The following is a 144,179-nucleotide window of genomic DNA, read 5'->3' on the forward strand; positions in this document are numbered from 1 at the left end:
AAACGATATAACAGTGGCCGTACGCACTAGTTACGTGTTAAATTAGCAGCGGGGAACAATCCAGGCCAAGCGGGGAAAATATTATTGTAGAAGCCATTATAGTAAAGCGACTTTAGTTCATTTTATGGAAGGTAAAAGTGAGGGTCGTGCTAATCGTTATATTGATAGTTACACATAATGATAAATCATATTTGGTAAAAAATTAAAGCCATCATAGGACAATATTTTGAAGAAGGTATGAAACCAACAATATGAATGCTGACTTTAAGAGTTATAATTTTAGGATATTTCAGATTAGAGCTGTGAAGTTTATTCCTATACACGGTCAAATTAGAAATGTGGTCTGATGGTCCAATGTTCGCATAACTAATTTGATTAAAAGCAATCATCATTTACTTAATATTCAATAAGTACAGCCTATCAATGTCTATGATGCCTTAGGCGCATGACAATATTTTATTGCCTGCGTACGTGAGGGAAGAAGGAAAAGAGAAACAGGAGGCGTGCTCCGAGCATCCCGGATGGTGACGATAAAAGGAAACGGGCGCGACGCGGCGTCGCACCGTGGCCCGCCGATGACGCGACGAGCATCGTTCGTTGCTACTTCCTTCCAAATGTACGCCTCAACTCAACTTAAATTGAAGAAATTCCGTTCCCATGATGAAACTTTTCAGCAATTTGTACCACAACCAAACAACTTCCTTGTGATTAACGTAACATTATTTAGGAAATAAAATTATATTAAATCAAATACAAAGTGTCAATTTTATTTTCTTGCACCTTTGCCTGTGAACAGTTTTGTTATAAAAAATCTATAGACAATAATACTTGTGACATTGATTATTGCTTGTCAGATTTGACAGTTACTCTGCTGTTTTGAAGTTTTGTTTAGTTTGACATTGTTTAAAATATTTTTCAGTGAATTTAATTGTTCTTTTTGGCTTTTTATATTGAATTTTGAAGTTATTTTGTAAAAGTTTGCATTAGAAGTGTGATGATGTGAAACAAAAAAGGAGCTGCAGTTATATGTCAAGTTTTACTGTGTGCTTTCTTTATTTGGTCCCTTGAAGGTAGGTTCTCTTTATTTTAGTTGAATTCCTACTTAGAATGTATAAATTAATTTCCCTACTTAGTTGTTATGTATCTAAAGTAACGAAAGTAAAGTAACGAAGTCCGTAAAGGAGGTTTTATACTTCCACTGATTTAATTCCTACAGTTTAAGTTGAAGTCATTGGATTTGGTCTTTTTCGACTTTTTATTCCACAGCACATTTTCATACTATAGAATAGACAATGTAGTAGCAATGAACAGGAACTTCGAACAATATTTAAGCGATTGTAGGTACCACTATGGTTTGATGTGTACAACTGTCCATTTTACAACTAAAGGAGTTCTCTTCTATCAATTTCTCAAGAAAAATAATTACTTTCTAATGCTTCAGAGAGAGACTATTCATATTTTGACAAGTTTTGTAGCAGCTTACTTAAAACATCATACAGTGACTTGTAAACCCGTTGCAAATACTTTTTGAGAAAACTTCCTGAAGTAGCATAGCTAAATTAAGAAATTACAAAGATTTAGGTGATGTCTGCCCTCTTTCAGTTATTAAACGCAAAAATAAAGGAAGTTTGAAACTCTGTGATAATGGTCTCCGAATGTGGACTACTATAATGGTTGTGCTTAAATTAAGACAGTGCTGCGAATAAATTCTTGTCTCTTGTATCGTATAGTTAATTGTGATTTCATTAAATAATACAGTGGCTATGTAACTGTTATAAAGGAATAGAAAAAAACAAACAAAATGTAGTAAACATTCGTATTTATAATATAATGTTGTCGTTTTATTTACAAATAAATACAAATTCAGTTAATAAATAAATGGTAAATTATCTACATCTTAATAAGTATGTTTTATATCTCATTTCTTAATCTTCTCTGGATTTTTGTGGAATCCAAAATACTAACGTTAACGTTTTCTTATGACACGTTACGGTCTCAAGAAAATTTGAGACTTTCGACGTTCGGGCGACACGTTCACGTACATTCACACTATACGACTATATTTACAAGGTACTCGTAGACGATTCACTCAGTGAGCGGGGCGCTCGTCCGACGCCGGCCCCGCGTCACCACACACCACTCGCACCAGGCACAGCGATCACTGAGTCCACCCCCGCGCGGTCCGAAGCTCTCCGCTCGCAAATAAATATTTGTACAACGCGGTCGCGCCGCTCGACTCGGCGCTTCGGAGGGCGCGGGCGGCGCGCGGCGGGACTAGATAATACTGGAGAGCCGCGGAGGGGGCTCGGGGCAGCGGCAGCCGGAGCGGCGGCAGCGCGCGTACAGCGCCGCGCCCGCCGCCGCGCACCCGCGCAGCGGCCAGTACAGCCACAGGCACGGCAGTGGCACCGCCAGCGCGGCCACGCACGCCAGCCGCGGCCCGCACGCGCACGGCTCGCCTGCCTCCTCCTCGCCGCTCCCGCAGTGGTAGAACAGCGCCTTCACGCAGCACATGCACGACGCGTAGTCGACGCACGCCTCGGCGCTGCACAGGCACGAGCCGCACAGCCAGCGAGACGGCAGTGGGCGAGGGCGCGCGCACTGCTCGCAGCGGCAGCGGCCGCACGTTTCGCACAGTATCGAGTCGGCCGAGAGGGCGCCGGCGCGCCGCTTGTCGGCCGCGGCGGCCGGCTGCGTCGTCACCGGCTTGAGCGGCTGATGCGCGGCCGTGTGGGGAGGCACGGGCACGGCGTGTGCTCGCCGTGGAGCCTCCACGTAGGCGTTCCGCTCGCGCTCGGCCTCTGGTCGCGGCCGCAGCAGCGACACGGTGGGCTGGCGCGCGCCCGTCGGCCTGTGGACGCGCGCCGCCGGCTTGGGCGGCCGGGGCGGCGCCGCCGGCCCGCCATACTCATCCATCGAGTACGGCTAACGGCTCTCCGGGCCGTCGCCTTCCTGTTCCCTCATCGTCCCCACCTGCAGATACAATAAACATTCACATTTAATAAAAAATCACAACTCTAGACATAAAACTAGACAACTAAATCATCTTAACAGTTCTCACTTTCATCCACATCCATAACTTAGTAAGCTATGAAGTCCAATGACTTAAAACTTATATGCAACTCCTGCCTGCTTCGTGACTGAATCTTTAGTAACGATATAGGAAAAAGATGTCAAATCCTGAATCTTTTTACCATTGCTTGCCGAAGAAGAATTAATTCTTAGACCGGTGTTGAGATTATAGAAAAAAAAAGCCAGAATCGTATATACTGGATACATCATACATCATTAGATATGCAATAATAGATACGTTTAAAATGTACGATCTGTGTTTGACTATTTGATTTACGCGTATGTTTTTTTGCTTAGGTCTGAAAGAAGATACATCGTACATTATTCTAATATGTATCAAAAAACGGCAAAAATGCATCGTATGTCTTGAGCAACATTCGAAATCTGGTTAGTCAAAAGTGCGTAGGTGGCTATGTTGCAAAACCGCTTTTAGTTGGTTCTTCATTTCTAATTCACTATTGGTCTTCTAAATTCCCGCACGCGGTTCCAATTTAAAAGTTATTATTTTTTATTAAACGGTTAAATATGGATATAAGGACTGCTCAATATTGTATCTAAGGACCTCCATTTCGACTTCGAAGTCTCTAAGTTTTTGAATGATAACGAATTGAAAGCAATGTCCTGAAACTTTTATTTCAAATGCATTGGATCATTCCTGTGAAAAGTAATATGCATCTTTTGGACACCTACCACGAGCGAGTATAATAATTATCGCGTGAGCTGCTTGTGTCTAACAAACTTCATCTCATAAGAGGTTAAATTTCTCCATTCAATAGGATCTCTCGCATTGAGACTATTCATTTTGGAAAGTTAGTGCTACTTCGTTGGTATAATGGTTCCTTTAATAGTTTTATCATCTGTGAGAGGGATTTCTACAGTTAGAACTAGCAATTTCAGTTATGCTGTGGTCAGCATGGATTAAACTTTACTGTTATCTTCTTTTCCTTAATGCATATTTGGGCAAAAATACTGGTTATACTAGCTTGAGTCCGAAATGTATTCAGTACTATACCTATTAGGCGAATTTTATACTTTCTTAGGTTCTCCAGACAGTTGGCGCCTTTTTAGAAAACTTTTTAAATTGGCATGTGAATTAATCCATTAATTTCATCTTATTTATTTGTGTATCGCCATCACAGGCTTCGTCGGCTAAATTATTCTCTCAAAATGCAATGTTCCTTATGTTATATCCCAGCTCATAAACTTTTTTCTTCAATACTAAAGATTGAACATGTTTTAAGTTTCTTCTTGAACTACGTATGAGCACGTGTTCGGGTCCCCACCCGCCATTACTACATTAAATTGCTTCGTTAATTACGACGATGTAATGCATATCATTATCAATATTTTCTGACCTATTACATAGGCTCAATCAAAGACCATTCTTGAAATCTTGTCTATGTTTGACATTGCTTTTTTCAAGGAATGTGATATTCTGGAAGTTGAATAAAATCATAGCTTCCATTGGAATACCACTGAACTTCTTAGGAAATAGTTGTTTTAGATTACTTGTTTGTTTGAATAAGTACGTTACTTTATTAGATGATATCACGTACCCATATATCAGTTTATTAAAGTCTGAAGAATAGATAACATTATTTCAAGTAAAAAAATAGAAAGGTGTTGTGCCAGTTTTAAGTTTGTTAGTACAATAATTGCGGTGGAGAACTGTGTGTACACAAGTATGTCTTACGTTAAGAAAAACATACGTGTATACATTGTTGTAATCTTGATGAATGTGATGCTACTCATATTCAGATACAAATCATGTGTAAACTGTTATGACCTTTCTGTTGAATTCATTAGTCGATTCTATCCCATTCTCTCGAGCTTCGTAAGAAGTTAACTCAAACGTCTAACTAGATTTACGTATAACTATCCGTTACATTACAAATAATATTCTTATTTTGTTTTGTCTAAATATACTTCTTATCTGCAGAGTTCGTTACAAGATATTAACAGTTTATGTGACCATTGTTTACAATTTATTCTTTATCTGCGTCCACAGTTATCTACTCCCTGTCGAAATTCGTCTCTCTGTTGCTATAATAATGCGGTTATATATTCATTCTTGCTATTGGTGCGTGTTTAATCAAATTATTTGTCTTTAATACCTACTTATGTAATTACTTTTTGGCTTAGAGGACTCTATAACGTTTGTTACACTCATGAAGTTGTGGAGTACTATTTGATAGGGTTTTTTGTTCAGTATAAATTACAAACGCCGTATAAATAGATTTGAATCATACAATAAATGAAAGCATTATTATTAACTCGTTTGTTGAGAACGTTCTCGCTATGAGCGCTGATCGCTGCACGTGTGCCGGTCGCCAGGCGGCGGAGCGAGGCGTCGCCTCTCGTCATTCATGTTAGCTTGATTTCTTCACAATCCAAGTAATTACTACCTACGCATGACTACGTGATCTACATGCAAAAAGCAGCTAGTCGAATCCAGCGCGAGTGTTGTGTCCGAACAGACAGTTTGGACGGTGGGCGAGAAGTCCCACGTCCGGACACCGTTTGTACTTACGAAGCAGACATTCCACGGTCACACGTCTCCTACACACATCGCTCCACACACAAGGGCACTCGGGCCTAGCGGCCCAACACACAACACTGAGGCTACTTGTCGCCTAGCGATCAAGTGGTCGTGCCGCACCGAAACCGCGCCGGTAGATTCACTGACACACAAAAATACGGCAGAACCACCAAATTTCGGCCGCGCAAATCCACGGGAAGGTTCATGAGACCGGCGCGGTCCGGAGCGGCACCTGGCGCGGGCGGGGGGCGGCCCACGCACCGGCCTCGATTCTCGTCCGCCAGCCGCGCGGTTATCACTGCAATATGGCCGCTACTCACTTCCTCGCTGAAGTTCTTCGTTGATTTCTACTCCTAATCTCGACGACGGCGTTTTTTGTAACCGTTCCGAACTCGTGCGGATTCACTGCACTTATTCTTATACACATTTTAATGGAAAACCGGGAGCGCTAGGGCTACGCTCCGACGAAACGACCGTTCCGTTCGATGGTACATTCCGCACTGGCGTCGGCCGCGGGTGCGGGTCGGCGGGAGAGGCCGCCCTCCCTTCGCCGCGCAACATACCGCCCGCGCCTCGCCTTTTTATGAATGGAAGGCGGCCATACTGAATGAACCGCGTACACGGAGCGGTTGGCCGCTATTTTCGCGGGCGAGAGCGACGTTAGGGGTCCGGGGGGCGGAGGCCGGAAGCGGGCTGCGAGCGCTCGCGGTGCCAAATTTTGCGGCGCGGGCGGCGGCAGCGGATGTGCTCGTTTACCAAGCTTCCGGCGAGATCCCCCCGCGCAGCCGCATCCGGGAATTGGGTTTCCGGTCGGCGAGAGTCGCAGCACCGGGATACCACCCACATTTGTCTTGCAACTGCACCGTACATTCAGTTGTAGAAATCTGCGACCCTAATTTCCAATATTGAAGCCAAAACAACATGCAAATTACATTAAATGCTGTATAACGTTACGTAAAAGCCTAATGAATACGCGCAACAATATTTTTATTTATACAGAAGCAAACATCATTAGCATTCTATTTCAGATTAACGATGTTTTGAAATTCATGGGCACGTAACGTCTCCATTCACTACTATATTTTGGTAAGCGCGTGGTCGAGAGACGCGCCGCCGACGACGACGACGGCATCTGTTATCGCGAGCGGTAATTTTCGCAAGGTTGCAGCGACAATAAGGCGCGTTGTGCACGCCGCGTCTCTGTGTCAAGGACATGCGATAACGCAGCGCCACACCGCCACGGATGTCACATTACAACCTCACTGCCACCGGTGTCACTACTAACAACCACTTATATTTTACTAATCTTACAACATCTACGACGTCAAAATACTACCCATTGATAAAATTATGTTTGTCTCGTATTAATTCTCAAAACTTCGTTAACCGATTTCAATATCACCACCAATAACTGTTCAAAACTCGTGCTTAACTTTTCCAACGTAATAAGCCTAAATGAATTATGCTTTTACTTCGATTCAATATAACACATTTTCATTGATATCTATGTAAAGGAAGAGATCTGTAATAAAATACTGTTCTCTATAACTTCTGGCACCTCAAGGTTTACTGAGCTAAAGATCCATTAAGGTTATTTAAGCTCACGAGTGTACCGAGCAGGGGTCAAACGCTCCTCTTTAACATCTATGGGGTACCTATTCAATGGAGGTTATGAATAAACAAAAAAGTTTTGACTCTGATCGTCAACTTGCATTACTTAATAACTAAATTAGAACAAAAGAAGGCAAAGTTACTGCGGCGTTGAATGGATGGGACGAAAGAATGGCTATAGGTACCTTTACAAAAAAGATTTCTTTACCTGAGACTACATTTGGTTCAGATTCTATTGTTGCATCTGTTGCTTGGGCCTAACGCTTAGGGTCTACACTCGATTCAAAGAATTTTACTGACCAGCTGAACTAACGTCAAACAAAATTAAACAATTTTTTTTTGAAACCATTGTATGCAAAAAAGATAAATCGCACTGGCTTACATTTAGTTCTCGCGGACGTTCATGTTTCGTATGTATTAGTATCTCAAATACTTCAATTTTATTTGAACTTTAATTTCATCATAATCATAAAGTCTTCAGGATAGTTATTCTAAGTGTGTGCTTTTTCATCATGATTACTTACATAAATTATTGAAAGTTTGGAACGCTACCATATGTAAAAATATACTCTGAGTGTGATGTTTTAACTCTAACATTGAAACCTAGCATCACTTACTCCTAAAAAAATGGTGTCTTCTTAAAAACGTGTCAAACGTCTGTTTAACTTTTTCACAATTACAACATTGTGTGCGTGGTTCGACGTATTATTTTGTACATTCGACTTTAATTAATTGCAAGCAGCATTCTTTTTTGAATACATAAGTTACGAAAAGCGATGCCAATCATGGAACAATGACAATGGGTGGCCTAAATAGGTATACATCGTTAGTGAAAACGATACCATTCCCTTCCAAGCTGTATGCTGTATGGCCATACTTCATGGAATGTAATAGTCCACCCACTATTCTGGGGCCTCGTCCAGACAATGGGGTTAATAAGAAATCAGTTTTCGCCGTACATAGCTCTTGTTACCCTTTGTTATATTTCTATAGGTCGTAAGTACATTAACTGAACACCTCTTCAAGATATCATACCAGGATGTTATGTTATCGTATTGATATTGATTTTCTGTGTTGCACGTCCATTTTCTTTCCAAAATTCCGTGCTAATAATAGTTGTTACTTGAATCATTATATGGATAAAAGTGTTCTCATGGTAGAGTAGGCGGTGTAATCGTTGGCCCAGTCGATAGAAATCAGGTTTCGTTTGTTATTCTGAAGGCGGTGCGAGTCGAGTCGAAGCGGAAGCCGCGTTCGCCTCCGCCCGCACTTTCCATCCGCCATTGCTTGCACCTATGCAGCTAAATTGGTCCCATCTGTTTTATAACTATGAAACTACGTTTTTGTTTTAAGAATAAAAATACTCTGTTGAAAATTTTGAAGCATTTTTTGGATTTCATCGATGTTTATTACAATGATCCCGTATAATAGGTAAACATTCATAAGTGTTAGGTAAACAGTAGGATTTATTTTCCATCCGGTGACGTCATTCGTTATCTACATTGTCAATTGTTTCTCAAATACAATTAATCTACTTTGAACTTCCTGCTACAATCGAATGACGTTATCTCATTTTCTTTATATTCAAAAAGTCCAGTTATTTCACATTCTGATGTATTACAGATAAGAAGTATATACGAAATTATATAAAATTAGGCCCTTTTGACAATAATCAGAACCATACAGCATTGACAGTAAAGGTAGTGAAACATTGGCAACTGGGCTCTGGAGGTCACGTCATGTCAAATACTGGTACTCAGCTGCATAAGATTTGACTGAAAGCTGACCCCAATAAATGCATCATTCTGAAGAAGAGATGAATCTCTTACTCAAAATACCTACAAACATTATGAAATAACGAGTCTAGTTACGTAATGAAGATAAATTGTATTGTTTTCAACATAAAAATTATCTTTTGCGAGTTTAAGAGCTGATAAATGGTTTATTTAAATATGTTATTTGTCTATATGTATTATCGTTGTGTATGGTTGAATCGTTTGATAATATTGGAGTACTAACGCCGTGGACGCGTTGAAAATAATACCGGATGTTTGTCACAGATAAAAGAAACGTGAATGAGAGCGTTGCGACTAATGTCGGTGCGATCCGCGCATATTTTGCGTCCGTTCGACTCGGGTCGTCGCGCTTAAAACATATTTTCTTAACCCTCGTCGATTTTTTTCGGCTGACTAAAGTCTTTTGCAAAGACGGGCATGTTCCTTCCCTACGAAGTTCATACATCCAAATAGGGATGTGAAAAAATAATCGATTATGGAAATAATCGATTTAAAATCGATTTTTTTTTAAGTAAAAATCGATTTTGATGCGTATTTTTATTTATATGAATAATCGATTAATAATCGATTTTTTTTAAATAATTCAGTCTATTATTACCGATTTTTCATCTGCAACATTCAGTTTGGTCTTCTGGCCCGGGACGCAAACTACCAAAGAATACTATCTCTATGATGATCATATTAACGCCATCTATGTATCTATGACGGCATTCCTTCTGTACCTTTAAGACAGTTTAGTTGATTTATTTAATCAAACATTCACTAGATGAAGTCAATGAACTATACTATTTTACCGACATTTGGTTGATAAGTATGTCATTCATTATTCGTTAGTGAAACTCCGTAAAACGAAAGCTTTTCGCGACTAACAGTTTTGAGTGTTATAAAGTGTTATTAAAAGTCTGGTCAACAATTTCTACGCCTAAAAACAAAAACAAAATTAAATTTAACAAATATTTTAAAAAACCGTACCCAACGAATTCAAATTTAAATGTTTTTCACATAAATCAACAAAATTTAATTTTTCAAATATTAAAAAAAAAAAACTAAAAATCCATAGCCATATATCCATAGTTCAAATTAAAATGCTTTTCACAAAAATTCACAAAATTAAATTATTTTTAATTTATAAATCAATTGATATACTATTTTTGGGACTCATTGTGAAAATAATTGATAAATTAGGAAAAAAATCGATTAATATAAAAAAATCGATTATTTTCTTATGAAAAATCGATTGTTAATTAATCGATTTTTCATAGTGATAAATTAATCGATTAATAAAAAATCGATTTTTTATGTTAAATGTCACATCCCTACATCCAAACCTAAGCTTACCTAAATCCTTGATAGTTAATAAGTTCTTTTATTTTCTCTTCATTTAAATAAATGATTTAATATCTGGATTCGTTGTAAAAGTAGTTAAAACGAAAAGTTGTAAAGCAACGCTTTGATTTTTCTTCTCCTGCAATGCATGAAGATAACAACATACGTTTACATAGTTGTTTGAATTTTACTAGCATACAATTCTGTGATGAAGCTTGGAAGCAATATGTCATTCGAGTAGGTATACTGCGTGCGTATTATTGCATCCCACCTACACAATAAATGTGTACGAATAGTAGAATCGTAATTATTTTCTGTCTTGTCTTAACTATATTTTGATATGTACTTGGCTTACATGATAATGGTCAGATAAACTTGTGCCTGGGCACATGTTTTAACCGCAATATTTTAAATGAGTTGACCAATATGATCTGACTATTACGTAATAACAAAAGCTAGAATGAAGGATCTCGTATCGTTGAATGGTCGAGTATCGCGCACGACCCAGTCCATTCATGGCATACACTCATCGTCGGTGACCTTAGCCGTTCCTATCCCATGCGGTTATTTAATACATACGGCAAACGATAATTTACATAGTGCATAAACTTCTGTACAATTTATGCAGGTATTACATTTGCGTAAGGCAACATACTGACGTGCAACATTGAAATAGTGAATTACTAAAAGTAGGTAGAAGTGAAGTAGTCAATAATATTCGTTGCCGTGTAATTAAGACGATGAAACATTATTCTTGCGATTCGTTCAGTGTTTCACTAAACGGTGTATGAGTAATTAAAAATGGCTACATCTATGTTTGTGTATCAAAGATGGTATTCGGTGTATTCTTGTTTTAATTGAAGGCAATTATATAAATTCCACGTAGCGGTCGGGTGAGGGCGTGCAAGTGAGGTGTGGGGCGGAGGGGGGGCAGCCGGAGCGGACGAGGCGGTCGACCTTCCGTGAGGCCGTCCGTCCGCGTCGTCGTCCGCCGGCCCTCCGTGCCACTCCGCTGCTTGCCATCGCGACGACTATTACAGCTCCCGGCGAACGAGCGCAGGAAGCCACACCACTTCACTCGGCCCGCATGCCAAACTAACAGTGACGTACCGAATTGAAGACACGCTTGTGACCATTTAAATCACATTTCCTTTTTACATCATCTTTCCTTATGGGTGTACCCACACCATTTGAAAGATGGTCACTGAAACTTGGTACATTCAGTGGCATGTCATTCCCGTTTCTTCTTCATTTTGTGTAATAATAGGATTGTCTTCATATTCTTTGTGAAGGACTATAAACTTATTACTACAATTTGAACAACCGTAAATATGGAAGAAAAGTGTCAGAGTCTATTTGTATTCGGAAGGGTTTATTAAAACATTCTTGCTATTTTAGATTGGCGTTTAACAAAGACGCACGGCCACGGCATAAGCAACCTTCCTTTACACCTCACGTTGAAAAATCGGTGTCAACGGATTATAAATCGTATTTACAGCTATGAATTCTTTGTTCACAGTAAAATGGGCAGGATATCACTTTTTGTTATGGCCCTCTACAATTTTAAGTTAGTTTTCTACATTCTAAAACTCGTGATTAGAAAATACCAAAGTAATGACGTGCGCGGCCAGAATGGACAATGTTCACTCGAAAAGCAAAAGTAGCTGTGACAGAGAGCGAGTGGAGCGTCCACAGCACGCAGTAGGGCCAATGACATCACTTTCCACCTTGAATATGCCTTAACTATCATCGCTGCGTCATTTCATAATACTCTTTATGACTCACGAAATAGATCACAAAGTCGTTTCCAACCTAAATATTTTTGCTCCATTACTCCCATCGGCGGATACATGTACCATTATTTCTACAGTCCTATCTGTCCAAGTTGAAAAATTAAAATACTAGTATGTAGCTTGTAATGGCTTTACATTGCTCATTGGTTACTTTGAAATGTTAAGAAAATTGTCGCCATTGTTCGTTCTATTTATGTAAGTTGTATATCCGCTTTAGATTTTTGACTACCTTTGTCAAAAAACTTTCACGGTAGTACCGTCGGTTACAAGTTTGACTTTTCTTCGTCATTTATTGACCTTCTGTTCGGTTGTTGTTTCTGAGGTCTTTTAGATCATTCCTAAATTCCCATGAATCTACCTATAATTTGGAGCATTTTATTTTTAATGGGGCGTTTAGGTTCCCGTTTCATAATTTCTCTGATAATAGTGGAACCACTTCAGAATCCATGGTAGCGATTTTGCGAAATCTGCTTTTTGTTCTGTTCCCACAGTCGAGATAATGTTCCGATAAACAATAATACGTAATTGATTCACAATATTTTAATATTGTACCTACTAATTGTTGTGGTCGTCGAAGATAATGCGCCTTATCGTTCCGAATTTTGCGTATTTGTTATTTAGTTGTTTTGCAAATTTTCATCAAGACAGTATTATTCGTTAGAATGTTAAGTATGAGAAAATGAACTAGTATATCTTTCCTCAGTGATTTCGCTTTAGTTTTATCAAGTATTTGAGCTTATTTATTTCTTAATAAGTCTACTTTTAGAGTCTCTTTAATCATCTCTTCAGGAATCTCCTTCTATCTTACCTAGATCCTTGTCAACTGTTAAGGTTCCCCATTGTCACTGAGTTCCTAACTCTACTGCATAGACTTAGCTTCATATCCCAATGATATTGAAGATTTTGGTGGTTCAAATCGATCGTTGGCATTAATAAAAAAAACCCTAATCCTGCTCTTAGCTGGTGGTAGACAGTGGTAAGTGGTGGTAACTAGCGATGCTGTACGGAGGTGTCATGATTTACACCTTGGCGGCGTTGCGGCTAGGTGCGGCGCCGTGGGCGAACGGGCCAGCCTCTGCCCACGCGCCTCCCGCGCTCGAGCGTCGAGCAACGTCGCCGCAAATTCCGAGCCCACCACTTCTCTGCGTCCCACACCTGTGCTGTTAAGGTCTAAATCCAATGAAGATATTATCGTCAGTAGTTCATATGCTGAATGTTTTATTATCTCTCAGAAGAATCTCTTAGAATTATCCTTAGCACTTTCATTTGTTTATGATTTCAAATATAATTTAACTATGTAAATTGAATTTTTCAGGTCTAGAGTTCACATGGCAGATATCAGGTAATTGACAATTTCACATAGCACAAGTTCGTTGCTTAGTTGCATTTTTGATGGCTTTTAAGTTCACCTATCCGCTACTTATGTTATTCAGGCTACATATTTTAGAATTTAGCCTTAAAAATTGCTTTCTTTTCTGCCTTATTGCTTGCTTTATCTCTGCTTATTTGTATGCTTGATGCTTGATTTGCTGTGCTTTCCTGGTATTATTGACATATGTTGACGCTAAAACCAGGCACCCTAAACAGGTATGAATCTAGCGGCTATAGAAGACGAATTCTTATCCTAGAATTCCCAAAGTGCTTATAGTACAAAAAATAAAGATGGCAAACTTTTCCTGTTTTGTTTGATGTTCCTGTATTTTCTTTCAACGATTTTTTAATATTTTTTTCCTTGTCCATTAGGAATTATAAGATGCAAAAATGATGCGCATATAAATCTGCACCGGTCAAATAATAAACTGTTCTAAACCGTGATAGCGGTTTTCCTTGTCAGTGGACTTGGTCCTTAACAAACAACAGAACATACTCCCATATGACATATTCGTTGCCACCCGACTTTGTTTTCTGTCATCCTTTAGCAATAACCGTTTCTGATTGTAGCAAAACCGGTTTTTGGCAGTAGATAGCTTTTCTATTAGATTTGGCTAAATTCATAGTAATGTTCTATCGCAATTCACCTGTTACATTTATTTATAGGTAAGTTGCCACTTTCATCTTACATGAAAATGAAATACTTTGTGCTTATAGGACATTGGATGGATTGCCATTTAAAGAAAGTTGATTAAAATCATGTTTCAAACCAAAATACCGTTCCTACTTAAACAACTAGAATAGTTTAGTATTCAATTTCATCCAGGGTAGGGTGCATATAAGCCTAAATATGTGTTTCTATAATTTCGTGCTGTAAAGTAAAATTACTATAAGGTACCTACTCACCTACATTCTTGTGGGCATGGATTCAGCATCTGTGAAAAAGTAAATGTGTGTTAACGAGTAACAAGTTATAATTTTTTACCTACATGAATAAAAATTAGTAAAAATGGCGCCCAAACCGATTGCCAGGCACGAAAACTGTTCTATAAGGAAATCAGCCGGAATCAGCAGACCATATAGAAGTACATAAGTATTTGTGCAGTCATAGGAGCACTCTATATTCCCTCGTTCTCATATTCCGATGGGATGGCATTCGGCTCAACCGGAGAGAGATCAGGCGCAGGACTTATATATACGTGCTTTCCAAGGCACGAGTGTATCACCAGAAACTTTCAAACTCCAAGTTGCTTGGTTCACTCTATTTAAGCTTTTAAGTCAATGGAACAGCGTCTAAAGTCGTAGTCACTGTTCACATGAGAACAGCGCAAGAGTGAAGCCACTATGTATTTTGAGGAAAAAATTAAAGACTTAGAATACGGACAAGAAAAACGTCCATTTGATATAAAATATTCATCATGAATGAATAAACAATTCCACGTTCATAGCGTTAATCAATGAGTTGCATGCAGGCAAGAGTCCGAGTCGATGTCGAGCTCATTGATCGATCGACTCGATACAGCTCACTACAGACGCGCGTCGTCTGTATACATTGCTCACAAGCAAACAAAACCGGATGGTGCACACACGCGTGGATGTCGCTGTGTGCGTGCGTGCGCGAAGGATTTCCTACCGCCCCGCGCCCGCGCCCGCGTCCCGCCACAGACCTGTTGCGCTGCTACCGGAGTTACGCCGCATAGTTACCAGACTTGATATGCCTGCTCCGCGCCGTATCGAGTCAGCGCCGAGCCCACGCACACCACGACACACCGTTCGAACACTTAATTATCATGGCGCAGCACTCGTGAAATTGCTGTGCATCTCGCCTGGTCTCATCGACATCTTTTATTAATCTGATATCTTCCATTACCGGTTGCACTGAAGTAAAACATCTAACCCGTTCGATTTATAGCCCCTCTTATGGATGCAGCCGGATACATGACATCATGTGATGCTAATTCACTCAGACGGCGCTATCATTTAGTATTATAAATCTTCTAAGGAATCGATAGTTTTATTACAGTTCCTTAACGAACGTTAATAATGAAAATATTTAGCTAACTTATTTAGTGAACGGTACCTATGGGTTCGGTTTCTTTCAGTGTTGAAGTGTTTTGAAAATAATCGTAGGGTTAAGTTTACTTAGCTTTCTGTTTGAATTAACCATTGGTAAAGCATGTATATAGTTACATTAGTACCAGGAATAACGCTTCCAATATTGTAATGTAAAGCTTCTTATGCATACCATCGTTTAAAATCACGTTGCACGTATTAATTAAACATAAACGCTAATGACTATCTTCAAATAAAAAAGTTTTATCGATAAACAATGAAATTAACATAGAGAAAGCAAAGATATTCGCGGAGCCATTAGCATAATTCTCATTTTAGGATGCGATATACCAAACTTCAAGCCTATTAGACACACTTTTGTCTTGAGAATCAAACAATTTTTGTTAATGCCAACGCTTATTTCCCAAACAGATTTTACAACAAGGACCGTCAGTGTGGTTGGTTGACGGTTGTGGACTGTACATTTAAGAGAAAAACGATGGCCGCAAGCTAAGCACAGTGAAAAAACAGGTAGCGCCGTTCCACCGTATCGATCTTTAAGTTATTTTTCTTATTTATCTTTTTTATCTGGAGCTCCGCTCCGCGTCTTGGACCCGAACGGAAGTTGTAACGATTTTTAATCGTAGCAAGTATCTCGGCTGGCCGGTTCGTATAGCCGCTTTGGACAAGAGTTTATATTATATATTTTTTGTAAACAACCACCGGAAACGGGCTAGAGAACGCACTGCTCTGGAACACATATCTTCCATTATGTCTGTCTCTCGGTTCTCAGTAATAATGATAAGGGTTACAGATAAGACCCAATGTTAAAGCAAGATCTACGACATTTGGTTTCATTTAAGAATAGAGGGGAAAAAACTTACAGCATATTGTACTTAATTAAAAGATTCAGTGTGCGTTTACCTAACTTCGTTACGAGACATCCCTCCGGACAGTTAAAACGGTCAAAGATGCAATGTCAGTAGCTGACCCCGTATAAGACCGACTGTAAATTGCGACGATGTATTTTTATAACATTTTTCTGCCAATAGCGAAGCGTGGGCGCGTGATAATGGTCCGAAATATCCACGTTCTCAACGCCCACCCGGACAATCGAGAATATTACTCTACAGATACATAATTCTTAACCAAACTGGTGTCCGCTAGACGTAGGTTCAACCAAGTTAGAACTCTATATGTTCAAATTTAGATTCGTTCCATTAGAAAACTGGAAATTATTTTAGAAAGTACAAGTTTGTTACTCTGGAAATGACCAATTAATACTCACAAGAGAGCTGTTGGTAATTGCTTACTTTGGATTCAAGCCGACTTCCATCGGAAATGTGGACAATTACGTATTACGTACGTAAATGTTCTACAGTTCCATGCTACAATATATAAGAAAAATAGTAAATGTCAGTATTAATAATAAACAAAAGTTTTTAGTATATAAAGTTAAACAGGAGTTGCTCTTGCGCAGTTCCCTATCAAAGCTTACCTGAAGGTCGCAATGGGCAGCACAACGTACAGATTGTTTGGATTACTGTCAATAAAAACTTCAAGGATGTTGGTATGATAATGTAAGCAATCAAAGTTGACTTTTGTAATGAGTTATACATCTGTACATAACTACTTATATGATTATCTACCTTGTAAGTTGGACTCGCGATCGAAAATATAAAGCTTTTCACTAACATAGGCAGTTGCTATTACAGTTCAGCCGCTCCTAAAGTTATAAGGAACTGCGTATGCATACATCGTCTAACTTACTGAAAGATTGGCTGTCAAGATGAAGATTTCCGTACGTTGTCGCTGAGCGGCGCGGGCGCCGCCGTTGAGTATTTATATCCCTTTGAAGCAGCCGCTTCTTCTGTTTTATCTGTTAAAGTTTACTTAATCTAAAGTAACTACTTTCTGTTTCAAATATTTATTGCCGTCAAACCTTTTTAAATTAACGTTAACGAATCGGTTTAAATTCCTATATCAGTGTGTTATTTCAATAATGAAGTGAAGAAGTTTTAAACTTCGTTCAATTTGCTGTTACGTCTAATTGTACATAGTCTACTAACTAAATACTCTTCAAATGATTGCTGTATGTAAATGAATTAAATCTTTAAGCCTCTGTGATTAGGGTCTCCACGCGTAAAGTAACTTTCAAAAATTGATTACTTACATTAATTGCTTAAAGAAACACAAAACTGGGGTTATCTACTTATCACCAAGTTATGCTAGGTAGTACTCATAACATATATTTGAACATCCTCTTATCATTTATCATGTTGACTGAGCGAAATTATAATATTGAACCATTAAGGTTGTGGCAACGGATGTCGAAAGTTGTTCAGGATCTGAGTGCTATTCACCCGGTTTCGATTTTATAACTAATCTGTGGTTATTAAATCTCATTTTATAGTATACCTATTTACCAAAATGAATAATTATCGTTATTTTGATTATAGCTAGTGAAACGTTTATAGACGCCATATTGCTAGTTATTCTAGATTGCAGCTCTTTTATCTATCTACTTAGTGAGTTTATATTCCAAGGCATCTGATCAGCTGATGCATTAATTTCATCATTGCATGGACTGTTAGGGAATAATCGATAATAATCGCCTATTTTACATTTTAACAGTCGCTTGTTGATGTGATCCACCTAAGTGTGGTTGTATTTTCTGTGATATTTCCAACAATCCTGCTGTTATAAATACGGTTAACGAACTAATATAAGTCTTATGAGTTGAGCGTTAGGAACGCGACGCGAGCCATTCGATATTCAGTGGAGGTAAGTGTAGAATGTCTTCTACACATCGACATCCCGGCAACGGAGCGGTCGCCGAAGAACCAGTTTCATTTAATCATCATAATTGCGTCCTCCGTTAAGCCTATCCCGTGCTCGAGTGTGGTACAGACGAGAGCACACATGTAGCGCTCAGCATTACGCTATTCAGCTCCATTTGAAACTTTATGAAACATCTTTGTGAGATCCAGATTGTTATCATTATTCGGTTGTTTTTATAACCCAAGACATGAATGAAGCATTCTGAACTCAAAAAGATAAAACGGATTATGAATCGAAATTAAACATCGCAGTTGAATAATATGCCAATATTTGTATTTATCTACACGGCTAGCTGTTAAGAATTACGTTATTTTTATATTAATAATTTTGCTAAATTCTCAAGCATAAAGTCAGTCGTTATTGGTCGATTTGATAAGGTGACACAATGTGTTATCTGTGTACGCTACACGAGAACGAGAAAAAATATTTAGTCAAATTCTATCAAGGCCATGCCTTACACGGAACTCTCGATTCTACTGTAAGTTTTTGATATATTCGATACGCGCCAAGTTGGACAATGTCAGATAAGTTAGTGAGGACATTTAAAGGGTATTTGCTACTTTTGAGTCTAGTAGATACCTAAAGTTATAATTGGAGCAGTATAAAATGTATCTATTTACGAACATGTCCAACCTACGTACTGGAACTCATTATTTTAGCTTTAATAAGCTCCAGGACGTTGCGAGTTTTAAAGTGAATTTATTTTCTAGTATAGTCAGGTCTCCGAAGCTTAGAGCACATTGGCTATAGTCCGTGAAAAAGGGGTTTGAGTGAGTTTTGTTCCCAGAGGAAGTCACGACATAATATGCTTCGTGTTGTTTCCCGCTGCGAGCTTGGTTTCTTATAAACTCTGATGAAATACCTACATCTTCTATTTATTCCATATTTACCTTCGTGTTATATCAACCTGGGACACAGCTAGATCTAAGCAGCCCATTTTATTTAGAACTATAAAGTTACATTCTCATACCGTGTTTTCATTACAGTGACCATAACATTATTTGAAGTGGTCTCGTTCGTTCGTTCGTTACACTCATTGCATGTTCGTGTTTCCTAGTTATGACGTAAAATAGCTTTTGGTAATTCCGCTAGCCCTCGTAGAGGCGTAGTGTCGAACAGGCGGCGCAGTAAACAGGAAGCGGTGTCGGCTAAGCGAGTGTTGGCAACTCTTCAACGACCACGTGGTACGCTGACGACGCATTGCTCACTCGCACTTTGACAAACATTACGATGATTATACACATTTTACTCAAATGTTTTCCATATTTATACGTAAATATTACCCTACACAAATAAACAGCCATCAATAATACAAGCACGAGAGCAAAGTAGTAAAAAACGTAGAATATAACATTTATAGCGATGTTACAGTCACTAGATTGTGAACTTCTGTAAATTCAGTATGTAAGTTTAAATGCAATTTTACTATTAATAGACGCCGGTCTTGACCGGTACTAGTGACGGTATATTTCAATAATAGCTACATGTGTAATCTGGTATTCTCTTAAGAACGTTTTCGTGCACCGAAAAAATGCGACAAAAACTAGCGCGTTCCGTCCGCGGGCCACATGGTCAGGGTTGGAACAAAAGGCGCGTCAGAATATGCGCTACAGATGTGCTATGTGGTCCACATGTCACGAACAATGCCTGCCTTCATCGGGCGCGAGACATTACACTCGTTAGCAAGCCACTAATAATTCGATATGCTTCTACAATAAATCTTGATAATAATAGCTTAGGTTTTAATCTATAAAAGTTCGAAATGATCTAATAAAAGTAAAAAGTAGTCCCTAGCTACTTTTTCATAATTTTCCCTGTGATAGTGAAGACTCAGACCGCAAATAAGTTGCTTTGTTGCATTAAATTAATAAATTAACCAAAGCTTATTGAAATAATGCCTCTATTATTGAACTTTAATAAAATGTATAATTAATTATAGCGGATGAACTCTTAATTAAGTGCGTATTTTGTATTAAATAATGTTTAAAGCTATTCAAAGATGGATTATTACCCAAAGTAGATATTTATAAATATTCTATGGAACATCAAATTAATTCGAACTACTAAATATTAATTAACACTTCGCAATTTACATTTCTAACTCATCGCTGACTGTTAAAACAGACTTAACATTGATGACTGAGCGCCGCGGACCCGCGGTATGTTCTATACACGTAGCACGTCAGAGTTTTAGATGTTGTTGCTTGTGGGCTAGTAAAAAAATATAAAATGTAACTAGGTAGGTAGGTACATTGTTTATTGAGGCACAGATAATGAGTGCGACTCAGTTTGTCAAATACAATGATCACTATGAATGAATTAGTGAATGACAGTTCGGCCATGTTTGTTTACGCGTGCGCAGCACATCGCGCGGTCGGCTGAAGTCGGGTGCGCTCGCCATCGCTCGCCGACTCGAAATAGCATGGCACCAACACCGAAGAGTGCGGTCGACGACCCTGCGCCCTGCCACACCGAAATTATTGGAACTATACTGCGATTCAATCCTTTCTCTGATTATGATACAGGTCACTAATGCTTTCGGATACCAGGCTTGCTTCCTGTTGCATCTCTATAATTTATTGAACTATAAACACACAAGTTTGATGTTCATGTTTTTAAACAATAATAGTAACGTTTGGTGCGCATAACTTAGTTATAAGCATTATTATTTAATCGTCTTGATAACACATTAATTATAAATCCTATCTAGTGAAATAAACTTAAAGAAATAAACTGCCAATTGTAGCGCCATCTGGAGGCGTTCTATCGAATGTGGGTGTAGTAACTGTTAAAGTAGCATTAATTTGTTTATTATTATTGCTTTTAAACGATTTCCTAATTAATGTATTATGAATTGCAATACTGATGTTTTCCTGGAATATCTTACTTCGATTTCTATAGATAATAATACTTCTTGTATTATTAAAATTATTATCGTTACATACCACTCGTTTAATTCCTATTCTGAAATTGATATCGTCTGACGATGATTGACATTTGGACTATTGTTTATTGTATGAATGTTACATACATTACCTCTGTCACGTACACTCACTATTTTGAGTTCTAAAAATATCCAGCAGAGATCTATTTAGCGTTTTGTTAATAGATATCGGAAATGCAACAATCGCATGGAGTTTATTGTCTGTTTCTGTTGGGAGTTAATAAAATCTGTATTATGATTAGATTAGACTTCTATTGTAACTGAAAGGTTTCACGAATGTGTCAGCGCGCTTATTAACTTAAACGTTGTCAAATAATTAGTACCTCATGTCTCCTTTCAAGTATGCATCTGCCATTACAAATTAATCTTTGCAATAAATGATGCGTTCGGCGATGTATGACTACATAATAGTTTCGTTAAGAATAATAGTGGTCTGGTAAGTAGGTGGCGCCAGGTATTTCAATTTTCAAATCAAAATTATTATCCATATTTAATGTTCTAAAAATCTTCATTTCTATTTAATTTATTTCTCTATTACTAGTTGTATCAGTCGTTAAAATCCAATTTAAAAATTCGAAATTAATACAAATATTAAAACGAGTCTTCTCGTCTGATGTGCAAATACCAAAGCACACGCGTTTGTTAGACACAACTATTACGCGTGAATATTAATCCGTAAGTCAAACACTGACTGTAGAAACTATTTTACACAGCGGTCATGGCATCTAATAAGTCTGGTAACTAAAATCAAAAGCTGATCCAAACTTCCAAGAATTCATAATAACGTGATGATGTACATTTCTCGGAAAATATGAGCGGTACACGTTGTAAGCACAATTTGGTTTTTAATAACGACTTTACGCTGTATTTGTTTGCACGTTTTTGCTAAGATAGTGTCTCGATCGTTTGTTAAAGATAACATAAGTATCTAGCTATGCCATCTGCTATGATTTTACACTGCTAAACTAGTAAGAAAATGTAAAAATATAGATATAACTTGCTTCTAATTAATCTCAGTGGTCAGTGGTCTAAGATGCTCTACTGTTCAGAATGTTGTTGATGCTTTCCTAAAGTATTTTGGGCAACGGTAGTCATTTACATAAATGACATGTTAAAAAGTATAATTAAGGAAGATATAGCACTCTAGTCCAGTTTAAGAAATTCCCAATATTCTCAGAAATTGAGATTCTTCTCATATCGCTCAATTCTCCCGAACGTCTACATATTTACGTTGAATTAATCTTACGGGAATCACATACAGACCAACATTCCTACGTCTGTGGCTTTTCCCTGTATGACTCCATCTCAGATGCATATTCAAGCAGTTATATCATAAGACATTCCTGTTTCCGGCGCCTAGTGATTACCACATGGCGCATTTCTTCGAGTTTTCATATGATACTTATAACGTTTCCGGCACGAGCTAACATTTTATTCTTAGTAGACACCAATAGCTTCACACGCGACTCTCAGCTTTAGGACCACAAAAATAAAGGACATTTTAATTCCTTAAAAGTGTATCGGAAATAGTTCGGGCATGGTATGCTTTGGGAGTGACTGTATTAATTTATCGATAAACAGATAAAAGTGATGTAATCTAGTTAAAAACGGATTGGGTTTATTTTTCAGAATTTGGTGTGACTGTTGGTCCTTGCCACCTGCATTTATGGGCTAATACAATATCTTTACATTCAATAATTCCTACATTTGGAATCTAAAATCTCTAATTCCTTCAATAAATCGTGATTTATCATACAAAAAATTTTTTATGAAAGATAAATAAGTATATAAGTTGCGATTTTAAAATAAAACGCGCAATAAGTCTAGATCTTAAACAGTTATACAAGCGTGTGTAGTCTATTAATGTCTAGAATAAAGCTAGGTGCCCGCTGATCTGGACTAGATCGATGACTTGGCGCATATTTCCGTATCGACCTTTCAAGCGTCTCGCGCCTGTCTATCCGTCTCAAAGTATTTTTGTACTGAAGTTTATGTATTGCCGTTTATTTATTTAACATTTTATTTGTATTTTTTCAATTTATTCAATCTCTGCTCTTTTTTTAAATAATTTAATAATAATTACCTTGGAAGGTAAAGCTGGAGAGAAGACTTGGATAGCTTCACCGTCACAAAAAGCGACTGACAGTGAGCAAGGCTATGGTGGAGGCCTTTGCCCAACATTGGATAGCAAAATAAAATCGTAATGATATAAATTAAACGCTTGGATGACAAGGGTTACTTAAATTCTGTTACAGAAACTTAATTCATATACATATAATATGTTCCATGAACAGACGAATTATATTATCTAACAGAAATGAAGAATTTAATTATTTAAGTGCCATTGCACATTCGTGTGTAGATGATAAACGGAATAATCTCCGTGGGTCGCAGGCGCACCCACTGATACCCACACCACAGCGCTTGGACCAGCGTATCCCTATTCAGAGAATGTGGCTCCACCTACAGCGGTTGCACAACCATTGATATTCAATCCACAGGTAATCTCACGATAACTGTCGCACAATGGACTGACGGCACTATTGATTATATATGTTATGGACCAAGTGATAAATTGAGCAGTATACATAATGCCCGGTCATTATGAAAAATGCCCAATATGAGAGCGCAATTTGATAATAATTATTCAAATAATCAAATTGACCGGGCACTATACATATTGCCCGTGACCTTTTGGGCAAAGTAATACAAGCAAAGTAATAACATATTTATATTCATTTTTTTATTGTTATTGCCATTTAATTTAAAATAAACTAAATATTAAACCACTTAAATAATCAGCCTCATGATTTGGATTAATTATGAAGGACTTCTGCCTTAAAAATCCACTAGTTTTTGCATTTGAAAGTTAAGGAAAGTCATATTTAAAGGGTGCTTATTAAACAGGCTCCTTTTTAATATAATTATTCGCCCCGAATAATGTATGTTGCCTTCTAAATTACTAAGTCAGCCACAATTAACGAGCATCTAAATAATACTATCTCAGCCACTCGTTATCTTCTAAGTAAACCGCTCTAAATACAACTCCGCATGATGGTTATTTTTTAGCATCTAAATTTGTAGCATGCATTCTAACAGTAAACTTCTAAAATACTATTAAATGACATCATAAAATTTATTTATTTAGCTTCTAATTTTTTAACTCAGTACGTTTAAAATGTAAGCAAGCAACATGCAGCAAGCATGGCTTCTGTCACGGCTCCGGTGCTGCGGGGCTCCGGCGGTCCCATGCGAGCTTATCGTCGCAGATGGTTTTCACGCTCACCGTCGCAGCTTCGGCTTGCTGGCCGGCTCTGCCGGCCAGCCTCAGCCGCGTCGGCGAGCGTTAAAACTACCTGCGCCTCAGCTCGCAGGCCGCCTCGCCCCTCCACACTTACGCGGTTTTGAATTGCACTCTAGGGGTAGGACAGACAAGACTACGTGGAGTCGGTTTTGCAGCGATACGTTTTCGTCACATCATCCTCCGAGCCTTTTTCCCAAACTATGTTGGGGTCGGCTTCCAGTCTAACCGGATGTAGCTGAGTACCAGTGCTTTACAAGGAGCGACTGCCTATCTGACCTCCTCAACCCAGTTACCCGGGCAACCGTTACGTGGGATACGTTTTCGTCACTAACTTCAATTTTTTGCTTTATTATCAAATTGCCCAACTGTCATGTAGCAATATAATAATGCCCGTGCAATGTGATAAATAATGAAGTTAAGATAGTTATTAATCACTTGGCCCGATAAAGCTAGACATTATTCATAATGCTCGGGCATTATTAATAATGCCCGAATTAATCACATGGTCCATAACATATACATTGATTAATTTCTGGAAGTTTCCTAGTTTTGCATAACGAGATGCACGAGAGTTACCGCTGTTCTCCTTTTATGGTGACATATAGTAACGTTGTGATCCCCGATTTTTATGAAATTGAGAAAAGGGAGTTGTAACGTAAAATATTCAGTATCTTCAGTATTATGTGTCATGTTAGATAGTAGTAGCGCCAATATTGCTTATGAATTACTACATAACCCAAAAACAATAGGACTGAAGTAGGATTTCTCGACATCCGAATCCATAAAGTTGTTGCCTCAACACCCAGAAATATCCACAAATGCATAAAAGTAAAACAAATAGTTAACTCACTAACAATGTACTTCATCATATCAGTATCGCCATAAATTAAAGACGGTTTAATCGGAGAACATGATATACAACCACCATTTTGTTTCTGTTTCCCGCCCATTTTAGTAAGAGGGCCATCTGTGTTAAAGTTTCCTAAGCACCTATACCTAACGTAATAATAATATGGGGACTTGATTATTAAAACCAGTCGTGGGTAGCATGCTATTCAGTGCGCCTACGTATTATCTGTTCTGCCTCCAATTTGGTCGTATCGTTTCGCAACGCCACACAATCCATGCCTGGCTGTTGGTACCAAATTCTTAACCCACAGAGTAACCCGTGGGCAGGTGGAAAGTGGACCGAGCCGATACTCGACTGTTATGCAACACATCAATATGGCATGCACCTTATTGGATGCGAAAGTTGACGGCACCGTCCTTCACAAGGCGATGGCATTTAGTTCAGCTCGGAAAACCGTAAACCTAGTAATTGTTTCTTACTTTTTGTTCTGTCTTTTAAGATTGCATATCCGCGATTTGCAACTGGTATTTACATCGTATCATATTCTTAAAATGTGTAATGATCTTCTGAGTGTTCCGTAAAAACATGAAAAGTTTTAAGTGATTCTTATAGATTGACTGGCAGGTAGAGCCTACTGCTACTAGTCGTCTGTTGTCTTAGTTCCTCATATGGAGTAACTCCCGCCTAATGGTTTGCATGTACACCAGGTGCAATCATTCCACGCCCATTGGTATATGTGCGACCAACATTTAGATGTTCTAGAATAATCTACCCAGCCCACACTCACCAACTCCGAGCATAGGGCCTTCATCGTGCGCCACCTACATGGCTTAACCCAACCTACCTTCATCTGGACGGCATACAATAGGAAAACTATTGACCATGTCTATGTTGACTATAAAATGCTAAAATTATACTTGATGACTTAATTTTAGTAAGGTCCATGCTATTTAAAAGGCCAGGTATCCTTCATTTGTCGTGTGGTCCACGCCTACCAAGTCATTAGTAGTCTCAACTAATGTTATACTTCACAAAAATGAGAATAACGATTTGTTTACTCCTCGGTATGTTTATTTCGTTTGCGGTTTTGCCGTAAACAGTGCAACCTACGCTAAATCTTTATGTGCTCCTTTTCATTAGGTAGGTATCAACAGTCAACGTTTGAAATGATTGTCAATAACTTTAAAAAAGCCTATTAGTTGCACCATTTTTCATTCGAAAACGTATTTTATTATTTGAACGTAGCTATCATTGCCTTTGTGAATCGGACATAACAAATTAATATTGCCTACCTAGAAATAAAGTTGGGTTTCATATTAAAATTCTGGGAAGCTGAAATGCAGTCCGAATTTTATTTTTCCCTGCAACGAGTATCACTGAGGAACTAATTAAGGCTTAAGTGAATACTGCGTATTCAAAGGATTGTCCATCATTGGCATAGGTATGCATACGTTATTATCGCATCGTTTTGAATTATTATGTCATGGTCTTTAATGGGTTTCCAACTAACTATTGATTCTTGTATTAGTAGGAGATTTATTAACTGTCGTTACCTAATGATCAGTTAGCCTAACTAAAGAAAAAGAAGAAAGGGTTAATGTTCACAATTAAATCTATACTAATATTATAAAGCTGAAGAGTTTGTTTGTTTGTTTAAACGCGCTAATCTCAGGAACTACTGGTCCGATTTGAAAAATTCTTTCAGTGTTAGATAGCCCATTTATCGAGGAAGGCTATAGGCTACTTTTTATCCCGGTACGGGAAGTAGTTCCCACGGGATGCGGGTGAAACCGGTGGCAGAAGCTAGTTATTAATAATGAGGTAGTTAAGAAGTAGGTAGCTATCAATATATGAATAGAACATAAACAAATATTATGTAATGTTCTATACAGAATTACAGACACACAATAAATTGAGTCCTTGTTGGTGCAGATAACGCATCTCGGAGCTTCTAGTTAAATGACGAGACATCGTTTAATTTTTCTGCGAGAGCTCGCATGCGTGATCTTAATTTGGTTGATGAAACCAATAGAAAGTGTATGCTAGAAGTTATTTATTTATTAACCTAGGTACCCATAAAAATAATTTTCATTAATTCTGTCAATTTTGTCGCTTTCATGATTATGTAGCTAATGTGAAACAAGATTGAGTGCGAAATTGATCGCTGTTTTGGAAGAAGCTAAAATTTTTGTAAATTATGGCAAAACACTGATCCGTTTTCAAACTTGTGAAGTAAACAAATACAAATTAAATAGAAGTTTCGAGGCTGTTTCGTATGATAGGTAAATCGACGGCTCCTAAGTATACTGAGTCAACTAACAAATTTTGCGAATTGCACTTTTTTGTGTATTAACACAAATAACAATAACAATATTGTAAATACACAAAAAAGTGCAATTCGCAAAATTTGTTAGTTGACTCAGTATACGTAGGAGCCGTCGAAATGTGCGTTCTAGAGTGGAGTACATCCACCGGGACGCATTTAAAAGTCGTGAATGATGTATTGCGAACGATATGGTGCGTTGAGTTCAGTTCAGAGTGCAGGAGGCGAGTTGGGGCACTTCCTGCGGTTGCGTGACACGCGCCCCCCTTATCGTGTTCATTGATAGATTTATCTGGACGAGGTCGAGTTGTCCGCTCCTCGATCCGCACAGCGCACTAGTCACGCGCGCACTCTCGCGCAAAACATCACGTAGCAATCGCCTCTGCGAACAATCCTATGCACTATCTTGCGAACATACAGCGCCTAAAATTAATTATTATCTGATCAACATCAGTCATTCAACAGAAACAATCTGTCCTAAAAGGAATGATTTATAAATGGAAATCCGACGCAGCCACAAACAGTGGACTGTTGTCATTCAGCGAAATCAGTTTCCGCGAAATGGACCTCCCCAGTTGGACAGCGACGAACGATGTCATGCTGCATCCAACATCAACATTATGTAGGTACTACCAAAAACTACTTAAAAATAAATGCATCTGAATATGTTCGGATGTATGTCAGTATCCATATTAATTTTTGTACAATGAACTCTTTGTCGTCGTTTCAAATTTCAGCTCTAGTGGGTTTTTTACAATTCACTAAAAATTATCTTTGAGCAAAAAAACAAGACTGGCGCCACGTTGATAACCAACCGAGTTTTTTAAAAGCCCGTCGTATTGGCTTTTAAGAGAGATAACGTTACTTCTTTTAGAGCAACTGTATCTCGCTGGAAGCCCTTAAAACGATTCTTATCGCTGAAACTGTATCCGTATAGCAGATTTTTTTGTTATGCCCATTTGGCACGTGTTTTGTTGTATTGTTTGAAAGCCGGGTGTCGTAAGATCGTTGGTTTTGACATAATAGTGACGTGTTCGTACCTAGAAACGATGAAAGAGGAGAACCGCTTCCTGTATTCATGGAGTAGGTGTAGGGTATCGGCACAACGTCGCCGGCGCTGTCTACCGGCCTGTACTTACACCAACCTGCGTGCAACGGGACACCGCTATTGCGAACGTAACGACGACTGACGACTTACAATTTCCTGCCAATGTATTCTTTGCGTCTTTATAGAAATAGGTATACAAGGCTTAAATACCGCTTCAGTACCTTATGTGCAATTGAATACTATGGACTTGTATGCAGAAAGGCGTTAAGGCTAAGTTTTTGACATCAATGAAAACTCGGACTAGGTACAATGGTACAAGAGACAAAATACGAGTACATCACCCAATTAAATATCATCTTAACAAACAGTTATATATCTAATAAATTATCTCCAATTAGTGAATCGTCAGTCATCGTATGTTTTGCGTCCAAGATACGTTTGAAAGTGATAATTTTAATGAATGAATCCAAAGCACATTTGTTCAAGGTCGGTGTTCGGGACGTGTTTTTAAAGAGTGGTATAAATAGATGACGCACCGAGAGAAGATCCGGTGTGTATGCTGGTGGTAAGCAGTGGCACGGTTTGTTCGTGTGCGGAGTGTCACTCGCGGTGCGCGGGCGCCTGCGCCGCGTGGAGCGCGCGGGCGTTCGGCGGCCGACTGTTTCAGCGAGCAAACACTCAACGCTCCCCATTCATTCGCACGTATGAATGAACGACGTTTAGCACGTGGCCGAAAAATTAAACTGAAACTGTCGTCTAGCAGGACGGTAATACAGAAAATTGCAGCCGACCTTGCGGCTAGACCGTTCAACAGACTCCATTCAGTAATTCTCACGAGCTCGCGTAAAATGTCCACGGTAAACTTATTTAAACTCGAGGAATGTTGTTGTAATGAGTCGTTATTATAAGAAGGAAGTAAAGTACCAATAAACGATTCATTTCAATTTTAAACGAAGTGATTATTGACAATAAATTGCTTTTACATAACACATGAACTTGGACGTTAAAAATAAACGGTTCATATCAGTTTATTTACCTACCAAAGATATTTTCTGCGTTTCTGAAATTACTGAATATCAGCATATTATAATAGGTATGTGTATGATCATATGTTCACTTAGATAATTATGTACCTAGGTACCTATTCAAATATTTTTGAATTTAGTGATGGATTAACAAATGATGCTCAGGTGTATTCTATTGGACTCTGACCGAAATAAGAACTTTTGTTTATATACTTTTAAAACTAACCGAGGCATAACTTGAGAGATCCCACATTAACTTTACCAAATCATCGACTTCCCTATTTTTTTAAGAAAAAGGATAATTATAAGTATTGCGACGGCAAAATTTAGGCCTATAGGAAGTAATTTCAGTTTTTTACAGACTTATTTATCAACGACCGTATCAATTAATATTTCACTTTATACGATATTTTTTTTCGATATGTAGGTATCCAATCAACATCCAAAAACGAAAAAAAAACAACAAATGATCAAAATAATACTTACGAGTTAACGATCACTAATTAGGTAAATGTATATTTTCACTAGAATTCACTTAACTTTTTATGTAAAACAATTCACACACTTCACTTTTAACGAGTCAACCTTCAAATCAGGAGTCACGGGAGAGCGCGAAACTGATGTTCCTACCATGAGGAAGTCCGACGAGCTTTGAACGGGACAGTTCCTGAACGGGAGCAGCCAGGCCCGCGCCTGCGCCCTGCGCTCCGGGGCGTGACCTAGACCCTGAAAACAACACCCCCTCGCCCACGCAAACCATGTTGCCATGGTTACCAACTCAAAAACCATGGAAAAAAACCGCCAAAATGATCTAGAAATGTCCTCAAAACAAATACACCTTTCCAACAATCATTTAATATCTCTGTCCATTGCAGAAACTACTTTTAACAGTCTACTTTCCTTGGTACAGTAATAGCTTCGATGCAAAATACGTCATACGGAAGCGCAGTAAAGAAAGTAGATCGGTGCCTACATTGGAGGCTCCACCCAATCAACGATGTTCCCAGCCCCGCATTGGTGTTTCCTCCTAGAATGGTATGAGAAATGATGACCTTCTTGGTGAATTATTGACAACAAACAAGACCTACCTAGATAGTATTGCAGCCTATTCAATTAAACATGGCTAATAAAAGTACCGTGCCTTACAATGCAACCTACTATGTATGTAGGAGGTATTATTATACCAGTGTAGATACCTATGGACTACCCACGTGAAGTGGTCAATATACTCATGTACCTACAATATGTTCCAACTATAAATTCTCCATAGGATTCTGCAAAACTGTAAACCATTTAACTAAATCCTTACATGGATAGGACGTGGTTTTGCTCAATATTGGAAAACAATCGCTGCAATTCAATAGCTTATTTTGTATGATGTCAACAATAGGAAATGGAAGTCTTAAGAAAAATAAGCTATTGATTAACTGAAGCATCGGTAAACAGTCACTTTGTCCTATAACTATTGGGATTTGCAACAATGGTACGTGATGTATCTGAAGACATAAATAAATGATGATCTAGTTCCTCTATACCTGATGTTCATCCTGGAAGAATATATAGCAAACTAGGTTGTACTTGGTGTACCATTGTTCAGTTATTTTTTATACTTACTACGCCTAAAAACCCGGGGAAGATATTGATGTGGTTTGTGTAACCTTCTCACTGCCTAGACCCATGGTTCTCATGTAAAAAAATGGAATAACGCCTGAGTCTGTCCATGCTAAGAATATGTATTTTCTTTGAATTAATGATCTCAAGTTAAGCTGCAAGGATGTTTGATTAAACTTAAGTAAATATTATAATAGTTATGAGGCATTAGCGATGATTCATGGACATCCAACATGCCTTAGGATGTTAGTAATTGTTTGATGTTTTACTCTCGAATCATTCTTTGACTTCCTGCTTATTAACACTTTCGCTGCCCAGCTCACCTATGCAAGCCCCGCCCACCGAGCGTAGGGCTACCCAAAATAATTTACTAGAATATAATTATTGTGCATTTTTGATCAGAATAAAGAAAATAAATCCCGTCTTGTTATTTAATTTATTATGTTGTTAAAGAGAATATTCTTTTAATTTTAACGTACATTATGTTAGAACAGATTTACTTAATATGATTTATCTACATGTTTCTGTAAGCTTTTTTTTTAATCAATACAACGCCGACGTGCTTTGTTTTAACACCTGCATAGGATAACAAAGAAAATAAGTATCTAGTTTTTAGTTTAAATACTCGTAATCTCAAAAAACATGCCGACGCGCTTTGTTTATCGTATTACTTCCGTTTATGTTATTAATATTTTTAAAGAGATCCCCAAATGAGATACTTTCAAAAACCTTTGAAATCCGTAATTCTTCTCATATTTTGTAAATGATATGTGATTTAGCCGTAAACACTAGTATTTTTATATTACTTTGACCTAATAATAAATTTATTTCCCACTAGCTTTTGCCCGCAACTTCGTTCGCGTGGAATAGTGACTACCAGCAGATTTTTGATTTGACCAATAGATGGCGCTATATGTCCGGAATAATTTTATTTTTTTTTTGTAATAAAAACTATCCTATGTCCTTTCTCAAGTTTCAAACTGTCTGTACCAAATTTCACACAAATCGGTTCAGTAGTTTAGGCGTGAAGAAAAGACAGACAGACAGACAGACAGACAGACAGACAGAGTTACTTTCGCATTTATAATATTAGTTTGGATTTATATTAGCCAAGGATTATCTTTGCGAATTTAACGTCTCTTGATTTGGACATACATCAATAGATGGCGCGCGTGAGCGCATTATTACTAACATCAAACAAGATCTAACCTAAGTACGCATGTACCAAATTAATACAATACTGGAGTGAAGCAATAACTGGATGGAATAATACCAATTTACGTTTTCTAATCCGTTATAAACTAAAGCGATGTTTTTTCAATTGATTTCATTTATTTACTTTTGACAACCCTTACAGCTTACTTAGCTATGGACTCGCTATTCGGGTCCTGGGCATGAGCACATGCATCTATAGCTACACATAGCGACGACTCGGTATTCGGGTTGCGGGCATAAGGAATGAACTATGATTCGACTCGAATCCCGGGTGCTGGGCATCGAAAGTGTTAATCACATTTCAAAGTACCTACGTTTAGATGCGTAGTTCTCATCACTTGTAATCTTGACTAGAACCCGTAATCATAATGAATTCGTCACCTTTTCCATGAATAAATTAGGACAGCACTACTAATACCATCATACAGCTGCCAATTTAGAAAATGAATTAGTAAGACCTCTGGATCGATTGTTTGATTCAAGGGTTTTTAAAATCAATGCTGTAAGTAGACGACAGCAGCCAGTTTATGTAGATAAAACTCACTAGGAAATTAGTGTGCCTTCGACATGTGGATCGGTAGGTACTGCTGCTAACATCGATTTTGATCCATCACTATTTTTCATGCATTTCATCATCATCATCATCAGTCTGTCTATAGTGTGACGAGAATGTAATTTCCATTTCATACACATCGCCATTCTGCTAACTTTCTACATGTTTTCTAGACCTGTGTTAAACGGTTATTTTCCTGGATATGTAGCTTTTGCGCCCTTTCAGATACTGTAGCTCTTTCCTGGACTAATGTTAGATTTTTTTAATGGTTGCTATTATGCCTTTTAATTATTTTGTCGTCGTATCTAATTAGAATATTACCTAATGCTACGTTGTACCTATTACCTAATTTCTCAGCCAAATCCAATAATCTCCACGGTTTGATATCTAGATTCATCTAATAGGTAGTCAAGAATAGAACAGAAGAAATTATCTGTTGGGAATTTCTCAATTATAACCGGGGATTGGAACCGTGCCCAATAAATAACAATAGGATTGTATTAGCATCTCTGTTGTTGCGACACCTTTGTTGTAAGGTCTAGACTGCGCACGGCTAACTGCAACATTCTATGAGATTGACTGGCTTTGAGATAATGGGATTGATATTCATTTCGAGTTATATACTTACCATAATACATACTTAAGCTGAACCTGAGTTTTAACTACCTAATTTTGTTTTGTTAACTCTCATTGTTTGTGACCCACGACCTTTTATGGAACTAAAGTAGTCTCGTGTATTAAATTCTTCCGAGGCATCATTTCATACGATAGGATTCACCAGGTAAAATAATACAAGAAAAATTACTTTGTAATTTAATAAAAGTTCTTCAATATAAGAATATGTCCGATTCCATCTATATAATACAAAGCGTTTCAAAAAGGGAAAATACCTACGTATAAAATACAACCTCCATGGACTTCTATTCCGATTACCATCAAGTTCAGTACTCAATCCCTGTATGTACCACCACATACGAGGAAAATATTCCAAACAGCATTCAAATTTCAACGAAAATATACTATTTTCGTACAATAGACGACCTCCTTTCTAACGTACGGGCAGACAGTGCCCCTAGTGGAGTGAACAGTATTGTTGCTACTTACAGTAAGACAGTGAATATAAACATTTATCTACATTCAGAAGCACCGCACGAAGGTATTGCCTCACGAAGACACTATTGACATCGAGATCGTTTATTGCACTACTTCACGTTATAATTAAGACATGCAAAGATTTCTCATTATATTTTATTTACATAAAACTACAAAATTTTATTGTAAATAAATTCATGTGAACATTTTATTTACAAAGGATGATTCTTCATCAAGAAGTAAACTGAAGACATTTGCTAATTTAAAATTTCAATTTGACATCCAGCGTCCAATTTCCATTCGGTCCAACCAAATCATAAGACCACGTGGCTTTGATAATTAAATAAATAAACATGTATAATACTATTTACAATGCGTCTCGAAGTTGAAATATTCGACAATTTGCCATTCATGATACTTCGGTAGTTACAAGACGTGGCAGTAGGTAAAACATCAGACATCAGATAAGATAAAATAAAATACAAGGCTCAGCCGTGACATTGACATTCGCATTTTCCCACCGACATGTTAAAATATTTCGGATAAATTCACGTTAGTATACAAAAATTGATAACAAAATGTAGAGGTGGTGAGATTCTATGATACAACGGAGAAGGAACTACGGTTAGATGGAACAGACAAAGCTTTTGACGAAATGTTTCTACGTCGTATTATATTAATTGGAGAGCTTCACCGTGTGGGACAGGGCGCGGTGGGATTACAATATCTGGAAGAGTTTCTTCAGTTCGACCATCAGCTGCCAGTCGGTCTTGATGAGGTCGTCGCGGAAGTAATCCTTGCACGCGTCAATACTGGCGCGTGATATCTGGAATAATTTAAAAACAGTTAATAACTTCATTGACGCCAATGTCTCGACGACCTTTAACAACTACCGCGGACTACGCAAAGTTTAATTTGGTGGTTGACCAAGGCACATTTCGGTTACACAGTGGCATTTAACGATAATGTGCTTGGACGTTATTATCTTTTTTTTTTCGTTATTGGTTTGGTTATTGCTAAACTCCAGCACGAATAGGCATTAAAGCTTATAAATATAAAACTTATCTTTTTTTTTTGTAAATTGAAACCAAATTATAATCCTCATCGATATTCACAATTAATTTAAAAATTGCAGAATTTAATTGCGGCCTACCAATACATCCGTAAAAACTGGTTCGAAGCGAGACCCGATCGAGACACCTTCGGAGCTAAAAATAGCTGTTCCATGTTGAATGTACAAGTGGTTCATTCAGTTCGACCCAGTTTGGGGCGCATCGATTCAGCACTCCGGGGTGAATGGGGGTTTTGACGTCATAGAGAAAATAGAACAGGTTGTGCAAGCAAGGAATTGGGTCACAAGCACCCCTCCCGCGACCCAGTGCAGCCTGCCCGGGCCTCGGAGCTAACGACATTGGACCCGGCTAGGAAATCATATTATCAGCCACTGGAAAATATGGGAAACTGCGGCATGTATTTTTAGAACGAGGGACGGGCGATAAATAAGACGTACAAGGTGAAGAGCCAAAGGTTAGGGCGAATTTTTGATATTGGTTTGTATAAAATAAAATATTATACATGTATTTTGAGGGGATGTTGTGCCAACAATCCGCTATTTGGAGAGCAGCAATAATAAACTTAAAATTGTCTCATTCAAAACCTATTTAGAGAAAAGTAAACGGAAAGCAATGCAAAATACTCGTAAAACATTTTATTTATATTTTTCCTCTACCCATGCAATCACATTCACAAGAAATTTTCCGAAGCGTTCCCGCCGTGTCGGCACATGAACAATGTAAGTCCCATCAATGAAACCGCACAGCGAAATATCAATGGGGCTTCTAGAATGGCCTGACCCGGTCACCGCGGCTGTGTGCGACTTGCTGACACGGGCTGTGTTTGTCTGTGTGACTGCTTGCGAGTTGCGACTGTACCAAGACTACGACGAAACGCGTGGCCCTTCTAAAACGCGTACAAGTACCAAAGGGCATTATAAAGTGCTCAGTAGTCAGTACTTTGTGTAATGTTTCGTTATTTCGATTGTAGTCATCTGCAGTTGAGTTTTTTTTCATGGTTTTGGAGAAGTTTCATAGAACTCCACTCTTTGTGTGCAAAATGTTGCCGTAATTTGAATGACTAATGAAAACAGAAGCGTAACAGGCTAGACAGTAACAGTTTAATAATATCATTTGCGAGTCGTAAGCTAAATGATGAGCCGGGATTGCGACACAGCACACTAGTCACAAACGACTCATTACGCGTCCAGTGACATCAAAGTAATCAATTACAACACGAGACGAGTCCTGCATCACGATGACGTTTCTCAACTCTATTTGGACTTGGAAAGTTTTACATGATCCTTGTCAAGACTACATAGAGGAAACCTATAAATAAGACAAATATGGAAGTATGCATGCTCACAGCCATATTGTAGGCAGTCGTGCGGATAGCGTCTAGGTAGAATTTATAAACAGGAATAAAATTATTGTGTAATAAATTGGAATGAAGTTGCATAACAGCGCAGAATTCTATTACAAGGTCTGAGAATTGAGTCACTATTTATTTAACTTCAGAAATTGCTCCGAGAAATATTTTATTGAACACAGAAGAACTGTAATGGAAAATGCAATAAAATGAAATGCAATGTTCCTTGGGAATAAGTAGAAAAAGAAAACGTTACCTACTAATTAACAATTACAAACAGAAACCATAAGGACTGCAAGTGTGGTTAAACATCAAAGTGATTCAATTCATACAAGTGGTCAAAAGATCGTATGGAAAACTATGACGTCAGGATTATCCAAAAATACATCGGCCTTCGGTCGGGTGACGGAAAATCGTCGAGTTCACATTGAGTGCTTTTATATTGTGCAAAGGAAAGATTGATGTTTTCCACTAATCTAAAACAAAACAGGAAGCTTTTTATGTAGTGTTTAGAGGTTTCAAAGTGAACAGACGCGAGTATATTCGAGGAAACTCGAGAAGAAATTGCTGTTTCTACAAATATTATGTAGTTGGTGAGCAGTTTTAGCATTCATGTTATAAAATAGGTGGGGAAGTGTTGTGTCGTAACATATGGGCACTATGCAGTGAGGAATGTACATATTTCAATTAATGTCCCATGTGGTTATTGCGTGTTTAGAATTCAACTTGTTCGTATCATCATAATCATACGAAGACTATTTATTTACTGCATCGAGCGACACAAATTTTGTAAAGATCTGTCTGGTTATTCTTATATCCTATCATAGGTGTTGCGGAGTTCATAACTTCCCCCTAAAACAAACTAATTTGTGCTATGAAAAATGTTTCCCTCTTCGACCGCATTTCAAGGTAACACTGGCATAAAATTAGGTTATAATGTTAATATCTCCATAAATATTTTTTAAAAAAGATCAGCCATTTTTCAAAAAGCTGTGTTTCATGTCACAGAACGTTTTCTGACACGTTGTATAATTTAATTCTTGCAAGAAAGTAAAGAAGCGAGAAAAATGTAATCATAAACAAACTTCCAATATCTGGCGTGAGAGCAAGCTCAGCAACAGAGCGCTCGTATATTATAGATATCGTATAAGCACACTAGCTATATCCCTGCTTCCCCTGCGTGTCGGCTTCCCTCGACCTAGTGACCTGACCATCCCCCCCGGCCGCCCCGCTGCAGGCGATCAATGGAGCCGCGAGCCCCCCTTCACCATTGATACTAACCTTCTACTTGCATTGATACAATGCTTTAGTTGCTATGAATGAAAATCCTTCAATGAGCTTCTTTACGTTAGTTCTGCGGGCCCCAGTTCTTATCACACAAATATAATGTGATACGCACACATGCACAAAATGCACGTCGCCGCGTTTTGTTGGAGTCGTCGTGCAGAACGACGCACGAGTTTAGAATTCATCGTATCGGTTAGAAAGGTCGATGCTATGAACATAATGATAGGAGAATAAATAGACTGCTATTTTCTAACTGAATGGACACTGATAAATGAATACTAATGTTTGTCACATTACGGATTGATAACTTTTATCTGCATGCAGACTTAGGTATTCTACTGGAGCCATTTAATCACTGTGTCACACGGTACCAAATTGCGTATGTATATGTATGTACATCATTACATTGACAACACGACTAGAATCTATTCAGATTATACACAGTCAGTAGGAACCGCTTAGAACCAATAACAGCAATAACGTATTCAATGTTCCGATCACAAACCGTTCTAGTTTATCGTAAATCTTTAGCAGTAACGAGGTAAACAGAACATCAATTAAATAAACTGATATCCGTTTTAATCATACAAAAATGCACGTGTAGAGAAACGTTACCGACTACTTATAGTAGCTACATGAGAATATCGTGTTTTGTTAATATTCAAGAGACGGAGGGACTGATGCTTTGTTTTTATTCGCAGATCAGCATGTAAACGGCTGGTTGTTAGTATTGAAGCTTTTTGCTCGTATGAATGTAGCGCCAACACGGCAGATTGGCAGTAGCCGATGCAGCTCCTGTTTATACATTACTATCAATAGTTGATACAATGTTGCCGAAACGCAACAAAACGTATACAATCACGAGTCGACACGGCGCTTCCGTTCTTGTCTAGAATACAAATATTTGCACTCAACACGAGCCAGGGAGCCATCGCGAGAATACGATACCAAGATTTATTTGTACGTATTCTGTTTATCAGCCTGTTTTTGCTGCGAAAAATATGTATGAATTCCATTGCTTGTGTTGTTGAGAACATTTTTATGATTTTGAAATTATTGAACTTTCAAAGTTCTTGAAAACAAACTGTCGACACTTCTGAATCATGACTTACTCTGAAATTAGTAAATATAATTTATGCGAGACATCGATAGCCATATCGATTCGAAAATCGTATAAGATAAATTACTAAGTCTGAAACCTGAAACTGCCTTCCTATAGCGGTGACTAGTCAAGCGAGACATGCCTAGGTAAATAATCCTCAGTGTCGAATGCTATGCGTTCTAATAATAGCCGTATCAATCGGTGCCATTTGTCTATAGAGCTAAAATGGTACCGATATCTTGTGCAATGTGCAGCCCATTCATTAAACCGTCACCCGTGACATATAACCGGCTCTACAGACGGACGGTGCGATCGACAACAAAATGTAGGCGTTTCGACGATTGATCTACATATTATAAAAGAATTCGTAATATTATTTTATTTAAACTTTCATACGTCACCTGAAATGTATTGTTTATTTTTATTGTAATATATAAACTTTTTGTTAAGTGTTTTAGAATCTAGATCTGAGAATTATTTTTTAGGTTATTGTGTTACATTGAAAATGTTTGCAGTATAGTGTTTACTTTGAGTCATGCAAAAATCTTCAGGAATTTCGTTTAACAACAACCTCATTCTTTGTGTATGAAAATATGTTGACTGATAGGATTACTCGGCAAAAACATAAATATTCTTCGGTCGGTGATATGAATAGTCGTTGCGTTCACAACCGCTCGTCTGTAGCGACTCTTGGGTGTCTACCAAGTACCAACAGATTAATCAATTGGCGACATCAATTTGTAGTTATAATAGCCACTTGGTTGTTCTTTAGGGCTTAAATAAGACTTTCTATATCGGAGCCTTGTGTTTGAATCTGATACCAATTGACACGGCTAATTGAATATTTAAATAGGTACACAAGTCATTTAGGTTTATTGTTCTTGTTTATTTTCTTAATGACTTACTGTAACTTTTTTTGTTGATTTTAGATAGTGACAGAGGTGCACATTAACTAACGAACATTTTAGAATGTGGCTCCGGTTAAGAAGGAGCCTCATATTGAGCAAGAGTCCAAAATTCAAGAATCTCCCATAAAACCAATTAAAAAAGAACTGAATTGCATTGAATGGAATTCGAAGGAAACAAGGGCATAATTTAACTCTAATTAATTCCCTGCTCATTGCAATCACATGCTAGCATTATTCATCGATAAAAATATGTACGTCCGTTTTGCAGAAACCTACCAACGACATACATAACACAATTCAACATGGAAGCGAGCCCACACCGTCTGCCACGCCATCTATTATTTAACACATAAACTATTGGCACGATTTTCATTCATCACCACCGCCCGTTCACATATCGACGTAATAAATATTCGCACCGATAAAACTATCAAGACCTAGTTGATTCATTGAGTGTATTGTAATTCTGATTGACTGAGCTTCTGGAAAAACATATACTAAACCAAGTTTTCCTTATGAATCATATATTTTTTTTCTGCGTATTTCTTATGGTGGTGATAAATCAAAATGTGCGCTTTAGATTTACTGAGAAATAAGGAATATTATCGCGCTAACATCTGTTGTTTGTTTTCGTCTTATTACGTTTGATTTCCATTCGTCATAGGGGGTATTGCTATAATTACCGCGTGTGCCAAACGGTCGGTTTAATGAAGTGTTGTGACGTTGTTTACTGGATGTATTTTAAGGGCAATCCTATAGTCATCTCTGATAACAAAAAGTTTAGTTTTGCATTATAAGTATAGATGTGAATGTTGATTTGTTTGTTTGTAAACTATTAGACGTCTAAGCCAATTGATCTGCAATTTGAGATATAAAAAATGATGGTATCTTGGAGATAGTTACGAGTTTATGAGATATGTAAGCAGTTCTTTTGGGACGAAGGGACACGAAACTGCAGGGAACAGCATAATTATAGTTCGGCCATTCAGAGAATGCGTTCCTGACACGTCGCGATTGAACTGACGACGTAACTTTGCAATGGCGTTGCAGTTACGATAAAAATATTTTTGCTGGTTGTTTACCGTTTTAACAATTGAGGAGCATTAAAACAACATTATTATATCAATAATCAATGAATGTTATTACGTCGTCAGTTCAATCGCGACGTGTCAGGAACGCATTCTCTGAATGGCCGAACTATAGCTACTAGTTGTTTCCCGTGGTTTCACCCAATTCCCGGAGGAACTTCTCGTACCCGGACTAAATAACTATCCAACAGTAATTTCAGACCCTTTAGTTTAGGGTACAATATGATTATATTAATGTATCTCTGATATTTAACTGAGAATATAAATAAGCTTACCTTGCTGACTAGCATATCAGTCTCATCGAAATGTCTGCCGAACATCTTGGGCGACTCGCCGGGGATAGGCTCGATCTTGATGCAGACCTCCTGCCCCTTGCGGGCCGTCTCCACTTGTTTGTGGTTCACCTCGATAGATGTCACAATTCCCAGTTCCACAAACTGGAGGGGAAAAAAGGGGATTAGTACGCTGGTATTTGGGAGTAGTAGAAAAATCTGATTGCGCTAAACTTAATCATGCCTCGCGACTAAATTCCGAGTATGTGTGCAAATAATGTGAATCGTGAATGGGCAAATTCAAGCATTTTTAAATAATGGGGCAGGCTGGCCTTTTAGGGGCTACGAAGACGTCGAAGACATCACATGTAGATCGGTAATGGAATAACCCAAAATTCGATACACTTTCAACTTTGGGATAAACCAGAATACAATACAACTGAGATAACATGGTATTTCTGTATTACAAACATTTTAGCAATAACACCATTTTTTACTATCCTGAATTATTTTTCAGATCTTTGGACCTAATAAAAATGTTGCAGTTACATCTAAATACTGACCTCTTGGCTAGGTACACAGATAGGCGTTCCCTCCTTCACAATACCAGCTTCGACCATGACACCAGCGACAATAGGGTCTCGGGAGTTGAATACGAACTGCGGCAGGATCTGTGTGCAAGGGAGACAAACATTAATATAGATCATATGTATTCTGCCAGAAATATTATGGTGTCTTCAAGTTATATTACCGACAAGTTTCATCAAAACCCGTTCAGTAGTTTTTGCATAAGCAACAAACATTTTTACATATCCATCCATCCACAAATCAAAACTTTCAAATATACGATATTATACGTAGAAGCTTATCCCTGACAGTCAGTTTTGCTATTTAAATTAACTCATTGAAAAATCATTCTATTTATCACAGATGGGTAAAAACATGCATTTAAATGGCATATTATGACATTCTCCAGGACTACCTAGAGACGTGCAGTTCTAGAATTTTGAACATTTATCGCTTTCTAACGCTTTCAAACAAACAAATAGGGACCCTACCTTGAGCTTGCAAGGGAACACAGCAATATGCTTGAACTCCTCCCGTTTCCTCTGTTTAAGTTCCTCACGGTACGCAGTGAATTTGTCGAACAAGTGATAGATAATGTCCGCCGCAAATATCTTCACGCCTAAGTTGTCCGCCATCTCTTGAGCGTCGCGTTCGATCTGAAATATAAGGAGTGTTAATGTATGGTAGATAAAATGGCGTGAATATCACTGAATCACAAGAAAATAGAAGGATACTTCATTTTTCACTTAATTGGTATTTTTATCGTTGTTGAAGGTAAGAAAACCCCGTTTTTTTTTGCACTGTTATAACGATTCTAAATTGGTGATACATCAAACTTTAGATCAGATGTGACCATCTGAAGAATTGATGAAAATATCCTATGTATTTTTTAACTAAAATTACATTTTCTTACAGCTAAACATCGCAACATGTTTATATCACAATGTTTAGCTTTAACGCAGAAAAGCTTCAAACATACTTCAAAACATATCAGCATAGTATAGTCATAGCATTTGTCAAGACGAAATTTGTCAGAAATCATAAAGATTCACCATAAAAAGATAAGTAAGGCAGTAAGGAACCCCAGTAAGGAACTCCAAAAGATATTCTAGCAAAAACTAATTATTATTCTTACCTTAACATCGAACGCCAATATAGTGGCGTATTGCGAGTCGTGTTCCAACATAGCTGATGCCTTCATCACGTCACGCTTCACCACCGGACCTATCCTGATAGCAGAATACTGAAACAAATAAACAGAATTAAGTATTTAAATAGTAATTACCTTAATTTAATATAAGTAAGGGGTCTTTGACAGATCTGTCGAACATTTTGGATTTACAAAATACGACGGGTTCCAAAGAAGGCGTATAAAGGCAGAGCCAGTAATGTTTCTCGTCACCACAAGACCCGCATTTTGGCGACGATAAGTGTAGGGATATTTCTTGTCATGACATATCCGCTTGTCATTTTGTTTTCCATTGTCTCATCCACCTCAAAATATCATCTCAATCGATTCAACAGTTTCAGCGTGAAAGAGTACCTACCAAACAAACCCACTTTTCTATTTTTAGGAATTCTAAGCAAGACGGTGAACGAATTAGTATACTTACGGGAATTTTACTAGTCCTAAGGAACTCAAGCAGGGCTTCTAGAGATCCGAGGGTAGAGGCTTGCACGTACACACCACGTTCTGATAGCTTGATTGATGATAGAGCGGATTTCAGCTCGCGAGCCACCTCCTCTCTGTGTAGCAAATACTTGTTTTTTTAGTATTTTAAGAAAATGTATACATATCTGATAAACTCCCAAAGAACATGAAAATGTGCAAGAAAAAATAATTTAAGTTATTGTCATTATTCAAACTTGTTTACTAGCGTCCAAAGCTTTATATGTTATAACAACCCTTAAATGCGAAAAACAGATCTGACCTCTTTCTCTCTCTTCAAAGTCTTTCCCAAATATTCTATCAATCTGTTGATTTTATAACTAGAGATATGAATCTGACATTATGTTCATAAGTAACAGAAATTAATCATTAAATTATTTCAGTATAAACTCTTAATTTAAGTGAAAGCAAATATGTAATAGGAAAACTTCCACTACACACTTCTGTGCTCCTGTAAGGGTGGTTAAAATATGAATAACTTACTTGAGCACATCAACTTCATCAGGTTTCTGCGCTACGAGTAGATTGAGGCCGGCGATGGCCTTCTCCAACTCCTTGGCCGCGATTTTCACTCCTTGAGCGCCGACCACTTCTTTGTGCTCGATGTATGCGTTCTATAAACAATAGTTTGATTATTTATAACTAGCTACCGCCAGACGTTTCACCTGCTTTCTGAAGGAACATCTTGCATTCGGATAAAAACTAGAGCTTATGCTATACTGTCAAATTTCATCAAATCCTATTTGGCCCCACATACAAACTTTTACAAGTTATGTGTTTGTAATATTAGTAGGACGAAATAAGATGCTTGTTAGATATTGTGTTGTGATAAGTTCACAATCAGATCTGTTTTACTTTACTACATCTCAAACGGTCTACTTATGTAAAAAAAGGGAAGTTGCTCTATCTATATGGATAACATCAGAGTTGAAGATTGGAAGGTCGATATCATTTGGATAAGATTTTTTTGCTTATATCTTAAACCGTCTAAAAGACATTCAGTTTTAGTAAATACCTCTACATTATTATCATATAAAAACTATTTGCACTCACCTTGACCCTAAGCTCCTTCATCGGCTGCGGCATGAGCAAGGAACGTATCTGCGTAACGATAGGCCCGTCTGTGCCAGCCAGTATCATCGTGTCGCCTTCATGCAGTGTACCGTTGATCAGGATCGTGTCTATGGTCGTGCCCAGACCGGGGATCGCTTTCACCTGTCAAAGTGGCGGGGTGTTTGAATTTAGAAGAGTTGAAAGGAGGTAAGGATTTGTTGTTTTTGTAATTAAAAGGAATGTATAATTTTGAAACATTTTTGACTTAGCATCAATAAGAAAAGGATAATAATATTGGTTCCGAAAAACAAATTAATCTCCAGCGATCTGTGGCCGACTATTATTCTTATTAACCAGCGTTATTTACCGACAAAAATACCGACAAAAAATCCAAAACATAAACGACAAAAAATATCAATTTTAACTACAAATATGAGCAGGTTCAAATAACTTTTTCTCCTAAAAAAAATTCGATCTTCGAGTAATAAAACTAAAGTTCCGACTAGAATACTGAACTTCGACAAAATTACTAAGTTACCGACAGCAGAGGTTTTGACAAAATAATTATATTTTTACAACTTGCATGAACTGTTATAATTTCTATTGTTGGTTATTAAATTTATTTTTTAACTCTCAATAATAATGAAAATACCTCAACAGTTTGGCACACGCGATCGGGTTCGGGCCGCGTTCGGCTGTTTTCGTGTGCGAGTTCGAAAGATCCGAGCGCAGTGCGTTTGCAACGACCGATGCTTGCATGTTACGTCTATTTATGTTAAGAAAATAAATAGTTTTTTTGTTGCTTGAAGGTTGCCCTTGATTTCTCAGGGTTTCCATCATAAGATCCAAACCTTCACTGTTGCAAAGGTCTCGTTAATACAAAAAATATAAGCCCAAACACGAGGTAGTTTACATATTCAGTTATCGAGTTCCCTCGACCCTCTCTGGACTCCATCATCAGGTCAGCTCCAAACCTTCTCTGTTGAACATTGCTTTCAGGCATACACCTGAGTGTCAAGTTTTTGCCCTGTTTTCGAAGGTTGCCCTTTCTCAGGGTTTCCATCATCAGATCCTGACCTGATGACTATGGGACCAACTGGCAGCTATTCCGCGTCGAACAAAAAAAGAATCATGTAAATCGGTCCATAAACCTCGGCGTAATCGATGTACATACATAGAAAAAAAAAAAACATACCGGCCGAATTGAGAACATCCTCCTTTTTGGGAAGTCGGTTAAAAATATTCTAGGAAACCAAAATCTACTTGGCTTTAGATTAAAGCGTAAATAATACTTTAATTCTAACTTTTTCCTGAACCTGAAATAAGTATCGATATCGAAGCATACCCGTGGTAGGTAAGTAAAATTCATGATATATGAAGCAAGTAAGTTTTATTACATGTACATTTTTATATTTTTTCAAAGTGTTGTTTAACCACTGAGAATAATATGTTCAGTATAATGTTATAGTTAAAATGGCACCAAGTCTATGAAATATGAAAGGTAATTTATGAATTAATAGAAGCCAAGTAAAGATTAAAAATTACAAAGCATAGTTTTCAGTAGAACGTAATTTATACTGGTAGAAAAGTATCTCATTCGGTATCTCATTCGGTATCTCATTCGGTCGTTTTGTAATTTTTATTCGGACGAAAGTAGTCGGAAAGTCAGTATTTTAGTCAGTAGCTTTAGTATTTTGAGTAAGGACAATTCTTATTTTTTTGTCGGAGCTTTTATTACTAGCCATAAGAAAACAGATTATATAATATGTTTTTGGACCAAAAAGATCAATTAAAATCTTATATGAACCAAAACCAAAGTCTTAAAAAAACGAATATTCTAAATGCCATTCACTATTTTACCATCGTCGAAAAACCTCCGACATTCCTTTTCAGAAAAAAATCATTGATTTTTACCATTTCCATTTTGTAAGGCCAAACTACAGATTATAAACTTTAACTCTGAGTCAAAAATATTTTTTAAGGAGACACAAAACAAATGAAAAATAACCCCTATAAACCTTTCCATAAAGTCCAAAATACACCAACTCACCTCAAGTACAGTAGCCAACAGCTGCTGAGAGAACACCAATCTCTTATGCAAAGGTCCTTCGCAGGCTTGGACTATCATAGCGAGCAGGTTGCCCATACCCTCACCGGTGACGGCCGATGTGGGCACCAAGGACACGTAAGTACGGGGGTCTGGGTTCTCGTAGAATAGGGCTGCGTTTAGACCCTGTGGGAGAATTTTGTGATTAGATTTGGAATATCAGTTTTTTTTCAAAGTAGGCTGAAAATGAAGGTCAAGTTTACAAAAGACAGCCCCCAAAATCGCCCGCCCTTCACTACTTTCTATGTGTTTTTCCTGGGAAGAAGATGTGGTGGAACAAACTTTCCAGCAAGACAATTACATATTCTTTATAGTATAAAGAGCAAGTTATTATAAGAATGGAGTAATTGTTTTGTTTTACGTGAATGAATAGATGCTGTTTAGAAAATTTTGCTCAAAGTATGTCTTTGGCATGGGTTTCTGTTTGAAAAATGTCTGTTGTTTTTGTACAATGTAATGGTGAATTGCACCAGCCATCAAATCATAAATTTCTAGCTGCATTCTACAACCCGCCCTAGTGTCAATAACATGTAAAAACACACTTTGGGTATAAGCAACCGATTTTTTACACATTATCACAACTGTCAGCAAACTTTAAGACAACATATTTAAAAGCCTTTTTTAAAATAATATTACTCTTAATAAACCTAAAGACAATTTACATTGTACATATAATAGCTTTATAATTATTATTATCTATTTACCTGTTCAGCAAACTGCAACATAACATCCTTGCTCCGCTTCTCGAACTCCAACTGAGTATTAGGCTGTTGCATCTTTAGTATATCTCTCACATCTTTACGCTGAGCACTCTGCCAGTCGTACAAACGATCGATCTTGTTCAGAGCCACTAGGAACGGAGTTTTCTTCTGTTTAAGGAGGTTTATCGACTCGATCGTCTGAGGTTCTAAGCCGTGCATTATGTCTACGACCTGTAAGAAATTTTTTTATTTATTTCGCATAGTTACTTTGCCATTACAGATATCTAAATCTAATTCGACTATGTATGTACTATGGTACATACTTACAAATATTTCCTTAACTATATATCCTTACATACTACACAGTGGCCCTTGTGAACTCGCTCAGTGTACAGTTAAGTGTATGTTAAGGTATTGCCGTCAATCAAGCCTTATAGGTACGTAAGCATATCAGTGTCGGGCATTTATGAAGTTTTTATTTGCATGTCACTTTCTTAGAAAATATAAAGAATACGACATAGTCCTGTGTTTTTATTTTTTGTGTTTTCCGTTATTCATTTAACAGAACCAGTTTACGGTACTAGGTAAACAATACTGTGTGAGCTTACAATAGAATACAGAAAGTTAGTTATGAATAATGTTTTTATAATTAAAAAATGTCTGGTGCATTATTCAATCAGAAATATAAATACTTTTTCGTCAATTACGTTATTTAAAAAAGTATACTCACAAGAATGGCAATATCACAAAGAGAGGACCCTCTATTCCTCAAGTTGCTGAAGGACTCGTGCCCAGGAGTGTCGATAATCAGAAGACCAGGCAGTTTGAATGCTATTTCATTTACCTGCAAAGAAAAATATTATCAACAATTTAGGAAAAATATTCTGATCGAAACTGATATTTTTTCGAAGTCGTATTACTTCGCAATATATCGTGTGCATACCTTCGTGTTCTTACAAAGGCTAAGGAAACTGGCTGGATTTCTTTTTTCTCATAAAGCAAAAAGTTGAGCATATCACTACATGGCAAATGCATATCATGGCAGCATTCAATTAAGGCTACGCAAAATGCAAAAGAACGTATTAACAATATGTAGGTATTTTTTGGTGTACATGCTTTGTTGGTTGTTCTATATAAATCAAATTATGTAGGTATGAAAATATATCTAAAAACTCACCCCTTTAACATGTTTCGTCTGCTCCTTAATATTCTCAATGGGCACATTAGTGGCGCCGATCTGCTGCGTAATACCGCCGGCCTCACCATCTTGTACGTTGGTTCGACGCAACTTGTCCAAGATCTTAGTCTTGCCGGTGTCGACGTGACCTAAGACGCAAACGACGGCGGCGCGGAGAGGGTTGTTCGTTTTGTTCGCTTCATTCTCTTGTTTACGTTTCTGGTGATAGGAATTGGTAATTAATAATAATTTTAAAGACCTTATAAAGTACAACAGAATTCGTAACCAAGTCTTGAGTAAATATCTCAATCTCTTATGCCCGGTTTCTGAGCTCTTTTATCAGCAATTTAAATATTCATTCATTTTCCCTTAAAAATATTTCGTACCTCAAAAACTCTGCAGTATGCGAGATACATAAATACAATGTAATTAGTCACAAGAACTCTATTTAATAGTTTTTAACAGTGTATTTTTCTAAGAATCCAATAGCATGAAAATTATCACCCAAAACAACAAAAAAATCTATAAATCTTGGTGAACAAGTCATGAAAATAATTTCATATTCAATACTCACTTCTAATCTCTTCAATACGAGTTCCCTCTTCTTCTGGGCATCGGTCATGCCCTCATCATCCTCCGACTCTTCCTCGGAGCTGCTCTCTTCCTCTGAACTCTCGTCTTCTTCCTCGGAGCTTTCTTCTTCTTCTACTTTCTGCAATTATACAAGGAAATGGAATATGTCAGGTCAGGACAGTTAACTCATGTATTTTACATTTTTGTAGACGAAATAAATTGTGTAGGTACACCTGAATATAGGGCTGGAATATAAAAGTAAATCTAAATTAGACTGATTCATAATTTAAATTAAAAGTTTTTGTAACTTCTTTTCGAGTGCGAACACGCTCTGTTTGTCCTAAGTGCGGCAAAAAATACGTGCCACTTCATTTTTTTAACGCAACTTGTCTGTTCTTCATTTGACGACTAATAAGGTCGATAGAAATTTAGTTTCCCTTGAAATTATTTTTAAATCTTATCCTACATAGACTACCTTTCATTCCATACATACCTCTTTACCCTTATCTTGTGATGCAGCTGGCTTTTCCTCTTTCACTGGAGTCTGCGGCGGTTCCTCCTTGGGAGGTTCGGCTTCATCCTCAGAAGACTCAGCATCCCAAGCGTCTTTCACTGACTCAGTGTCAGATTCTTTCTTTTCTTCGAGCTTAGGGGACTCCTCCTAAAAAAATAAGCAAATTGTAAAAATGTCACACCGAGGCGAAATTCGATGCTTCATTAGTAAAATAAAAACATAATCTTTCTGCTGACGCAGTCGGATGAAAGGAGCAACACGGATAGGCGGAAAGTCAGCGCTTTCTCCACTTGAACAACATAAGATAGACCTCAATACCCTACCTTTCACCGAAAAGGAGGAAACTCTTAATATTTCCACCCTGTTGGTTCATATGTCAATGACTGACAGTCTATCTATAGCAACTATATTAGAGTTTAGTAAAAACAAAGAACCATAAGTGTAGGGTCCTTACACATTTTGATGCAAAAAACACTGAAAAGCAAAAAAAAACTATTCTTAGGTGCATCGGCCTAGAAGTCGGTGTCTAATGGATGTAACTAAGTTTATAACGCCACCGACTTCTAGGCCGATGCACCTAAGAATAGTTTTTTTTTGCTTTTCAGTGTTTTTGGGAGTCGGTTTTATTTTTTTGTAAAAAGTTTTTTATTTTTAGCTTTTCAGTGACAAGCATAGTTGTCACTATCCGCATGTCATATCCGCAGTGGAAAGTTCTCATCAATACGAACAATATAAGCCCAAGCACGAGGTAGTTTACATATTCAATTGTCGAGTTCCCTCGACCTTCGCTGGTCTCCATCATCAGGTCAGCTTCAAACCTTCACTGTTGCAAAGGTCTCGTCAATACGAACAAAATAAGCCCAAACACGAGGTAGTTTTTTACACATTCATTGTTCAAGTTCCCTCGACCTTCTCTGGTCTTCATCATCAGGTCAGCTCCAAGCCTTCACCATTGCATAGTGTTATCAGACATGCGCCTTAGTGTCAAGTTTTTACCCTACGTATGCCTACGATTTTCGAAAGTTGCCCTCGATTTCTCAGGGTTTCCATCATCAGATCCTGACCTGGTGACTATGGGACCACCTGGGAGGTAAACCCTATCAAACAAAAAAAAATTTTGCAAATCGGTCGAAGCGTCTCTGAGTAATCGGTGAACATACATAAAAAAAAAAAATAAAAAAAAAAAAAAAAAAAAGATCCCGACGAATTGAGAACCTCCTCCTTTTTGGGAAGTCGGTTAATAAACCAAAAAGCAAAGTCATTATAGATAGATAACTAAATATTGATTTTCAATACCAAACTCATTGTCATATCTAAAGGGTAATAAACTATATCTGTATCATACTAAACTTGTAGATCAAGGCTATTGTATGTAATTTAGGATCATTCATATTTAAATATATGTAATTTACACATACATAATTTATTTAGGGCTTGCATGTAAGGTTGTTCCTTTTAGGGAGAGGTTAATTTTCCATTATAAAATTTATATATCCTACCTTTTTGTCTTTATCATCAGCCTTTAATTCAATCTTCTTCTCCTCAGAAGGTGTAGATGGAGCTTCTTGTGACATCTGAGTCTTTAGTTTTCCAGGCTTCACTCTGGTTCCTGGCCTAAGTGGCTTCTTCTCAGCTGATCCAACTTCAATACCTTGAGCTTTAAGAGAATCCAGCAATGCCTGAGCCCTAGCTTTGTCAGCTTTTTGTTTCGGAGTCAACAACTTTCCTTCAGCCTTTAATCTCTCTTTCCTCTCCTTTTCCTTCTGCTTTTTCCTTTCCTTTCGTTCCTTTTCTAATCTTATAGCTTCTAGTCTTTGCCTTTCACGTTCCTCCTCCTGCTTTATCCTCTCTTCTTCTTCTCTTTTCAATCTTTCCTCTTCTTCTTGCACTTTCTTCAAAGCTTCTTGCATAGCAGCAATGGTCTTTTTGGTTGGACCTTTCTTTGTTTTGTCCTCCTTCTCTGCCTTTTCGCCCTTCTTTTTCTTCTTCTTTCCTTCTGTAGGGGCTTCGCCATCTACATCCTTCTCTTCTGAGGGTTCCTTAGCAGGCTCTTCCTTGGTTTCCTCTTCAACTTTGGGCTTGGCAGGCTCAGGAGCCTTAGCTTTCACTTCAGCAGGCTCCTTTTTAACTTCCTGCTCTTTTTCCTTCTTCTTGGCCTCTAATTTCTTCTGCTTTTCTCTTTCCTTCTTTTCTTTTTTCTTTTGTGCTGCAGTTTTTATGGTAACATCATTCTCATTGTCACTTCCCTCTTTATCTTCTTCCTTTTCAGGTTCAGGCTTAGGCTCTTCCTTTTTACCCTTCTTTTTTGCTTTAGGTTTTTCTTCAGCTACTTCCTCAACTTTTTCTGGTGCAGCTGCTTCAGGGGCAGGAGTAGCCTCTTTCTTAATTCCAGCATATTCCATTTCTAATTCAGCTAGTACCTTCTCTATATCATCATCACTATCGTTCTTATTCCGTCTTTGTTTTTTGCCCTTTTTGCCCGCTGGTTCCTTCTTTTCTTGGGCAGGTTTCTTTTGTGGTTTCTGTACAGGCGCTTCATCATCTGACGATGGTGGAGCTTCAGGTGGGGAATCGTCGCCATCTTCGATTTCTAACAAAGAGAATGCACTCTTCTTTTCTTCCTTCTTTTTATTTTTCTTTGGCTTTTGTTCTTCTGGTTCTGATTCATCTATGAAGAAAATATAAAAATAAATCAGTAAGTGAGTTTGTTTGATTTAGGACAGTTTATTGAAGGTAACTTAATAATGTGCTTATTTATGATATTATTTGCACTTTAGTAGCTTATTGCCCACCTTTGATCACTTCAAGAGCTCAATCAATCAATTTAAGATGAATTATTTTTTTTAAGTTCTGTAACTAGTTTGCCGACCTCTTCCGAAATCCGCAAAGAATATTTCAAGTCATTCAAGTCATTGGTTATTTCTCTCTCGCGATTTATACTAATTAGAGCTGGCAGCCATGTGTTCAGTGTAAATTTTAAGTTTAAATCATAATTACTGTAATATCTATGATACTTACCATCATCGCTACTTGCATCCTTTTTCTTGCGAGACTTATTTGAAATTGAGACATTTTTAATATTTTTTGTGACTTCTTTTACATCTTCATCTACAGACTTCTTGTGCTTAGCCTTGGCTTTAGGCTTTTCTTCTTCACTATCAGAATCTACTGATATTCTGGAAAAATATTTATTCAGCATGATATATCATATTTTGTCATTGCACCACCACTTGAAATAAATAAGAGTGCAGTCATTTATATGGAGTAGGTACCTATAGTATTGTAGCAAAAGTAAACAAATATAGTATTTGTTAGTAATCAAATTCCAGAAACTTTTAAAGGATAGTTTTGTTAAAATCAATTATTAAATTCTTGACCGTTATTTGAAGCTTACTAGTTTGAGATAGGCACCTACGTGTTTTCCGCTTTTATCTCCGTCCTTTTCTACCCCATATCTTGCATCTCTCTCGCACACCGACCAGTTTCACTCCCCACCAGGCAGGAGGCGACGAGTGTTCTCGGCGGCCACAGTTCGTCATTGGCGTCTTGTTTTCCGCCCGAGAAGGTTGTCTAACCAACCGCTGTAGTATTTCGTTGAAAAATAAACTCAGTGCTCTCGCAGAACACAGGTGAGTTTATAATATTTTATACAATTTGTTAACGGTTTTACCGTTCGATATTCGATTTTGCGAAATCAAGTGTTAATATTTTGTACATCTACCCCTTTTTTGTCACGAGTTTCTTCCGTGTACTTTTTTTTCAGTAATTTGTTTTCAGAATGAGTGACTTATAAAGCAAATACAGATGCGGTAAATAATAAAGCTACCACAGCCCGTGCACGTGACTATGGAAAAGAAAGCAAGCCCGAAGTTCCTAAGGCACCTGTGGCCCTAGTTCAATCCTGCAAGGCGTTCAACGGTTTGACAAAAAAGAATGGTGTGAGGTGCGGTCCAACCAGCATCTCCTTAGTTCGGACTGATCACTACCGCACTTGAAGAGGGCTGATGGTGTCAAGAAAGCTTTTCGGCCTTGAAAGACTTGGTACGCTCCCCTCGGACTACCAGTAAGTCTGTTAGCCACCTCCCATGGGGGTCGGCTCATTATCACGGCGTGTGATGGTTTTCGGCCTTGAAAGACTTGGTACGCTCCCCTCGGACTGCCAGTAAGTCTGTTAGCCACCCCCCGTAGGGGTCGGCTCATTATCTCGGCGTGTGATGCTTTTCGGCCTTGAAAGACTTGGTACGCTCCCCTCGGACTGCCAGTAAGTCTGTTAGCCACCCCCCGTAGGGGTCGGCTCATTATCTCGGCGTGTGATGCTTTTCGGCCTTGAAAGACTTGGTACGCTCCGCCTAGGACTGCCAGTAAGTATGTTAGCCACCCCCCACAGGGGTTGGCTCATTTTCACGGACCCGCGCAGGGTACCAATCTTGCATGTTGCGAGACGCAGCATCATTACAAAGTGGGGACCAGTAAGTATACTAGCCACCCCCCACAGGGGTCGTTTCATTATCACGGACCCGCGCAGGGTACCAATCTTGCATTTTGCGAGTCGCAGCATGATTACAAAGCAGGGACCAGTAAGTATACTAGCCACCCCCCGCAGGGGTCGGCTCATTATCACGGACCCTCGCAGGGTACCAATCATGCATGTTGCGGGTCGTACCATCATTGCAATCTACCCTCGCAGGGTGGCTTTTTGGATCGACTTTCGAAGAGTCGCCATTATAACCTTCCCTCGAAGGGAAATGGTAATCACACTCACGCTGAATGGCGTGTGATGCAAAACTCTAAAAGCTCCCTTGGGATATCACGAGTAAATTACAATAGGAACCATGTCCAACAGAGGAAACAGAAAGCGTCCAGGACCGCAGGCGGACTTTGATGCGTCCAACAAGGCACGTAAGTTATGACTTTCCAGGCGGGTTGCCTAACATTATATCAAGACCAATGGAAAGAAATGGGAGCTCCGCCTTTCTTGTCAAAAATAATAACTGGGTATCGCATACCATTGGCCAAGAGCCACCTTTGATAGATAATGCCAGATTTGACCAGAGAGTCCAAAGAGATGGATGTCGTCATATCCCAAATGATAAAACAAAAAGTTCTATTGATAGCTGCAAATTCTGCCAGCTTTCTTTCCAATATGTTTCTTGTGCCCAAAAGGCGACGGAAAGAACCGTCCAATACTCAATCTCAAGGTTCTCAACAAGTTCATAATTACGGAACCCTTCAGTTTAATAAATGTTTTTCGGGTGCTAGAGTTTCTTCAGAAAGACGAATGGCTGTGCAAGTGGATCTCGCCCAGGCTTACTTCTACCTTCCGGTAGCCGGAGGTCACAGACATGTTCTTCGACTACAGAAGAAGACTGCTTCAGATTACGTGCCTACCATTTGGCTTAAGCACGGCACCCAAGACCTTCGCCACAGTGACCAATTTGGGTGGCTCAAACTTTGAAAACTCAAGGGTTACTTATAATTGTGTATCTCGATTTTCTGGTGGCTCACCAAGATATATTTGCCTACTTTGGGATCATTTGCACCACGTTTTGGATGGCAAGTGAATAAATCGCAAGCATTATCAACAAGATAATGACAAAACGCACTACGTGACAAACAGCACGACAAACTTAGAAGACCTGCATAGCTTGATAGGACTTTTAAACTTCGCAAGTTTTCGTTGTTCCATACGGCAGACTGCATTACCGGGCTCTCCTCACTTTCCTCAATGCAGTGTTGAACAGCAATCTATACCTACCCTATTCATGGAACCGTGAGCCAAACGGTGAACAAACCATAAAAAGGGTTCTTATAAGTCACGATTGAAGTAATGATCATATTTTATAAAAATAACTACGAAAGTAATATACTGACAACATTAGAAATGATATTTTAGAACGATGTCTGTGGAACTTATGCAATCTTTTCAAACTTATTTGAAATCAAATATGTATAATAAAGGCCGTAAATTATTTTCTTAATTTTAATGAAATATGTAGTAAATCGTTTACATGTAAAATGAACCTAGAAGTCTTGACTGTCATACATAGAACCCTACTTAATTGAAGACCACGATACTAAGAACATTTTACATAAAAATGTGACGTTTTTGTCATCGGTCGGGTTATACCCACCATTTTGAAAAAGTGTCATTCTTTGGTTACATTGTGGGCTCACGGCTCGGTGAATGGAGTATAGCAATGTTGAACCTACCAGCAGATGCCTTAGCAGATCTAAAGTGGTGGCTGGTCAGCTGCCACCAAACCTTGGATATTCATTCGCCACTTCCCTGTCACCTTATAACCACGGACGCCTCCGATGTAGGATGGGGGCACAACTGAACGGAACTCCCGTAATGGGTTCATGGAACGAGAGAGAAAAAGGCTTTCACTGCGATCTGAAAGAGATGCTTGCAGTATTAACTGGAAAATCACGGCAAGTTGCTAAAGAGATCAACAGCCATTTTTCAATGCAAAAATGGGACTGTGGTGTCATATCTAAGAAATCAAGGTGGCACCCGATCAAGGAGCCTACCGAACTTGACGTACAGAGTATTCAGTTATCTTGAGCTGTATCAAATCTATCACGTCGTGAATCATATACCAGCCCTATTCAACAGTCAGGCAGACCATCTCTCCCGACACAAACCTCCACCGGAGTGGCATCTTGTATCAGCAGTGGACCTACTTGCCTCGAAGCGAGCCCAGGGACACATAGTTGTGTACTACGTGCCCCTAGATCTGAAGGACCCGAAAGCGGGGTTCCACGATGCCTTTTTCTCAAGTTTTGACTTACCCGCTAGCATGGGTATTACCGCCACCTTACCTTATACCGTAGGTCCTCAGTCATCTCAATTCAGGAACGGGAGTTAATCTCATAGTAGTTCCTTCGGTGGCACCAGGTATTTTGGCGAGCAGATTTGAAGTCCCGATCATTAGCAGTACCCTACACACTGATGAACCTCGAGCAGAAACCGATAGACACAGCAACGGGGATACCCCCTGCCAAGGTCAGGGAAATGGGGGGGGGGGGGAGGGACAAGGAGTCTCTCCGACTGAAGTCTTCTTCAATCCACACGCAACACTTATCAATCAGCTTGGAGTCGATGGTTAAATTGGGGCGAAAAGTATGAAATTGGATCCTATGAATCCTTGAATCCCTATTTGGACCTATACTTACCCAATTTTTAGCAGACTTACACATAGTAAATAAACTAACATACAATACTATTTTATTACACAAGTCAGTTATAGCTACACTATGCAATGCAGAAACCACTGGAGAGCTAGGTTCACACGTTCTAGTCGGACACAATTTAAAATCAATAGCGCTGAGCAAACCTGTTCCCCGGGAAGCCGTCCATCTGGAATATTGACCAATTGGTAACCTACTTAAGTGCAGTAAACGTAGACGAGAATAATCCATTTGCAACTTCCAGGCACACTGCTGCTCTTTCTTTTGCTAGCTTGTTTCGGAAAGGCGAGTCCATGATCTTTCCTTGCTTGCAATAGACCCAGAACATTTCAAAAACAACAAAGATAATTTAATCTTATGGCCAGTCTTTGGCTCTAAGACCGACAGTTCTAGTCATAGGCAGTCGGGTTGTTGTTTGATGGATAATCAGGAAAATATAAATCTAAGTCCAGTGTATTGGGTCAGAAAGACTAAAGCCTTGTTAGAAGATAGACGGACATCGGCTAATTCCTTAAATTTATTTATATCCGTTAGAGGCCAACCAAAGGCAGGCACCCGAACGATGATGCGGGTGGATTAAGACATTGTTAAAAGAGGCAGGAATAACTACAACCCCAGGAAGCTTCCACTCGGCGGTAGCGTCAAAATCTGTGTTGACAATATACTTTTGGACGATATATTAGCAAAGGGTAATTGGCGATCAGGCAATACATTTGCCCATTTTTACAGAAGGGAAAGATACCCACTAAATAGAAGTAGCAAGTTATCTCGATTATTTAATTAATCCAGCTGATTAATGTCTATATTTTTGTTACTATTGTTATTAAGAAGTATCGCAATGTTTTTGTTAATTACTATTAGAAAATGAAATCAATTTTGCTTTTGTTCTTGCATCTCTCTTTTAATTTTTATTACTCATCCTTCGAGCCCATTTCCCAACTATGTTGGGGTCGGCTTCCAGTCTAACAGGATGTAGCTGAGTACCAGTACCAGTTAACTTTGATTACATTAGTATTCCAGAACGCAATACACATACTTACATGTGATTACTCGTGTACCTAAGTACCTATTTACATACACAATTTCATTGTGCTTTTGCTCACATTGGCGTCCACTTCCACCAGGCGATAACAAACACGTCTCAAACTAGTAAGCTTCAAATAACGGTCAAGAATTTAATAGCAGCGTTTTACCTGAAATAAAACGCATATTAAATACTTACCTTATTTGAAGCTTACATTTTAATTTCTGCCTGGTGTTTTCGACTCAATGACGAACTGTGGCCGCCGAGAACACTCGTCGCCTCCTGCCTGGTGGGGAGTGAAACTGGTCGGTGTGCGAGAGAGATGCAAGATATGGGGTAGAAAAGGACGGAGATAAAAGCGGAAAACACGTAGGTGCCTATCTCAAACTAGTAAGCTTCAAATAAGGTAAGTATTTAATATGCGTTTTATTTCAGGTAAAACGCTGCTATTATTTCTGATAGAATTACTACACTATTCATTTATGAGAAAGGACTCAGTTTAATTCGTTTACGCGGTTTCAGAAAGTAAACGACGTATTGTTAGTCAGCATGGAACTTAACAATAAGCTTAGAAGACACAACACCGCATTGTTCACAGTTTTATAACTTAAATATGGCAAAAATCTGGTTAACCTCTAAGTACTCACTTCTTTGACTTTTGCGCCGGTTTAACGTTATCAATGTTTGTCGTTTCTACATCGCTGTCACTGCAAGGAAACAAGTAATATGAATATCCGGGTAGAAAGCTGGCAATCAACAGTGAAAATACAATAATATGCCATTGATGAAACTTACCCCTCGTCCACTGTCGAGTTCTTCTTCCCCTTTTTAGCCTTCCCCATTTTGTTAGTATGTTGTACTAAGTCACAATTCCCGGAATATAGTGGTCTTTTATAGAATATTTTGCGAACTCTATCATGTGAAAGAAACGTGATCAACGCACAGGATAGCTCTTGCAGCCGAAAATTTATACGATCAAGACGTCGTCGTGTCCGTTCTGCACTCACGTCACGTCACACCACAGAAAAAGGAAAGGAAAAAGCAGCGTGAAAAATAGAGCAGCACATGGGTTATTATTAGCTGTTCCAAACGTTACTGATGAATATGATATTAGTTACTTCTATATCTGTTCCAAAATAAGATTTTTGAAAGTTGGGTTTTGGATAAATTGACAAAAACAAGCATAGTACAAATACAATCCCAATGATTAGATTATTATGGGATTAGAGCATTATGGTATCAACTGGTAAAAGTCCTCTAATCTGTTGGGATCACTTACGCATTGCATCACATCTCAGTTTTGTGTGCTCGCCATGCGAATTTATGCGATGCGATTTTGTCGTTTAGTTTGGTAACCATACCTTTAAGTGTATCGTTTTTGTTTTAATAAAAAAATATACTTATCTTCTGCAATTTTCAACCGACAGTACTTTTGAGTAAAATAGTTCCCATCAGAGTTCATAGTCGTAATGAACGGATGAACCCAGAATCTTCTTTTTCTTTTATAACTATTTCACAATAACAGCAGTGCAATAAACTTTTTGCGATCCATCCTACAAAGCCTAAAAACAGGTCCAATATGGCTGAATACACTTGAAAGTATGGTTACCCTACCAAACGGCCTGCCGAAAAAAATAGCAATGCAATTTTGTGTGAGCGTCCTATATTTATATTTTTAGCCAAAGCTGATCCTGAAGCGTCCATTAAAATCGGTTTGGTGCACGAAGCTCCAAGATCGCAATGGCTAAACCCAAGGGAGAGAGAAAAGGCAAATCTGCCATCAACGAAGTTGTAACTCGTGAATACACGGTTAACTTACACAAACGGCTTCATGGAGTAGGGTTCAAGAAACGTCCTCCTCGTGCCATTAAGGAAATCCGTAAATTCGCAGAGAAACAAATGGGAACCCCCGATGTTCGAGTGGACACTCGCCTAAACAAATTCCTTTGGTCCAAGGGAGTCAGAAATGTCCCCTTCCGCGTCCGTGTGAGGCTGTCTCGCAGACGTAATGACGATGAGGACTCAGCACACAAACTGTTCACCCTCGTGACCTACGTACTAGTAGCCTCATTCAAGGGCTTGCAGACAGAGAATGTTGACGCTAGCCAGGAATATACTAAAACTTTATCTAATGAATATAATATTCTGTTTGGTATTTATTTATTTTCAAGCATATAATTTACATTTTTAAATATTAAATATAAAAATAAAAAACATTTAAAAATATAAAAAAAAATATTCTTATTATTAACCAAATTCATCTACACACTCATTCCAATGTACGATTTGCGTTTTTTCTGTTGTAGGTTTTTTTTCCTCAACTCAAAAATTCAGTTATTAGTGTTCCATGATTTTCACTCATCGCTCAGTATGCGTTATTAATAATTGTTCCATGTTAGCCAAAAGACCAGTATCCAAATTAAATAAACTCTATTTACACACGAGGAAATGTGAAAATTAAAAAAAAAAACAGTAACATCAACGGGAATGACAGCCGAAGATATAAAATTTTTAGTCAATTTATTTTTTGTTTCATAATCAATATGTACAAAGGATTCACTCGGATATTATCACTTTACTGTGCAGATAAAGTTCAACCGTGTGTTCCTCCTATTCTTAGAAATAATGTGTTATGTACGCGAAAAGGTGGTCCTAATATAGGTTATATTTTTCTACGAACGAAAAAACACGACAGAGGCAGTCCCTCGGCTCTGTTCGTTCCCGTACCAGTCAAGCCTAACCCTGATGACATAAACATTGGCGCAGAACTCTCTGGACGTCTGAAGAAGCAGGATCTTCTTAAAATTCTCAACAAATTCTATCAGAAACCAGAGGTCAGAGTGTTGGCATCAGAGAATGGGTTGGATGACCAGCTATTGCATCAGGCTTTCCTGTCGTTTCGGAGACATTGTTTAGAACATGACCTGCCACCAGACTTACACATCATTATAAGTGATATTATACAAGGTAAATAACTGAGACCATGTTTTATCAATAGCCATTCATGAATAATTATTCCTAAAAGTTCATAAAAAATATATTGTTAATCTTTTGTAGGTGCTGGCCATGTAGATGACCTGTTTCCTTACTTCCTGAGGCATGCAAGACAGGCATTCCCCCACCTAGACTGTTTAGATGACCTGAAAAAGATATCTGACTTAAGAACACCTGCTAACTGGTTTGTACTAGACTTTTTTAATTACACAAGCTTATACACTATTTTTTATATTTTCAAGCCCAACTTCAGCTATATATACTTTTATTGGGAAAAGACTTGTTGAATCCCTGCTTACAATACTTATAAAAATGCTGGAGTAAAGTATATATTTTAAACACCATGTTATCAGTAGCAATGTCCCTTTGAGCTTATCAGAATATTATTTCAGAAAAATTCAAACAAGAAATATTGTTTTGAATGTGACATTATCAATTCACACAGAATGATCTTTTACAAAACATTTAGCCTATCAGATGATGGAATTTGTAACTTTGTATCTTATAATATCCACAATAAAAGTCATCAAATAAACTTGTCCACAAACTCAAAAAAGTGAGAGAATTTTATATTAACCTAAACATATTATTTCCTAATGATTTTATTGTACCCTTTAAAAATGCAGGTATCCTGAAGCAAGATCTATAAACAGAAAGATAATATTCCATGCGGGTCCTACAAACTCGGGCAAGACTTATCATGCACTTGAAAGGTTTTTGAGTGCCAAATCTGGAGTTTACTGTGGCCCATTGAAGCTATTGGCAACTGAAATATATCATAAATCTAATAAACATGTAAGTAATAACAATTTATTTGAGCTTCGATATTATGTTGGTTTCAAAGTATTTTTTATATGTCAAATGGGTCTATAATAGGTCTTTCAAAATGTCAGGGTAGTTGCATAGTTCCAAAGGGTGGGTCTCATGGAGAAGAACCGCTCAGCAATTCCATGGACACTTAAAAAAAAAAACTTTTTTGGAATAGTTTTCAAGCTATCCTTGATAGTTGGGTAGTTAAGTTGCAGTATCTTGTATCCGTAGTTGTATACATTTTTTAAGTTGATTTAAGTGTGTTAACTATTCAATTTTATTTTTAGAATAACTTTTTTATTGCATTGTAAAGAGCTTGACGCACATGTATTCTGTTCTCTCAATTTAAGTGTATGTGAAATATTATTGGCAAGGTGACAGTTGTTTGTTTATTAGTGTGTGTAATCAAATTATTCATTTATACCAAATATATAACATAGCGCACGTGCAACATACTACACTCAGTGATACCAAAAAAATGCATAAGAACAACTTGCACAAACTACAGCTAATTTATAAATAAATATAAATAAATAAAATAATTAATAACGATTAATACATAATATAGAATATTTATAATATAAATTAATAATATATAAATAAACGAATATAAATTTAATAAATAATAAATAAGTAAAATGTAAATAAATCTACACAGAAATAATACCTACTCAAATATCTAAATATAATAAGATTTTCTACATTTAATTCAATATTATTATGTTTAAAAAGCGCTCTTCGTCCTCTCCTATAAAAACTAACTTTGCTGTGCCCGACAGGGTCCATAATTGTTTCTTTTAATTTTACCCACCAGCCTGTACACATTATGGAATGCAATAAAGTCATTGAGTATTGAGTATTGAAACAATATTCTGAGCAAAGTCAAAGTCAATTTTCTAAAATTTCTATTAGTTCAAAGTGAAAGCTCTTTCGACACGTCAAATTAGTACCAAAGAGTCGATCGCATGGAGAAGAACCGACAAGAAACTCCATAGACACTCTTTACAAAATCAAAGAATAGTTTTCAAGCTAAGAGCTGTCATTAAGATAACTATAGGCAGTAAGGTTAGCCAGGAAATTGTATCCCCATCTCTAAAATCAAATATCTTTTACAGGGTACACCTTGCGATCTGATAACTGGAGAAGAAAGGAGGCACGCGTCTTTATACACAACTTTGACAAATCCAGACGAGAAGAGTGTCGATGCTCCAACAGACAACCACTGCTTACAAATTGATGCAACTGAGCTTACGCCTTCTAGTCATGTTGCTTGTACAGTTGAAATGACGTCACTTAATAATAGATGTGAGTTGCCATCCGCAAAAATATGTTTAGTATAAAAAAAAACACTCAGTAAAAACTTTTTGCTTTTGACCTGTAGTTTAGAAAGACTATTTTGTGTTATAAAGTCTTGCCGTTGCTTGCAATCAAGTCCTATTCCACTATGGTTTTTTGTCAGTACCTAATAAATTTCAAGCATTTTTTTCGTAATTATGCTAAAATAATTTGTTTTGTTTTTTTGTAATCAACAGATGAAGTAGCAATTATAGATGAAATCCAAATGATTGGGGACAGGGGAAGAGGGTGGGCGTGGACGCGGGCGATACTAGGTAAACACAGTGTATTGTATCGTAAAATATACCTTATGTGAATAGCAATAAGGAATAATATTGATTGTTTGGTTGACAGGATTACAAGCAGATGAAATACATTTGTGTGGGGAGGCTGGTGCTGTCAGTCTTATAGAAGAAATATGTAACGCGACGGGTGAAGAATTAGAAGTAAGTTTTGTACTTATACTAATTATAGTTCGGCCATTCAGAGAATGCGTTCCTGACACGTCGCGATTGAACTGACGACGTAACTACATTCATTGATTATTGATATAATAATGTTGTTTTAATGCTCCTCAATTGTTAAAACGGTAAACAACCAGCAAAAATATTTTTATCGTAACTGCAACGCCATTGCAAAGTTACGTCGTCAGTTCAATCGCGACGTGTCAGGAACGCATTCTCTGAATGGCCGAACTATAAGTTAATGTTTTATTTATCACAGCCAAGTAAATATTAACTGTTATGTAGTGCTCAAGGTAAGGCTAAGAGTTATACTATGATAAAGATTTCATCTTTAAAACGTAAATTAATTCAGAACCAACAAGGAATAATGCAATTCTTCCAGTATATATCAAACCCCCTCTATATTCCGGAATCATCCATGCCTGTGATGACTTGATTTTTTTACATATTTGACTCATACTGCATCATTTTCTCAAACGAAACTCCAAACAGAAGTTTCCAAACATTTATTTAAGAAATTTGTTTCCAGGTACGCAACTATAAAAGACTAACAGAACTGAAAGTAGAGGACACAGCGTTAGGATCCCTGGATAACGTGAAACCCGGAGACTGTATAGTGTGTTTCAATAAAAACGACATTTACAGTGTAAGTCGAGCCATTGAACAGAGGTCAGTCCCACGTTGAGGCAGGTATCCAATTAATAAAGTATTATTAGGATCATTGACATTTTAGAAGTTTCTGTATGTACGTTTTATATCATGAAAGCGGGCGAGCTTTGCTTGTGTGTGTAAATATACACGTACATTTTCTTTGTATTTCTCGGTGAATCGGTCACTACTGGGCGCGTCCGAGCTTACGCATACAAAGACAATGTGCATGTACGTTTACACATACAAGTTAAGCACACCCGCTTTCCTGAGATAAGATATCTATGATATTGAGTATTGCAATGATACATTTTTTGCTACATTTGAAAGATTAAGTTGGTTTAGCCAACTATTAAAAATAATAAGTGCTAGCCAAATGACCATCAAATAGAACTTCGAACTACCAGTTGCATAGAAGTCGTAAATTGAGTTGGAAATAAGTTGGCAAACATTCTGAATCCGTTGCGTTCTTTAGAATTATCATGAGAGTTGTCACAACTCAGTATTTATTTTTAGCACTAGAATAGAATTGATGTGATCTATATTTTGTTTAGTATCATCGTTTTATCTGTCATATCAACCATGTTTGTTTATCTATCACTACATAGTATTAAACATAGTCGCTATTTCTGTCCCTACGCAATCGATTTCCATGCGGTTTTTTTAATAGATAGAGTGATTAAAGAGGCAGGTTTATATCGGGTATAATTTAGGCGATCACCAAAAATATTTTTAAGACTCTAAGCTGAGGCACCAAATAAAATAAACAACTCCAAAAAAAATAAATTGACTTTATTAAAAGGGCACTAAAGTATATAATATTATGATCCAAAAAAAATAAAATAACATCAGAAAAATCGCAAATCTCGCACAAATATTATTTTTGGTTCCCAAAATGGATTAATGGTCACCAAATTCTATCCAACTAAAAGATTAATATTACTACCAAAATCAAACTTAGTGACGAAAACGAATCGCTGCAAAACCGACTCCACGTAGTCTTGTCTGCCCTACCCCTAGAGTGCAATTCAAATCCGCGTAGGCGCAGAGGGGCGAGGCGGCCTGCGAGCTGAGGCGCAGGTAGTTTTTAAGGCTCGCCGCCGCGGCTGAGGCTGGCCGGCTTTGCCGGCCAGCAAGCCGAAGCTGCGGTGGTGAGCGTGAAAACCATCTGCGACGATGAGCTCGCATGGGACCGCCGGAGCCCCGCAGTGCCGGAGCCGTGACAGAAGCCATGCTTGCTGCATGTTTCGTGCTTACATTTTACTACTGAGTTACACACAAATTCATATAACAATAAATAAGCGACGTACGTTTGGGAACCCCAGTATATTAATTGGTATTTGGGAAATATTCTAGCGATCGTTAGCTTTTTTAGTCTAACAAAAATGACCAAATTAGGAGTCATGGTATTACATAATTGGTAACATCTAAGTAGTGACAATATATAATATTTGGTCTAAAGTGTATTTTAAAGGCGTCCATATATTTTTTTAGTAGTCAATAATACGAAAAAATGGTTTTACCTAATAATATTTTTGGAAACGTTATTTGGTGACCATTTATCCATTTTGGTAACCGTTTAGAATTTTTTTGGTAGTAAAATAGGTACTTTTTTGGGTGGTGTTTAAACACAAGCCGTTTATATCTATAATAACATACATTAAATAGTGGGGAAATACTGTTATCCATTGCGAAGTCGGAGCGGGTCACTAGTACAGAATAATAGACATATGTTAACAATCGTTCGTCTTAATGTGATTCCTAATTACCATTGGCAGATACATTCGTTTTAATACATAGGTAGGTACCTAGATATAGATACAGATTATGATGATTCATAAAAAAGGGAAATTAGATAGAATTCAAACTAAAAACATTTAGCTTTTGTGATGTCCAGTAAAATAGGTAATATTGCATGCTTTGTCACTTTCAATAACTGTGGTATATTTGTAAGATCTAATTTATTTATTTCAGGGGTCAAGAAGTAGCAGTAATATACGGTAGTTTACCTCCGGGCACAAAGTTAGCTCAAGCGAATAAGTTCAATGACCCTAACAGTTCGTGTAAAGTTATGGTAGCTACCGACGCTATAGGGTTGGGCATTAATTTGTAAGTAATAAGGTTTTATGTACCTCTATTTTTTAACTAGCTTTTATCACCGGTTTCACCCACGATCCGTAGCGGGATTCAAAGTGAACCCGAATGACATAGCCATTAGATAACCCATCTAATCACTGAAAGAATTTTTCAAATAGCTATTTACAGTATATTTCGGTCTCTGTCCTGCTTAAATTATTTGATGGCAGTGTAAAAGGGATAGGACGCCGTCCATTTGGTTTCTATATATTTTAGGCTTAAATTCTATTCTGGCCTATTAGTAGCGTGTCTCAAACTCTATTTGATGGTTTATTTACTGTTATTTTTTCAGGAGTATAAGAAGAATAATATTTTATTCTCTAATAAAGCCCGTGGTAAATGATGACGGAGACAAAGAAATGGATGTCATTAGTATATCACAAGCTTTACAAATCGCTGGTAAGTGAAAATACCCTCTTTGTGTTCCATTTCATTGGAAATTCAACTTTAAACCTTAACCATTAAAACCTACAATTGCTTACATCATCATCATCATCATCAGCCTATAGCAGTCCACTGCTGGACATAGGCCTCTCCAAGTGCACGCCACTGAGATCGATTTTCGGCTTCACGCATCCAGCTCCTGCCAGCCGTCTTGCTTACATACCTTTCTAAAATTCTATCTATAGGATAGCTTCTTCGTCATTCAATTTTAGTCTCTATCATTCACCAAATATAGCCTAAAATCCTTTAACAATATCCCTCAGGTCGTGCTGGTCGCTACGGCAGTGCTTGGGAGACTGGTTACGTCACAACATACAAACCAGAAGATTTGGCCACGTTGAAGACGTTACTATCAAATACTCCTGATCCGGTCACTCAGGCGGGGTTGCATCCGACTGCTGAACAAATGGAGCTGTATGCCTATCATCTACCTCATGCCAGTCTTAGTAGTCTTATGGTAAGTATAATGGATCATAATTGACTAATATTTTACGCTCTTATCCTACTGGCGTTTTATGAACGTTAACGTTCCTCCAACGTTTGCGCAACCTCGAGTTTCTAGAAGCGTCGACGCTCGTAAAACGCCAGTGGCTAGTGGCTAAGGACCATATGGGACTTTTATAAAAAGCTTATGTGTTTGTGGTGTCTTTCAATCGAGACAGAGGTCCAAATTTAGTCAAAGCACAATGAAGCAGAAAAGGAAAACCAATAGAATTTCCCCAGTACTGAGTGTTTGGAGATGTTTAAATAATGATATTCTATTGGTTACTTTAAAACTTCCCCGCTCAGCAACGCTTTGGTGGAGTCTGGGGTAATTTTTGCATGTAATTTATGTTTAATTAATTACCCTGTGTTCGTTTCATTTCAGGATATATTCGTCCACCTTTGTACCGTCGACGTGTCCCTCTACTTCATGTGTAACACGGAAGCGTTCAAATTCCTCGCGGAGATGATACAGCACGTGCCGCTGCCTCTCCGTGCTCGCTACGTCTTCTGTTGTGCACCGATCAACAACAAGCTGCCCTTCGTTTGTGCCACATTCCTAAAGGTGAGTCTATGTCAAATTGTGCAGAGCTACATAAAACTGTGCATTGATACGTATAACTACGGATTACACGTGCCGCTGCCTCCGCGCTCGCTACGTCTTCTGCTGTGCACCGATCAATAACAAACTGCCCTTCGTTTGTGCCACATTCCTTAAGGTATGTCTATGTAAAATTGTGCAGAGCTACATAAAACTGTGCATTACTACTTACAACTGTACATTACTACGTAATACTACGGACTACATGTGCCGCTGCCTTTCCGTGCTCGCGACGTCTTCTGTTGTGCACCGATCAACAACAAGCTGCCCTTCGTTTGTGCCGCATTCCTAAAGGTTTGTATGTGTAAAACTGTGCATTACTGAGTTAAACTGTGCACAACATCGTAAAACTGTGCAATTCTACGTAAAACTGTGTATTACTACGCGAAACTGTTCAATTCTACGTAAAACTGTGCAAACTGTGCAACACATCTATTTATATGAAAAGAATTGGCAGATGATGTTTCGCACAACTGTGAATTACTAAATGAAACTGTGCAACACTACATGATACCGTGCAACACTACGTTAAATGTGCATTACTACATAAAACTCATCACTCATGTCATATTCCAAATAAAGCTTGATAGAGCTTTCAAAAATCACAAACATTATATCTAGACAAGCGTGACCATGCACCATTGCAAAATTTATGATTTTTTTTATTTCTAGATGGTCCGACAATACAGTCGCAACGAGCCTCTAACTAAGAACTGGCTGAGTAACGTCGTGGACTGGCCTCTACCCTCGCCGAAGACTATCATGGATCTAGTACATCTGGAGTCTGTGTTTGATGTGCTAGAACTTTATTTATGGTTAAGGTATGTTATACATTAATATCATAAATAAAACCGGCCAAGTGCGAGTTGGATTTGTGAAGTAAGGATACCTACCAATACAATTATTATCAATGAGCAAAAAAATTGTTTCTGGTATGGTCACCCACTAAAATATTTATCTTATTCTATATAGTTTCTATTATTTTTTTGCTATAATGGCAAAAAAATACATAATCTACTGTCTCACTATCACAGTTCACGATATATAGCCTAATGACAGACGGACTGCAAAGTCTTAATAAATCCCGTTTTACCCTTTCGGTTCGGAACTCTAAAAAGTATTTCAGTTTGTCTATTAGTTTGGTGAAATGGTTGAAAAATTGGTTTAAAAATATGTAAATATTTTTAATCAACCAGTATTTGATAATAACAACTTTGTTCACAGTTATCGGTTCCCCGACATGTTCCCTGACGCTAAGTTAGTGCGTGACATGGAAGTGGAACTGGACGCCATCATACAGCAAGGAATATTTCAAATAACCAGGTAAATATAGAAGGTGGATTCATTATCATCATAATCATCTCCTTCCCCTTATCCCAATTTATATGGGGTCGACGCTGCAATGTCTTCTCCAAATTTTAGATTTATTATACTTTATCAGACGCTTTGAATAAATAATTGCAGTTTTACAAATATTCTTAATAATTGTCCGGTTTGTGTTCGTTCCGAAGTTTGTTTGCTCGAAGACGCTTATTTCAGAACCAATTTATCGAGGATATTATTATATTTATTCGGATGCTCAGAGCCGTTCCTACGAGATGCGATTGAAACGCTTGCGTAATCGAGGGATCTGCATGCATGACTTCTCATTTATTTTCGCAGATTATTAAGAAACTCAGAGCAAGTCCTTCGCGACGACGCACAGATGGAAGCGCTGAGAGACAAGAGAATGTCGCGCTCTGGCTCGCACTTGAAGCCCAAGGGAGACGACTCCAAGCCTAAACTGTCGGAATTACTCGTAGCTAAGGTAAGATAATTATAAATATAGCTCTTTATGTGGAGAAAAACTAAAATATTTAAAAAATATAACATTTTTCTCTATGTTAATCTTCCACGCAAAATCTACTGAATGAATTTTGATAAAACTTGACATTTATTATTATAACCTGTATATCAGAAGAATACATGGACTTGGTTGATACCGCGGTCTAGAGCTATACATTGTCTTCTATATTCTTGTTTTTAAATCTTGATCATTTCAGTCCAACTTTTATAAATCTGATTGCCATGAAAACATGTATTATGTTTTATATTACAGGGCCTTATCACACCTCAAATGTTGAAGAAACTCCAGCAAGAACTAGCAACTAATTCAACAGACAAACAGAAGCCAGAAAGAAGTAGAAATAATAGAAATAGGAGGAAATGATGCTTTAAATTTGTTGTAAATATACGTTACATAAAATACTTGTAATAAAATGTTCCCGAGATCTAGTTCCATGTGGTTCTTTTATTTGATATTCTAAAAAAGTCTTAAACATATATCGGGTGTGTCGTTCATAATCACATTAAATCCTATGGCATATACTTTATAATATTCTATGGCGAATTGTAAAAAAAATAACCTAATCCATTCAGTGGTTTAACCACAGGAGTTATTTTTCGTTTTTATAATTTACAACATCATGTGTAAAGCAGAGATAAAGTTAGGAATATCAATGTTTTGATCGGTTGACAGCTGTCAGTTTTCAAGGGAGAATTTCAGTTGTTTGTAATGACTAACTTTTATATGGTGTTCTAATTTTCGTACATTTTTATTCTATTTAGTTTGTTTGAAAAAATCATTTTTTTATTTTCTTTGTGTTAATAATAAAAGGCAACCGGGAAGTAAAGAAACCGCGAGCGAAGCGAGCGCGAAAATTTTTGAGTTTTGGGACATAAAAGTAGTGTTTGTTCGAGAATTTCTCAAATTTAACGCGAAATTAAAAGAAACCGTGACTGGATCGACAGTCAGCTGTATGTGTTTGTTTCTTCGGTGCTCCAACTTTTTATTAAATTGAGAACTCTAAAAGTAAACGCAGAAGAAATTAGAAATAAAGAAGAAACCGCGAGCGAAGTGAGCGCTTTTTTTTTCTTCGAAGTCTGCAGCAAAGCTTGTTTATTTGACATTTCACAAGGCTAAACTTCCATGTAACGCAAGCAATCCGATGTTTATTATTTTTACTGGCTAGGAATTGACTTGGTTGGTGGTTTTAAAGATTGTTATTGAAAAACCTATTTGACTTCTAATCCTCTCAAGTTGAGTGATCGTCTTATGGAATCTATGTCCTAGGCCTGTATGGCCTTTGGACAAATCTAACGCGCCCGGCATTATACGACAATACATTATATAAAATTTATTTATAATAAGTTCAACTCAGTCTTGCGCGCGGCCTTATGTGTGGGTAACACTTGTACATACACAGTGACTTTGTGTGCGTGACAAGAGGTACAGTCGGGTACAAATACAGTTATTTAGGGGTTACGGCTGTTTAAAGAAAAACAGTTATTACGTAATTTAATGTTTATTTATTTATAATGATTCTGAATCGCTACTTGAAAAATCAAATGATGAATTTTCGGATTCGCTACTCTCACCGAGGTAAATTATAAATTTTGACTCCATGTCAAAATGTCTATAGTATTTTTCTTTTTTCTTTTGTACATGTCGACAAGTATTACCCAACATCCCTTCATCAATATGACTTAAACGTTCATTTATGAGTTTCATTATTTCCGTCTTATTTTGGTCGACATTATGCGAAGCAATATTATTTTTTAAAATTCCCCACACATTTTGTTTACATTATTATACTAGATTATACGTCTTTTTACATTCTTAGTCCACACTTTTATTTATTGTCCGCGTACCCCGAGATCTAGAAAATATGTAAGGAGTATTTAATTCATCTTAGATATTTCACCTCATTTATTTCTTAGATACTGTCAACGTCAATTTGAAAAAACTTATGAGAAAATAATGAAAAACTGTAAAATGTAATAATAAAAAGCTTTGAATGTTGTTTCATTTTTTGAAACGCTACCTGACTCCTTAAACATTTTCTCCGTGAAGAACTAGACATTTTCGTAAACGACTGTACCCATAACAAAAAGCGATAAGAACACGTCATGCTCGGACGACGTCACTGTCACACGAATGAAAGTTGTATATTTACTAATTTACAAGCCGACGCACACATAGGGCCGCGCGCAAATCTGAGTTGAACTATCTATAATTTAATTGAAATTTCTTGGTCCAAGAGCGTACCGCGGCGCGGGCGCCCCTGAGCCCGCGGCGCGGGCGCCCCTGAGCCCGCGGCGCCCGGGTTAATCGCACACTCTGCACCATAGGTTAAGACGGCCCCGATGCTATCCATACATTTGGATACAGTTCTTGTAGGTTGCGATCTTTGATGAAATTTAAAATAAAAATAGGAGTAACATTCTGATCAAGCCCTGCGGCGCCCCTTACATCCGGCGCCTTGGGCCGTCGCCCAACCGCGCCCTACCCTAAAGCCGCTACTCGTTATCTATCAGTGATATTGTGAACGAATTAAGTTAGACGGTAGATGGATACCCGCCTACAGTTTTCACAATCTATTTTAAATACCGCAATGCAGAAACACTTTTGTATCAAAAGAGTAGCAAGCAGGTGAAAATTAGGTGGCATGCGAATTACAGCATAGATACCAACTGTACTAATTAAGACTTAGATTTATTAATTTCTATTTGTCTTCGAAGTTATCACCAGTGCAACCGTAATCGGTGACCTCTGACAGACAATTATAATTATCACTGTTGAGAGGGTAGTTGATTTTGCAATAGTTTCGCACTTCGTAATAGTCGTCAACCCACCTTAACTTCACACAGTTCAAAATGAGCAGATATAATTCGATTTTAGTGTTTTTAACAGTGAATTATTTATTAAATACAGAAGGTATAAACAGGTGCAATAAAAAAAGTTATTTTCTATCCCGTTACGTGAAAATTAATGGTTACTTTTTGAATTGTTTTGGGCAGCTTTCAGAGTGTTTGATGTGAATGGTGTAGAAAATATTCTGGCGTTAGAGAATGAGCAGATTAATATAGAATGTAAAACTGATATGGCCATGGCTTACTGTGGATTTATACATCCAACTGGAAAACGATATTCGTAAGTAATCTTGATTTACAAATCTAAATATTTTACAGAATAAATAATAGGCATTCTCCATATTTAGGATGTCTCATGGGGCTTATCCTAGTCTACTCGCATGGCAGGCGGGTTAGTGACCGGTATGGTTGGCGAGTTGGCGTTTATTGGGGGAGGCCTACTTACGTTCAGCAGTGGACGGCAGATTTAAGTGAATAGAATAGGTACTTTGTGGTCTGGATAACTATTAGTTTCATTTGAAAAGTCCATTTATTGAAGATGATTATACTTTTTATCTAAGTACACAAAGTAGTTTCCACGCGATGGAGGTTTAGCTGTGGGAAACAGGTGCATCTACTTACATTGTAGACCTGAAGCACAGATTACTTAATAGTTACCCTGAAGTCTAGATTGTTTTCACTCTGATCTATTTGTTATCAGCTAAGTAATTAAAAGTTTACTAATTTGACTCTCAATGTCGACTCCTGCGCAAATATTTTATCTATCTTTGTTTACATTGAGTAATTAAAAAACAAGATTATGTGAATGAAGCACGATTGACCGAATAACAAGGTAGGTACATTGGCCTGTAAGCTAACCCTGCCCAATACTCAAACACCATTACCATCAGGTTTTCAGGCACCACCTTAAACGTCGGCCACTGCGCCATAAAAATAAAAGCGACGAAAAACGATACTGGAACATGGCGATGCCACATAGGTACGAAGGCTACTGGTGTGGAAATGATGCAGACAATCCAAGTTAGGGTAGTAAGACAATTGGCGGCCATCCAGAAGAATATTACGGCAGTGCATGGCAAGCCTGTAACGTTGGCTTGCGCGACTACCAAAGGACTGATGCCTTTGAGTTATTGTCGGTTTGAGCCTCCAATTGGACAACCTTTTAGCATCAACTCGGAGGTGACTCGCACCAAGTAAGTTACCATGTAGGAGTAGGTATTAAAAAAACATGACTTTGGCTTGATAACTAAGTGAATACGAGCCTTTTTTCACAGTTTCCAGCCAACTTATAATTACGAGATTTTTTCTATTCTAGCCCAATCCTAGGCCGATATTTCTTTCCAAGCAACAAAAGTTTAGACCGTGGAGATTGCGCAGTGACTATACGAAAGGTCAAATATGAAGATGTTGGCGCGTGGACATGCGGAGCTGGACTTGATGATGGACAGGAACATATCGACTTTATACAATTAGATGTTGAAGGTTGGTAGCAGTTCCTTATCGAATGGCGAATTTTCTCGGCTCGGAATAATATGAAAACTCATACGACCCTTTGTATTTTTAAGTCACATCTAATTAGGTACTTATTTATCTTAAATTCCCTATTCTATCCAGGACTATATGCCATGTCGACAGCATCAGCAACTGGCATCACTTTTGGCGCAATCGGCATCATTGCCTTGTTAGCTGCTCTCGGATTTTTCGCGTGGAAACAGCGAAGAGTCTTAGGAGCTATGAGACCTGAGGCTGAGGAAGCAAGGGGCCATGAATTGCAAGAGATCCCTGCTGCAAGCCCAAGTTCCCAAAGCACCCCTCGACCTGCCAGGAGTTTACCTCGGGTAGAGATAGAATCTCCATCAGAACCCAGTGCTTCTCCATTATTGACACAAGCTGAGTCTTGAAGATGTTCATTGAATTTTTGACTGATTCAAATTAATTTAGGTTTATTCATAAACACTGCCATTTAGATATTGAGTCACCCACCTATTAGAAGACCAGGTTCAAGCTCATCAGATTTGTTTGTGTACATAATACTTTGCATGTTACCATCATACCTTCGCAGTCTAAAATCCTAAGTAAATGTAAATAGTTGAGGAATTGAATGTAAATAAATGATTCTATATTTTGTTATTATTATATTTAAAGATGTATACTATGACCATTAAACAGATAAATAAAATTAATTATATTTTCTTACAAACTAGGGTGGTTTAACATAGCAGCTAGTCTTTCCATGTTGACAGCATATACTGAATGACAGGATATTATGTTCTTGTGAATCAGTAGTGTGTTGTAGAACTCGTCTATTGTCAGTTTGTCATCATTTGGTTCTGTGTTGGCACTGGAATATAATTAATTAGATTAGCATTACATTCATAGAATTCAATAGACAGTGCAGAAAAGCAAATAATGATGTCAAACATTGGATGATTAAAAAAACCTATCCACAGCCAATCTTATTTATGATAATTTTGTAAGAATTGTAAGTATTGGTTTGAAAAGAGCTCTAAATGACCCTTCTTTTCAAACCAATATTACCTCTATTTAAAAAATTTAATCCTCACCTGCATGCAATTTCAAAAGCTGCAGCATGTTCCATTTCATCAATAGTTGGAGGACATCTAGGCCCCAAGAGATCTGTCATGCCTTCATCCACACTCACTCTACCTTCTCTTTGAGGGTCATAATGCTTAGCAGTATTCCTCAACCACATGTTAGGCATATCCCCACCTACATCATACATGAAGTGTTTATTCAGTGTCTTGTAGCTTTTCCTTTGTGATACTACTGCTGTAATCACATTTTTGAGAAAGTGCTGGACAGCAACCACTATGACATCGGCTGCATCATCTTCTGCCCCTTCCAGTCCTGTCTCCCATGCTGCTAGCATGAAGCGACCTACTACTAGAGCATGGTCGGGCAGGAATATTTCCTATAAAACAAAAATAAAGTTAATTTTATCATTGAAAGGTATCTTAAGATTATTTCTGAGAGTGTCAGTTACCTGAGCAGCATATTTGACGCCGTCACTACCAGCTCCTGGAGGAGAATTTGGCGGCAAATATTCAAGCAAATCCACAGGCTCAAAGTTAGATTTCTCCGACGTCCGGGAACTCCTTTTATGTCTTCTACTGTTCCTGTTATGTGTACTGGCTTTTTCTTGGGCAATAGTAATGGAGGCTTCAGCTAATCCTTCCACTTTGTTTAACAAAGCTAGTAAAAACTCATTGTGGTAGTGCACTTGGTCGGTGGACAGTAGCTTACGAGCCTCGGCATCGAATTCCTCCTTGGTTAACTTCATACGAAACCACTGTTTCATGTGAGCAAAGTATTTAGTGGATTTCTCACCAAGTACATCGTTGAGTTTACGCCTAGAAATATTTAGTGGATCTGAAGACATTGTTCGGCGTTTATTTTACCAGGTAATCAGATATTAATATTATCAAAAAACTAGCAAAACAATACAAAATAAACACGCACGTCACACACGCACGATTGTTTTTGACATTGTCAGTCCGTCCTGTCTGTTCTGTAATTTATGTCATTGTCACATTTGTCACGCACTTGTCAGATGTCAAACAAATTGTCACTTGATAATCGGCTCTGTAGGCAGGATTTGTGTGAAATATATATTTAGGCCTTTGATTATTTAAATCTAGGCTGAAATAATAGATAATCCAGGATGTCATTTAATTTCCTTCTGAACTCGGGCAAAGCCAATTCAGTCATCACAGGTAAGCATTTCAAGTTGTTATATTCATTTGGAGGTTATGTTGTTATTGTAGTTTAGATAATATTTATTCTGATTTATTTTAGAGTTTGTGCGTAATGCCAGTAAGAAGACTGGAGGTAGTACCTCCAACACTAATTGTAAGGTAAAGCCGAAGCACAGAGGGTGGAAGGTGCAAGATGGTCACCATGTTCAAGCTGGTCATATGCTGGTCACCCAGAGGACGCCTAGGTTCCACCCTGGATTAAATGTAAGTGTTTATATTCATTTAATGTGAATCTATTCTTACATAGAAGAATTGTTAAAAGAAAACGAAAAAAATATCCAATAACCCTTTTGACCACTCAAACTAGGTACTGAATTTTTTAAAATTATTTACTTGTGTTAAAACACTTGCCGTTTTACAGCCCGTATTTGGATAAAATATAGCCTATGTTACGGGTAGAGTGTAGCTCTACAACTGTGAAAGAATTTTTTACATCAGTTCAGTAGTTTCAGGCCCTTAACAACAAGCAAACAAAAAAAAATCCTCTCTACTATATTAGAATGTAGTTAAACAGGATTGCATTATTTAAATGGAATTAAACATGCTTTCCACTTTTACCGTCTTACCACAAAAACTTTTTAACGTCAGTTTAAGACTTTTCTAAAAAAATGACAAATTATGACATTGACATATGGTTCATTTTGGAGGCACATTTTTTTTAGACAAGTGTAAAACAGTGGTTAAAGTTTTTGTAGTAAGGCCATTAATGTTTAAATTAAAACTATAAATATTTTTTCAGGTTGGTTTCGGTAGAAATGGTACACTGTTCGCCATGGAAGCAGGTAAGGTTGTAGTGACATGTGAGAAGTTTGACCCCAATTGGGACCACACCTGGGTACAAAGGATCTACTCCGGAAGGCAAGATCAGACCATATTGAAGAAGTATTACAACATCATACCTGAGCCTCAACACCAAAGGTTTAAGCTTGTCGATGAAATTTGAATGGATTTAATTGTTATTTAGTTATCTTAGGTAATATATTTTTAGTTGAAATTGCTGTAGTTTTTTTACACATTCACCATAGTGTTAAATTACTGGCTGGTTTCAGGAAGATCTATAAATTCTCTAAAGTAAATTTATTTCGAAATATTTTTACAGTGTATGGCAAATGGAGCTCATAATGCATATCTATCATACACAAAATAATTCTATTTTTGACTTGTTTCAAGACTGCCTTGGCAGCTTTTGTTAATGTGATAATCTATCCATAGATGGCGTTGTCTTTAGAAATATATGAAGATGGCGCCACTTTATCGAAGTACTTACCACTTAACCCTTGATGCTGAACAAAATTCTGATGGTACTGGTAGACAGAGGTGAACAGAAGGTCTCTTTTCGTGTATAAATTTACCATTGCACCAGATATATTATGAGACTTGTTTAAGCAAGTTGTTGAACCTGTATTATGCCTGATGTATTGAAAGTAGTTCTCTCTATATTACTTTACTCTTTGGTTCTAACACTAAGAGACGTGCTAAGAATATAAATATCACATGCTAACACCCACGTCATCACACAATCCACGCTGTTACCACGTAAACCTACTACCTTGATATATGGAGAAGTAGGAACACCTTCGAGAGCTAAGGACAAATTTTATTGGGCTAATAAATATCTCGCGGCGGTAAATCATAGCATATTGCCGACTGGAACCGTGTAAGGGATTTAAAGGGAAATATTCCATTTAGCTTGAGTTATGTATTAGGTTTATATGGTTTCTTTAGTCAGATTGTGTTTGGGCAAATCCCTTTAACAAGGGTAGGTAAGGTATGAGTTATATTCTGTGTGTATGTCTATCATGTTTTCGCAACAAAACTGTTCGTAATTTGTAGTCTTAACAAGATTTCACTCATATAAAATATCGGAAACCTTTTCTTACACAAGGAAATATAAAAAGCCAAATAAAAATATTACAGAGCTACTTAACGGATATCGACACACAGGTACAGTCACATACAAACTACTAAATTGTATAAAGTACAGTCGGCACCAGATGTCAGTAACGCGAGCGTGTAAAATAAAAAAAAATCCCTAGGGAGAGGAGATTGGCGATTTTCCGGTTCTGAAATGACGTCCGGCCGGTACGGATGTTGACCGTACCGGCCGTGCTCCTCGTCAGCGACTGGATAAAGGTGAAAACTGTATCCCTGGAATTAGGTTAGGATAGTAGGGTAGAATTAACCCAGTTGAGATTTGAATTGCTGAAGGCGATTTTCTTTCTTTTTTTACGTGCTAAGACTTCGTCGATTTGTTGTATTGGTCGTTTTAATAAAAAGTCTGACTTAGATTATTTCGTGCCGTTAAGGGTGTGAAACAATAAAACAGGTAAACCAAAGTACCTACTTAAAAGGTAGGTAGGTACTTTTATTTAGTAACTTCGAATTGCAACTGACCAAAAAAATATTAGTTTTCTTCCTAAAAGCGTCTACTCACACAGTAGCAACTATGAAGTAAAATCCATTAAAACCCTTAGAATTTTCCACATGACTGTAATGTAATTTTTGTTACGCTGAAAGTTTTTCCCTCTCCGCCGCTTTTCATATTAGGCGTGATGTTGATCGCGGTGTAAAGCCCACGAGACCGACGCGCGTGAACTACCCAGTTATAACTTATAAGGAAACCTACACCTGTAAAAGCGTTGGTTGGTATTTCATTTTGTATTCTTAAACTGTATTCCTTAAAGCAAATAGCAGGATTATAATAGGTATTTTTACGCAAATAGTACCTATTTGTGACTATGGGAGATTCATAATAATTTCAAGAAAAAAAGAAAAATCGATCTCAGTGGCGTGCACTTGGAGAGGCCTATGTCCAGCAGTGGACTTCGATAGGCTGATGATGATGATGATGATGATTAAACTACCGCTTGATGGAAAACTTCTGTTAGGTAGGTACTCATAGCCTTTGTAGGCCATTACTTAGGAAAGTTAGCCTAAAGTATTCAGCTAAAAGAACATATTTTTTCAAGCTTTTATATCAACTCATACGTAACATGAGCACCAAGAGCCGCCATTTTCATTATCACAAAGCGTTTTCAGTCGTCACCTCGTGGCTCCGTTCCCCTCGCTGCAGTTTGAAGGGTGCTCAGCTTTTCCCACTTGTAATTTTTCTCGGCAGCCATATTGCAATTTTCGCCCAATAACACGCGACGTTAGGGCCGCCATACCAAACTTTTTTTACAGAACTATCCATAGTTTAAAAGTCTACTAACTGAATTGTCGATTATATTTTTTATTTTTATTTTTATTATTTATATTTTTTGAGAAAATATAAATCAACAAATTTTACATAGGGTTGTTGTTATCGAAATATGTAGGCCCCGTAAAACTTTTCTTACCCTTCCATATAAGTTTTTTACGATTTGACGACCCTAAATAACGCCAGCTGCCGGTTATAACTCAAGGGCTAAATTAAACTTTTTGCTTGAAAACGTAAGTTGTCATGTGCGAACGACTTTTATGGATTAGTTTGTTTCAGTCCGATTATTATTTTAGCTGAACTGACGTTGAGATTTTTATATTAATTTTAAACCTACTTATTTTATTTTGGATAAGCGAAATGATTTTTGTTACTTAGGTAGGTGGTTTAATTCACTTTTTTTTAATCACATATGATGTAATTGAACCCAACTATGCCTAAAGAGATAGTAGCTTCATGTATTTTTTGCTATTAATTTTAATAATTAGAACTTTTTCCAATATTTTTTTTAACTAGCAAGTGCTACAAAAACCCTAACATCACCAAACATCATTAAAGTATCCTACACCACTATCCTAAAGCTTTAGACAACAATCTCTTCGTTACATTCATGCTATGCTGAATGAGGATCCGGTATTCTTTCCATTTTTCACACCCATTCCGATCTTAAAGTACTCAAGCATCCACTCAGCATCCAAGGCGTTTTTAAAAGTGAAACGTTTGTGTTGGGCTGCCAATCAAATTCAAACTTTATGTCATGAGAAATAAGGGTGGTTTTCAGGATATGAGGGGTACTACTCCAATTATAGTATCCGAGGGAACGTTGGCAGTGTCTCAGTTATGAAAGACAGTGAGACTGACTTGGTGACATAGTATTATTCATGATGGATCACTATCTAGCCATTTCGTTTGTTCTAAAGGTTTGTTTGTGTGCGTTGCTTTGAATGCTGCTTGTGAGATACCTACTATGTAAGAAACTAGACATTTTTGGATAAAAAGGTGTATCTGGAGTGTTGGACTTAGTCTGTTAGATTCCCATAAAAAACGAAATAACTAGGTACTTGCTGAAGTAAAGACGTTTTAAAAATAAACTTAAGGAAAAATTCTGATCTACGTAGAAGTACGGAAAGTAAAAAGACACGTCGTATAATTAAGCCCACGTCCCATTTAACTTCCAAACAGGCTGTTACAATACAGAAACAAAATAAAAACTCACAGTAAAGACTTCTAAGTTGTCACAATTTACGTACTTCGTTACCTAAATCGCGGCCCAGGGGACACAGCCCTTACGAAACTTTGCCCTTTTTAATCCACCTGTACGTGTTTTACGATCGTCAACTTTTTCGTTATAAAAACTTTAGAGTCAGCCTGTAATAAACATTGGCATAATGAAGGTGCCCGTGCCTTGTTACTGAGCTACTTATTGTTTTAATCTATTAAGGTTCTGTTGACTTTTTTAATCTGTGGCAAGGTGCATGTGGAAAATGATGGCGACTTTTTGACGAAAGGCGAGTTTAATGAGCTGTTAAAAAGTTTCATAATTACGTTGGAGTTGGTTAAGTGTGCTTATTTCTGTAACACTGTAAATGATTGTTTTATGCAGTTTATTATCTAGATATTTTGAAACCCTTTCAGTTTCGTGAAAAAGGGGTAGTACGAAAAATGCAAAAGGCTCGTGAATGACTGGGCACGCGGTAAACGTCCAAGCGAGCTCGCAAACACCTTTTACGGAGGCATACACGTAGGTATGGCATTAAGGCTATCGATTCGCCTCCAACGTTAGGTGATTTACATCGTAGCCTACGTAATTCGTTGCCCTGACGGACGTCCTGTATAAATCAACGTTGGACCCCCGCTAACCGGACATTTATCTCGGCTCTACGATAAAAAACTACGGCGCCGTAGGGGGACCTGCCATGAACGGATACATTGCCGTGATTATTTGCTTTCCGCGAGATTGAACTGTGATGGCTCGCATCATTATTATTTTTTTACATTTTAAATGAAGGTTAATTATAAAAGAGACTCGTTGCAATATCTCCATGTCAGAATCAGTATGATATTCTGATTCAATTCAGTTTCAATGGCCAGCTATGATACTGAAAAGCTAAAAAGACTAGAAAGTTGCTGACAGTAACTTAGGTAGGTACTATTACGTAAGAAAGTGGATAAAAAACCAGCTTCTATTTTTTCGTAAAAAGCACACAGCTTAAGCAAGCGAGCAAATTTTAAATTCAATTTGAGTCTTAAACATCAAGTTGCGGAGAAAAATTGAAACTAAAAATCCACATCGTCTTAGAAGAAAGATGATCCATATAACCTGTCGGCTAAGCTACAGACCCTACACTCTAGAGGATTTTATATTATGATTCATTGAGATTTTTTTAGTCGACTCTCGGTTGAGTAACGCAAAAAGATTGCGACATCAAGTATAATATTCATGGAAAGGCATAATTTAATTCCCTGAGACAGTACGGGCGGGTCGAGCCCGTTGGAGATTAGGCTCTTGTCTCGGAAAGCGTGTAATGAAGGAAAAGCGCTCCCAAAATATGAAATTATGGACTCAAATATGACTCATGTTTACCTGAGACCGAAATGTACGCCATGTTTTTTTCCTGCAAAAGGATTCCGATGCAGGCGTTCCTTTTTTAATTTCTGTTTAAATGGCTATTACAGAACGCAGGGACGGTTTGGAAAAGCATTCCTTTTTTAAAAGCTTACAAACGGGCAAGATTGAGATTGGATGCAAGGTACACTGGAGGGGGAAAAGTCGTTACATTGCAACTTGGATACACGAAACTTCAGTTTTCATTGTAAGATAGGGAAAGTAGTTTAAGTAGTACTCTGTGTATTATATAATGTAGATTTCCCCAGGCTATTGAACCTACAGGAGTGACAACGGCGTCCAACAAGATGAATCAGGTATCTCGTACAGTTAACTTCCACACACAAGAAAATACAACCGTAAAATATGAAATGATAATAATAAAACAAAAGTACCGTCTAAGAATAAAGCGAAAGGAACACAATAAAGTCGGCAGAAAAGGGTTGACTGTGACATGACGTTTACAGGTTAACGCAATTAACTTGTTTGCTAGACGCGGCGGTTAATTTCTTTATCGCTTTAAGCTTAGACGTCCAATCTTTGAGATCTGACGGCTTCTGAGGGTTGAAATTATTGTAAGTATATTGTTGTGAAGTTTGCGAAAACAGAGTTGTGGAGAATTCGTAATAAAGTAGGTTATTAAATTTTGAATTTAATTAACATTAACTTCAAAGATCAAACAAAGATTTTGGTAGTTATTATTTATTAACACAGCCTCTAAGTAACAATGAGTATATAAATAGGTACATAAGCCCTAAGTACTTGGACTGTGGGATTATTCAATTGAGTTGCCGCGGCCCTGGTACACAGAAGGCTTCGGAAGATACATAGTGGGTTTTAGTCAGTAAGACAATCAAAATAGGCTTAGGTATGTAGACACTTAGTAACTTTGACCCTGTGTTCTTATCCTTATCAAAAAGGAAGATCCTTCGTTACAATATTTTTTTATATTTTTATTAGCTTTTCGTCCGTTGCCTTACTCGAGAGTGGACGTGTGTTTGTTTTGCGCATAAATTCGTCAAGTGTTGTATATGAGACTATACCCCGTAACCGTAAAGCGAAAGTGACCAGTTTAGCTTAAAGTTAAAGTTAAAAATATTAATTGTTTACGACCGATCGCGCGATCGCCGCAGTGCATGTGCACCGGAGCGATACCTCGCCGGACTAGCCCCGCCTACGCGCAGGAGCAGGACATTCACCATAATTGCTCTCCCGCTTGCGCGCGCGCCTAAGTGCTTCTTTACGCGCTAAGCTTACGCACCAATTATCCGCTGGCCCAGTGCTTATCGACGTGTGTGCAACCGATCTTTGGGCTGCGTACAATGCCGCGCGTTCAACGCTCGCCTACGGCTTCGTCTTCAGTGAACACCAGTGTACTGCAAGCCAAATCAGACTCAGATATACCTGCAGCGGTTTCGAATAGCCCGGTCAGTAATATCAACACTGCGTCGCGTCAGGGCAAACGCCCTTGCCCTGAATTCTCGCCTGCTAATGAACTTCAAGACATAAAACACGAAATAATACAAATGCTATCCTCGTGGAAGAGAGAACAAGAGGAGCGGCTTACAAACTTTATCAGCCAGCAAAATACCTCCCTTTCTAAGTTGGTTTCCGATATAGCAGATCTAAAACAACAGAATCTTGAGATCCAAAAATCAAATGGTGAAATAGAGAAAGCTATAACATTTATCACGGAGCAGTACGATGACATGATGAAGAAAATTGATAGTTTACAAAAAGAAAACCAACTTCATAAAGACCGTATTATACATTTGGAATATAAGATTCAGGACATCCAACAGCTTTCCCGTTCATCATGCGTCGAGATACGTAACGTGCCTGCCGTGGTGAATGAGTCAGTGTATGACCTAGCCACGATTATCAGCAAAGTTGGTGCAGCAGTCGATATGACTCTCAATCATACCGAGCTACGAGATGCGTACCGCTTACCCGGAAAACCAGGAACCATCAGACCTATTGTTGCAGAGTTTGTAAATGTTCAGGTCAAAAACAAGCTGATCACGAGTGTACGTGACTTTAATAAAACCCATCCGAACGATGATCGCCTTAATACTAAATGCATTGGCTTACCTGGAGATCGACGCCCAGTATATGTTGCCGAATATCTTCCTGCTACTTCCAGAAAACTGTTCTACGAGGCAAGAGAATTTGCGAAACAAAAATTGTACAAGTTTTGCTGGACGGCGAATGGCAACATTTTCTTACGGAAATCTGAAGGATCCAAACAAATACTTGTCAGATCTACGGAAACTCTGCGGAATCTACAATTAGATATAAAGCAGTGACTAATTTATAGCTTAATTCTGTTATCCACGAACCATTACTATATTTGTCTAAAAGTTACTCATATTCATCTATCAAAACGTAAGTGCTTATTTCATTATAAAATCCATATAAACTGTATTAATAATCATTACCTGTTGCTCACATCTCTTGTATTATCATGTATAACAATAATATCAATGAACCAAACAACTTTCCAACATAATTTACACTCGCATCTTTTTACACTAATTGAACCTCAGACCCCAGTACGAGTACATACTGTTACTGCAACTTTTGCAGAAACAATTTGCTATACTTATATTTCAATTAAAACTACATATCCGTATCGATTTTGCCAAGTTTATTGTGTAGATTATGTGAATAGCCTGTGGCACTACTCATTGCGTCATATGTATACTAATACACCACACAAAGTCTTCTGATGGCTAATGTTACACAAGTTATTGATGACATTGATCGCACCGCCTTTACAATGAGTCTAAAACTTTCTTCTGTTGATGACTGTAATATGCACTTGGGGGGTGACGTGGGAGGTCAATACTCGGTTGTGGTCCAAAATATACGAAGCATCAATAAGAATTTTGACAATTTTTCTGTTCTTTTGAGTCGGCTGAATTTTTCGCCAGACATAATTGTTTTGACCGAATGTTGGCTTGATGACACATGCACCTGTTTTGAAATTAATAACTATGATTATCACTGTTCCAAAAACTATCTAAACCAAAATGATGGAATAGTCGTATATACCAAAACAACTCTGCAAGCCTCTGTGGTGGAACCATCCTTTAAAGACTCGAACTGTTTGATTGTCAATATCAGAGATGAACTATCGCTCATTGCTATATACAGGTCTCCATCTTTCTATAACATAAATAACTTTTGCGAATCATTAACAAAGCTCATGGAGACTTCTAAGGCTACGACATGTGCGATTGTAGGGGATCTGAACATTGACATTAAACCAGATTGTACTGACTGTCGCGCCACCGAGTACCTGGACTTAACCGGCCACTATGGGTATTTTCCAGGACACACTTTGCCTACGAGAGGTGATAACTGCCTAGATCATGTTATGCTAAAAACGCAAAAGTCAGCTACCGTTATAGTATGTGACACGGGCATAACAGATCACGAGACAGTTATCCTAGGCATTCAAAATAAATCGGCTAGGACCAGAGTAGAAAAACGACACATGCGCATTGACTACATAAAATTAAAAACCGATATTGAAAACTTGCCTTGGGAATGGCTTAGTGAGCAGAAAGATGTCACAACGGCATTCCAAATGTTTGTCGAAATCCTCTCAGCCAAAATTAAACAACATACCACTAACCGCGTTTGCCATAGCTCAGAGGCTATTATCAAGCCATGGATTACTAAAAGCCTTTTAAAGTGTATAAGACGACGAGACTTAATGCACATTAATGCAAAGAAAAAAGAAAATCGTGATAATCTAGTCATTCAACATGAATATAAGAAGTATCGAAATCACTGTAACAATTTATTAAAAAATCTAAAACAAGAACATGACCGTAAACTGCTTATGGAAACTAAAGGAGACTGTAAAAAGCTATGGCACGAAGTTAAAAAGATATGTAATATTAAAAATAAAAAATCTGAAAAGTCTGAGCTTTTGACATGTAGTGAAAACCCTGTGACCACTTTAAATAATGTTAACAATTATTTCTCAACTGTTGGACAAAACCTTGCTGCTAAAACACTCAGTCTATTGGGCTTAACTGAAGATGAATTAGCACGACATAATGAGCAGTACAGCACCGTTAACCCTGACACTAACTCTTTCTTCCTTGCTCCGACTGATGAAAAAGAAATACTTAATATTATTTCTTATCTCAAAAAGACGTCAGCTGCAGGTTATGACGGCATTAATAATACTTTCCTAAAGCAGTGTGCACATTCCTTGGTCAGCCCAATTGCATATCTATGCAACTTAAGTCTTATTACAGGCAAAGTACCTGACTGCGTAAAGATTGCAAATATATGTCCGATATTTAAAAATGGAGATCCCAAGGTCCCTGCAAACTATCGCCCGATTTCTTTACTAACGGCTCTCTCAAAAATTCTTGAGAAAGTTGTGAACAAGCGACTACTTGGCTACCTAGAGAAAAATAAATTAATTTCGGACAGTCAATATGGGTTTAGGGTAGGCAAGTCCACGGAGGACGCAGTAACTGACTTAGCCGATTTCATTTCCCTCAAACTTGGGAAAGGGCAGGCATGTACCGGCATCTTCCTGGATATCGCCAAGGCATTTGATACGATTTCAAGGAAACTCCTGATTAAAAAAATGTCCTTTCTGGGAGTTCGCGGCATTGCTCTGGACTGGTTTACCTCGTACCTCGATAATAGAATTCAGAAAGTCATTTTCGGGGAATATGCAAGTGACACAACCACGGTGAACTTTGGTGTGCCGCAAGGAAGTGTGTTGGGCCCCACCCTTTTCATTATACAGGGTGTTTGGCGCATGGACCGACACAATTTTTTGGGGGATTCGTGAGGCCATGTACTAGTTTTCACTCATAGACCCAATGTCCTATATGTCACTGTATTCGAGATACGATTTTTTTTGTTTGTTTTTAAAAATTACCGGAACTATCACCTTTAAAACGCTATAACTTTTCAGTCTGTTGTCGAATTTACACCAAATCACTTTCATTGCGTTCTCTGATGTATTATTATTCCAAATAAAACATAAATTCATAGCACTAGATGGAAAAAAAATACTTGTTGAGCTTCCAAAGTCTTAAAAATGAAAAAACGTATGAAAAATGTCAAATTCAAAATTAATTATAAAAAAAAGTAAAAGCTTTTATGAACTTCATTTAATAAAAAAAAAATGCCTACTTAATACCCTTTCCAACGATATGCCACATGGGTGTGAAATCATTAATAATGTCGTCACAAACCTAAAGGTACACATTAACCAGTGCCAGGGTAATGAAAACACAAAAATGTTTTAAAATGTTTTAATTAAATTTAAGTTATAAATTATGTTCAAAATGACTGCCTCTGTTGCGAATGCATGCACGGCATCTTTTTCTAATTTCTACAGTCGTCGTCCTCAGTCGCATTTCTGCTTTCATAATTTCAAAGGCGCAATTTATTCTTTCGATTAAAATTTCTCTTGTGGGTACTTCAGTCGCATACACAATTTCTTTTGCACGGCCCCAGACATAAAAATCCAAGGGCGTCAGGTCTGGTGAACGTGCAGGCCAAGGAATTGGGCCGCCTCTTCCGATCCATGAATTTGGAAAACAGTTGTCCAAATGTTCTCGCACGTCTCGCTGGTAATGTGCTGGACAGCCATCATTTTGGAAAATAATTGGTTCTCCATCTAATACTGGTAATACCAATTCAGGTAAATCTTCGAGTAAAAAATTCAAATAATTTTCTCCGGTCAGGCGCTCTGGTAAGAAATGTGGACCGATCAGGTGTCTTCCAATAACCCCCGCCCAAACGTTTACACTAAACTTAGTTTGAAAGGAACTTTGTCTTTTCTTGCGGGGATTTTGTCTTTTTTGCGCCCAATGGTGAAGGTTGTGGAGATTCACAATTCCCTCGTGATTAAAATTGGATTCATCAGTCCACAAAATTCTTTTTAAAAAATTTGTATCATCTACGTCCGTATGCATCATAAATCGGCAAAAATCGAGCCGTCTCCTGTGATCATCATCTATGAGACCTAGAACAATCCATTAAAGACTGGTAAAAATTCACTTTTTGAATGGCAAAAACTAACATAAATTTAAAAGATAAAATTAGAAAAAATAAAAGTTACTAGGTATTTATTTGAAAAACGAACCAGTAAAGCTACAAGGATATTTGTAAACGTTTAAAATAAGTGTATGGTTAAAACCATTTTAAAATACAAGTTTTTTGGGTGCAAAATTTCAGCACAATAAGGTCGAAGATAACTGGTTCAAAATTTAGTTTTACGATTTCGCCTGATAAAATAAATAAAGTACTTAACGTACCTTGAACAGAAGTGTAGTGATACGCATGCTTTCCATTTTCCCGAAGAACTGACCAAACTTTCCAAACCGACAAGTGAAGTCTTTCAGCTACAACTCGAATACTTGTCGTTGGATCCTCATCAAAAGCTTGCAAAATGCTTTCATCAATTACAACATTATGTTGCCTCACATTAACGCGAGGCTCTTGGAAATTTATGTTTCCAGTCTCCCTCAGACGTCGATAGGTTGTAGCAAACGTCTCGTGGTGTGGTATACGCCGGTTAGGATAACGCTGCTGGTAAATTCTACGCGCTTCACGAGCGTTACAATTAGCGCTGCCATATGCCAACAACATGTCAGCATACTCTTCGTTGCTGAAGTTAGGCATTGTAACAAGCACGGTGAATACACCAACAGTTTAACAGAAAAGTTCAACAAACAAAACTTAACAAAAACAAACTTTAACAAAAAACAACGAAATAGGAAAACGTGAAATACACGGACACTTCCGATAGCAGAGATAGTCAAATCTCGACTAAACAAGGATCACATAACAAACTCCAACCCAATGATAGACAAAGACAAGAGATATTTTTCATGCGTAAGAAAGAGACAGGCAGTTTACCTGCCAATTACCTGCTTACCATTGTTCTATCAAACGGGTTCGTTGTTAGAGACGTTAGAGTGCGTGTTCGTTCCTGCTCTGATTTTGACGACATTATTAATGATTTCACACCCATGTGGCATATCGTTGGAAAGGGTATTAAGTAGGCAATTTTTTTTTATTAAACGAAGTTCATAAAAGCTTTTACTTTTTTTTATAATTAATTTTGAATTTGACATTTTTCATACGTTTTTTCATTTTTAAGAGTTTGGAAGCTCAACAAGTATTTTTTTTCCATCTAGTGCTATGAATTTATGTTTTATTTGGAATAATAATACATCAGAGAACGCAATGAAAGTGATTTGGTGTAAATTCGACAACAGACTGAAAAGTTATAGCGTTTTAAAGGTGATAGTTCCGGTAATTTTTAAAAACAAACAAAAAAAATCGTATCTCGAATACAGTGACATATAGGACATTGGGTCTATGAGTGAAAACTAGTACATGGCCTCACGAATCCCCCAAAAATTTTTGTCGGTCCATGCGCCAAACACCCTGTATATATAAACGGACTATGCGCCTTGAAAATACCACAAGCCAGAATCTTTACTTATGCGGATGACACCGCAATTGTGTTTTATGGGGAAACGTGGGATAATGTTCAGCACTGTGTTGAAAACGGTATTAAAACTGTTTCGAACTGGCTACAACATAATCTCCTAACTCTAAACGTAGACAAAACGAAAGCAATAAGCTTTGCCGTCTCCAAACGCACGTCCCCTCACAGTGTTACCTCTCTACGGCTGCACTCCTGCTCCAGTTTAGACAATTGTAGTTGCCCACGCATAGAACAGACAGACTCGATTAAATATCTTGGAGTGTTTGTAGATAATCGTTTGTCCTGGTCTAAACAATTGAGTGCCTTAAGGAGTAGGGTTCGAAAGATGCTCCGTATTTTTAAACTACTGGGTAGGATTGCAGATGACTCAGTTCTAAAGATGGTGTACTACTCCCTCTGTCAATCTGTCCTAAACTACTGCATAACAGCATGGGGCGCAGCAGGCAAAACCTCATTTATTAAGGTAGAAAGAGCTCAGAGAGCTCTACTCAAAGTTGCCTATAGACGACCCTTTCGATACCCCACTAACACACTATACACTGAAGTGGGAGTTCTAAGAGTCAGACAGCTTTACATCTTATCTGTTACTCTAAGATTTCACAAGACCTCCCCTAATACTTGTATTAGGTCAAGTAGAAGGGTATATTGGGAAAAGATTCGTTGCCACAAGACAATAGGTAGAAGTTCTTTCGGTTTTATGGGACCACACATCTATAAAAAACTAAATGATCGACACAATATTCTGCAGCTTACACCATCTAAATGCAAATCTGTGGTCACGAAATGGCTTCTTACATTGGACTATGACATGACGGAAGACTTTATAGGCACATAGTTACACTATTTGATATATATACATCAATTATTCATATTCATATTGCACAAATTAATTACACTATATTTATGTATTTATAAAATTTGTATTAACCTATATATAAGCAACATTCTTTCAAGACCGAACTGCAAGCCTTACTGTTTTTGTTTCTGTTTTTTCTTTATATGTGATTTATTGTAACGGATGAGCATATGATTTGTGTATTAATGTATAGTATGAAATCCTGTCTCCTCTTTAGTACCTCAAAATCTGTGCATGAATTGTAAAAGTGACAACGAATGAGCCTGGAACTTACGACACAGGGAATCCTAGTGTAAGTTTCAGGAATCAAAACAATTGCTTGTAATTTATAAACAATAAATTATTCTTATTCTTATTCTTAATATACACTGTCACCCCTACTTTAAATCTTACAGAAAGATATATTTATTAAAAAAGATAGAAATAGCAACATTTTACTGCAGCAGTGTAATTAGCCTGCTCTTAAAATACTTTTAATTAGCTCATACGTATTCCGTTCAGCTTTAAGGTAATATTTAATGTAAGCTACCTTAGGTAGGTAATATTTTTTACTTCTAGTACTTCACTGTGCTGAACCTAATTAGGTATTCTAGGCATTTAATTAATGCGTTCTATAATTAATGGGTGTCTTATTGTAAACTCCTTGCAGGAAAGATTTAATGGTACTGCCTGAAATAATGCGTTGTTTATTGAATTTAGAATAAATTCCATTATACCTAACTACCACCTAGCTACCGGAGCAGTCAAAGAAAGGTAGAAACAAATTCCTCGTAGATTTCTAAGAAACATCTCGCCTCAGAAAGCATTAAAAACCATTGGAAATGCCCCTTTCATTCCACCTCGTGCTCGTATAATCGAATGAGAACAATTTCTCAATAATTCAGAAAGAATTCTGTCATTGATCAATTGGCTGATCCGACCCGCGTCTATCCCGCTCCGGGATTATTAGATTTTCTCGCAACAATTTTAAATTCCCCGGATTTCCTTATCTGTTTCATTTTATTGTATTATACTGGTCTTGTACTAAACTTAATAATGTGTATTTACATATTGTTTTCGGGGTTCTTGTATTTTTGTGTTTGAGCTACAGGCTGAGGAAAAATGTTGATTGGCACATGATTTTATATAATGGCACCCCCAGTATAATCCTTAAATTGATTTACAGCGGGCTGTTAATTTATCGCGCTCCTGATATTATGATAGACATACCTATTCACCTATTCACCTAATATATTCGATATCTATCAGCTTGACCATAAACTTTATGGTTTTAAATAAAATGCGTACCCTAACATATCATGAAAATAGGTAATCATGTGTAAAGGTAAAGGTTTATAATGTGACAGGTTCTGAAGTCAGCCCAAACATTTACGTGCACTAAGTCAGAAAACGACGTCAGTACTGATATATCACGCGCTAAATTAGTTTACTATGACAACCAGAAAATACATAATGAAAAAAATACACTTATCTTTTCATGGCCTTTCCCAACTATGTCAGGTCAGTTACCAGATAATCTCTATATTGCTCTAGCCCTAGATAGAAAGCCTAGTAGGCTTAGTTATCAATACAGGGCGATGATTAGACATATTTTCCAAATACACTAGTTTGGCTAGGCTAGTTATTAAATGCCTTTGCCTAAATATCTTTTTATGTGTTACATTATCTATTTCATATTTCTCATGGAACGGGATATTCTCTTCGACAAAGAAACCATACATGAACCGCGAAACGGCACTGTTTTGGTCACACATCTCTGCGGAAAAAATCTACCAGGAAATAAAAGCATCATAGGATTAATGATCACAACGCGATATTATTTACGTAAATAAATAAAAATGACAACAGTCCCTGTAAGCCCGATATTGTATGTGATAAATTTAAAAACGTCTTGGTTCGTGGTGCCATTTTTCACGGCAATATTGTATTTTTTCACATTGTTTGTTTCTTTTTTATCGTATATAACATTATTTTCAGGCGTCTCCTCTCTGCGGGAGCCGTTTTAATTTTCCGCTACGGTTTAAATATATGTTCCGAAGTGTGAATTTATTTTTATGGAGGATTTGAGGTAATTTTAATTCCTGCGAATTAATAGCTTGAATATATTTTCACAATTAGGGTTTGGATTGCCAACGAATCTTACCTACACTGTTCGGCTTGTAAACTGGAGTTCAGTCGAACTCCGAAGTGAGATGATACCTAGTTTCATTATTAAAAAATCTGAAAACAATCATAAATTCAATTTGGGTCGATTGTGAGCAAATAACAAGTTTCAGGTCGGTATGTATGAGGTAGGGTATGAGTATTTTAAGTGCTCTCACGAAAAAGGAACTCTATGTACAAATGCTTTATTTTACAAATACGACCTGTAATAAAACGTGGAGTAGATACCAAATACGGGCAATACGGCCGATCATATAAAACCCAAAGCAAGTCTCCAAAGTCCACTCAATGCTTATCGATACAACAATTCAAATAGGACTGTAGGATTCGGCGGGAAAATAAATATTTTTAAATTTGGAACAATATGGCGGACAGGCGGGTTACCATAAATCTCAAGATGGCGTAATGCGAGAATGCACGTTTAGAATTCTTTATGAAGGGATACAAGCTTTAGTTCAGGATCGCATTGAGGAAAATAAATTGCTTTTGAATGTTTATAGGTTCTGTTACGTCAGATTTATTTTATTGTTGTTGAAAACGCGCGGCACTCTGCATTGCATATTCCATTTCATGCATGGACAATATGATTTTTATGTGGTTGAAAATTCAGCGAGTGATTTATTTATAACTTTTTTTTTGGAAAATGTTCATGTTCACCTGCGTGTAATATGATACATGACACACAAATTGCTAGCAATGCATTTATTTTTGTGTTACTCTTATGTGTAGGAATCAAAGGATTCCAGGTTCATTCAAGCCAATGAAGTTCTCGCGTAGCTGCGCTTTTCTATGCCGTAAAATTCTATGTTAAAACGTTCGTGTCATACCCAAGTAACTTTATGTAGGTAGCGAAGTTACTTCTTCGTCGTCTTCTATAGAAATTATATACACTACCTAATTTTGAAAATAAGGTACCTAAGTACCTACCTATATTTTATAGGTAATGCAACCGTAATTGCCAATACACAAACGTAGATATATTAATCGAGTGGTATTAATGTGGGGCTCGGTCTAGTAACGGGAACAGTGCAAACGCATTAGTGCATCGTTAACCAAAACGATTGTACGGCCATCGGGATTTGAAGAAATGGTGCGTTAGTGGAACGACCCGCTAAGTACCTTTGTACGATTGGGAACTAAGTATTGGGTATTGTTTTGCGGAGGATCATTAAGCTTTACAAGGTTTTTGTTGCGGCTAGTCCAGTTTTCCGGAAATCAATCCCGCAGGGTCGGAATATATTCACATAGGTTTTACTTCAATAAGTGTGTATAAAAATACTTTCTTTCAAATTTTAAAAATCTATCTGGAGATAGGGTTGACTATAAAAGACTATTTAGCATGCATATCATCAGCTAGCAAGTTTGGACATTCGGACACCTCTAACCCGTTGTAGAGAGTAGAGATAGTATCCCATAAAAGAGTCTACATCGCATCAAATGCAAGACGGTTTCCAATTACCCAATAGCAACTTAAGCCCTCAGTCAACACCCAAGACGTAAACTAAAAATACTAGCAAATTATTCTCAGCTTGAATTGCTCACTTCGCTTTCAACGTGCTCATCAATTAATTTTATAAAGGTCCTTTGACAAAGAAACGTCTGCTGGGATTTTAAATCAAAAAGACTGATGCTGTGTAAAGTAATGAGAGATTGGTTGATTATTCCCGGTTCGACGGTGTGCCAAACGACACCGGCCTGCCTCACCGCCTCGGGAACCTTTTTAATTTTCCGCTAGCCCTCAGATTTATATGTTTTCAGTGCGCCCGTCAATTTTCGCGATTTTTAATTTAAGTGGTACGATGCCTCCAAAAGTCGGTGCTTAACACTTTTTGTGATTTATTTTTATAATGATTCATAGACGGTGTTTTTAAGACAATTGTTCCGGGATTGCTCTGTCGACTGTTTGTCGTTTTTTCGGGAAAGCTTTGCGGTAGAGTGTTTGTTTTTTTGCGGTATTGTGGTTGAGATGGAAAATAAATAATTAAGGAGATACGCAATGGCTGTGTTTAATGAGGAAAAACAATGAAATGAAGGATTAAGTTCATTAGCGTGACATTTAGTCTGTTATGATTCACTTATATTCACGTTATAGTTTCCTCAAGCTACACAGAGGTAGTACCTACCTCTATCTTCCGTCTTCTAGGTAAATGTCTCAGTTCCATGTCTGGGGGAGTGGATCTATTACCATCAAGTAAGCTTAATCTAGCCCCTGACTTCCCGCTGACAAGTCCTAACACAGTTAAGGTAGCAACCACTAGGTAGTCTACCAATGAGGCGCTCTCATCTATCTATCTATCTTCAAAATTTTGAATAAAATATCTTTCGCTAGAACTCCATATCAACAAGATAACTATAGGTACACCAATATACATTTAAGCTACAATAGTTATATGCTATACTGGTGTGCTATCTGTATTGAGCAATAACTCCAAGTCACGTGGAACACCCCTTTGATCCGTCTAATGGATGATTTGACTAACGCCGAACAGTATCTACTCAATTCTCTAGCTAATATGTGTCTACCAATTCTCTAGCTTATATGTGTCTACGTAATAGGTTTTGAGCTACATGTATTATGTATGTAGGTACAAAATATTGCAAGGAGGTGAGGTATTAGTTAGAATAATGATTGCAAAATTATTTTGTGTCAGTTTTCATGGAAAAGACGGCGTAGGGTAAGTCAAGATGTGGGTAGTTAAAGAATATAAAAGTATATCAATGTAGTTTCTAAAGTAACGGTTATGAAATAATGATGATGTTAAAGAAAAAAAACTTCTAAAATTTTTTACAGTATTCATAAACATGAATCCAATTATTTATCTTCCGATTAACTAAACATGTCCTCATTATTTCTCCCTTTTATGTTTCCGTTTGGAATTAAAACGATTAAAAGTAGATTAAACCAGTTTTTCACGTTTATGGACCTTCTGATTGTGGTATCAGATTAATGTTCAATCGATACGTAGGTAATTGAGTCTATTTCCTGACTTCACTGGCGTTATAAGGTACCTATAAGTTCGTTCCGCTTGTCTGCCCTTTGCAGTAAGCGTTTATACTGGGTGACTGATTTCGTTCTTAATTTAAATTCAAATTGAAAAGTGTGTTCGATTTATGGATATTATTTTTTGTTTTGTTTTTTATTTGAATGGATGGACGGATGGAGATGTTTCTTTTAAAGCCAGTTTTGTACCGGACAAGCTTTAAAATTAATAAAAAGTTTTAATAAAAAATATAGTCTTCCTAACTGCAAGAGGGAAAATATGTAGTACTAAAGGCCTATTTCAGACTGAACAGATTGACAGATACATCTACCAAAGCAGTTTCCGTAGTAGGTACGTACATCTTCAAGGTTCGCAAGGCTCTGGGGGGACTCCGGAAAATTGCAAACATAAAGTTTCTAATCGACGGATCTTTTATTCCCTAGCTTTCGAGATACAGCCCATTAGCTCTGTAATGGGGGGATGTTCAAAATTTATTTTATCATCTCTTGGCACGTGATGTCTTTGTTTTAGTGGGCAGACGGTCTGAGCAGACGCTTGATTTATTGACGTCATAATTCAAAGAAAAAATTAGGGATGTTATGTTGATATTAAAATGTAATTACAAAACAAGGCTTGTTGGAGATTAAGGTCGGCGGGGAGTTGGCCCGTCTTCGGTTGTTTACAAGGTTACGTAATCGTAATGGTATTCTTTATTTGAATGTAGTTGTAAAGTTTAGATGTATGGGGCTCTAAATAACTTCTAAAATAAAAGTATGGCACTGAAACTGTTCGATCGCATCGGAAGAAAACAGGAATTGGTAAGCTTTAGCTCAAAACTTCTAACTTCAGTATAGTAGCTTTCAGTCCGACAGCACCAACCCGAAGCTCTGTTTATAGCAGATATATGCGCATAAAGTCGAAAACAGTCATATGCAAAGGAAACCAGGAATTCTCTCACAACTGCATCCTGACGATTCCTATTCAAAAGCGGGGCTGCGGTACAGTCGCGTGCAATTTATATGTCTCTCGCAGCAGGAGTCACTCATACATTACAGGCATTAGGACAACCGCGATAGTCCGCACTAGCGAACTAATTTACGCGGCAAACGAGAAAATGGAGGACGCTATTTTGATTTTTAAATTAGGAACGATGCGTGGCTAGTTTGATTTACGTCTGTGGGTTTTTGTAGGAAATATTACTATGCTGTTTAGTAATTGTTCTTTGCAGTGAAGAAATATATTTTAGTCTAATTAAAATATGATTTCGTCTGTGTTTGGAGTAAGTTTCATTAATCAAAAATGAAAGAGAAATTTTTTCCTACTGCTTTTTGGGGAGTTCACTAACGAACTTTTTAAAAGGATTCATTACTAACAACCTATTAATTTGGCGCATTCATTAGTAACGAGGGGGGAACTCTTCACTAATTTAATACGATCCGATTCGAATGCCGATTCAATCAGGAGTACCGACCAGCTTCCACAATTTTAACCCTAAATTGTTTAACAAACAGAAAACAAAGGACCATCCCTTTCAAATGTAAATAGACTAAGTTACTTGACATTAACCGTCAAGGGTCGTGAAATATTAACGAAACACAATAAGAGCAAAGACAAACCAGTCTACTTACTAGTGTGTGAAATGAAAGCGACTACAAGAGTTGTGAAGTTGCGCTATAAATCCAGGCTATGTCTTGACAAAGATTTTTTTGGAGCTGCGGTGCAGGACAATCGTTCTTATTGCTTTAGAATAAGAGTTGTGGGGGTTGTATTGTGTAGTTTGTCAGTGGGCACAGGCCCAAGGGAAAGTGTTGTCAAGGAACAGGGATAAGTCGGGATTGTCGCGAGGCTCGTCTGCGAGGAAATTACAACTAGTATAATACAAAGAGGCTTCAGCATCCACGTTTCTATTTGGAAGTTTCCGCGGGATTATGCGGTAATTTAGGTAGATCTGGTTAGTTTTGTGTGGTTGCTACTTTTGTTTGAGGGGGTTTATATGTGGGGATTGACATCGAATTAAATTAATTGACGACATTTCGGAGTGGTAACGTTGTTGCTTTTCTCTCGGAATTATTTAGCTACATATAGTATGTCGCCTATCGAAGACGCCTTTGAAAGGATCCTGAATCTATGGAACTTTTCAATTCTAATAGTTTGGCTTTTATGCACAACTGCTTGTACCTAAGGCAGGAACATTGTCACCAAAAAGTTTACATATACATCCTGTCTACTTAAAATCACTGGCAGCAAAAAAAAATTAAAAACATTTCAAACACCCAATCGTATAAAAGGCGGTAAACAATAAAAAGCTGAGGATTTTCATTTGATGGACGTGAGACGATTATAAAGATTACCGTCCCGTTTATGTGCAAACGCTTGGCGAAATAAAATGGTTCCAAACATAATGCTTTAGGTACGGAAATAAATAATCGTTGAAAATATTCACGTTCATTTCCCGGTTACGTTGTTGTAATCAAATATTCATAAAGTGAAGTACACTTTCGATTTAATACTCTATACTTATCTTGCTATACGTACCTATATATTAATGTCTATAAGAAAGCGTTTGTTTGTTTACCTCATGTGAGTCGATTTTGATATTCGATGGTTCTCAGAAAGATAAATGAAGTTCCGAAGAATTCATTTTGATTAGGCAGTTTGTTGTCACTTAGGTTTTCAGATTTTTTTTTTGAAAATGTAAATATCTTCATACAGTACCGAAATATTGATATAAACCTAAACCGTCTTACCACAAAAACTTTTAAACGTCAGTTTATGCCTTGTCTAAAAAAATGTCAAATTATGACGTTGACATATGGTTCATTTTGCAGCCAAAATTTTATTAGACAACTGTAAAACAGGGTTTAAAGTTTTTGTAGTAAGACCAATAAAGTTTTAATAGCGCTTAGTTTTCAAAGGACCTTAACGCAAAATCTCTTATTAGATATTACGTTCACTAACAGAGTAAAACTTCCATTTTTATAACGAAACTCAATGTAACTCCGTATTTAATCAAAAATTGATCTCCGGAATCCCCAAAAGTTTGATTATTACACATTCAAAATTAAAACCCCCTTCATGTTTTAGTCAGAGATCAGGCTTAGTTGCCGTCTGGTAATCCGATTTCATTCACCAAGTAATGAGCACCATTAAACATACAGCTTTATAATTCCAAACGGGATAAAATCCTATACCACAAAAAACAAAAAACAACTTTAACCACAAGCTTTAAAGTCGCAATTCCTCTAAAGACGTTCATCCAGATATCGGACTGTGAATGGAATAGAAAATTCAATTCAACAAGCGATTTTGAAGTTTCCCTATCAGCGATAGGGTCGGAATTGGCTTGAGTGATCCTCCTCATGTACAATTCATTTTAGATCTGAAAAGATATGCCGAACCGGGTGCAGACGAAATATGAGGATTAAATTCCTGTACTGCACTTAACAAGACTAATTTATGCGCGAATGCCTGCAACGTGGGGGTATTCGACTTAACTAAACTAATTGAGAGGTAATGGTTGAAATTTCGTAGCAATATGTTTGTCTATTGTTTGTTGGTAATGTTTGCTACAACTTTTAGTACATGAATTTAATTAATGTTGCTACTTGCTTGGTATTTTGGTATTGCTTTGAAGCTTCTAATGGTAGTTTTTACATGCTTACTTTTTAATGATTAACACTTTGAATGAAAATGATTTACTTGTAGACTTTAGGTGCCTATTAGGTAAGTAGACACTGGTAAGTAGAAACAATACTTTTGGGAAACATTATGCGGCATTACATTTAAAAATGTTCCTATGTCGTTTTGGTAATTATTAAAATAATGAATGTGTTCTATAAAAACAAAAGAACAATGTTACACGAGTAAAAAGTAAAAAAGATAAGAAACACAAAAATGTAAACCAAAATGTTACCATAGTAACTTAATGAAGCATTTTTGCCGCGATGTTTCCTTAAAATCTTCTTTTGTAATAAGATTTCGTCGTCTTATAAGTAAATTACGTAATACATTGTTTCAATACAGTAATGGGTGATATTTTTTAGCAGGGTAAGGCATATTTGCATGTTAGGAATGAATTACATGGCAGGCTTGCGACGACGACGACGTGGCGTTAAATTGACTCCAGATGATATAAGACGTGTTGCACTTACCAATTTTATTTAACAATGCTGGCTGGCAGATATATTTTTATATATTTTTGTAAACCTTCATACAAATTTTGAATTTGTGACAGTTTGAGGACGTTCTCAATTCGAAATTGTGTTAATAGGCACTATTTTTAGGAACATGAATTAGTCCTATTGATTTATTTGACAAACATCGGTTACCTACTAGTTATACACAATTCCCAATGTAAATATTGTTATTGGGTTATTTCTGGTTCTTTTAAAGAATGGAAGATACCGCTCCGAGCCATATTTACGTACAAAAGAAAACCAGTGAACGATACCAAAATTGTTCGACAAAGCTCAGGTGAAAGCAAGACATGAGAGAACTTAAGAAAATAAAAAAGAAAACACTTTCCGTTCACGAGGTAGCATTGAAACTAGGATTCCGAACAAACGGCTAGATCAAGTCGTCGGCGATCGTAAACGTTCGTATTGTACGTAAAATCTCCATCTTTGAATATCTAAAAATCGGGAAAATAGCAAATGGAAACAATAAATAATTCGAATGTTGCGGTTTTTATTATAAGAGTGCGCTTCAAAAGGTTGTGAAAGCTTTCACGGCAATAAGTCTTAGCACAAAAGGCGATTATGCCTGTTCGCACGCTTTTAAGCGTTAAATAATAATAGGGGGGAAATCATAAACTTTTAAGTAGCCACCATTTTGCTCGGTCGAAATTGGTGCTAAACGTGTAGACACTAGGTAGGGAGGTGTTTTAACAATAGTAATTATTTTGTGAAAATTGTGTTGACAATTTTAGTATTACTTAAGCATTTATAGTTTTAGTAGGTAAGTATGCATGTATTAATCAAAGACAATAAACAACAAAGCCTTATCTACCCAAATTAATATTAAAACAAATGAATCCGAAACCAAATTCTATATTTGAAAATTGACGGAATGAAAAGCCCCGCTAATCTAACGCACAAAACTCCACGACAATGTTAATACCATTGGACGCCATTTTAAAGGGGCTGTTGTAAGATGTTTACTTTCATACGAACGAGCATGAGATCCGCCATTGTGTGCTCAGATGAATTTTCATTTATTTGCGTAAACCAAACTCCCTCATGCTGTTTCCTTTTATTTCCTCTGTTGTTTGACGATACTGCCATTTTGTTGAATTATTGACGATCTTCAGCCATGATATGAGTGTAACCATTTATAATGTGTTTCATACAGTACGCTCAGTATTATTGTAATAAACGTGTGCCCCACTTTTGGCGTAACACTCGGGGCAATGAAAACTGTTGTTGTATTTTGTCACCAGCATTTTTGTGTTTCTGTTGAATTTATCTGATGGTTATTAAGATTTATTGGTTTATTACTTTTTTAGTGTCGCGTTTGCACATTGGTGTATCATTTTATTTTTCATACGTTTTGGTATATCTGTATTACTGTGTTTCGGTTTCGATATTACCGAATAATACATATTCACATACAAAATACATGGATAATTCTTAATATGAATTCCAACCGACTAATTTCCGTCATCCAGTACCAACTTAACATCATTAATCGAACATAATTATTCAAAAACAAAATCCTAAAATATCGAAAAGGTTGTATATTTATTTGCTTTACAAATATAATACGAAAGGCGTGGACGTATTCATTCCACAGATTAAAATCCTCCCGGCGTCTGTGAGGGCTCGATAACGGGTTGTTATTAATATTGAAAGTATTCAAATATCGTGTTAATTAACCAAAATATTTTGCTTCACTAAGATATTATTGGCTATTGGGAATGGATTGCTGAATTAAGCGAGAAATAATAATAATATTAACTCTCTAATATTTTTATTAAGTACAGTTTTATAGTTAGTATTTTCATACTTCGAAACCACTCGCTTCATCAAGTATTTAAGTTCAAGAAAATTTAAAATTTCATGTCTTCTCGTCGACATTACTGACTATGGGTGCAGGAAAATATCGTGAGTATAGGTATATAGCAGTGTTGAGTGCTTTTAAAAAGGGAATCAAATCTTTCTATGAAGACACAAGCCCCAGATATTATTATAATCATAGCAAAGTATAATAATATACAACTAATATACCATATACTGACTACACAGTTAACTCTGTATCATTTATATTGATTCCAGCCAGTAGTATTCCGTTATCAATCGCGCTTAGCTATCGATTGGCTTAACCCTGCTATTGCCATTAATGTTAGTGGCCAGCGACATGCAACCGCTGGATACCTATTTTAGCTATGGTAGGCTATATTGGAAGACTACAGTACGTAATCTCGGTAAACCATTTTATATTAATTAATGTTATTAGAATATTATATTGGTTAGGTTTAATGGCTTACTTCATACCTGACTGTTTCGTTTTAGATAAAGACTGCTGTCTTCACAAAAAGGCATGCGTGTGGAACCATTATTTTTATGAGCTCTCAAACAAAACTTTAACAGTTATTTTATCTTGTTCAGTCTTACTTAGTAAGCTATAAATAAAATATATGTATGTGAAAAAAAAGGTAGATTCTGTCCATCCTAGCATAAGTTTACACCACACGACAAAATATACGAACACAAAAATAGTGTCGTAATATTTTCTTTTGTGGCAACATTGAACGGAATCCATAGATCTGCATCGAGTAGACATCGGACAAAGCCGGGGGCTGACAACAGTCCCATTTAGCTATTGTTGGCGTTGCAACAATGACAATGTGCGCCTGACCTATTTGTGGTACACTGCAATATTGAGAGCCATCTGAGCGAGACTTTTGAATATCGCGACTATTTTTAACTGTGTGTGATTTCAATTTGTTAGTTTTTTTTATCTTTTTTGTGGTCTTTTTGTAGATTTTTTGCGTACTAGTATAGGTATTGCTTTATTTTGCAATAGTCTTACATATTTGACGATCGGTCTGTATTCCGTTACCATACTATTAATACAGAAAAGGCAAAAGCTTGTGAGTATGTATGCATGTATATACTTTTTCTCGAGCAGACTGATTCTGATGAAACTTGGCAGTAATATGGCTTTTTACCGGACGATATAGGATATTTTTTATCCGAGGGCGCGTAGTAGTACTAGGGCGGGAAGTAGAACTTACTCTCTCAGAAAACAGGTGAAACCGCTGGTGGAAGCTAGAGAACTATATTATGTGATCGACATTCAAATCACCAAGAACACATTTACTAAGCTCAAACATGGCGAACAGCTTAACGAACACGGATTTATACGTGCCTCCCTAATTATCATAATGATACAGAAATTCATTACGTTAATGTAGCCCCGAAGTTACTCGCATAAACACCGCGAACAGAATGAAGTTTCTAACAGCTTGTTATAGCTTAACCCATGGAGAACAAAATTACTAGCGGAGGTGCCATAACGGAAAATCTCCGCAGAAAGCAGCGCGCCAAATTGCGGGTGTGCGGGGAAAAAGGAACGTTACTGTCTTCGCCCTTACACGCCTTCTTTGGGCTCGACCATTTTTTATAATACCAAAAATCGTTGACAGATGTCTCAAAGAACCCGAAAGCTTCGTCAGTTCACTTGTAACTAATCGTTTTGAAGAAGACGAAGGCGCCTGACCTACCTGCATTATGGCATCTCCGCCCATCTTTCCTTACTCCGTGGCTTAACCCGAATGCTGCTGGCTGGATTTTGGATGTTTGAATAGAAGTTGAAAGCGCGGTGTACACGGTAAACCATCTATTTGCTGGCTGCAGTGAAAGTGTTAAACCAATTTATACAGAACAAAAATAACACGAGCTTTACTAATGCTAGCTTGCCGTAATGTAACGGATTTTCTTCTCTTATTTTTGCGTTTAGGTCTGAGAAATTTATTCTGGAAGGGCTCATTTATCATCACAATCAAAAATAAATTAATTAACAAATAAATAATTTTCACAGCACTCTTAATGTATCTTTAAATATTGCCTGTCTACGTGCAGACATTGACGTAGAGTCCCTTTTGTTAGCTCAATAAAGTACAGAGCAAGTTCAACACCAGATTTCTATTAGATAAGTAAATATTAAAACACAGCACTCTAAAAACCTGAAGACAAAGACGCGCAGACTTCAAACATTTCATACACTCAATAATAAACTAACTCTAAAACAAACTTCTGTATTACGCGAACGAAACTTACACCTTAAACATACTGCGCTAGAATGTTTCTAACTTTAGTCTAGATTGTTCCAAACTATACAAACATGGAGGCTTTATCTCTTCTGTGTGCGGAGTGGAGTAATTAGTTCCGAAGATCATTAAATTTGCATGACAGTGCCATTTCCTTAGGGCAGACGGTTGTTCGACGGCGTTCGTTCGCTCGGACATTGAGATGCACCCTTCGACAATAAAGATAGGCTCAACTATTCTTTGCGGTCTGAAACAGAACCCGGTATAAATGGAATGAATATTCAAGTGTTGTTTTTAAATTCCAAGTGCTGTTGCTGGTGGTAATTATCGTTTGTGTTGTTTTTCATTTTGCACGCTTTTATGGCTGTTTTTAAAATGTTCCTATAAAATACGTATGCCTTCATAACAGTTCCGTATATGGAAGGTGTGCATATGCTATCGTTACGTAACAGGTCATTGTATAAACACAATGGACATTGTATAACACCGAGTTCAAAAAGTCATTGAAACACGTACCGTCATATTCGATATTTATGTGCGGCGCATAATCGCGGCGTTTGTATCGGAAATCCATAATTACAGGGAAAGAACACATCCACACAGAATTAATATTCAAAAAGCTTGTGTCGATAACGACCCCCGATGCGTGATCGAGATAAAATTTCAAATTCCATTGTTTATCCGACAAAAATTGGGTCATAAAGTGGGAGTTATCGCTCCCTGAGCCCCAATCACAATTTCAGAAAGATACATAACATATTTCACTGGCCTTTCTTGCGGGTTTTTTTAAATATACGCAACATGGCGGTTAGAAAGGTTGGCTATAAATCGCGTGGCCATATGTGGCACGTGTGCAGGCATGCTTCCTCGTTTAACTGCCCTTTACTTGGTTTTTGATTGTCTCTAGGGCAATTTTATGGTAGTTGAATATTTTTATTGTTGCCGGATTTGCGGTTAGATTATAAACGTCTTGCGTTCAGGCTGTATTTAAATCGGCTTATTTTAGTAATGCAAAGATATTACAGAATTTGTTTGACTATTTACTTTATACTCATCTATACTAGGTACGGTTCTTGGAATGGTGGGAGCGTCAAATTAATTAATTGATTGATGAGACCGAATAACCTTATTACATTTGAGTGCAAAAAACACCCCCAAAGTAAGTGTATAAAGGTAAATGCCACTATTTGGTAGTTATACAGAAATCAGTAAAATTATATTAACACCAAAAAACAACACTTTTGTAGATCCACAAACTTATAACAGACACAATATTCACAACCGTTTAATTTCACCTTTATCTTTATTTGGCAAACTAATCAAGTCTAATTAACTGCTTTTGTTTGAAAAGCCAATACTATTGGCCTTACGAAGTCAGTAAATAGGTCGGCCTATCGTGTCAGGTCGACATTAGCGTGTCATTCCGCTAGCATTTTTCACAAAACGCCTGTCGCGCTGTTGCATGCGAAATTGGTTTGATTCCACGAAGATATTTCGCCATACATGCTCGGGTTATGTACATGATGTTGTTTATGGTGAAAATAGAGCAATTTAACATTTTATTTTGAAGAAGAAACTTTAGGGACTTTCATTGTCTTGACACATTGTCGAAGATAATTTAGCTGAGTTAAACTACGCCTTAAGTTTGCGGTAGAATTAGTGTTACCTACTGTAAATAAAATTTTGTAAATTATGATTAATAGGAGCTCTATGATAAGACTTGTTCTTATGTTTTTCGAAATTGACAAAATCTTAAGGTAAAAAACCTCATGCTGTAGATTAGCACCTTACATAAGACCCTGGCCTATTTTCGATTGTTGCGTGCCTCAAAATATAGAACTAAGACAATACGATTCCAAGTAAATTTGTTTTTTTCACCTCCGGTTGACGACAAACGAATTTAAACAGGGCTATTTGGAAGCTTAGCATTATATTTGCGAATTGATGCTCTATTGGAAGCCATTTGCAATTTTACTGTCATTCGTATTTGGCAGTGAATTGAAATTATCTGTTTATTGATCTTTTTAATGATAGAATGTATATGATAAATGGATGGTACTGCAATTTTAGGCTCCGTAAAGAGTCAGTTGTATGCTTGTATCATACATAACTAATCTCAGATGGAATTTTTGCAGTGTTATATTGATCGAAAGTGCCGTGGCTGAATATCACAGTATCGGTCTCATATAAAGTTAGTCGATTGCAAAAATAAATTCATATGTTCGACTTTTACCATTTTTCATAAGCAATCAATTCTGAATGACACGAATGTATGGCCGACCGAAGGGCTATGGGCAAAAAAATAAATTCCCATCAAGTCCCATCAATCAGTCCACTTGGAGTGACAAAGTGATATCGCTGTCATAGAAATTCTAATTGATTTTTAGATGAAATCACCCGTAACGAGTTTTGGACGAATTTAGATTTCGAAATTGATTTATTTTTAGTTTTAGAACTGGATATTCTGAAAACGCTAGAAAAAGAATTATTATATAAAAAAAATTGATAATTCAAAGTAATTTATGAACGTAACATGTTCTTAATTGTATCTCTACATGAACATCTTTCAAAATAAAAAAAAACGCCCTACACAGCAAACCAACCATATTTCTAATATCATATCAGAAACAAATCGACATAAAAAAAAAACAAATCTATAAAGCGATTCGGATAAAAAAAAGAAAAACAATGTTCAGTAAAAACGGAGATTCACAGTTCCCAGCCGTTTAATATTTATTAGCGTTATACATGTGCGTGTAAACATCGTCGCGTCGTGTTTGCTCGTCGGCAAGGATTAGCCGTTTTGCCTTTAATTATTACCCTGTTGTCGAGTGCATGGTGTGTACTGGCCATAGAGTGAGGGAAGAACAGAGGTGGCAGTTTGAAACTTGTATCTATACGAGTGAGAACGATGAGTGCCTGTGAAAACTTCAGTCAGTTCATAAACAAAAACTGAAACAACACATGTGGATTTTCCTGTATTACAATTGAACGTTGCTCAACAAAATTTATATTTTTGCGAAGTCTAGTCGAATTAATGAAAAAATCTTTGCCCGTAGCGTATCTACAATATTTTTTTAACGTGAAATTTATAGCTATGTATTGCATATTTATTATGTCAATATCGCTTTGGAAACTACCTTAGATTTTCATTTACATTGTATTGCAAGCATACGAAGTTCCCATTTCTAATCCCAGAATTGATCAACAAATGCACGTTGCGCTACATGTCATAATGCCACATCTACATCCAACCTGATCTATGGTTAAGCTTTATGAGAGAGATTGCAAAGTTTATTTGACGTCTCCCCGAAGGACCCTCGCGGCTCCGCGCAACCACGGGTTCACGCACAAACGCGCCGCATCAACCTGTAATAAAATTAATTGCTCAGCTTTGTTATGTGGGTTAATAGTACCTAGTGGCCGATGTTGCCCTGGTACAATGGCTCATGCTGGAGGACTTGTAAATTGTTGTTCAGGTGTACCTAGTGGAAATCAAAGTGAGTGAGTTCAAAGATGAGCTCACGGATTGGGTGGGTATGGGTTACGCGTAGGTACCTAATGTAAAAATGTGTTACTAGTTTTGTTTAAGTATTTACTACGCTGTACAATATTTTGAAGGGCCTGTTAGTAGGCAATAATTTGATAATTGTGTATTTTTCAGAACTTAACTTTAACTTTGTGTTAACCAATTAAAAGTGCATTGACCTGTCCAGGATACTTATAGCGCTAAAAATGATTCTGCCACCTATTTTTAAAATCGGTCCGAACAATAAACTATTTTACTACAAACCGACAAACCACAAAAACGAAACATATCGTTTACCAACAAAGTGTAAGCTCCGCCAAAAGTCGGATGCTTCACAAAAAACCGACCACTTTATTACGAAGATAGCGTCTGAGATCCGTCTGTAAGGGGCGTAATAAAGTGTTCTCCACATGCCGGCAACTCTTTACGTACTCTACGTACTCCTTGGATCATATTACCAACTGGAGAGGACTGTAAAAAATATGCCACACTACGCGCGTGAGGACTAGGCAAGGCAACAAGTAGTGATAGACAGTGACTCTAATGCATTGTTGTTGTTGTTGTTAACGCATTGTTGCGTATCGCACACACATGACATTCAAACATAAGTATAAAGTATAAACGGGCCTGCTTGAAGAGATTTCTTATGAAATAAGCTGTGCCCACGGAGGACAAATTAACTAGCTGTGACTTTATACTATTTGTTCTATTTTTCCTCTTGTCTTTGTTCTGTGTAAGCGACAACATAAACTATAAAATAAATAAACATGACTTATATACTAGTATGACTGGCGGTCTCGTCCCTTTTGCACGGGAGAGGCACGACAATTTCGTATCCAGTTTGTTAAATGCTCTAAGAATATACTCTTATTTTTCTAAATACCAACACACAGCCGAGCCGATTTAGTGGTGCACGTAGAATATCTAAACTTTGTCGGCTGAGCTCATGTTTTCTAGAAGTTTTTCTTTTGTTTTGTAATTAACTTCTTTGGGGAAACATTGTTTAAGGTCTTTCTTGGTAGTCGTGTTTTGTTTTTATTAGGTACCTAGTATCTAGGTTATTTGTAGGTATTGAGATAGGTAAGTCCTGAAAAGTTATACAATTGTCACAGTCATATAATATTAAGAAACGTTTATTTTGATCAACAATCTAAATATTAATCTAAGCAGTCGAGTAAATTCTGCAATTTCCTGGCCCCTTCCTTTATGCGATAAAGGGGTTAATTCGACAGCTATTAACTGCTAACTAGTGTTTAGGGAAGGAATTCCTGGCGTGTATGGTATCTGATATGATTGTTCATTTTGATATCTTGATAATATTAAACAATTTTAACCCACAATTAGATAGAGATGAAAGCATTGTAATTTTCATCGGAATGATCCTAAAAATATATCTTCCTCGTTTTAAATTGAAAAGGCTCACTTTGGGATCAAACACTTATTTTTTCTAAATGCCTAGATGAGATCCGTAAAGTTTTTAAAAGTACCTATTCGTAGCAAATAATAACATTCTTCAAAAAATAACAAAACATGACTACGTTTTTTCCGCAGCACGCTACGACAACGAATATCGTAGCAGCTACGTAGCGCAATAAAGCAAGCGTAGCAATGCGATTCTAACAAAACAAGCACGCAAGTCCTGAAGCACATTTATGATTCCATAGTGTAACACAAGAGCGATCTGTCCGGGGTTAATTAATAGATCCATCCCTTTGTTGCGCTAACAATGGGTTCGCATTGTGCTCCGTGGACCAATCTTCCCGTGCTCCTTTATGCTCGCGAGCCCTGATGCAACTAACTTAGCCCAAATATGAGGATTGTATCGCTCTAACTATGCTGTTGTGATTTTGTAGTTCCACTTCCTGGTGACTACTTTTGTACTGAAAATTAAGAAAGGAGTATGTGACTGTAAAAAGTTTTTATGCTTAATTAGCCTGTAATATTTTACGTGCTGGGTTTCAGGTGACTTTGGTAGACATAAATGTCAGCCCACTGTTGTGGGATAGTTCACTTATTTAGACAGATAAATATGGTTTTCGGCAGTGTTATATTGCTAAGTACATGTTTGTTCAATAAAACTATATAGGTGTACTAGTTATGGCAAACATGACATATTTATTACGTTCATCGTAAAGTAATAGATTACTTACCGTCACATATGTCGACTGAACTCGATATCTTGTTATTTGAAACTTGCAAATCTTTCAAAGGGGAATCTGGAGAAAATAGTTTTGTACATTCCTTCGGAGAGGGAACTTGGATGCTGTTAGTTCTGAAGATTTACTATAAATACGTATGTTAAGATTTGTGTTATAAGAAATATGTTTGTCGTATAAGTGTACTTCACTATTATAACTAACTAAGTATCTTGTTTTTTTTTTTTACGTTTGTTATGAAGGTTATAATAATTAAGATCATTTAACTAAAGGATCCAAGGCTTGCTAGAAGTTTATTTCTTTTGGTAATGAATATATAGTGTGCTGATCTTTTCTTATGTACTTCGTGCAAAGACACAAGTACTCAAACAGAAGGGAGAAAAACCGGGAACCAAATCTATAATTCACCACAAAAAAAACTAAGCAGCAGTCACTACGCTTGACATAACTTAGTAATAAGCTTAGACTGAAATGCAGTATTGTATACGAAAAACTTTTCACGACAAAAACTTCCAGAATTATCCCATGAGGTAAGAATGCAAACAGTCGTAAAATAATTCTATGTTGAAGTTAAAATGTCATATTAAAAGAGACGGCTGTGACTATTCACGTTTCTCTTAGAATTAAATAACAAACAAAGTAGGAGGAACAATCTCTTTGTTAATAATTTCTCAAGTTAGTTACAATGAATTTACTTAGTTAATACATAGGTCTGTATGTTACATTGTTTGTTCGTAAATACGAACAGTAGTTAGTAAGGTTTTTAAAAAAGGAGGTTTTACACAAAGTTTGAGTTTTACGTTTTCAGAACTCTTTTCTTAAGGAAGTTTAAAATGAATAAGGTTTTGTACAATATTATGTAATGGTAATGAATGATAATGGCGTCCACGGCCGATTTCGGCCACGGCGGCTGTTCTCATTTAAAGAGATCAGCCAGCTGCGCAGGACATATTATAGTGCACGAGCATTTGCGCAGACACAGGTGCACTCCCTATTCCTTCACTCTCATAACCCGATGGGACGGCAATCCGACACGACCGGAAAGAGATCAGGCGCAGGACCGACATTTACGTGCTCTCCGATGCACGGGTGAATCAATCACCAACTTCCAGACTACGGGCTGCTTTATGAAAGTTTAAGAAAACCCACAAAGCGATTTCGGCCCGACCCGGGAATCGAACTCGAGACCTCGAGCACAGCAGCCGCGCTTGCGACCACTAGACCAACGAGGCAGTCAAAAAAGTCAATATTATGTACCTAAGTTAGAAAATACTTTACCTACAAAAACCTTACCTATATCATCCTGTACAGTATTGTAAAAAAGTCAAAGGTCGTACTAATCGTACCTACCAAATATTAATTTTAATATTAATTTAGAAATAGATAAACCTATAGTATAATTTCTGGGTATAAAATGTCGGGAAATAAGTTAGGAGGTACCTCATTGCAGACGCCTCCACTCGTACCGCATGTTGCACTCATCTGAATAGGCCTTTATCTCACACAAGTTAGTCCATGTCGCGGGTTGACGTTAATTTCGAATATAAATTAAAGAAGACGCCTCGAGCGGGCAGAGTTTCGAACAAACTGGCGAGCCGGCAGTTAGATGTTCAACACAGTTTAAAGAGCTGTTTAGATGAAATTTTCAAAGGATTTGTTTCCCAGTTTTCGCTGTAGAAAGCTTTTGTTCTGAAGTTTCACCTGCTCAGAAATGTACGTGTCGTTCTTATCTTGTTCATTGTGATAATTAGGTATTTTTAGGAGTGTACAAATGAAGTTTTGTATGAAATGAGAGACTGAAGTTATCCTGTTGGGAACTTTTATGCAAGCGAGTGCTTTGTGTTTGGTAAAAGTTTTTAATATGTTGCTTTTGTGTTCGGAGTTTTGCGATTATGTGCATTGTGTGTTACTTAATTTTGTCAGAATAAAATAGACAAATGTTGGAGAGTATATCATTAACTTTGCTGAGAGCGTAGTTTTTAGTTTCTTGCTGCTGAAACACACCATTTGCTTCTGACACGATCCTCCGAATCCCGAGTCCACTCTTCCTACCCCTTTATCCTTTCTCCCCAAAACACCATGTACCGATGTACCCGTCGTGCCCATATCTTCGCGCCATAAAACATGGTGTTGTCACCGCGCCACGTATTTGCATGGTGCCCGGCTATAAATAACGCGGTGCCCACTTTCACTGACAGGCGTTTTGCCAGTTTCCTCTGAATCTAATTTGGAGTGATACATGCCACCGTCACAGACCACAATTACGTTAGTGTAGGGTGCCATAAATTTGGCAATTACAGCCCGATGGCAAAACTGGAGTGTTAAAATGCTGCTGGAGTACGAATGTCCAGTGGCGTCACAAGTGGATGAAAGAGGATGATTAATTTGTAACATCCTAATTTTGTGTGTTTAGAAGTTGTAATTCTATAAATTTGGAAAATGTTTATAAAGAAATCGATTTTTCGAAAGAAAGAATCGAGATTAGAAGATATTTCAGTGATTTGCTTTGAGCAATAAGTAGTAGTTAATTTTCAATAATATTAAAGGGTATCAATATAGTAAAAGTGCCGTCACAATTATTATCTTTATTTTTTTCCTTAAACCTTAAAACTTTTGGTCTAACTAGTCTAGGCGTGTAAACGGCATTTTAGGCGTCCTAAAACCGTAATGCCGTCGGCGACGCCGCGACGGGGACGGCGCCCAGACGCTTAAACTTCCTTCACAGAATCTTACAAAAAAGATACATATTTTGGCACCATACGCGCCTTCATTGTACAGCTTCCTTTATTTTACTTAAAACTGTGGAGATTTTATGTTAGAAAAATACTCTGTAATGGATAGCTTGGTTTTAAAATAGTTTAGAAAATTCTGAACCTGGATTTTTGTCTTGAACGCTAGGAGGTAGGATAAAGTGACGCAAATTGTTTCTTGAACAAAATATTTAGTGTCCTGTCTAGGTGGAAAATTTAACTCCTTTTGTTGGAACTTCTTAGCTTCACATACATAGCCGGTGTATTCTCTGTTCTAAACATATAACGTGATAAATGAATATGTATACCAACCGATAAAATTTTCTTTACCGCTCATAATATGAACGTTTTTCCAGGAAGAAATTATGTATTAAGGTATAAAGGAAAGGATTACCTATGATAAGGGTATGTTTTATAGCGATACTAAAATACTATCGACAAATAAATCAACAGGTATTTTGTTGGAAGGCTTAAAATTGCTCTTTCTTAGCTGATTTTCCGTTGTAATGGACGTTAATATTCAATTTATTATCGTTTTTCAAAGACGCTTTAGGGTAACGCAATAAATCAATGATTTAAGCCCAATTCTTTGCTTTGAGAATAAATACGATTTTCTTAAGATTTATTTGAGGTTATGAGCTGTCCTTTTTGGTTGAATTATTCCTTTCTTTTAGGAGTATTAAACTATCTGGTAGATTTTTCTCGAAGCATAAGAATAAAGGAAAATTATATAAAAAAAAAAAAAAACATTTGAGTCGAAGCTACAGTCATAGAACACTACTGTTATAGCCTTTTTATCGTCCCACTGCTGGGCACAGGCCTCCTCTCACACGGAGAAGGATTGAGCATTTAATCACCACGCTTGCTCAATGCGGGTTGGTGATTTCATAATCCAGGCTTCCTCAAGATGTTGTCCTTCACCTTATTATCAGCTATTGGTGTCTAAGATATACTTAGAAAGTATATACAAACTAAGAAAAGTTACAATGGTACTTCCTTGCCCTGGAATCGGACCCACACCCTCATACTCGAGAGGTTGGTTCTTTACCCACTAGGCCACCACGAGTTGACATAGAACACTAACAACTTTACAAATGTGAAAAAACCTACATACTCAGAAACAAAAAGTCCACAGGCAAAACCTCGAGAGACACGCGAAGAGCACCAAAGCGAAGATGTGCAGCATTTGCAGTTGCATCAATAATTCACTACCCTCCAGTACCCTTCAACATCTTCAGTGATAGATAAGAAGTATTTCGAATTGTAAGTAATGGTCGTGTAATAACGTCTATGTAGGTGTTTCTTGCCTCATTGACTAATATCGTTGACCTTTCAAAGTACTTTTGTAGCTTTGAAAGATATGTTCAATTTTTGAAAAATTGCAGTTTGCTGACTGAAAACAGTCTTGTTTAACTTACAGGCTTGCTTTGGGGACTCATGTGGTAATTTAAAAAAAAAATCTCCACTATTAGTTTACTTTTACAATCTTTTTAGTACTATTACTTTTTTTTAAAGCGACAAGTTAGATGTCTTAGATTTGGTTCAATGCTAAACAGCAGAAAATTCTTAAATTTAAAATTACCTCAAAGGCATAATTCAAAAAACTATGCGTACAATTCAGCCCCTATTTTTGTAACACAAAGATAAGGCTGAGCACACACGAGCACGGCCACAACTGCACTATTTGCAGCTGCATAAAGTATTCAGCACCCATTACCGTCCACGGGCCACTCTGATAGATTGCTGATTCTACGTCTAAAAACAGTAGCTCTGTTTTAGAATTAGTGTTTTGCTAAAATACTGTCGAAATTGGTAACAGGATCGGATAGGAAAACACTACCTTAATTTTTTTGTCCGGTTTATTCTAACCTGTTAGGTATATTACGGTTTTTTTACAACAGCTTTAAAAAAATCCATGATAGTTGTTGTTACAACTATATTTACTTACTAAGACTGTAATAAAAGATGTATTACTTTCCAGAATTTTATTTTAACTCACATAACCGGGAACGTTGGAAATTATTAGACTGCTGGAATTTGTACAAGAATAGGATTGAGACTTATTTAGTCGCAAAGTTTGAAAGTTTGTAAATTATTGTTGCGAGGAATACGTATGTCTGGTTCACCCTAAGTAGAATTTAAAACACCACAAAAAGCGTAGTCGAACTTCATAAAAGTAACACGATACAAAAATATCCAACCACTATTACGTACATGAAAAACTAAGGGTGAGTACACAAAAGCGGTGTCGCGGCCCACTATTTGTAGCCGCATCACTTATTCAGAGCGCATTATCGCCCGGCCTGCAGCCCGTACCGTCATTGTGAACGCAGCGCTATTTTTAAAGCACTTCAGGAATTTGTCATTTTGGTAGCCAGTTGGTAGTTGCTATTTGTAACTGGGTGATTATTTATGAGTTTTGAATTTGGAATACCGTTGGATTTGGAACTACGAGTATGTTTTTGGTAGGAGTTTAAGCGATTGGTTTTTGTTTTGTAAAACATCAGATAAGTATCACGGCGACAGTATCATACTGTATGCTTCTTGAGCGAGAACTTAACTGTAATAAGAATATAATAAAATCGAATATCATACAAAAAATACACCTTGCGATACATACACATCTGATATTAATACTGCAGCATGCTAGGACACGTGTTTGCATATTCTCTGCAACATGAGCAAAAACTACACGTTTTATAAACTTAAAAACTTAAAGTTACATACAGAGAATACAAATGTATTCCACGACTAACTAAAACAGTCAGAAGTAAACTGCAAACTCTAAATGTCACACATGATAATATTTTATTCAAGATCTTCATTACGTACACCGTGTACTTTGCATATAGTTAGAAATGTGAAACTTCAGCCCGCTATCATGCAAATGAAATGTTATACGGAAGCAATTGTGCGTAGTTTATGAACAAAATCCATTCAGCCCTGTTGTCCGTACCTGGGTAACTTATATGTGAGGCAGACGAAGTTGCGCGATTCACCTGACTCCGTGATTGCATCAATTTTAAATTGAAAGAAAACTGGATGGAAAACTTTGACTGGCAGAGCATAATCTAAGCCGACTTACAACTTTACTACGCAAGTTACGGGTTACCGTGAACTCTGTTAAGGCAAAAGTTTATTCAGAAGTAATCATTTCTCAACAAAAGATTTAAGTAAGATGTCACTGTAGATTTAATTTGAGAGTAATAATTTATTTTCGTTTCCTGATTTTAAACGAACAATTTTTTTAAATGCGCAGCCCTCGAATTGTTTTTAGTGCCGATTACGGCATAAAGCCTCACAGATACTAAACTGCCAGTATCTTTTGAAAAGCGAATCATTTTCATGCACAACGCGGCATAAAACCGAGTGCTTACGCAATTCCCACAGGACGTACTAGAGTTTATCTCTGAATTAAATTCGTTTGCGAAAATTTACAGCACAGAATTCATACAGCCCGGTGTAATTTTGTAAACAGAGGCTTTTCCTAATCGAGGCTCGCCCGGAGTGCATCCAAATGGGATTATAAAAAGGACACGTCTGCAATTGCATTGGAATTTCAAATGAGTATATTTTTTAGGCTGTCTGAGTGTTTCGCGAATTAAATTAGAGCCGAATAGTAAACTCAGTCTCAGCAGTTATTTACGTACGTGCTCGTGCTCGCGTTCAGCAAATAAACTGCACTCGGATGAGCATGCCGAGATGTCATTAAAGTTTTAACATATTGCAGCTCCGAACGGAACAATTATCATGTCTGGGCTATTCCGGGATGTATCGATCATGCAGTACAGTTTTAATGATGGAAGTATTTGAAAACAGGGTTCATCCAGGAACTGTAATGTGTAATGTTAGAAAATTATAACAGCGGTAAGAGATTAACTTGAAACTGAAATATCTACATGATGAATTATGAGGAAATATTAATGTCGGTCCGTATAAGGATTATAAAGGGTAGGTTCATAATAGTAATCAAGAAACATACAGCACAAAGGGCATCTTTGCACACTAGGTACCTATATTTCAATTAAGCTAAATACACAGATATTCATCAACCTCTAAATACTCGAACCATTTTCCGCTCAGCATACAAGGCTGGTATCAGACTATCCAGTTGATCATTCGTCTGTTGAATTTCAAACAGCTTCTGTGTTATAACGTTCAATATCGTAATTGACGTGCCGGCTGCCGTCCGGACTCCGGATTATTGCGACGGTGACTGTACAAACGATCTGTCAGTGTGTACCGGCCTTTAGATCCATTGCCATTGGTATGGCGTTTTGTGTAGTGGGTTGTATTTTGGGGTAGATGTAAGTGAGTGTGGTAGCGAGAGTGGTGATCGTGGTTAAAGATTCTTTATGTACTTATCGTGGCCCAAATTTATCTCAAGGCTTATAGCCAAGCATTGCTGAAGATTTTGTTGAATGTATGTACCTAGGCTATTAAAAAATGCTTGTGTCTGTCTGTCACTGCGAAGATCAAAGAAGTTTTGGTGGTATTTATCGAGAACTTTTCATAGTTTTAGTTGATTTGGAAGCTACAAGTTAAATTCAACTTGTCCTCTATTCCATCTACATTTAGGTAGGTAGGGATATTTTCATGAAACACTTAATATCCGTAATAGGCCGCCATTTCATTTGTTCTTTTTTTAAAAACAATACAAAATGAAGAATCAAAAATTTTCTATAGTAATTACATTAATGCAATACAGTCGGCCATGACAGTAATATCGTTCGCGCAATATTCCATTCGCAATAAAGACCGGTTGCTCGTACTTATACAAACAATTTGCTAATTGATTGCAGTAGGTGCGGCCACTTCAGACTATTCGACAATTTGTTATATCGCACACCAATATCCTAATTGACAGGTATAACGCCGCCCATCGATCGGTTTTGGTAGGATAGTTTGGTTATTTTGTGTCATACGGCGAAAAGGAAACTTAAAAACTACAAGGATCAATTTGGGATGGCACGTCACATTATTGTGCCCGGCTTCTTTAACAAGCCAGAAAGTTTGATAACCAGTGTTACTAAGTAAGGGGTATTCACTTTCTCAGGTAGGATAGGGTTGAGGACGTTAGATAGTCGCTTCATGTAAAACACTCAGCTACATGTTGTTAGTGTCGAAGCCGACCTCAGCATGGTCCGGCAACAAAGCTATGCCTGGGCATACCTATCGTCAAGTGTTTTTATTCCTACTGTTAGGGAAAACTGATTGTACCGTCCCATTTTGCAATTGAAATATTATTGTTGGTCTTTTCATTCAGGTCACATAATCTCATGACAAAACACATAAGTAATTATGAGTTCCTTTTACTAATGAATGAATCTACGAACTATGAAAAGAAATTAGCTTTCATACATTCCTTTTGAGTTCGTATTGCTATTTGATATAGAACTTCACTTTGTATGTTAGGAATGTAAGGCAGATGGCGCAACGTTGACATAGTATCCTTTGATGTAGAACGACTGACAGTGGTTCCGGTTTTTATTATTCAATATGTAATTAATAAATCATTTTGCATTTATGAATAGATTAAATAAATTCATTTAGCATTTATTTCAAATACGTGTTTTGTTAAAATACTTTCCTCCTCCTACGGGACATTCACGTTTCCATCGTAAAATGGTCTCAAGCGGGATTATTTCTGATCGAAAAAACTTTTGCAACTCCCAATATTTGACAATTACCGAACCATTGTGTCTGTAGCAGTAAAGAACTTTCTGGAAACTTAGATGGAAGTTAAATTGAGAAAACACAACAAACACTGAGAACTTATATAAAGGATCTAATGCTGTTACCCATCGTTTAGGGCGGCGAGTACGTAAGGGCGGGTAAAATATGTGACAGTGTGGACACGCTTCGCGGAGCGAGGAAGAAATGTAACCTTTTGAGACCTTTAATATGTATGAACATTGTCCTCTAGATACATTAGATAATACGTTACATGTACTCGACCGTTTCATTAAAAATATACTGAAAATATTATGCTTGGTAACAATGTTTTGGTTGGTTTTATCTGAGGTTCTCTTTCAAATTATGGTGGTTTAAAATCACCGTATCAGCGTGTTCAAAGAAACTTTTCTAATAAAGATTTCTCGTTTCCGATCAGAAAGTCGATTCACCGTGTTCATTACGGGGTGCCAATCACATCGTCTCGTGTGAAATCATAACTCAGCAAGACGCCAACCCCTCTCGCTAAATCTTTGGGGAAGCTCCATCTATTGCGTTTAATTATAGCCCGACCCCAGCTCTCCACTACCTGAAGATCGTTAATCTTTCTTAAAGATATATACCCTGCCTTAGAAGAGGCTTGCTTCGCTGTAAGCGCTTCATACAGCGCTGTATGTGTGCATCGTCTAACGGTACAGTTTAACCTTTGCCGCTGTTTCGCTTCATTTTCTGCAGGGCCGGATTCGCGACTAAATGAGTTGTCATTCTAATTGTTGCGTTTGTTTGTTGTTAAATGATGACCGTGAGTTACTTTTTCAAAAATGATTCTTTATATTCTATTTAAAAATTAATTAAGAATCTCTTGTGGAAAGTCGGAACAAAACAAGTCTCCAAGATCGATATCACCTGAATCTTGGCATGCCTCCAGAACAAGGTTACTCAGAAGCAGAAAAACCATGATTTATCTTCGACATGATATGGCCATTACTTAGGTCGGTCGCGCCAATCTAATCTAAATCCGTCCCTGTTTTCAAATTGGAAAGTCTTTGAACTTTCCCCTCTGGGTATTAAGATGGGTACACGGCTTTACGTGTTCAAATCTCTGAATCGACGTTTATGTTTATTGATTAGCGGGACTAAGGCTGATTTCAATGAGCTCCATTAACCAATTTGGTTTGACTTGAGACGGTTTAAAGTTTATCGCGTTTCAGCTATCAAGTTGATTAGCCGTCTGTCAACTGTTGCTGTTAACTTTTAAGTCTGATTAACGTAACAGCTTTGAGACTTACCTTTAATGTAGTATTAAATAGGCATGATGACAGTAATCAAAAATCATTAAAATAATATATTTATTAAATTAAACTTGAAGCTTGGAATATAAAACGCGCATTGTTTTCTTTATTAATAATGTGATTAATATGTATTTTTATAAAATAAAATTACGAAATAAGGCAATCCGCCATGATATCTTGAACACCAATCAGAGCTCGTGACGTCATCTCTGAAAACAACTCGCGCGAAAGCGCGAGAACGTCACATTTCGTTATTGTGAACTTCCACTGCGATCTTTGTTTTTAATTAATTAATTGTTTATAACACGAGTTATGGAGCCCGGATTTATCAAGGCAAACAGCGCTAATTTGCCTAGAATTGATATCATAATGCTGGGAAAGTTTTTGGCATCAAATAGATTTTTGTTCAGCTGAATTTAGAAATGTTAAAACTTCCATGTAAGTATACTAGTTTAATTAAAAAACAATGAGAGATGAAACCTAACCTCGAAATAGTTATTTACATTATAAACTATGCTAGAATCTAGAGAACTATGTAATAACTTACATCAAAGTGATCTTCACAAAAATAAAGTTGTACCCTGGGCAATATTGCTTTTGAATCTCGCTTTGCAAGTTTAAGCCACTTGTTTCGTATTTTTTTATTGTGAGGAACGTACACAAATAACTTATCAGGAGTTGTTTTGGATGTGTTCTTACACTGGGGGACCCCACAACACCTATGCCCTTTCGAATTCATATTTAATAACACAAAAAACTTAATTATTGCACGAGCGTTGTTTACTTGCGTCTTGTAATTTCAGTCGTGACGTCACAAGTGACGACATGACACTGACAAGCGTTTTCGCGCTGGATTCAAAGTGGACAGAGAAAAATGCAATTATTTGATAAAAAAAACTTCGCATTTTCTTAAAATTAATAATTTTTCATATAAAATAGACGTATAGCTACATCATACTAAGGAATTTAAAAATTTGTCATCATGCCTATTCTTTGGTATCAAGTAAAAACGTCTAATAAAGAGGTGTTTGAGAATTATCTTGAGTTATATTATATTGAGTTTGAGTTTGAATTAGGTTTTCAGTAACCGCTAAACACAGACGTTTGCCAAGTAATCACAACGTCTGCACTTATAAAGGCAGCTGAGTAGAAATAAAACAAAAACTCAAAAATAAATACCGCACTAAGATCTTAAAACATAGCTAACAAGCTTGATTAAAAAATCCCTAATCCAATAAAACTTTGTTGACACTAAATCACAATGTTTATAGTTCGAGTTGGTCACAAACAAGTTTTTTCAATTTAGTACATTCGAGTACACAAGCGTTTGTCCCAGTCTTTGACACAAGTCGTACAAGAGCTGAGCACACAGTCTGGTCAGGGCGAGCGCTAAGTAAATACTCGTGCGTCGGCGTTCGCTTTCAATTAACGTGCTAGCTACAGTCTGCAGTTGGCTATGATACCTGGAAGCCTTTGATGTCCTCTCATATTCGTCCGACTGTAATGTGTAACTTGCTTTTGTGAATGTTCATTTTGTTAGCTAATTTACTTGATGGTCGGAAATTGATTGTTTGGCTTTGAGTTGTGATTTATTTTTGTAGTATAAGCCACTTTTTTGTCTAGGACTGAAATCTTTGCTTCTAAATGGCCTATTGTAGAAGCATTGCCTAAAAATTAAATACAAATCCAACAAAGACTACATTGTGTAACGAAATTGAAAAAGATTTACGTAACTTTAAATTTAATAACAGAGAGAGCCTCCCAACGAGCTCCTAAAGAGACAACGACACAAATGTCCTCAACAAAAATGAAGATGCTTTCCTGAAACTGGAAGATTTATACACTCGAGGTCCTCTGAGCTTCAAACCGAAGACAATGGAAAGGTCTCGACAAAGTTATTTAAATTACGCGACAATTTTCTTGGGCCATAACGTTTAAGTGGTGGAGGCGTCGAGACCAAGCTAAATGAGGTTTTAAGCCGTCGTTTTCATGAAAAGGGATTCGCAAAGCAGATTTGAGGCAGACGACGAGGCATGGATGTACAATGGCGGGACTCATCCCTCGATCCCGCGGCCTGACAACTCTACGCGAACATTGCATTGTTTTACGAATATACTGTGGCTTATGACACTTCAAATTAAGCGAGACGAATTCCTCCTTTTGTTTCCATGCAAAAGGTATTATCATTATAATATTTTCAGCTGTATTATGTGCCATAAATTGGTGTTTATATTGCGTTTCATTTGAGTTGACTTTAAGCTTGGATTTTGGTTTCAATGTGAGCTGGAATTTCTGTTTATAATAATACAATTGAAATGTCGTAAGATGGATGTACCTAGAAAGAACTAAAACAGCGTTAAAGAGTACTTTAACTTAAATGATTGAGCGGTTAGAAACGGCCCTGCCACTGGTCACTACCCTGAAATTCCATTGCTAATGTTGATATCACAAATCGCTCTAGTATCTACTCGCACCGGCAGCCATAACCTTCAAGCTAACAACATACAATATGGTTTTGGCAGCTCAAGGTAGTACAATTTGAATACTTTTCCGTATGAACTCCCGTAGAGATTTCTAGCGCTTCAATAAACATTTCACATAAAATGATAATTTCGGAATCTCCGCGGGATATTCCAGTATTTTATTCTCAGACAAACATGAAATAACTACTGTTTAGTGGAGACATTGTTATGACTGTCTCAAATTGAGCTCAAATTCGAAGTGCTTTTATTGACTTTTGCCATTTTCGGTAAAACTGTAATGCGTTCTTTTGTTTTATTGGTTTCAAATCGAATAACTGTGCTTTCACACCAGCGGCATTCTCGGTTCCGGTTTCTTGTCCCTTGAAATGTGTCGCTCGTAACAAAGCCAAGTGGAAAATCCACTGGTGTGAAAGCGCTATAAATGTAAAATAAGTAATCTTCAGTTTTTATGTAAAGGAACGAACAAGCTAGGAACAGATGCAGGTACACTTTACTGAGACCTTTAGTCACATGGCAATTCAAACCGATACCACAGACTAAGCTGGACATTAAGATCAAGGCGGACCCTGACAGCAATGGTACTAAATGATGGTATAATAACATCTTGTTTTACCTTCTTGCGGTTCGATGGGTTATTCAAATGACATAGACTAACTTACATAACTTGTTGCTTTGAATTAATTGAAAGGCAGTCTACGTAAACGGTAAACGCTAGACGTTAATGTATGTGGCTGTGTGCCTTAGCTAAGGTTTGATAACTCAGAAACTTTGCTTAACTTGAAGTCACTGCATAGATACTTGTTAAGAGTAAATTATTCTAGTGTATTTTGGAGTTATCTAAGGGAAATTCAATTTTTATGTTGCTGTAGAAAATGGTTCTATATAATGACATACGTCGCATGCATTTTAGTCTTACGAAAAAAAGTAAATACTGCGATTTATTACATAAGTATTGTAAAGGCAAACACGTGTGAGAGAGTCTAAGATGCAAACGGCTAAACGAATTTTCATGAAAAATAGATGTAAGAAGTAGATAGTTCTCACGGGACACATAGTGAAGTCAGCTACAGGAGCAACATCCATTAGTTCTGTTTTTTTTTATCTCTTAACCTACAATGAAACAAGAAAATGCAAAAATAAATCCGCACTATTGCTAACAAAAGCTCATTATTACTAAGTGAATCTCCAGATACCCTTTAAGGGAACAACGATAATTACCAGCGTACTTATCCCCTCTTGAACTGAGTACGCCATACACTTGATGTGCTGTACTTACTTGTGTGTGAGTATTACGTGTTCTATGTTTGACATTGATATGTGTAGCTGCCTATGTGTGTGTGTGATAATTGTTATTGTTCCACATTTGAATTAGTATGCCGATTTTATGTTTAGTGCTATTTTTTTGGAATAGGTACCGTTTTTGAATATTGTTTCTTTTTTGTTGTTGAATTTTATTTTTTGTTTTTAAAATTATGTACCTACCTTGTTATGTATTTAATCAAAACGAATGCTGATTATCGCTAACTCTGAGATCACTCCAGCGATCTATCATACTTTGTATTCAATATGCTTTTAATTTTTGTTTTATAAGCTAATGTTGATATTATTTTTCATGTATTACAGTAACAAATCGCTTAGTTATAAATCATAGCCAACCCAGAACTTTCACCATATCTTTCCACCATCACAACCACAGAGCAACCTCAAACAGTTCAATAAATAAATCGTCTTGATCTTTCGAGATGTTATCACTACGACAGAATTATGAACTCCCGCCATTTTTCCGCTGAAACTACTTCATGATTAATAGCTGAAGAGTCCGCTATATATTCAGTTAGATAAGGGCCGATGACTGAGTACATTGCATTACGGTAAACTACAACCATTTCTTTGGAAACTATTCGGGGACTAGATGCTTTATCTGCCTTCATATTTCATGGAAACTCTTGCTACTGTCTGAGACTGGCTTTTGTAGACTGTGATTTGAATCTGATGTTTATTTGTTTTTTTAGTGTAGTGTATTGTTTTGGGTGTTGGGGCAGTGGAAGTTCAGACGTTATGTAAGGTTGACATGATGTTCAATGCATGACAGTTCTTGAAAATTGGTTCATGCTGTAGAATTAAATGCAAGCATATTTTTAGGATTCTTTTTGCGTTAGATTGCGGTAAAATACAGTTATCTTCTTTTACTCTAAATACCACAATGATATTGGATATTTTGAAAACCTGCCTATTAAGAATTCAAAAACTGAGATTTTTACTTTTGAACTCCTTAATATTCCTGTCATATTGTGCGCTATATCATATTTACAAACAAACCCATGTGAGCATTTCTGAAGAGCATTAGAGCAATCCTTATACTTATGCTTGAGTTTAGAACTCGTTATCGTTCACGAACGGGCCCGAAGTTTGCCGAGGCCTCACGAAGCGTCTTCACTAACAATAAATGCTTTGTCAAACTTCGACCTGCTACCCGGCTAGATAACCGGCTTGCGTTTGTTTCCAAGTAACTTGTTACTTGTATTTCTTTTTGTGGCTTTTAAAGCGGTGGTTTTTTAATGGTATTTTATTTAATAAAAGTATGTTCGTTTAGATAAAATTCAGAGACTGCTGAAGCTACTTTTTACAGTCAATTATAGTTCGGCCATTCAGAGAATGCGTTCCTGACACGTCGCGATTGAACTGACGACGTAACTTTGCAATGGCGTTGCAGTTACGATAAAAATATTTTTGCTGGTTGTTTACCGTTTTAACAATTGAGGAGCATTAAAACAACATTATTATATCAATAATCAATGAATGTAGTTACGTCGTCAGTTCAATCGCGACGTGTCAGGAACGCATTCTCTGAATGGCCGAACTATAATTACTGGAAGTAATACCTCTAAAGATGTACCTAATAATTTCATAATTTTGCAATTATTATCAAATCTTATCGCGATAGATCACAATGCGAACTTGTAAAAAGAAAAACCGTGTGGAAAACAGTTCTAGTACAGTTTAAACAATTAACAATTTTTAAATTAAAAATTATAGAATTTCTTGATCCTGAAAGTATAGGATAAAAAAGTATAGTATATATTCTGTCTTATTAACAAACATTATGACAACGAAAGACTCCTCAAGACAGTCTATTATATACTGATCACAGAGGCTTTATAGGGTCCCGGAGTACACGGGGGTAATCCACAGCGGAATAAAGGGGCACTTTTACGTAGATCTCCTTAGATAAAGGAAGGTGAGCGTCGATATATCAGCAGATTAGTCGCTTGCCGAGAGAGCGAGGTGAATGTAAAGTGGTTAGGTAGGGATGAAAGTTGTGTGTGTCGATAAGCATATTAATTTGTTTGATTGGTTCCTTTTTGTAAAATTTGTGGCTGTTGAACGAATATATGTATGTAGTTTAGAAGGTGTCTGTGTAATATTGGTGCACCTTATCAAATGTGAAATAAGTATTACGATTGAAAAGTACCTATTTCAGCGTAGTTTGTGATTTATATTTTATGAGAAAAAAACTTTACATGAGATATTTGAAGGACTGGTATATCAATTTAAAAATGTTCCTGAATTTTGCAGAGTTGAATAATTGCTCTTACCAATTTACGCTCTAAAATAACTTTAAAATGACTTCTATCGATACTTTTTACCGCATGCTTTCTACACATCACTAGTAGGCAGAGGAACTCCATAAGTTAACAGCTAGGAACTGTCATATATCACAGTCTGGTGACATATTCGCCCGTCATGTACGTTTTGCATATCCGGACTCCGTAACGCCGTCTTGTTGAGCCTACCAGACTTATATGACATAGGTAAATATATCATATTTTTCTTTATGAACAGTGTACATATTTACTTTACTTATTTTTTAAAATTGCAATTCTAGTATTTTCTATGAAATTAGGTGCAGTTTGAAACAAGGATTGAAAATCTTGATTTATCTACTTTTTAGCATGATTTCTCGCTTGCTTTCTCTGGTAGAGAACAGAACATGCATGTAAAAATCTCGATTACATATCAGTAGGAAGATACATTGAAGGTTACGAGTAACTAAGTGCCAAGTTCATCAGTAGGTACAATCACTCACAGAACACGTTACCACCATTTTTTAACCCGAACAAACACACGTAGGTACACACGAGTAAAAAAGCCAATCTACAGCAAACAGTGAGCTCGTCTGTACTTCCATTGATCATTCACTTTAGCGATTGTACGTAGCTATGGTATCAGTACTTTTTCCTCGTTTTAATGTGTCTGCTCCCCTCGATAAATTGTGACCTTTGTTAGGGAACCATGTTTATGTATGTAATTTGGCGTTTACGTTGCATTCCGTGTTAAAACAGCGTTAAAAGTTCGCTGAAATTAATTGAGATACGAAGTTTTAGTGTTTTGGGACCAATTAAACATTTTTAAGCTGAAATAGTAGAAGTTACCTAAGGTAAGTTCGTTCTAAGTTGAAATAGTAGTACGTAGTAACTAATTTAAATTGCTTTGTTTATCCATCAGAACTGTCAACATAGATCAAGTATATCACATACATAATTGTAATATACTTCATTCTATTCCGAACGTTTAAAAATAAATCTTCCAACTTTGTTCAAGTGTACAAAATGAACAGACAACTCAAATAACTTTCTATAAATTATTAATGTCATCGGCCATCTTGAACGGCAACATTGTCTCAAGGCAGCAATAACCGTAATAGTTTTGGCAGAAGTCGGAATATTATGTCAAACTTCTTCGACAAATCCACAATTTATGTTTGGAAACTATAAAGATTCATGAATATTTAATTTAAAACATATATTTATTGGAACCACATTACAACCTTCATCTTTGACGCGCCATTTGCCATTGGCACAAACTACACTTATATCATGAACTTGAAGAGTTTGTTTGAACTCCTGATCTCAAGGACTGGGCTGCAAGCTATTTTTTATTAGGGTGCGTGGAGTAATTCTCCCGGGACGCATGTGAAACCGCTGTGTGGAATCTAGTGTTTTGATATAACTCACATAAGCACATACCTACACTTACCACTAAAATATAATTTCTACCTAGATAAAAGTAATTTTAAACAAACATAACCATTAAAAGTTTGCCAAAAGTTGAGAAACTCCGGGTGGCGATTATAGCGCGGTGATCGCTGAGCTTCGGTGCATTATCATCGATCGTCACCGGCATTGTCTAGAGGCTGCACGGGAAAACATAAGTAGCTGTTGTGTAGTGCTGCTCAATATGACACGGGATCCCGGGAATAAATCTCACACTTCTCTACAATAATAAATAAAATTATCAAATATCAAAAAAACCTTTAAGTTTTTTTTTTTCATAAATAATCATACTTACGTTACCGCTGAGAACTTCGTTATTCGTAAGGTAGTTTTTTTTACTAAAGTTTACTTGTTGCTTTTGGAACCACTTTATGGACCAGACGAAAATAATGCTCTTGAAGCTCAGCATCACCGATATTAAACTGTGAAAATGACCGATCTTATTATGAAATAAGGACGGAAGTATCTGAAACAATCCCATAAAAGTTCACATCCACACACATGTATAACTGTTGTCTACATTATTCCCGTCCCGTCACAATCCCGGGGCTTGTCGCGTAGCAACACTAGTGCGAACCCTCCTTAACTGTTACGTGAGGTATTAAGAATTTAGTGAGAGATCCCGGCAAGCCCTCCTCATCGATTCCGAGGCAGGTTGTTGCTTTTATAACCTTGTTTTGATTGTAGTCTGGAAGGTAACGATTTACGACTCAATACAATTTCAAGTATCGGAAGTTCGCTGTAAAATGTTGATGGCTCCTGTGTTAAATTAAAAGAAGTAGGTATTACCGCATTTTATAACTGTGTCCTTACGTTTGTGGAATATTGTTAACAAAACACTGCGCTTGGTGATGATTGCAGGGGTTATCGGTTGATCAAACTTTGACGTTTCGAAAGAGCTTTCATAGGCCTATTTGAAATAAAAATTTTTGAGTTTGAGTTTGAGTTTGAGATCTGAGGATTAGTACAGCACTAGTGTTGTAAGATTGTAAGGTTTTATTTGAGATATCTTATGTTTGGTTTGAAAAGAAACTTGACAACTACCGGTCCAAACAATGACACGATAAATCGCGTGAAGTTTTTTTCGTTCGGCACACGTCAAGCGTAAAAAACACGAGAGAAAAATCCGATGGTGTGAAACCGCTGTATTTGAGGTTAATGATAGTTGTTGAACATTCAGGCAAGTACCAATGCAACTTTTCTTAGTTTGTATGTACTTTCTAAGTATATCTTAGACATCATTGACTGTGTTTCGGATGGCACGTTTAACTGTAGGTCCCGGCTGTCAGTGAACATCCTTGGCAGTCGTTACGGGTAGTCAGAAGCCAGAAAGTCTGACACCAGTTTAACCAAGGGGTATCGGGTTGCCCGGGTTACTGGGTTGAGGAGGTCAGATAGGCAGTCGCTTCTTGTAAAGCACTGGTACTCAGCTGAATCCGGTTAGACTGGAAGCCGACCCCAACATGATTGGGAAAAGGCTCGGAGGATGATGATAGTTGTTGAACATTGAAATGTTTATAAGGAGACAACAAAGCAACGTCTCGCGAGCTTTGCAGCATGATGCAGTCCTCTTCAACGGCCATTCTATGTAAAAAAACAGTTGTGTAAAGATATAAAAAATTTCTGAACTCATCCGTATAATAAGTACCTACCCACCAACTCCATGTCTGGAACTCTCAAAACATTGAATTGAACTCCCAATTATAGTGAAGAGGTAACATCTCTAAAGTACAATACGGTTTAAAATCCGGATGTGTAGACTTGTACGTCAAGTCAAGTCGAGTCGAGTTATAACAAGACAAACTTGCACTCACTAACAAGTTCAGGATGGAAACCTAGGGGTGACTGTCGCTCGATGCTCGAATATTGTAATCGGCTTAGTTATCCTTATATTGCAGCCCTTGAAGGATTATACACGTGTATTGTATAGTAGGTAAATAGATATGCCTCTAATTGTTTATTTTTGGAAGATATGAGATGTTGTGATGAAGGGCAGGTAAAGGTTATTTGTTCTTTTCGTCAGGAAAAAAAAGTAAGCCCAAACACAAATCGTTTGCATCAATCGAAAATCTTTTTATTTTAATTTAAGTTTTTTTTTTTAAGATATAAGGTTAGTTAGACCAATCTTATGCCGAAAAACTTTCATCGGTGCCTAAATATCGAATCTGGTCTCAGAAAAAAAAACGCTTTCTACGTTCATTGGTAACTAGATTTTGAGGTTGAGGATTATCTAATATTATAACTGTAGTCTGTACGTTATAATTCTGTCACATTAATATATGGTACCTACTCCATGTAAGTATGTATGCATATGATAATACAGGTTCGTCTCGTTTCACTTTTCAATAAGAGATAAGGAATGTTCTCCGTAAATGAAGGGTTGTATTCAAATCGCTCGAAGCGGTTTATAACAACATTGTACTAAGATTTATATGAAAACTTTGTATGTGAGATTGTGTAATGTAATCATGTTAAGAGCCTGTTTCGAAATATCTGTGATGTTCTGTACTTGAATTTAAATATATCAGTATACTATGAACGTATATTAATATGTCTATATGTTAACAACCATTTAGTAAAATTGATAAAAATTTTAAAAATGTTTTTGTTTAGTTAGAAAATTTTCTTCATCCGCATTTTTGTGCAGGTTTCCAGATGAAGAAAGCAGCTTATCGCCATAACAGATCGTTGTAATTTGTACTAAACTCCAACATTTGTGAGGTAACACTATAAAAACGGTGTGTGTGAACAAATCCCTGGACCCATGTCACAGCCTCCCTCGGATTTGCTTAACAAGATTAGAGGAGCGAAAAATGCCAGACAATGAGGCCGAATTAACTGCGAATGCGAATGTGGGCCATTTGTTTTTACAACGCTATGTGACAATTTTAAGAACGAAAATAAGTATACTAAAAATACATAAGTTTTAGTTGCTTTTTATAAAAAGAAAATATGTGAATAAACGTAGTATTTATGATCCGACTACGAGACACGAGCTCCTTAATTGTTTCGGCGTAGCAGCTACGCTATCTACGTAGTGCCTACGCTGTGCCTACGAGATTAAAAACAGGTAATGTAAATTTACAAGCTCGTTTCAGAATTACAACTTAATAATTAACTTACAGTCATAAAATCGTTATTGAAATTAAATCTTTTTGACGTCTTGATTTTGACGACAGACCTGAATAAATGAATCGCGAAAGTACTTCGAGTAGGTACGGTCTTTGCTGTGTAAATATTAGATATTCATAAACGACATAAAAGAGTTATTTGATTACACATTTTGATACAAATAGGTACATTTAATTTCGGGACAAGGGATTAAACGTTACCTGAAGGTCGAAGGGATCGAGAGGATCAACCCTGTAAAATATAAAAAAGGATCGTTTGTTACAATTTATGAAAAATAAATTGGTTTTAACGTTTAAGTAGAATAAAGAGATGTGTCGGATAAAGGTTTAATATGGATTCATTTGGTTTCAAAATTTTAACGTGGAAAAAGGTCGTGTTTGTGTCTATTTTATTTGTTTAGCTTCAATATTTGTTATTAAATAAGCTTATACCAATTGCGCCAATATTTTTTACCTCTATATTGTCAAAACGAAAGACACGTGAACGTAAAATTATGAAGAATAATTCCTATAGATTTACCAGCCTCAAAACACACACAGGACAAACCACATATTTATACACACTTCAAACCACAATATACCTTAAAACAAATATTTGCATAAAACCCTTTGAATCGAGAATCGATTTAACGGCAATTAAATATAGCATACGAGTAGAATCGTTTGATCATTCGATTCATTCACAAACGCTGTGATTAAAATCGTTTTTACTGTGTAAATAATCCGGAAATAACGAGGTAGCAATTAAATAGAGCTTTGAGACAACACTGGGTGGACAGCGGCTTATATCAAAGGGTCGGCAGGGGGCGTGGTCACGTGTCATCGAAGATAAGTCCGTTACTTTAGTGAGTGAGGCTATGAGCACAGCGGGTGCGCGGAAAACTTGAGTGTTTAGTATCGATGAGGCTTAATAAGAATGTTTCGTCTTCTATTCATTATCTAGTGCGTAAGGCTCCGGAATATAGATATGTTGTTGTTTCTGTAAATGTACAAATGTATGGCAGGAACCGTCGAGTTTATAAAATTTCTTTAAAATACAAGAACACTAGAAAAAATGAAGATTAAGCATATATGACTATAGGGATTTACGCAAAAAGATAAAATAAGATTGGTAGATAATATATTCAAGTAACAAAAACACAAAGCTAGATAGTTGTAGTCATTCATACTCAAAATGAAAACTTTCATATTGTTTCATTTTTTCATATTGGCAAATTATTATCGATGTTTTCCTGGCCCTTCTATTTCACGAGTATGACGACTAAAGTGTCAGCCGCTTTGAAATGAGGAATGTTTAATATTTGTTCAAACTGCTTTTATTAATGACAGTACAGTAACTACTACGTACAGACCGTCACTGGGATTTATGTTTAATTTAAAATTAAATCTGGCTTCGGAACGCGAACTTTTTAAATTGAAATAACGATGCGGTGTTTAATATGTTTACTTTGAGTTAACGCTGTGTTGTAATTAATACTATGTTTGAGAGATTAATTTTTATGAATAAAATAATAAATTGAGATAGGCAAGTGTGTTTTAGTGTTTCATTTGAAACAAATGCGCAACAGTTTAGCGTTTACGGTTAGAATGGCGATATCAATTATATTGCTTTTAATTGTGTCTGACCAAGATGTTCTGTGGTTGATGATGATTGTCTTGTTCAAGAAATTGTAAAAACTCCATTTAAGACTGAGAACAGTCAAATCAGGATTTCTCAATCGACTAATCTATATCTACTGTTAATGTTAATTGATCTTCTTTACTTATTTCCAAAGTTAAATTCAAAAACTTACAAGATTTTCGTAACAAAAAGCCACGCAGTTACCGCATCAGGCAGTAAGTTTACAAATCCACCGACGTAACTGGCAGAGCAATTACTTGCTTAGACACTTTTAAAATCCCGCAACATTCGGCAAATGGAAACGTCGGCCGGGATCCTGTTACATGATCTAGTTTGTTTTACATGCAATTTTACAGTTTCTACTTGTTTTTGGTAGCGGTATTTTAGGGTTGAAGTTGTTGTTCTGATTCTACAGAAAGATAACCCTTCTGATTAATTTGTTAAGCTGTGACAATCATGCAAAAAATACTAATATTCATAAGCAAAGCCTTGTTATAAATAACTGTAATGAGAACTCTCTTTCCCGATGGCAGATTTCATATGGCAGACCAAAGATTTATTAATTCTTTGATTTTTAAACACAGCCAATGTTAAAAAGGTCCCCAAAAATAATTAATTCAAAACTACAACCGTGAAACGTTACAGACCTGTCATAAAACAAAGTTTTACAACCGAAACCCGAAGGAATGGTGGTATTTAAAAAGTCCTATTATGATTGGTCGCTCGGGTCGTGGTTTCATTGGACAGTCAGTTGCTTTCGTTTGGTCATAAAATTGAACGTTTGTGTATGTGTGTATCATATATAATATCAGAAATCTCCACGCGTTCTGGTGAATGAAATTATCAAAACGAAGTACGTTTTGTACTTCTAGTAAAGCATTGTTTTGCGTAAAGACATGTCAGTTGGGATGATGTGGTAAAATATGAATATGAATCATTCATAATAATAATTAGATTTTGCTTATCAATAATGCTGTTTCCGGCGTTTAGTCATTCATATAATCAGTTCCTTTTATTATAACGAATAACAAAGTCACATAGTCTGATTACTGTGGTAACTGCTTTACTAACGAGTTAGCTTTATTAAAACAAAAATAGCCACCTTCCAAACCAGAGCTCGAAATTGTCACCATTTCACCAAGTCACCAAGCAGCCACGTCAATAAAAGCACAGATTAGTCCAATCAGATGTGACCAAAACCGTGGAAGTCGGTAATTCCGTGTTCTGACCAAGAGCCAGTTGACCAGGGTACGTGGTCCGAATATATAATAGGAGCTGATTAGTGTCGTACAGGTGTCCGTACGTGCGTCCGACGGTGGTATTACCGTGGCTCGTGGCTCAATTGCTGTCCAGTTTTGGGGGGTCAAAAATTGTGCACGCGTGTGTACAGTTTGGGTTACGTGAGTCGTGGAATATTGTAATGTTGGGATGTGGATGTAGTGATTACATGGGAAGAATTTTCTGTGAGAAATATATAAAACAAAATGTTATTTTATAAAATCTAGGTTAGATTTGAAATGGAGCCTATGTTTTTCTCTTGTCTCCAGCATTCACTACGTGAATACTGATGTCGTTCAAATAGTTGAAATACATACACATACACTAAACAGGAACCAAACTACCTCTAATACAGGTGATCAGTAACACAACCTGCACCTAATCAAAGTCCAACCAAAATGCGAACAATTTGAAATGTCGGTGCATAAGATCAATTATCAAGTCCGGAACCAGCTAGCTTGTTTAGCTCCTCTGTCGGAACAATTTGGTTTACTCTCCGAGGATAGCGAGTTCGGTCCTACTACAATTTAACCTGTGTATTGTATGAATAAGTTTGGATAATTGTGATGAGACTACTGGGATTTGTGGGTTAAGTACCGTTTTGGATGTTGTTCTAGGAATTTTGGTGTGATCAAAATACTGTTGGTGATTAAAAATGTAAAATATCTTGATTCTTTATTTTTTGGGTTGCTCTATTGTTTGGTAGGTATAGGTAAATTAAAGGCTATATACTAAAGTGTATGTATGTGTATTAGAACACTTTACTATTAGATGTTTTGTTGAATTTATGTAAAACACACTATGCAACTACTTGGTACAAATTATGTTAGGGATTACATATTACTTAGGGGATATTACATGTAATAATGAATGGATAAAAAGTATTTGATAACATAATGCTATGATGAAGCTGTATAATTTTATTCACGATCGTCCCGTCAAGGTCCTAATGCTTGAAAGATGAATGCCGGTTCTCAAACTGCTTGATTTATGAACTCATTTTCCATCGAGAGCAACCTTGTATCATACTTAATTTTATTTAAGATTAATGTTGCATTTCCTTCGTCTATTTATTCCGAATTAGATTTGAAACTGAACATTTTTCATCCTAATCGTACGGAATGAAATGTTTGTGTTATATTGTTTCAATTGCATTTAGAAGAAAGTTTCCACTGGACATTATTCACGTTGATACTGTCGGGGTTTATTTTTAACCCCCGACGCAAAAACGACGGGGTGTTATAAGTTTGACGTGTCTGTGTGTGTGTGTGTGTGTGTGTGTGTGTGTGTGTGTGTGTATGTGGCATCGTAGCTCCCAAACGGATGATCCGATTGTAATGCGGTTTTTTTTGTTTAAAAGGAGTGTCATTCGGGAGTGTTCTTAGCTATGTTTGGTGGAAATCGGTTCAGGTCTTCAAGGTCATCAGCTCGTTTTTAGGTGTGAGAGGAATGTTACACGCTCAGTTTACTTGCAAGCATGTGTGGGATCTGAAATTTGAAACACTAATGTCTTCTGGAACCACTGAGCTGGTCTGCTGTTAGGGCACGAAGGTAGGAGACGTAACCCTGAACTGCCTTTTAGTAAACCCATCGAGTTTGGGCTCGTTGAATTTGTCTTGACTAGTTCTCTTCAATTGACGAGAACCTGATACTGGAAATGGGATGTGGCGGATGAAACCCTGGAATGCCGGAATGAAACGGATAAACCGATTTATATCTTCGCTGAAAATCTAGAATTACCAAAGGTTTATGTTTCCTCAATCTGTGCAATTCTCCCAGAGCCAGTATGTTATGAGGATTGTTAAACAGCATCCTTTGGCCGAAATCGCATAGAGCGACCCCATCTTAAAATAAAAGAAATTAACTGAAAGAAGGAAAAATTAAGGAGCTCCTTCAAAAAGCATGAAATAAAATTAAATTATAAATTTAAAAAAACCCCCGACCCAAAAAAAGTACGCAATTAGTATGACAAAAGGTTAAAAACGCTAAACCCTATAAAAAGCAAAAAATAACTTTTAACACTACGTAAGTACCAACTAAAGCATGTCAGACTAAACTAAATTTTGACGTGTCGGGGGACCGCTTTTACCTTCAAAAATACTTACATAAATCAAATGATACCTAGCTAATTACAACATTCGTATAAAACAAAATTATATACATAGTTATAAGTAGTATATACTTAATTACTTCTAACGTTAGGCTAATAAATTAGAGCGGTCCCCCGACACGACAAAATTTAGTTTAGTCTGACATGCTTTAGTTGGTACTTACGTAGTGTTAAAAGTTATTTTTTGCTTTTTATAGGGTTTAGCGTTTTTAACCTTTTGTCATACTAATTGCGTACTTTTTTTGGGTCGGGGGTTTTTTTAAATTTATAATTTAATTTTTTAAACTGCAATAACGAAGGGTCCAAGCGATATTTTTTGTAAAAGGGGCTTTAGTGTCCTTTTTGTGTTTAGTTTATAGCCGTTCAATGTTGCGGAAGTGTGTGCAAAGTCAGAGATATGGCGGGAACATAACACGCCATAAATATCGCCGCCAATATACGGATTTATACCCGTTTAGGCCGAAAAAAGTTTTTTTGCGAAGAAAAAAAATTAAAGTTTGAACTGTGCGTTTTTTGGAATTTTTATTTATTGGGGCTTAGATCATCGTATATTTCGAAAGGGGAACTGCCCGCTTTTGATAGTGTTTGCAGTGTCATCTAAAAAGCGTTCGAAGCTTTTAGACACTGAGTCTAGACTTTATTGGTTCAGACTTTACAGCTTTGGTTCTATCGATGTTTATTTTAGCGTCAGCGCGAACAATATTTTTGCCGAGATTTGCCTGAACAACAATTTCTGATACATACTTATCATATAAATAATTATTCTATTGAAATAATTGACGAAAGGTTACATCACGCTTTTAATTTTCCTTATATTGTAGTCAAACAGGGTCGATTACCTATCAACAGAATGCAAGATAACTTAAGATAATCTCGCCTTGTTTTACATACTCAAGGAAATAAACATTGAGTTAGGCATTCTATTAGAACAAGGAAAAGATAACGGCAAACTAAACAGTCGATAAATGACCAAACGTAAATCCTACATCGACAAGATATCTCACACTTAATCCACTGTTAAGTCTGCTGTATAAACATAAACCGTCTTACCACAAGAACTTTTTAACGTCAGTTTAAGACTTGTCTAAAAAAATGTCAAATTATGACGTTGACATAAGGTTCATTTTGGAGACACATTTTATTTAGACAAGTGTAAAACAGTTGTTAAAGTTTTTGTAGTAAGGCCATCCGTCTTACCACAAGAACTTTTTAACGTCAGTTTAAGACTTGTCTAAAAAAATGTCAAATTATGACGTTGACATAAGGTTCATTTTGGAGACACATTTTATTTAGACAAGTGTAAAACAGTTGTTAAAGTTTTTGTAGTAAGGCCATCCGTCTTACCACAAGAACTTTTTAACGTCAGTTTAAGACTTGTCTAAAAAAATGACAAATTATGACGTTGACATATGGTTCATTTTGGAGCCACATTTTTTTTAGACAAGTGTAAAACAGTGGTTAAAGTTTTTGTAGTAAGGCCAATCCTGTTTTATTTGTTTACTAACTGTTTCCCGTGGATTTTCCTATGTTTTGATGGGTGTAATTTTAAACTAGACTAAACTCTGAGGGAACTTCTTATATCACATAGATATAAATAAAATAGCTTGTATGTTACTCGGATATTTAGATTTTGGAAAAGTTTCATCAATATTAGTACAACTGTTGGATAAAAATAGTCTAATAACTTTTACTATATAACTACAAAAATTAAAATAAAAACCTATATAAAAGAACAATAACAGTCTAATAACTAATATTGTACCTAATTAAAAGATTTTTTGCTGTGCCTATGCCTATTTCCTTTGGTTTTAAAGGAATACTGAAAAAAATTAAACACCCTTATAACACCCAGATAACTCTACAGAGTGTATTTTCAAAAATATAATATTACACAGTTTGTTTACCCTAAGATAAGATTTTTGTCGTTTTTGTTATGGGTGCTAATATCACTGATAAACATTCATCGTACAAAGGTTGATCTTATCGAGAAAATCTGTTATCAGCACCTGCGTCAAAGACACAGTCCATTCCCATGATTATCTGTTTTCCACTAACCGTGGATTGCAATAACCGATCGATCCATTATTTTGCATTTGGAGATTGAATATTGACTTTTAGCTTTATATAAATTATGTCTTTCAATCTTGAATTGAAAAACAAAGGATGGTTTAAAGCGCAACAAATACTACAATCTCTACTAATAGCCCACGCGCACACTTCAGACTAAACAGTTCACACATTTGACACATTTGGGTGGAAAAAATACTTTTTAAAGAAAATCCGGAATTCAATTTAAGTTTTTAGTTAGTCTGATGACCTTTGTTATATGCGCACTATCACTCATCTTCATACTTCATTATGAGCCCAAATTAACTGTCGTCGGCTGTCACTTTGCAGTGCGCTCCTAAGATCCAAAAAGTGAGCAATGTAAACTAGTAAACCTGTGTAGTAAACGTCACGGTGTTTATGTTTCATTAGCTTGTTTTGTTGAGTACACACTTAAGGTTAAGCGTAAGTGTTGGGCCCAGGTGCACCCGCGACTATTTACTAGTCGAGCCCGGGGTCACTACACCGAATTGTTGAGGGTGTTGCGAATAGAGAAAGGCGTGGAGGTGATTATGCATTTTTTTGTAAAAGATTATATAGGTACAGCATTGTATAAAATAACATGTACAAAAACTTTGTGGACAGTCCCTAAGATGACCTAAAGAAATAAATTGTAAATCAACTTTTTTTAAAGAGGGATTAGTGATAAAAAGGTTCATACAACGTGAATATGTTTTCGATTTCTGATTTATGATCAGAGGCAGAGGTCATGAAGACTGTATTATCAATTTTTGTTACGGGTTTCGGAAAAGGCTCGGAAGACGATTATTATTTCTTTCTATGGGAAACTAGAATTAAACTTAGTTATATTTTTGACGTTCATAAGTGAAATGAAATAAATGATTTGACTTTGACTTTTGACTTTCTTCTCACACAGGCGAGTTGTATATCATTGATGATTTTTCTGGTCGCTGAGTTAATGAGTCAAAAAAAACACAAAAGTTAACTCCACAGTTTTTTATTTCATACCAAAATTACGTACGTCGAAGATTATCGTTGTCAGAGCGCCCCGCGCGGACCGGAAGCTGCACAATGCGAGGGCGGCGCGCCCGACCACGGTTATTATCTACCTGCAACGTCACTTCCGCCTCGCCTATCCCGACGCCCTTTCGCTTCGTTGAAACGGGGGTTCGATTTTTGAAAGTGCATGTTTCTATTGGCGTTTCACCCCGAGGAAAAACTTTACGCGTGAATTCACGGAAACAGAAAATATTGTTTTTGTTTTAACGATTCTTTTTGGATCTGTTTTTGTAAAATTAACATTTTTTATTGAATAGGTTATGCGGATTTTATTGTTATATTGGTAAGTTGTTTTAGGGTGGGGTTCTGAATGTAAGTTTTTTTTTTTGAAAAAAAAAAACAAGAAACGAAAAACAAGAAACTTACTTAAAAAAAAAAAAACAAAAAAGTAGATTTTTCAAAGCAATTTACCAAAAAAATATTATTTTTGATAGATATTTTTGATCTAGCGTGCAAGTGAATAGCGCACTGGTACTTGAAGAGAAAATCTTATCAAATATCACTCTTACTTACGTTATTATGACTAACAGCCTGACGCATTTCTTTGAAGTGGCTGATAACAATAAATCCCTAGAAAGAGGTTGCGATTGACTAATATGTATATTACATCATTCTTAGAAGAGAAATGCGATGTAATATATGTCTATTTATACATACTTTGAGTAGGCTGTGGGTTCAATCAATTGGCTGCTAAGGACATGGAATTACAACAAAGAACAGTCCTTAGATGACAGTCGTGGAGGATAGTTTAAGGGTCCTGATAGGCAATACTATGAACTTCCAGATCCTGGATTGGTTTTTGTCAATTTCTTAAAACTGTCAGAGGGCTGGCGCCTATTGATAGCACTTTGAGGACAATAACATGGGACTAGATTTCCTTGGAAAAACTACGTGCTTGCGATGCTTAGGGTCATAGTTGTAAAGACAAACGTGTATAATACCTTCAACTTTTAATCATCTAAATATTCTTTAAAAAACAATAATTATACCTAAAGAAAAAGTGTGTTCGTCAAAATAAATGCTTCCATCAAACTATAAACGAATTAATTTACCAAACTTTTAGCACGTATGTCAGAAATTGCAGCAAATTACCTCACCCTGGCCAAACGAGGAGTCAAACACGGGACCCCTTCTGTCAGCTTGTGTTTTCGCATCGCCGCACCTTAAAGGGGCGACCACAACCTGTTAGAAAGGTAACTCTTAAGTCTCTAGTCTGTCAGACGAAGTTTCACTTTAGTGTGGATACACCTTTATCTATGTAGTTAGGAACATGAACAACGTGAGTGTGGATTAACAGTCAACATTTTCAATAAGTTAACTAAACGTGTATGAAGATTCGCTTTGTAATAAAAACAGTTTAAAAAAGTGAAAGTACAATATAATAAATGTGAATGTGAGAGGTTTCTGCATTACACTTTCACGATCAAATGGTTAAACTGATTGAGACAGGTAGAGATGAACCTATAATTCTAATGAGCTGTCAATTTGTTCCTTATTTAATTTTACTGATGGCTACATTACTGAAAATAAACTGCGACGAGAGAAAAGTTTGTTGTACCAATAGATTTTTTGAGCAATTCGAAAATTCCTCCTGTAATGTAAGTACCTTCGTAGGAAATAACATCTATACAAATATCACGTTATATTGTCAAGAACAAGGTGTATGTAGTTATGGTAGGGTTTCCCGCAAAATGTTGTTCATCTACACATCTGTATTCCATTAGCAAATACGGTTTAGCCCGCCTTACACGGACCAGGTTATTAAGATCTCCCCCTCCCCCCTAGCTGGTTATATAATTGGGTGTGTTATGGGTCGAGCTATGTTTAATCAGGGGTCTAATGTGGTTGGACGTGGCGTAAGACGCAACAAACGCCTGAGGTGCCATCAACCAGGTAACGAGTGAGGAACTAGGGCTGTCTAGTTCGTGTATTACTTGCGTTATGGAAAACGTTTTATAGATGCGAGATATTTTATAAGATAAGGTTTTCCCTAAAGTCTATCGAGATGGACGATTAATTTACTTTAATATTTTTTGTGACGGCGCGACAAACGTGTCTATGTATGGTAACTATCACCACAGAACCAGTATGTTAATTTATTGCGATAAATTTTTAATTCCCTTGTAACATAATTGTTCAATTATACCATTGACTACAATTATCTTTTCATATTTTTTCAGAAAATGCTCTAGATGCTGCTCTACCTACTGGTCGTATTTTCGATTCGAGTACTTTATACCTAAGTTTTGATACATTTTTGAGTCTGGATTGAGTTTGCATGCATGCAATGATTCCTGAATTCTGTATTTCATAATGAGAATTTTGTATCACACTAACAAATAAACTACACACAGCACTGCTAGTCAGTGCAGATTACCATACTATTCCACCTGCCATCCTTAGAAGCAGAAACATGTCAGCTAGCCCGTTTAATCTGGTTCGGATCGCGGCCACGAATTTCATAAGTGCTCGGTTGAGTTAATGGATGAAAACATTAACTCCTTAGACCCGTCCCCCGAACATAGCTTTGCCCCCGGGTGCTAGCGACATTTGCATATGTGATTGTGGGTTCACTTACTCCCGAATGTACCGTTTAGTTTACGAGAATATATTTGACCGTTATAAAGTAATATTGCCGTGGATTTTGGCGCAGTGGGATGCTGAATATTTAAATTTATTTTTCTGTTGTTTGTGTCGGGCCAATTATACGTGAGAGTCGCCGTTTATGATAGGATGGATACACATTAAAATAAAATGGTTATGGCAAAGTGCACCATCTGAAATAATTGTAAAATGGTAATTGTGATATCAAATTCTCAAGTTTGGCTTCAATAAAAAGGCTCTTTACTATAACACAAAAGTCAGTGCAGATGAAAGTGACCTACCTTTTTAACCTTCTACCGTTTAAATATTGATACCTTACCAAAAAGTTTTCCGTACCGGATATTCCATATGAATTAATCTTTCCCAATATATGAGGGGGTAAAAGTGAAACAGAAAATAAACAGCGACCGTCGCGACTGGCGACCAGAACTTTTGCGACATACTCCAAACTGACCCGAAAGTGAACTCGAATGTTTTGTAACTTTGTTATTGCGACGAAACGATTCCTATTCCGGAGAAAGGTACCTGGTAACGTCAATGTGAGTGTTTAATCAGAACTGTCATAGAAAACTGATAAAATAAAATGCTCAACGCTCATTTTATCTTTTTTTATCGGCTAGGTCTACCGGATTTGAATCATGTTGTGGTCGAAAGGTATTTTTTTGCAACAGTTTTGAATCAAGAATTGGCGGTTTCATTCAAGGAGTTCTTTACCTGGCAGATTGTAAACTGCCTCTTTGGTCGACGTGGTTACTAGCTCGGCTGCCGTGTGGCACGTGGCCCTAGATTCGATAGAATGTCTGGCTGAAATCGCTTTGTGGGTTTTAGAAACATTCACAACGCAGTCCGGAGTTGGAAGTTGGCGGTCCGTGTCTGAGAGGGCACGTTAAGCTTGCATCCGAGAAGCTACGTGTTAGGTGATTAAACCTGTAACTTACTCGATAGGAAGAGGTAGATAGCACTGCCAAGAGGTATAGTTTAGGGGAACCTTACTGCAAAGTTTGGCCTTAGATAACGACCACGCAAAAACTCAACCCTTTAAAAATTCCATACCCATTTCACACCGACTCATGAAATCTATTTAAACAGGCATCTTTTCAAAGAGTAGATAAAAGTGAAACTGTGGAGTAGACATTGAAATCCGTTGACATAGATCCGAGGCCTGGTGAGTGCGACGCGACATCTCAATTAGGCGACTGCTTGCTCTGAGCGTTGCGGGACAAATGGCAGGCCTTTGTGAGTCGAGCGACGGGTGCTCCACTGTCGAGGACTCATCGTAGCCATGGAGCAGGTTTGATGCAGAAGGTTTAATTTGTGAAATTAATAATGAGGAGGATTTGGACCAGAGTACCAATGAAGGTAGCAAAAATCGGAATAGATTCCAATGGCTTAGGGGTTGATTTGAACTCACGTACCCTTGATGTGAAAGCTCCCCGGACAAAATATGTTAGTTTAGTTGTAAGGGTTAATAACGTTGAAAATAGCATAATTGTAAAAATGCCTGAAACTGTTTTCTGAGTCGTGAGTCCCAACATCTTGTGACGGAAGGAGCAATTTTTAGTCGACAATTTAAGAGCTGTTGATATAATATACAAGCTGTTGATTTGCATCCGTGTCATATTCAAGGACGTAATTATGCTAACGATTCTCGACCCAAATAAAAATAAAAATTGGTACGTATTTTTTTTTTTCGGAATTCCGTCAATGTCATCTAGCCGTATTTAAACTTGGCGTGTGTGTTACTGGCCTTAAAACCGTGCTGCGCCCTCACACAAACGCAAACACCAAGCATACTCAACGATTATTCATTTTCATTCATAAAATTGGATTACTTCTGAAATACTACGACATTATGATGACAAAAAAAGCTGTGCATATTAGCTATTTCCTGTCTATTGTAATTCCAATCGATCATTTACGTATTTTATGTCCTCCTCCTGAAGTATGGCACAAATGCAAATCAACACCTTGTTTATACATACATGAACAGACATGCTTTTTTGATTAAGTGTGTCACTGCTATTAAACATCTCTGAGCTCAAACGAATGGAGCTTCTGTTCATGTCTACTCTATGTCATGAGCCAAAACGTTGATGAGATGCTACGAGATTTTTGATGGACTGAAATGTTTATTAGCTTGCTCCATTTTAGTATTAAATTAAATAAAATACTCTGTGCTATGTACTTACAACTTTGTGGATGTACATAGTATGTAGTGTAGCAATAGTTTTTAAAAGCAAACGAATATGTTATAAAGATTGCCTTGTGACTTGTGAGGTAGACGGTACAGGTAAACATATAATCTATGTTCCTATATATACATACAGTCTATGTAACTGTACTCATTAACTGAGTTGCGAATAATTAAAAGCCGAGAGATAGATTTTCTTTACTTTCACACGATGCGTTAAGGAGACTGAGAAAATCCGTAGGCTTTAAAATCCATGAATTTCAAAGCATGTACGCATTAGTTATTCACGAATATATGATATTCCCTGTTTGCAAAGGTGATCGTTTAGAACCTTTGTACGTAAGGCGAACCCTTCTTACGCACTGCGGTAAGTGCGTTTGAAAGACTTGCTTCGGGAGAGTCGAGACAGCACAAGCATATTGAACAAACATAAGTTTGCAAACAGTCGTCATTTTATTTAGTAGAAGCATAATTCTTAGATCTCTCATAATATTTTGAATATCAGCTTATACGTATTTAAAGGCATTTGGTATCAGTTATGGGCGAGCTGGTTACATTCGGAAGTAGGTGGTGAATGAAATAAACATAGCTGCATGAGATACCGACTTCTAATGCACCTGACAGTTTTTTTTTACCATAAGAAATCCGTTTTGTATTTTCTGTTTTTTTTTTATATATATTTAAGTATCATATCGTATCGTATTCTAAGCTTCATTTAAAACATTTAAAACAACGTGGTCGAGTGACTCGACCGAGTACTACATCTCAACAAACAGACCTCTAACGTTTTTTTTCCCGCAAGCACAGATGTTCTGAATAGTTTGACGCTTTACGATCAAGAATATTACATTTTGGATATGTACAACTGACGTAGGAGTCAGAAAAAATGCTCAACATGTTTATAGGAATACACAAACGTGTTCTGTGAAAGAAATATTATTGTCACGTATAGGAAATGCTTTTGTTTTATTATTTCGCATTTGACTACGTGTACCAAGGATTTGTAGGTTGCTGTGTAAAAGATGTTGCTGAAAATGTACCCTACTAAGTTTACAGCAAAGTGAGAGGCTTAAATAAATAAATTCCTAAACTAAACATGGTTCCTAAACTAAACAAAAAACTTAAATAGTCACGTGTGTTAGAAATTTTTTTAAGGAGAATTTTCTTTAGGCACTTGGTAAACATAAGGCTAAAAGTGTCC

General features: G+C 37.1%; 8 protein-coding genes across 10 annotated transcripts; 5 read left to right on the plus strand and 3 right to left on the minus strand.

The window, feature by feature from the left end:
- Positions 1–1,802: 1,802 nt before the first annotated feature.
- LOC124632226 (protein sprouty) lies at positions 1,803–29,551 on the minus strand. 3 transcript variants are annotated; one of them, XM_047166981.1, is made up of 3 exons: positions 29,407–29,551; positions 14,415–14,443; positions 1,803–2,973 (listed from the first exon to the last, which is right to left on the minus strand). In XM_047166981.1, the coding sequence occupies exon 3, from the start codon at positions 2,914–2,916 to the stop codon at positions 2,275–2,277; it is 642 nt and encodes a 213-aa protein (XP_047022937.1). In that variant the 5' UTR covers positions 2,917–2,973; positions 14,415–14,443; positions 29,407–29,551; the 3' UTR covers positions 1,803–2,274. The 3 variants fall into 3 exon arrangements, with proteins under 3 accessions (XP_047022937.1, XP_047022936.1, XP_047022938.1); XM_047166980.1 differs by lacking the exons at positions 14,415–14,443; positions 29,407–29,551 and adding an exon at positions 5,932–6,185; XM_047166982.1 differs by lacking the exons at positions 14,415–14,443; positions 29,407–29,551 and adding an exon at positions 5,603–5,925.
- Positions 29,552–34,074: 4,523 nt separating this feature from the next.
- LOC124632222 (eukaryotic translation initiation factor 5B) lies at positions 34,075–59,065 on the minus strand. Its single transcript, XM_047166976.1, has 18 exons — positions 58,816–59,065; positions 58,668–58,727; positions 52,824–52,981; positions 51,305–52,473; positions 49,785–49,952; positions 49,293–49,430; positions 48,719–48,937; positions 48,272–48,385; positions 47,545–47,772; positions 46,784–46,966; positions 44,734–44,895; positions 44,164–44,294; positions 43,625–43,757; positions 43,147–43,254; positions 42,503–42,667; positions 42,008–42,115; positions 41,448–41,609; positions 34,075–35,192 (listed from the first exon to the last, which is right to left on the minus strand). The coding sequence occupies exons 1-18, from the start codon at positions 58,860–58,862 to the stop codon at positions 35,085–35,087; spliced, it is 3,561 nt and encodes a 1,186-aa protein (XP_047022932.1). The 5' UTR covers positions 58,863–59,065; the 3' UTR covers positions 34,075–35,084.
- A 662-nt stretch (positions 59,066–59,727) lies between these two features.
- LOC124632604 (60S ribosomal protein L31-like) lies at positions 59,728–60,361 on the plus strand. The gene is made up of 2 exons (XM_047167498.1): positions 59,728–60,172; positions 60,327–60,361. The coding sequence occupies exons 1-2, from the start codon at positions 59,761–59,763 to the stop codon at positions 60,359–60,361; spliced, it is 447 nt and encodes a 148-aa protein (XP_047023454.1). The 5' UTR covers positions 59,728–59,760.
- Positions 60,362–60,475: 114 nt separating this feature from the next.
- On the plus strand, positions 60,476–70,213 carry LOC124632223 (ATP-dependent RNA helicase SUV3 homolog, mitochondrial). The gene is made up of 15 exons (XM_047166977.1): positions 60,476–60,987; positions 61,078–61,198; positions 61,641–61,809; positions 62,940–63,129; positions 63,357–63,434; positions 63,514–63,605; positions 64,153–64,292; positions 66,246–66,380; positions 66,700–66,806; positions 67,115–67,308; positions 67,720–67,899; positions 68,608–68,756; positions 69,160–69,258; positions 69,598–69,742; positions 70,034–70,213. The coding sequence occupies exons 1-15, from the start codon at positions 60,564–60,566 to the stop codon at positions 70,142–70,144; spliced, it is 2,334 nt and encodes a 777-aa protein (XP_047022933.1). The 5' UTR covers positions 60,476–60,563; the 3' UTR covers positions 70,145–70,213.
- Positions 70,214–72,517: 2,304 nt separating this feature from the next.
- Positions 72,518–74,660, plus strand: LOC124632224. Its single transcript, XM_047166978.1, has 5 exons — positions 72,518–72,691; positions 72,775–72,907; positions 73,518–73,820; positions 73,943–74,109; positions 74,242–74,660. Exons 1-5 carry the CDS (start codon positions 72,631–72,633, stop codon positions 74,526–74,528), a joined length of 951 nt encoding a protein of 316 aa, XP_047022934.1. The 5' UTR covers positions 72,518–72,630; the 3' UTR covers positions 74,529–74,660.
- Positions 74,661–74,747: 87 nt separating this feature from the next.
- LOC124632225 (transcriptional adapter 1-like) lies at positions 74,748–76,143 on the minus strand. Its single transcript, XM_047166979.1, has 3 exons — positions 75,632–76,143; positions 75,192–75,559; positions 74,748–74,968 (listed from the first exon to the last, which is right to left on the minus strand). Exons 1-3 carry the CDS (start codon positions 76,025–76,027, stop codon positions 74,821–74,823), a joined length of 912 nt encoding a protein of 303 aa, XP_047022935.1. The 5' UTR covers positions 76,028–76,143; the 3' UTR covers positions 74,748–74,820.
- Positions 76,144–76,192: 49 nt separating this feature from the next.
- LOC124632227 (39S ribosomal protein L27, mitochondrial) lies at positions 76,193–77,397 on the plus strand. The gene is made up of 3 exons (XM_047166983.1): positions 76,193–76,361; positions 76,444–76,607; positions 77,143–77,397. Exons 1-3 carry the CDS (start codon positions 76,310–76,312, stop codon positions 77,344–77,346), a joined length of 420 nt encoding a protein of 139 aa, XP_047022939.1. The 5' UTR covers positions 76,193–76,309; the 3' UTR covers positions 77,347–77,397.
- A 5,825-nt stretch (positions 77,398–83,222) lies between these two features.
- Positions 83,223–86,182, plus strand: LOC124632800. Its single transcript, XM_047167768.1, has one exon. It carries the CDS (start codon positions 83,530–83,532, stop codon positions 84,511–84,513), a length of 984 nt encoding a protein of 327 aa, XP_047023724.1. The 5' UTR covers positions 83,223–83,529; the 3' UTR covers positions 84,514–86,182.
- Positions 86,183–144,179: the final 57,997 nt, after the last annotated feature.

Source organism: Helicoverpa zea, chromosome 8, assembly GCF_022581195.2.
Source record: "Helicoverpa zea isolate HzStark_Cry1AcR chromosome 8, ilHelZeax1.1, whole genome shotgun sequence".
Classification (NCBI taxonomy): Eukaryota; Metazoa; Arthropoda; class Insecta; order Lepidoptera; family Noctuidae; genus Helicoverpa; species Helicoverpa zea.

What these genes read in the sequence shown, in the direction of transcription:
- LOC124632224 (XM_047166978.1), top strand. Translation starts at nt 72,631, where the DNA reads ATGAGCAGATATAATTCGATTTTAGTGTTTTTAACAGTGAATTATTTA. An exon ending in CCAACTGGAAAACGATATTC is followed by an intron (nt 72,908 to 73,517) that starts GTAAGTAATCTT and finishes CATTACCATCAG; the next exon opens with GTTTTCAGGCACCACCTTAA. An exon ending in TCGGAGGTGACTCGCACCAA is followed by an intron (nt 73,821 to 73,942) that starts GTAAGTTACCAT and finishes TTTCTATTCTAG; the next exon opens with CCCAATCCTAGGCCGATATT.
- LOC124632227 (XM_047166983.1), top strand. Translation starts at nt 76,310, where the DNA reads ATGTCATTTAATTTCCTTCTGAACTCGGGCAAAGCCAATTCAGTCATC. An exon ending in AGCCAATTCAGTCATCACAG is followed by an intron (nt 76,362 to 76,443) that starts GTAAGCATTTCA and finishes GATTTATTTTAG; the next exon opens with AGTTTGTGCGTAATGCCAGT. An exon ending in GGTTCCACCCTGGATTAAAT is followed by an intron (nt 76,608 to 77,142) that starts GTAAGTGTTTAT and finishes ATATTTTTTCAG; the next exon opens with GTTGGTTTCGGTAGAAATGG.
- LOC124632800 (XM_047167768.1), top strand. Translation starts at nt 83,530, where the DNA reads ATGCCGCGCGTTCAACGCTCGCCTACGGCTTCGTCTTCAGTGAACACC.
- LOC124632223 (XM_047166977.1), top strand. Translation starts at nt 60,564, where the DNA reads ATGTACAAAGGATTCACTCGGATATTATCACTTTACTGTGCAGATAAA. An exon ending in ATCATAAATCTAATAAACAT is followed by an intron (nt 61,810 to 62,939) that starts GTAAGTAATAAC and finishes TATCTTTTACAG; the next exon opens with GGTACACCTTGCGATCTGAT. An exon ending in CGACGGGTGAAGAATTAGAA is followed by an intron (nt 63,606 to 64,152) that starts GTAAGTTTTGTA and finishes ATTTGTTTCCAG; the next exon opens with GTACGCAACTATAAAAGACT.
- LOC124632222 (XM_047166976.1), bottom strand. Translation starts at nt 58,862, where the DNA reads ATGGGGAAGGCTAAAAAGGGGAAGAAGAACTCGACAGTGGACGAGGG. An exon ending in TCGTATTGAAGAGATTAGAA is followed by an intron (nt 48,938 to 49,292) that starts GTGAGTATTGAA and finishes TCCTATCACCAG; the next exon opens with AAACGTAAACAAGAGAATGA. An exon ending in TTTGTGATATTGCCATTCTT is followed by an intron (nt 47,773 to 48,271) that starts GTGAGTATACTT and finishes AATTTCTTACAG; the next exon opens with GTCGTAGACATAATGCACGG.
- LOC124632225 (XM_047166979.1), bottom strand. Translation starts at nt 76,027, where the DNA reads ATGTCTTCAGATCCACTAAATATTTCTAGGCGTAAACTCAACGATGTA. An exon ending in GCGTCAAATATGCTGCTCAG is followed by an intron (nt 75,560 to 75,631) that starts GTAACTGACACT and finishes TTTGTTTTATAG; the next exon opens with GAAATATTCCTGCCCGACCA. An exon ending in GCTTTTGAAATTGCATGCAG is followed by an intron (nt 74,969 to 75,191) that starts GTGAGGATTAAA and finishes ATTATATTCCAG; the next exon opens with TGCCAACACAGAACCAAATG.
- LOC124632604 (XM_047167498.1), top strand. Translation starts at nt 59,761, where the DNA reads ATGGCTAAACCCAAGGGAGAGAGAAAAGGCAAATCTGCCATCAACGAA. An exon ending in TGAATATAATATTCTGTTTG is followed by an intron (nt 60,173 to 60,326) that starts GTATTTATTTAT and finishes TTTCTGTTGTAG; the next exon opens with GTTTTTTTTCCTCAACTCAA.
- LOC124632226 (XM_047166981.1), bottom strand. Translation starts at nt 2,916, where the DNA reads ATGGATGAGTATGGCGGGCCGGCGGCGCCGCCCCGGCCGCCCAAGCCG.